Consider the following 144,179-nt stretch of genomic DNA (forward strand, 5'->3'; position numbering starts at 1 on the left):
TATCAAGTCCCCCTTCCGGGTTGTCTCACACCTTCATGGTAGGTCTGTTCTCCAATTAATTTTCTACCTCGCGCAGATAAAGACACTTACCAGGTGTCTGATTAGCAATGCCAGTCTCGACTTCCTTAATGCTGCCAAGGTGCAGGCCCTTAGCAAGACACTCGGACACCTACATTGTGGCTGAGGTGGGTGGCCTGTGGCTCTGAGCCAGGAGCACCGCTGCCTGCTTCCTCTTCCTGTGAGTCCCAGGCTTCTCTTCTCTTACAACTTTTGCTTCCTGTCATTTTTGTCACAGCCTCTGGCAGGCCCCACTGTGCTGCAGCCCCACATGGCTCACTTAATGGGCTCACTTAATGTCTTCCCTAATGCTGTTTTCAAATTTAATCAAGTGCCACAGTAAATTTGGATGGTCTTTCAGGTTCAAGTGTGACCCTGAAGCATCTTTTAAGTGGGAAACATATCCAACACTTGCAGTGGTCCAGAGGATGAAAGATGACCTCACCTTCTCAATGATTTCTTTGCCAAGCAAACATCCCTGCTCCCTACAGTTCGTGTTTTAGGGAGCTAGACTATTAACAAAGGCTACCACTTCTTGTTTCCCTTTCATTGCATAACTGCTTTGAGTGATGTGCGTCACTTTCTCCATACAGAGGGCATGGAACATCATGTGTAAATGCCCGCGTTTTTATGAGTGTCATTCTTTTCAATTAACTAACTCGACTGCGGATCAAGGCTTGATGCGGTGAGTATAAGTTTAGCATAAGTGAGTATGAGTTTAGTGTCTGCCATGCACACAGTGGTAAGCAAGACAATTGGAATAAAAGCCACACACTTTTGAGGCTTCCTACAAGCCAGGCACAGTGGCATGCCTTTTATAAGCACATTCTCACTGATACTTCCACTAAACTTATGAAGAAACTTTTTTTAAGTTCAACTTAATCTCTATACTCGATTTTAGCCAAAATCCTGAGAAGCAATAAAGTTCAACTCACTTTCAGCCTTGCGAGTGCATTCTGCCAGATGGTGAAATCTCCATCTGGATCAGTCTGGGGTTCACTCACATTCTGGGAGCGTTATCAGTGCCTAGGTGCTGTGATGCATGGTCGTAGGGCAGAGTACTGTCACCCACAACCACATCCTCATCCTACTCACTCCTCAGGAGGATCCAAGATGTTCCCTCACCATCACCCCCTCACCATCATCCCTCACCATCATCCCTCACATGAGCCAAAGGCCAAGGGAAATTTGGCAACTCCCGTCAAGAATTTCCATTCTGCTACCACCCATTGGGGCCTCTGCATAGATGAGCGACCAGACAGCCTCCTTCTGGGTCTCCCAGGGGCTGATGATGCCTTCCAGGCTTGGCCATCACATATAACTCTCCAGGAACTCTCTCCCTGCCACCTAGCATCCTTCACCCTCTCCCCCAAAACCTCCTCCACTCACAGGTAGAGCTCATCTCTGCTGCTGACATCAGTAGTTGGAGGAAGAACTACTCTGTGTCTCATTATTTTTAACAATCAGCAGCCTGTCTCTCCTTGAGGATGAAGAGCTTTTCAAATCAAACAGCAGGGTTGGATTTCTTTGTCTTTTGCCTTCTGTTTTTTCCCCCAAGAAATTAAGTAAGAGAACAAAAGTTCTCCATTGGCTACATGCAAAGAAGCCAGTGAAACAGGGGAGAGGAGGCATCCTTCCTCTCTTCCCATCACAGTTGGACTTTCATGACTTTTTAAAAGAAAGGTTTATTTAATTATTATTTATTTTTTAAAATGTATTTTATTAATTTATTCATATTACATCTCAATTGTTACCCCATCCCTTGTATCCTCCCATTCCTCCCTCCTTCTCATTTTCCCCTTACTCTCCTCCCCTATGACTGTGACTGAGGGGGACCTCCTCCACCTGTATATGCTCATAGGGTATCAAGTCTCTTCTTGGTAGCCTGCTATCCTTCCTCTGAGTGCCACCAGGCCTCCCCATCCAGGGGACGTTTGCTCAACCATGTTCATAGCAGCCTTATTCATAATAGCCAGAACCTGGAAACAGCCTAAGTGTCCTTCAGTAGAAGAATGGATAAAGAAACTGTGGCACATTTACACTATGGAATACTACTCAGCTATTAAAAACAAGGAATGTCTGAAATTTGTGGACAAATGGATTGAACTAGAAATTATCATAATGAGTGAGTTAATCCCAAAGCAGAAAGAGTCAAATGGTATATACTTAATTATTATTTATACATTTTCTACCTGCATGTGTTCCGGCATGCCAGAAGAGGATACCAAATCTCATTGTAGATGGTTGTGAGCCACCATGTGGTTGCTGGGAATTGAACTCAGGACCTTAGGAAGAACAGACAGTGCTTTTAACCTCTGAGCCATCTCTCCAACCCTTTCTATAACCATTATGACTTCCCAAAATCTTCCCTCTTGACTCCATCACATTCAGTGTGTGCATCTGGGAATACAAAGATAACCAACCAGTAACAACCTCATGTTGGGAAAGCTTTTGGCACATTCCTCCCTATTTGCCTCCTGACTCTGATACTTCGTCTTTCTGTTCTAATCCATGTACACTGCCTGAATTTTCTGGTAGCTTTTAAAGATTTTATTTTTATTCATGTGTGTGTGTGTGTGTGTGTGTGTGTGTGTGTGTGTGTGTGTGTTTATATGTGAGTATGTGCGCACGAGTGTAGATGCCCATGAAAGCCAGAAAAGGGAGTGGGATTCCCCAGAGCTGGTATTATGTGCAGCTGTGAGCCAACCGAGATGAATGCTACGTCCTAAACTGAGGTTCTCTGCAAGAGCAGTGGCTCTTAGCTGCTGAGCCTTTCCTCCAGCACCCTCTGATGACCTTTGACACATCATATCTCACCATTGTTGAATCCCTTCCTTAGCCTGCCTTTCTGAATACTTTTTATTCTTTCAACCAGAGCCAATGTAGCCTCCTGTCTTGGAGAAGACAGAGGGCAGGCAGCCACCTACAAGCCAAGACTCAGAACTGACTAGCCCTTGTCACACTGACACCCTCTTTCCTGACTCCATCCTATAGAGCCCTGGGTATGAAACTATCTAGATGTAAAACATCCCATCTGTGCTATTGTTTTTTGTTTTGTTTTGTTTTGTTTTCCAATCAGAACTGACCAGAACAGAGGTCCTGAGCACCTATGCTGTGTGAAGTAAACACCGCCAGCATGATAACAGGATCCACCATCAGCCTCACTGGGGCTCTTCACAGTCACAGCTCTGAAGGACAAAGGTGCTCTGTGAAGCCACTGAAGACTGGGGAGCCTGTGTGTCGGGACTCAAAAGGGTTAGTCCCTTACTTGAACTTGTTTCTGAAACTGAGAATGTCCTGCCTGTGCACAACAGGCCAGCAGGGAGCCTGTGGCAGACGCTTTCTGGAATTCCACAAATGTTTGCCTTCTTGCTAATATTTGTGGTATATTTTAGACCCTTTTATTTTAAATAGTGCTTATTATCTGCAATTTGACTTTTCAAATTAAAGAAATTGAAATGTAGCAAATACCTAATCAGGGGTATAGTTTGTTTTAAGCTGAATTTAAATGCCTAGCACTTAGATTAGTCAATGGGATTTTCCCCCTCTATTGAGTACTAATTTTTAATTAAAAAACAAAACCATGATTAGTTGCCTATCATGTGTACTTAACTAACTCAGAAAGGGTGTAGACAGAATTATAAATAAATTCCTGTGACTGTATGGGGCTTATGGTTGATATGAAACCTTCATGTTCTTATTTTTCTTTTAAACATATTTTATTTATGCTTTATAATTTTGTTACATGTACATGGTTTATTTTTATCACACTCATCCTTAATTACCCTCTCTTATCACCCCTGATTTCCCCTGAACCCCTTTTTTCCCAATACATTTTCCTTCTATTTTATGTCTTCCTTTAAACTACTTTTACAAATGTTGCTACTGTTGTTTTAAATAATGCAATCATATGCATGAGGGTGGGGGTTTTCCCAGAGGAAATTGTTGAATCCCCTGGATCTGGAGTTACAGGCAATTTTGAGCCACACATGGATGCTGGGAATCAAACTCTAACCCTCTGTGAAAGCAGCAAGCCCTCTTAACCACTAAGCCACGGTTTCAGCTCCCATATCTCTTTTAATGACGCAGTCCTGAGTTTAGGCAGGGTTGCTTTCATGAGCATAGGCATGTGGATTTTATACTGAAGTATGGTCAACTAACCAATGGCTCCACTATAAAAGGAAATAACCCCCCTCCAAGGTGGCCACTAACTGGCAATGGCTGCTCAGCTAATCGTGGGGCACCTTGTGCCCCTCCCCTACTTGTGACAGGTTCAGTATTGCGCAAGCCTTGTGCTGGTAACAGCTGCAGTAAAGTCAGGAGCACAGGGGTGTGGTCAGAAGATAGCATTCCAAGACCATCCTCCTTATCATTTAGCATTCTTCCTCTCTCTCTCTCTCTCTCTCTCTCTCTCTGTGTGTGTGTGTGTGTGTGTGTGTGTGTGTGTGTGTGTGTGTGTGTGTGAGTGTGTGTTTTAATATGATAAGTGACTAGAAGTAATGAGTAATACAAAGATCGGCCTGTCTGGAACATTCTCTGTAGAGGAATTTTAATGTAGCAACATTCAAAGACCTTCTAGGTGCGTGTGAGGGACATAAGGCAGACACATGCCTTTAATACCTCTGTCTGAAATACAAGCACATGCTTAGTACACGCCTTTCATCCCAAACAATGGCATCTAATTGAGGGGCAGACAAAGTGATGAATCAGCGAAAGATTTGACAGAATGAGTCAGAGATAGGATACTCCCAACTCTCATGAGAACAGACAGGAAGAAGAAACTACTTAAGAGCAGTGCAGGGGGAGAGGAGAGTTGAGTTCAGTGCAGTTCAGTTGAATGCAGCTGAGTTCAGATCGTGAAGTCGGTGCAGTCAATGCAATTCAGTCCATGGAGCTCATGAATTTGTACAGTTCCACCCAGTTCATGCAGTTATGGCAGCTCAATTCATGGAGTTCAGAGGAAGTTTTTTTCTTGCAGAGTAACTCAGTCAGAAGCTGAGAGAAGACAATTTGAATCAGTCAGCTTGGAGAGGAGTTTGAGTCAGAACAGCTTAGTTGAACCAGCCAGCCAGAGTTTAGAAAGAATTAGAAAGGGTGAGCTTTTTCAGCAGTAAGTCTCAGGCTGAAAACATTCTAGGCCTAGATTAGCAGATGGAAGATGGAAGCTGAAGCCTTCAAAGTCTGGGCTTTCAGAAGACTAGATGGTACAGAGACCAGAAGCTTCCAGGCCTAGGCCTAGGGATAGTTAGATAGAAATGCTCTGGGCTCAGCCCAAGTCATATGTTCTTAAAGCCTGGCTCTCATCTCATCTCCCAATCTGAGAAAATAAAGACAACGTTTACAATTCTCCATTATTAGAAACACAGAGAACTTTACACACAATAGTTTCTCTTAATTTAATAATCTCTGCTGAAGGGCAAAGTCTTTGGTCCATCTGTACCATCCAGTCTAGATCCTGGTATCTCAATCCAGTGACTCTCCAGTCATTTATGAAATACTATAAGTAACTACCTGTCACCTGTTATACATACCAGGCTATAGGGCCACACAGATTTCCCATCAGCACTAGGCCGGAATCCAGATGAGGCCACTGTGATAATAGGAATTTTAGACATAGTTCACAATGTACTCCTCAGTAAAAATGGAAAAGAGATTTAGGACCAGGTAACCAAAAATTGCTTCTAAACTGTGCCCAGTGTGAGCTTGGACACACCCTATAATCTGGGTGTCACCATGAAATTGTGCTTCCCTAACCATGAGGGCTATCTGTAATATGAGTTTATGCAGAAAGAAAGAAAGAAAAGAAACCTTTAAAGCTGCGGATGCAGTGCTTGCAAAATAAGGAACAATCTACATTCAAGTCCACTGTCATTTCCTCAAGGCAGCCAGACCTACATCAAGGACAAACAGAGACCCTAAGAGGCCCATGTTCACTCCTTGACCTAGTCAGTAAATATCGGAGTGGAGCAAAAGTTGCATTAAACTTAAAAAGACAGACTTCTTGGGTTTTCCTCTGGCTTTGATGAACTGCATAGATATTTTCCTTAATCAAGTCCCAGGGCCTGAGAAAGGCAAGCTAAAGCAAACAACATCTAAAGGGAGGCTGACAGATTAATGGGATGGTTAAAGAGCCGAGAGAAGAGGCAGCATGAGATAAAATGAATAAAGAACTAAAATGTAAAAGTTGAGCTTTCTTTAACCACCTATCTGGACTAGATTCAGGCTCTCAGCAAGTGGGATTGCAGGACAAAGCAGTACGCAACAGCTGAATTACACCCGGAGCATGGATGAAAAGCCGGATTCAGAGATTTGTAATGTTCTTGAAATACCCTTGGGACTGTGGCCCTCAAATCACATGCATTGGGCCCAAATAAATTGAATACATAATGTCAACAGTGTTTTCATGATCCCTCAGTATACTGGCCATTTGGGAAGGAAAACAGAGTAAAATGGATGCATAGTAACTGTGCTTTCTTTTCTAAGGATATGTAAAGGTGGGTTTTTTTTTTTTTTTCCTTTTAAAATAAATCCAGTTGAGAACATTGGCCTATATATTTGTTAAACTCATCTTCTTGAAGTTTAAATATTGGCTGGCCCTTTTCTTTAAAAATAAATAATTAAACAAACAAAAAACAGAGACGGGGGAGAAGTAGAACTTGTATTTTCAATTTGGAGTATCTGACTAAAACTTACCTCCTAAAAAAACAAACAAAACCTCAAAGAAGAGCTGACAAGATGGCTCAGGAGGTTTGCTGCCAAGCTTGCCAACGTGAGTTCGGGATCGCTAGGACCTACATGGTAGAAGGAAAGAACTGACTCTCGCAAGTTGGTGTGGTGGCATGTGCCCCCTTCACACAGATCAAGAAATAATGAAAAGAAAAGCCAGTCAGCATTTGAAGACTAGGACAGTAGGTTCCAAGAGCATCCTAGAAGAAACATCACGCACACTGAAACTCAAACTTCTCCTCAGGCCTTAATTCTCTTTTACAATGTTTCATGGTTTTTCTCCTAAAGATCCACTTTTAGAGAAAAATAAATAAAAAACTAGATGATCCTTCCATTCTAGTCGCCACAGATAGACCCTATCAGTTCCTTTTCATATTCATGACCAAATATCTGACAAGAAGCAGTTTAAAGGGAAACAACCAAGCTTAGCTCTTATTTGGGGGGAAGGCATGGCCACAGGAATGTGATGATGCTCACTCAGATCGAGGCAGATTAGGAAGCAGAAAGGCTAGACCCTGGAAGAGGAGCCATAGACCCTCTTTTTCCAGGCAGACTCCCGTTCCTAAGGGTTCTATAACCACCCAACTGTGCTACAGGCTGAGCACCAGACATCCAGCACAAATCCCTGTCGCACATTTCAGTTTCAAAACACAACAGAGTCTAAGTGCTGCTCCACTTGATACTTTCTGAAATTTTGTTTTTAAGATTTAAACTCTTTCAAGATTCATTCATTTGAGAGAGGGAGAGAGGGAGGGAGGGAGGGAGATGCCCACAGAAGCCAGAAGAGAGCATCAGATGCCCTGGATTCTGATGAGGTTACAGGGGTGTGAACTATTCCATGTAGACTGTGATAACCAAGCCCCCAATCTCCTTTGCATGAGCAGCAAGTGCTCTCAACTTTTAAGCCATCTCTTCAGGCCTTCTTACACATATTTTAATTTTTTATTTTTAGTGTGTGTGTGTGGGGGGGGGGGAGTGTATTGCAGGTGGATGTCAGAGGACAACTTGAAAGACTTGGTTCTCTCCTTACACCATGTAGGTTCCAGGGATCAAGTTCTGGTCCTCAGCTGGCAGAGGTTCCCTCCCCTGAAGTTAAGCCATATCACTAGCTCCAATTTTTGAAAGAAAAACCTGCCAAAAAAAAGAAAAAAAAGTAAAGAACTAAAGCTGCACAGCTCAGTTTGCAAATGTGTTTATTTTGCTGCCTTAAGCCATCCAAAGATGGAATTCACATCTTAACTTTTGTTTTTTCTATATCTAATGCATGGTTCTCAGCAAAGCATTGTAAAGCTCTATAAGTGTTAGACATGAGGGGAAAAATAGCAAGGATGAATGAGCTTGTCATTCAGATCCTAACCCTAACTCTCTGTCAGGTGTGTTTCCAGGCTGTCTGAGGATCTGTGACTTGGAGCTCTGGGTGGGGAGGAGAAGAGTCTGTTTTCTTTGGATAAGGTGGTCTAGCTGCAGTGTGGCTCAGTTCACATCTGCCTTCGGGAGTCTTCTTCACACACAGGGACCATAGATTCCATGTGCATGCAGAGACCAGCTTCCTCATTCCCAGGGTACTGCGTTGGGACAACAGAAATCCTTCAGTCATTCTCATCCTCCCTGTGGCAGCCAACAGCAAATGTTTCTTCTATTGGTATCCAAGGCTTGTGGTAACGATGAGACAGGTGTTTAGCACACAGCTGGTTCTATCAAAGAGAGCTTCTAGTCCTGAGTCTATGCACCCATAAAGAACTTAGAAAGGGTTTCTGCTGCTTAAAATATTCTGACTCCTGTCTAGTTGAAAACTGTTTTACCGGGGCCTGACAATATATTCTTCAGTTTGCAGCTAGTAATGAGGCTGTGAAACAAGAGAAAGTTGAATGCTATCTTTACTCGACTGGGCTGCTAGCAGCTCAAGAGAGACATCCAGAACAAGCATGTGGTCTCTTGCAGCCCCATCCCACTCCTGCACTCCCATGCCTCTGGTCAGCATTCCATCTAGGAAGGTACTCAAAAGAAATCTGAGCTAAAAGTAGAGTTCAGTGGTAGGGTGAATACAATATGTGGTGTCTTGGTTTCAGTTGAGGGTGGATCAACAGCTACACCAAATCTTCCCATTTCTCTTACTCATAACCCAAGTTATAACTGATCCTATTTTCTTCCTGACTCCTAAGAAGACTTAGTCTTCAAAACTGACGGTGAGCATCACCCTCGCCATGCATGTTTCTTTATTCTGTTGGTCTCATTGTGATGCCCCTATATACGCTCTGCACACAGCCTTTTCTTGGGGACACTTATCTTCTGCACTGATCAGAGGCGACCTGACATCTCCTCTGTTACTTCATGAATCCTTGGGACAGGCTTCATGGCTTGGCTGTCCCAACACTAAGGAGAGTATTTTCTGACCAAACAAATGAGGCAATTCTTGTTTTGAGATTACTCACACTACAAAGTATGGCTTGTAACTGAAACCGTTTTAGGTAGGAAATCCCCCATTTTCTTAAGAGATAAGTGTCTGTGACTTCCAGAACCACTAGAAAAGCAGGTGTTAAGGTAACTCTTGGCATGGAAACTGGAGGTTGTCTGTTGGCCAAGCATAAACAGTAGCATGGAATGAGTCAAGAAGAAGGGGCCCTAATGCAAAAACAAAAACAGAAACACCCAAACAAACGAAAGGAAGAAAGAAGGAAAAATTAAAAGTGTGTGTGTATGTGTGCGCACGCGTGCGTGCACATGAATGTAAGCCCAGAGGTGAAAGAAGTGTAGCTAATAAAAATTCCAAATCTGGTAATGCTGATAATAATTCCATACCAGGAAACAGAACCATGCTCATGACTCATATGACAGGAGGGAGAATAAAACAGCTAAGTCAGTGTCGAGGTTTTGGAAGGCAAATGAAAATACAGGGAAAGTGATTCCTGGGTGGGCAGCAGCACCCTTAGCCTGCCCAGCACCAGTGATGAAACCAGCCCCAATTAAGTAAAAAATAAAAATAAATTAAAAAGGCCTCTGTGGCTTACAGGACCTGGGGTGGGAAAGAGCCACAACCCTGCTTGCAGCTGTCACATGCTACGTGTCAAAGTGACAAACAGAGATGTCTTTTTGTTCAAGAAATGGCAGAAGCCAATAATGGCACGAACTGGGCAGTGCTAGTTTAAGCCTGACCCCCAGAGAGTAACTATTTTTCATGATAAATCTTCTCTAAGGGGCAGGCTGCTTGCTGTTTCTGGATGCCCTCAGATAAGAATCTGCTTCCCACCAGCCATGTGTTGCATAGCTCTTCGAAAAGTTGATTTCCCCCTGAGAAAAATCCCTTTGATCAAAAAAACTGGTTTTGTTTCAGCTCATGGAGACATATCACAGTGAGACATCTGAGTCAATAGGAAATGTTAATAGATTTACACTTGCTGGGGAGGCCGGTGCCAGTGTGAGCATCATCTTCTGGCTGCTTAATTAACATTTGTTGGCATTATATCTGCTACTGTTAGCAAAATGTAAATATTTAAATGGCATGTATTTTTCATGGAGCAGGAGAAGTCTGTGAGCACAGAACCTCAGGCAAAGATCTGGCTCCGTCTTAATCTCAGCTTTTGGGAAGTATCTCCTTAGCTCTTTGCAAATCTCTTAACTTCCTGACTTTTCTACCTCAGCTTCTTCATTTCTGAAAGATAAAGTTCCAGAGAGGATCGCAAAGACAAATCACCAGCGGCCTGGGTTGAAAATGTCACACAAAGGCCATGTTGTGAAAGGCTGAGTTTGCAGCCTGTGGTGCTTTTGAGCGAGGGTACGGACAGACCTTTACAAGGTGGGTCTAATGGAAAGAAATTGTAAATTTTGGAGTGTGGGCATTATTACTAAATGACAGGTTGTCCTTATTTTTTTTTTTTTTATCATCTCCTCTAGGTAGAAAAAAAAAAGAAAAAAGTGCTTCCAGTGGCTTCCATTTTGAACTATCAAAACAGTGCAAGGTTGTTTATAGGGAGGTTTTAAGCACTGATATTATTAAACCTTGTATATTATTTCTAGTTCCATCATTGAAAAGCAACATCTAAGGCCATGTTTGCATAATTGTAAAATAAGGAAACTCTGGGGGCCAGCAGTAGAGTAGGGAGGGTGTAGGTTCCTGACTTACAGCGAACAGCCCAACATGACTGACTTAAGTTTAGTCTCCTAGGCAGTAAAGTAGGACTGGTAGTCCCAGGAGACTTTGTGATGGGGAAACGCTAATGCATATAGGTCTTCTACAACTGACAGGGATCCCATAGACAGCGATGTGGTAGAGGTATCATTGCTATCATTGTCATTGTGGTCTTCATCACCATCATTGGTTGGTGGAACACATCAGCGGTAAATAGTGAATGAGTGCAAAGATGCATGGCAAGCAAATGCTGCGTGGTATGAGGGAGACTACGGTAAATAAGAAGGTCATATCTAAGAGTCTGAGCTATGCCAGGTAAGGTAAAACCAAACACACGCCTTTCATAGTAAGGCAGCACATTCCACACTGGGTGTTAGAGAGCCTGACTTGTTTAGCAGGTCAGAGCAAGGAGTCAGGAGAGCGCCAAGGCTTTCACACCTCCAATTCTGTGTGCTAGGGAATTTCTTTTGCAATCTGAGTATTCGTGTCCTCCCCAGCAAAAATCTCAGGTGCCTCGGCTTCTCTAGGTGGTATGTGTAGGCAGGCAGACAGACAGACAGACAGACAGACAGACAGACACACACACACACACACACACACACACACACACACACACACACACACACACACACACACATTTTGCTCAGCAAAGCTCATGGGATGTGGAGAAAACAAGAAGACAGTTGTAAAGTGAAGAGTAAGCCAAGACATCAGAAGGACAAAGCTCTTTTCCCAGGGCAGACATCTAGGAGGTGTGACAGGCACCTGGGAACTATTAACAGATGACACAGGGCAGTGGAGACTAAAGCAGGAAGGACAGGAGAACGAGAAACGTGATGCCTGCCTATTAGTGGGCAGGTAATACATTTCAGTCTCAGGTGAGAAAGAAAAAGGACTCCATTTTTCTCTGACTGAACTAATTATAGAGCCCTAATTTCTAAAGTGGTGGAGGAACCCTCCGGCTATTCTGAGACCACTCTTTGAAGCTCTCTTACATGCCCTGCAGGACACCACTCAAACGCCTCCTAATCAATAAAGCTTTTCTAATCACATTCTCCCATTCCAGTCTTCTTCCTTCTTCCTTAGCTTGTTTTATCCATAGTATATGTTGCCATTTGAGATGATAGATAACAGGTAGATACAGGTGAGAGATAGATAATAAATGATAGAGAGGTGATATGGATGATAGACAGATGAAATATAAAGATATGATGTGATATGACAGACGGTATAGATGATAGCAAGGGTAGCAGACAGTTAAAGAAGATAGAATAAATGATGGAAGATAGATGATAGATTGATAGATGACTGATGATAGATAGATAGATAGATAGATAGATAGATAGATAGATAGATAGATAGACAGACAGACAGATAATATAGGCGGTAGATTGTGGATAGATTTAGATAACTGTTAAAACACAATGTGTTCATTGTCTTACATTTTATTGCTTGAAAGTAATCTCCAGGAAGAATTTGTTGAAAAAAATGAGAGCATCATGGTGTATTAGCATGTTAGCTGGGGAGCACCTGGCCTGTGTTACAGGGTAATAGCCCCAGTTTATTGTCTACTAAGATATCTGCCATCCTTCGGTGCTGTGGCCATTGAGTCAGAGGAAGCTGACTATCCTTTTGCTATTGGATGTGTTGGCTCCTCCAATAGCTGATGGCTTTCTTGACCATTCCTGCCCAATTACCATTCTGCTGACTCTGTGCTGACAGCACATTAAAAAACTCCTCCAGGCTTAATTTCTCTATCTTCTCTGTCATGTTGAGTGTATGTAGGAATCTTTGGCCTTTGAGTGCTATATTTGTGTCAGGTGTAATAGCCACCTCTTCTATTCCCACACAGTGGCAGCCTTAGCACCCTAGAATTTGCTAGTATCCTGGGCTAGGGGTTAACATTTGTTTCCTATATGTGCCTGTGAACGTTACAAGGTGCTTATTCCAACTGCATGAACTCTGCCATTGTGACATCACAGGAGTCGGTGGACATGTATTTGTGAGAGCAGAAAAACCAGTGTTGCATCCTCCCTTGAATCCTTCCCTGGGAACAAAATACAGAGTTCTCTTTTCTTGGCTGCACAAATTTATCAAAAGTTGATTCCCAAGACTTAGCCCACTTATGAGCAGAGAATACATAACCTCTCCTCAATCCTTCTACCATTCTAATCTTTACTTTTTTTCTTAACCATTTATTTCTTTCCAGATACAATCTTGGGCCCAAGAAATTCTGACTTTGACTAATGACTTTAGGACATGCACCAAAAGTGGAATCTGTCTTCTATTGAAGGGCAATTAACTTTTTGCTATCACAAGGCATAATGCACAAAAACAAACAAGCAAAAGCCATGTGCGCGTATGTGCATATGAAATTTGTGGTAAAGGATGTGTCTAATGAAACCATCATGGCCAAAATCACCCAGCCCTTTGTAGGTGAATTCCAGAAGTTTGCTGAACCCTGTACAGCCATGTGCAAGGGAAAGAAAGCTCAAACCACACAGCAGTGGGGTCCATCAGCGATGGGGAGAATCGGGAACAAGATGGTGCCAAACACACCTAGCCCTAAGGGCTTCAGATTGCCCCTATGTCAGCCCTCTTCTATCTAGACAAAGACTGTAGCAGGCTTTCCCTCCTTAGCCCAGGGATCCCTTATGCTTTCTTACGACAAGTAGTCTATAAGACCTTTAAGTAGAATGGTAAGATGTAAGCATGAGTGTGAATAGTTGCAGTCTGCCAGGCTATCCCAGGGGAGAATGGAGATAAGTATGGATGGCCTTAAGAAAGTCAGCCTGCAACTCTTCAACTTCCAGTGCATCCTTTTAAACTCCTCTCTCGTATGACACCCTGCTGGGACTCACAGTAGCCTTCTTCCCTTCCATCAGTTAAAGCATACCTGTTCCGCAAATCCACTCTGAATACACATTATTGATGTAGATTTGAAAAGTTCCCAGGGAAACACAGCAGAAAAGAATATTGGCGGGAGAACATGAAGTGCGGACATGGAAGATACCCCGATTTTCTTTCTTCTGGTGTAATACATTTATAGCTTCCTCAGCTCTGAGTTTGGGCACAGCCTGCTTTGAACCAAGAAAATAGGCAAGGCATTAGCCTTGGTATGTTTCTCCTGTAACTACTCAATATGAGATGGCCCCCCAGCAGGCTGCAAACATCAGTGCCATTGAGATCTTTCAGGGTGACCATGATAAAGAAGCTAACACTAAGTCAGAGCTAGCCTGGGGGACAGCACACTGTATTAATCCAGCTCCTGTAATCTAGATCCGTGTCTTTCCAACCACTGCACGTGCCATGAATTTGTTAAATGGTTTGTCTTCCTAGAGATCAAGTCTGTAATTACTTTGCAATGGGAAGTATCCCTCCTCCTCAGCATGTTAAAATGGCACCATTTCTTATGGGAACAGATAGGTGAAAATAGACTGTTTTCCTAAATGGAAAGATATTTTAGTTTCTCTGAAATTGCATGCATTAATCAAATTAAATCTATTTATGAGAAAAAAATGTATCTACTAAATGGACAAATGATTTATTCAAGGTCAGATTTAAATCAATCAGAGTCAAGAGTGGCTCACATGCCCAGACTTTTTAATTATTCTCTTAATATTGTCTTAATTGTAAAAACATTTTTGTGATAGAATAAAAATGTTCTAGGCGAAAACAATATAATTGAACTAAATAGATGTATAAATTTGCGGTTATCAAGTCTTCAGGTTCTACAAGTGGGCTGCACCACACAATATAATTATTTTATTTTTATTTTAATACTTAAAGCTTCCACTAAGCATTTGAACAATCTCTTGTTTTTAATTTGCAAGAAAAAGAAAGTTAGGCTTAGTGAAGTTAGCTGGGAGATAAATACACTATGAATATGTTGATATTTTTAAGCTTTTAATTCATCTGTGCATGTGTTTTATGTGTGTAAAAAAGCATGCACACGTGCCAGCCACATCATGAGTATGGGTGTATAAGGGCAGCTCCCAGGATACAATTCTCTTCTCCCACTACATGGGCTCCACGGATCAAAGTTTGATGCCAGCTTGGTAGCAAGCACCCCTATCTGCTGAGCCATCTCTCTTGTGCCTGAACCTTTTGTTATTTGCACACATTCATTCTATAAAATAATAGGTTTCATTATGACATGTCTTTGTCGCTACTATATTGCTATGAAGAGACACTGTGGCCACAGAAACCCTTATAAAAGAAAAGCGGTTGTTAAAGTATCTTTTATTTGCCTGATATAACTGTCATCACTGAGGAGTACTATCTCTGTCTCCTAACCTAGGCCTGCTCCTACAATCAAATACAGGCCTAGAATGTTTTCAGCCTCTGAGACTTACTGCTGAATAAACTTAACCGTTTCTTGTTCTTTCTGAACCCTGGCAAGCTGGTTCAAATCAGCTCTTCTGGCTCAAATTCCTCTCCAAGCTGATTGATTCAATATGGCTTTTTTTCTTGGCCTCTGACTGAATTACTCTGCCTGGCCTCAAACTAACTCTAGCAATCTGTTCTAATCTTCTGGCTCCTTCTCATTCTCTGGCTCATTCTGTCTTCACCTGTGTCTACCTTGTTCTCTCTTCAACCTGTCTCTGTAAAACTCTCCCAGTAAAAACTGCCTCTGCATTCCATGAACTGAACTTCCACAAACTCAACTCTCTCTCTCTCTCTCTCTCTCTCTCTCTCTCTCTCTCTCTCTCTCTCTCTCTCTCTCTCTCTCTCTCTGCACTGCCCCTTAATTCACTCTAACCGAACTGCCTGAACACACCAGACTAGACTTCATAGACTTGCATGCCTCTGTCTCCTGAGTATTGGGACAAAAGGCATGTATCACCACTCCTGGACCTAAGCTTTTCTTTACCTGAAACTTGCTCTATACCAGGATGGTCTTGAACTCAGAGATCTGCTTGCCTCTGTCTCCTGGGATTAAAGACCTATCTGTATTCCAGCCAGAGTTGCTAGACTAAAATTCCTCTACAAGCATTTAATTGGGGGCTTGCTTCCAGCTTCAGAGGCGTAGTCCAGGATCACCATGGCAACAAACATGACAGCAGGCATGGCAGGCTGGTGCTGGAAAAGTAGTTGAGAGTGACATCCTGATATGCAGGCCAATAGAGAGAGAGTGGGCCTGGCACAGGCATTTGAAACCTCAAATCCTACCCCTAATGACACACTTCCTACAACAGAGTCACAGATCCTTATCCTTACAATCCTTTTAAATAGCGTCATGTCCTAGTGACTAAGCATTCAAATATATGAGCCTGTTGAGGTCTATTTTAACTCAAACCATTTTCACACATATATAGTACACACTTTGAGCATATTCACACTACCATTACTCTATCCACTCCCCCCTCCCCCGCTCCCCATTATGCTGGTTTCTTCGTCTTCTTAGTCTCAAATAGTTCTATTTTCATGTCATATGTATTATGCATGCGCGTGTGCATGCGCGCGCGTGCGCGCACACACACACACATATACACACGAAGGGGAGGAGACCGAATTCTGTACAGAAAGATGCATGCATGCATTCTTTGCCTTCCTGAGTCTTATTTTGCTTAACATGATGATTTCTAGCTTCCTCCATTTTCTTGAAAATAATCTAAAAGCATTCTCCCAAATGGTTCAATAAAATTTCATTGTGTGTCAGCATACATGTGCACACACATTTCTTTGTATATTCATATGCTGGACATCTAGACTTGTTTCAGAAGTCTAGATGAGACTTGGCTATTGAGACAAGTGCAGCGATACAGACATGTAGGTATTATCTCTATTACCTGTGTTGATTCTTTGCATATACATCCAGAAGCATTATAGGTAGATCACAGAATTCTATTCTTGGTTTTTGGGAGAACTACACATTGCTTTCATAGTGGCCGCCCTAATTGACATTTGCTTCTCTGCATTAGTCCTTTGTCTCTTACATACTAACCACCTTTCCTTTGTTTTCTGGAAGATGGCCGTTCTAAATGAGGTGAGATAGAATCTCAAAGTAGTTTTGATTTGCATTTCTCAAGTGGTTAAGGGATAGTGAATATTTCCTGGTATATTTATTGGCTGTTTCTACTTTCCCATTTAAAGAACTGTCAGTTCACTTTGTTTTCCATCTGCTGATCAGGAGCTCTTTATAAATTCTTGATGTGAATAACATCAGATGATCAGCTTCACATTCTTTTTCTCCCATCCTGTGAGCTGTCTCTTCACTCTGTTGCTGCCCTTGCTGTGCAGAAGCTTTTTCATTTCCTGCCATGCCATTACTACTACTACTACTATGAGGACGATGACGTGACAGTGACCACGATGACTACCACCACTACTATTTGTCCTAGGCCATCAGAGTCCTTAGGTGCCTTTCCCATGTCTATAACATCTCAGAGAATTTTACCGTTGCTTTCTTGCAGCACCTTCTAAGTTTCACGTTTTACATTAAGGTCTTTGATGTACTTATCCATCATAATTGACTTCAGAAATGGTGTGGTCTTCATAAATTCTAACAGTTTGAAACACAGTTTCAAACAAATGGCCTATTTGTTCTTCACAAATCTCTGCCTAGTCAAGCATAAGTGGAATGGGATTAGCCTATATTTCATAAGAAACGTATATACGACTCCAGGTGCCCAAATTACTTAACATTTATATGAACACACAAAGAGAAATCATATTTTATTTGTAGTACTGCACAATCTTATCATTTTTATGGTTTTTGAAACATTGTCTTCCTTGAATTAATAATAGTCACCATAAGGTAATAAATACTGGCACATCATTTAACCTATGTAGGCTTTTAACTCTTTTTAATAAAACTTGAGAATTTGTGTTCTATTGGAACATGGTCCAAGAATGGAGTCATGTGAGGAAGATTCTGAGTGTTAATAAAAAACAAAAACACAAAACAACAACAACAACAAACCCTCCAAGAAACCAAGACAAGAGTCTTGTGACCTTCAAAACCTGCTGTTGGAATCTGCTTTTGTGTCTGTCCCAGGTATAGTGGATAGGAATTAGTTTGCTTCAGATTATTCATTACAACTGGCTATTTTATTTATTTATATGTCTCCACACTACGTGTGGCTTGTCCTTGTGATTATATACTTTACTCACATGACTCTTCCTAACCCAAAGAGTACAAATTGTCTGATACTCTGAATAAAGTTGGCTAGCACATGACCCTTTAGTCCACCTCATTGGTCAGCTCCATTCTCTCAAATCCCATCTCCTCTAGAGTAATAAGCAGTGTCCTGGTTGGGCTTTTGTCAACATGAGATAAACTAGAGTTATCTGGGGAGAAGAAACTCAATAGAAAAAAATGGCTCCGCCAAATTGCCTGTGGGAAAGCCTATAAGGCATTTTTTTTTTTTCCTTAATGGTGGCAAGGCCCCGTGTAATGTGGGTGGTACCACTCCTGGGAAAGTAATCCTGGATGGATTAAGAAAGCAGGCTGAGCAAGCCATAATGAGCAAGCCAGTAAGCAGCACTCCTCCATGACTTCTGCATCAGCTCCTGCCTCCAGGTTTGTGCTCTGACTTTTTTTTTTTTTTATATATAATAGACTGTAAACTGTAAGATGATATAGTCAGACAATTTTATCTCCTAGCTGCTTTTTGTGATGATTTTTATCAAAACAATAAAAAACAAATGAGAAGAGTTTGTGTGAATGCCTGTAGGTGTGTACCACTCGTGCCTCTGGAACTAGAGTTGCAGGTGTGTATACACTGCCCAGCATGAGTGATGGAGACTGATGAATCTACAGACTTTGCAAAAACAGCAAATGTCCATAACCTGTGAACCATCTCTCTAGCACCAAGAATTTATATTTTTCACAGAAGGATACTTTTAGAACAAAACGGTATTGGTATGTAAGATTTTGGAGCACTGGAGACCATATAAAAGAGATACACACTTGCTTTTATGTTAGTAGATGATTTATCCTCATTTTCAGGGATATAACAAATGGTACACTTATCTTAGGTTTATTCGGGCTTTTATGATCATCGCAGCTATCAAAATAACTTTACAGCAATCTTCATCCCAAATTGTCAGAATTCTCTCTCTCTCTCTCTCTCTCTCTCTCTCTCTCTCTCTCTCTCTCTCTCTCTCTCTCTCTCTCTCTCTCTCTCTCAACCTCCCCCACCCTTATATGTGTTGTTGTTTGGTTGATTTTTATATAAGGGCTCCATGTATCCTAGACTGGCCTCAAACCTGCTGTTCTCCTTGCCTCAGCCTCTGAAGTCCTGGGATTTCAAGGTATGTGGACTATTAATCACAATGTTTTCAAGTTAAATTTATAAATTATTTATTTGTATTTGTATGTGTGGAGGTCATAGAGCAACTTTCCAAAGCTGCTTCTTTCCTTCGCCATGTGGGTTCTGGGAATTGAGCTAAAACTTAGGGCATCAGATAAGTGGCAAGTGCCTTTGATGAGCAGTCTTGTCTGCCCAGCTATAGATGTGCATGATACCTCTTATTTCTGTTAACTAGAAGACAGAAAATTAGTCATAATCACAGATTTTTAAATTCATGTGTTTTGCACTTAATCTATCACAATACAACCCAAATCAATGACATGTAGACTCTGGCAAATTTTCTGACATAGCTATAGTTGAATGAAGATACATCCATGATAAAGTAGCAATACACAGAGTACTTACCCTCAGAGAATGCTAAATTGAAATGTATATTAAAAATAAATAGGATAGGCAATAAAATTTCCATGATTGACTGATAGGCATTCCTCAGGAGTTATACAAATAAATTTGAACTCCAGAGTCAAAGCAGTATTTTAGCTCTAGCTGATTTCCTGAGATGAGATAGATATTTTGAAGTCTGACTTGAGAATAAATGAAAATTCCTGGCAGCTTCATTACAGCAATAAGACAACTCTAAGACACTGCTTCATAAAATTATAATCAAGTTTGTGAATTTTAAGCAAGGCTCAAGTTCAAAACCTCTCAAGGTCATGATTATTTTTTTTTTTTTTCTGTCTCTTAATTTTGAGGAACAGGTGAAAACCTGAAAGTTCACTCATAAATAACCTGAATGCTGTTTTGTTGCCATAATACTGTTAACAGTAGACCACTCAGGGGGAAAAACAGTGCTGAGAAGGACCAGTGCAAAGGGCTTGCATATTTACAAATCAGATCATTAATATGACCAGCCTGGAACTAAGGGTGTACAGCCAATAGCTAGAAGGGATACAGTTACTTGCCTCCATCACTGGCTGGAACCCCAGGGGAACTAACAATGGGAAATGCTTATTGCAGACTTGCTGGTTGCACAGTTATATATTAAGAACTGACACTAAAGTGATAAACTAAACCACAGAAAAGGGATTCTGAAGCAATTACTAATCAGGAAAAAATTCTAATAAATCAATCAGCATTAAGGCTGCTCTTCATCAGCTGGATTCATGGTGTTGCAAGCTATTTACATTTTTAAATGGCTCACCTGGCTTAGCAATGATATTCAAATAATTTCCATAATGTTGCTTGACAAGGACATCTTAGGAAATTGCTTATTTAACTCAGGTCTTAATGGAACAAGGAGAATGTGTGAGTGTGGAGAGAAGAAGAGAAGGCGGAGGAGGAAGAACACTCAAACAGGGGAAGATAGAAAGAAATAGAACACAAACAAAATTTTAACGTGTCAGTAAATTTAGACTCAGCCTATCTGGAGTATATGTGTAAGCATAGAATTGTGCAATATTTCTAATGATGTATCTATAATTTTTTTGTCACAGAATAAGTAGTAATAGTCTATGTATTTTTTTTTCATACATGTGGTAAAAGCCATGCTGAACTCAGACTAATTTGTATGTTGTAGCCTTCCAGATTAGCATAAATTTAAGCCTCAAAGCAGAACTAGACAAGTTCAAATATATGGTCACAATCACTTTGCCAAACAACAACTAAAACTTTTTCTGTTCTTGAAAAGTCCCTAAGGTGAACGAGGCTGTGCCTACAGTTACATAGTACATCTGCGGGGCACCCACAGCCTTCCCTGCCTACAGTTACATAGTACATCTGCGGGGCACCCACAGCCTTCCCTGCCTACAGTTACATAGTACATCTGCGGGGCACCCACATCCTCCCCTGCAGGGGCATCTCTTCACACTACGCACCCCCTAGAGATTACTTTCTAATTTACTCTGTGCTGAATTGAACAGAGTGCACAAGCAAAGAAAAAAAAAAAAAAAAAGATACTTCAGCAGATGCCCTTTCATCAGTCATTAGGAAGCACTGTTTTGTGCTGTTGTTGTTGTTGTCTGAGGCATAGGCTGTGAACTCAGTCTACCTCAGCAGAGAAGACTGACAACACAATAAAACAGATAAGTACACCACCACCTACCCTCTTTCCATAGACATGGCTGTCCCCTCTATTCAAGCAATTATCCATATGGTACAGCCCAACACCCCTCCAGATATTGGCTCTGCTCCTGCCTCCTCTGTGATCTCTGTGATCTGTAGATGTTCCAACAGAAGTTTTCAAACTAACACGTAGTCATCTCCCACTCGTACACTGTATGGAAAGAGCTGCTTTCTTAACACAGATAACAGCTTACATCCCTAAGTTGTCCTTCCTCTTCACATCCTCTCAGTTCATCTCCCAGTCCACCTGTAATGGTTTCCCTAAAACCACACTGCGAGAGCATATAGCATTATCTCTGCCTGGCAGTGGTCTGTATTTCTCCACTTGATTTCAGCTAAGTAAGGTCCTCTCGCTGCAGTCCATCCTCATCCCTATGAGTCATCTTTCTAGTGACTTCCTGAAATCTGACCATGCAGAGGCCCTATTTTAATATCTACTAGTCTTATCTATAGGAAGGACAAAAACCTCAGACTGCATACAGACGAGATGGCCCACTCTTCAGTCTTCCCTCTTTGCAGTGCATGACCTGTTAGATTCAACTATTTACACAAGATGAATACAAGGTCTTGCTGTGATTCTTCAAGAATCTTTCATTGTACCTGAGATGCCATCCTCACTGCCTTCTCTTCCTGGCAAATGTCTAGGTCAGTGGTTCTCAACCGTCCTAACGCTGCAACGCTGTGATCCTTTAATGTAAGTCCTCGTGTTGTGGTGACCCTCAACCATGAAATTATTTCATTGCTACTTCATAACTGTAATTTTGCTAGTTATGAATCATAATGTAAGTATCTGATATGAAAGGTATCTGATATGCAACCCCCAAGGGATCATGACCCACAGGTTAAGAACCACTGGTTTAGTGACTTTTCAAAACTTACTTGTCATTTCTTCTGATGAATTATCTTTCCTGTGTGGTCTCATACTAATAAAGTGTATGCATGGAAATGTGTATACACACACATGCATTATGATCATGACAACATGAATGATTTTTATTTTATTTTCTAGATTATGCTATGGGGCTTTTTTTTTTTTTTTTTCAATTTTTGCTTGAAGAAATTTGCTAAGTGCCATAATACAGTTTGTTAGAGGGATACAAATCTGAGAAGGATCCCAGCAATCCAATTTACTCAATACAAATCAGCCATCTAGAAACAAGGCAACAATCCAGAAGGAACGACACAAGCTCAATTCTGTGATATCAAAGTATCTACTAACAGTAAAGTTAAAAACATGTCAAAAAAACTTGTCAAAAGAAGACAATTGTAATGGAGACCTGTATCCTTCTAGTTTAGGAGAGCAAGACATTTCAAGAATAGCACCAACTTTTAATAAAATCGAAAAGAATACAGAAGTTAATCAGGATGGCAAGTGTTCAGTAGAAATAGAGAACTCAGAGCAAATGCTTCTGTGAATACAAGAATCACTGTGACTGATGAGGTGATAAATGGGTAGAAGAGAGGGTGTGGTCAGGATTTGGTCAGATGCAAACACTTCAACAGCAGCTGTCATTTTGGAGTGTTGTCCTGTTTCTTGAAAGTAGATGTTTCTAAGAAATCCATGAAGAGAAAGGGGAGCTCACTTTTAGAATGTGTGTGAAATGAGAACCTCTAGGTGTTGCTAATAGTATGGAGGAAAGGTATCACAGGACACTAAGGCCATAGAGGACTCTGTGGAGCAAGGGAGCTATAGACCACCCATGGAGAGAATGGCAGTGGGGAATTGTCTCAGAAGGTCAGTGACGTGCAGCAGTAAGAGGAAGGTGATGCTAACCTTGTGAACAGCAGTCTAAAGATGAGTTAGCCGACTCAAAAGTCTTACAAAACTGCAAACAAGGGCAGGTACTTCCCAAGGTAAAATTCACCTTTGCCAAGACTAGGAAAACTCTATAAAGAAGTTTGCGTTTAGTTTGCATGCAGAAATTCCTAAATATCTATTTTAGTAAGCTGAAGTCCAAGCAGAAAAGTGTCTGACCAGTGTATGTAGAAGTGGGTACCAAGACTAGGTGCCCACAAGACCTTACACATTGGAATACAAGGCTCTAAATGAGACCTCTCTATCAAATCCCTCTCCTCAGAGCTCAGGGAACCCTGCAGAAGAGAAGGCAGAAACCATATGGGAACCAAAGAGGATAGAGGACACCGGAACAAGGGCCCTTTTAATCATTTGAGCAAAGCTCATATGAACGCAGTCTGAAGCAGCAAACACAGGGCTCACACAAGTCTGCACTAGGCCCCTGTATGTATAGTATAGTTTTCAGCTTAGTGTTTTTGTGGGATTCCTGAGTGTATGAACAAGTGGATCTCTAATTCTTGTGCCTTCTCCTGGGGTTATTTTCCCTCTGTTGGTTTGCCTTGTCCAACCTCGATGCGATGGTTTATGTCTTAAACCATGTCTTGTTTGAAAATCTGTTGGAACTTTTTCCATCAACACAGGGGTAAGTAGATGACAGACCTTTTGGAATTCAAGGAATTAGTTTGAGAAACAGGCAGGCAGGATGTAATTAGAGTTAATTTGTGCTGTTTAGATAGCCTCGATGGTTACTTTTCTCACTCTGAAGAGCAAGGTCTTACTTACTGAAAATTCTTGAATTTTTACCAGAATATATAAAGGAAAATTAAAGATAAAATAAAAATAAATCAAAGCCATGACTCTTTAGCAAAGTTGCAACACTTTCTTTTTCTTATACTTTTTACACTTTTGTATAAATTTGCTCTCATCTCAGGATTTTAATACAACACTTTTACACAGGAAGAAGAAAAAGAAGGACGAAGGAGGAGGAAGTGGTGGAGGAGGAGAAAAGGGAGGTTACCTATGAAAATGGAGACCAGAGCATTAAGAAAATCAGGACAGATGGAGGCCTCCCTGGCTAAAAATCAGAACACAGTGAGTGCACAGGTCTTGCAGCCTGCACAGATGTGGATACTGGGGTAGTCAGTGGCCTAGTGTTTAGGCCACTTGAATCTTAGTGTCCACCAGATGCCTAGAGGGCTTCCTTAAAATGATAACAATCACAGCAGCAGCAACAACAGCAATATTCTGAATCCTTCAGGTTTCTTATTCAGTAAATACAGGATTCATAGGAAGTTATCAAGAGAAGATAATGCTGGCCTACCAGGGCTACAAAGAAGAGCTCCATAAGTTACTCTGAATGCAGATGCCTTCCTGACAATTAGACATGAACAATGAAAGGTCTGTTTTGAATACATGAGGTGAGTAAGTAAACACGATGAAGAGAAATGTGTGCAGTCATCAGAGAAGATACTGCAAAGGCTACAGCTGCTACCGATACTGGAAGGGTGTAGGCTAGAGGGAGAAAGCTTAGGAGAGGGAGGAAAACGGAATTCAAAAGAAAAAAAATGCATGCAGAGATAGTCTGAGTGGACCATTATTATTTTGTGCACACAACATATTCCTACTAGACAGAGAGGTTGCACTTTTGACGTGTGTACCCAACTTGTAGGATCAATAGTATTGAAACTCAGAGCCACTAGGAAGTGAGCCTAGCAAAGTTATTTGTCCTACTGACTCTGAATCCTGGAGCCTCAGGGAGGCCCTGCAATGAAATTAGATTTTCAAAAACGAATCAGAAGGTATTTATAGAAGCCTGACAAAATTATACTATTAAAATTCCGGGCCAGGGTGGGAGGGGGATTCCTGTTTAAGGCATAGTCAGGCTTTATCATTTGCTGCATCTACTGAGCCTCATCCTCCCCAGAGAGAATACTTGCCTCACACTTGTCAGGAGTCATAAGTGAGCTAATGCAGATGGAGTTGAGCCTGATAGGAAAAGTATGCTGTAAGTTTCTTCCATTAAACACACTACAGACCAGATATGGCTCAACGCACACTTACTGGACATGAGGTATATCCCTGTTCGTACTGCTTCAACATGTTACTGCCTGTAGCTTTACTAAGAGAGGACTACTGATGTATTTCCTGCTTAATCCTCTAACACAGATAGGAGACAGCTGAGAAAAAGTCTGACATATATCAAAAAATATTTAGATTACATACTGGTTGTATAATCCAAATGTATACTTACAAGAGTAATAGGTACAGGACTTATATACAAAGCACAGAAGAAACGGTAGTATGGGGGAGGAAGGAATAGTTAATTATTAGCCAGGCAGATAGCTAGGAAGAGAGGTCCTAGGTCCAATCAGACTAATCTCTGAGCATGTCTGTTAGATCCCAGAGGGTTTTACTCCTGGACACCTGTCCAACAAAACCTCCCTCATTACTGAGCTCCTTTTCCTCTCTGGCAGATCACTGGGCTCTTAGGCAACAGGCCAACTCCCTCCTCTAGCCCTCTGCAGGCCACAGATGACCCACAGGGAGGGCTTCCTTAGGCTAAATCCCTCCTCCTTCCTGCTGCCCTGTTGGCTAGTGGTATGGACAACAGGTGGGCTCCACTGGCTTAGTCACCTGAATTTCAAAGGCCCTACCCAATGTCGCACCAGTTAAGATCTTTTTACTGTCACTTAAAATGACACAGCGGGGCTGGCTAGGTTCGCAACCAAAAATCTAAAATGACCCAGCCAGTTATCTGCATACTGCCCTGTTCAAGCAGAAAGGACACCAAGGCCCACTCTGTACCCTTTTGAAAGCAGGTAAGCCCAGACTCTCTGGGGGCAGACAGTGCTCTCCCAGGCCTCTCTCCCTCGTGTTTTGCGGGTTCTGGCTTTGTGTGCTTATGCACTCTCCCTCTGCAAGCTTCCTGTCCAGTAATTCTCTCCTTGAAGGGGAGCTAGCAGACAACAGCATCAAATAATGGCAGATATGGCTTAGTAAAGAGCCAAGAGTAAGATCGAAGGAAGCTCCTCATTCACTGGAGGAACAAATGCATGCTTCCAGAGTTGGGCTGAATATACACCCGAAAGGGGTTTGTTCATTTGTACTGAAAACCTAACAAAGCTTAGATTCCTAGACAGACACCTAATCGATTTTGTCCTCATTAGAGTAATTACAAGTTTTAGTATCTAATATGAACATTGTAATGTCTATCCACTGTGAAACAACTGCTATAAGTTCCTGATAAAGTGTTTCATTCTTGGGGGGCAGATAGGGGTCACCATAATTCTAGACCACTATGAGTGAGTTGATTGTTGACTGTAGTAGGCCCAACAGGATTAGGCTCATCTGACCAATCTGCTATCTGCAGAAATGTTAACAAATTACAAGACTGATAACTTTTTACTGTATCCTTTTTCATTTAAATTTTCCCTATTATTTATCTAAAATTAACCTAAAAATTAAATAATCCATGTACCTCTTTCCCTAGACAGCATTCTATTATTTAAAACAACAACAACAACAAAACAAAAAAAAAACCCAAGAGTTGAAAAGGCCAGGTTTGGTGGTTCATACCTTGTGCTGGCTAGTTTTTGGTTAAGTTGGGACAGGCTGGAGTCATTTGAAAGGAAGGAATCTCAAGAGAGAGAATGATGCTCTAACCTCAGCAGGTTGGCAAATCTATACCGCCTTTTGATTGATGTGGGTCCCAGCCCGTTTGTGGGTGGTGCTGCCCTAGACAGGCAGTCCTGCGGCCTTTATGAAAAAAAAAAAAAAAAAAAAAAACGAGAAGCCTGTAAGCGGAATCTGTCCACAGGCTCTGCATCAGTTCTGCCTTGAGTTCCCACCTGTTCTGACCCCCCTTCATAATGGGCTGTGACTGGGACACGTAAGCTGAGTAACACTCTTCTCCCCTACTTGGTTTTGGCCATGGGGTTTTATCTCAGCAATTCAAACCAGAAGACATAACTCTAATTGTACCACTTGGGAGACAGACACAGGAACACTGCTGAGTCTGAGCCAAATGAATTAAGGAGTTAGAATTTGTTTATAAACATAGAAAAGCAGCCCCCTGGCTTGGACATGGGTCATCGTCAGCTACATAATGAGGTTCAGAGTTAAGTTTGAGACCAGTTTGGGCCACAGGAGATCTTGTCTAAAAATAAATAAATAAATAAATAAAAATAAAAAAGAAAAAGTCAGCTAGTTTTGTAGATTATCAAGACATACATGTGCTCAGACTGAAGAGCGTAAAGTAGCATTTTTCTGTCAAGAATCTATAGGATTCCTGGTCTCAGACTACTCTGTCTCAGCACTGCCCATGCCCTGACCACTCCCTAGCCATCCCCATTTCTGTTGTTTTTGGCTTTATCATAGCAAGAATATGGAACCTGCCCTAAACGTCCATCAGGCTGCGGCAGATGAAATGTGGCACATATTCACAGTGGAATTTTACTCAGCTGTAAAGACAATGAAATGCCGAGGACCAGAGACATAACTCAGTGGTGAACTGCATGCACTGCTCTTGCACTTTGGTTCCACTTTCAACTCCAACTCCAGGAATCCCATACCATTCTCTGGTCTCCAGAACCTGCACTCGCTTGCACAGCCCCAGCTCCACCCCACACACCGTTAAGTCTTTTATACAAAACCGAAACTAAGAAATTAATAGGAAGATGAATGGATCTGGAAAAGCATATTAAGTAGGTGATCCAAACTGGGGAAAAGTAAAACTCATACTCTTGAATATGCAGATTCGGGACTGTAATGTATACACATAATGTTCTATATACAGGTGCTGAGTGTAGGAAAGCCTACAACTAGAAAGGAGACCATGGGTTGGTAAGAATAGTTACAAACGGTGGATTTAGCTAGTGGTGGTGGCACAGAATGACATATGGGATATAAAGACAGACTGGACGGGAGCTTTAAAATGGAATGGGGAAGACCAATCTACTTAAACACAGCTGGAAAATGTCATGCTGATACATTGAATGCTAATGTAAAAAATAGTCGGATTTTGGTGTGCTAAAATTTTAGTTTCTACAGTATGTCACCATTTAACTAGTCTCTCTGCATTGCGTCCTTTTCCCAAACCTGGGTAATTCACATATAATGATTTCCAAGAATCCTAATTACTAAGAGCTGAACATTACACTGGGCTGAAGGGCCCACTTTATAACAGGAGTATTTTAGTGGCCATTCAACACCAGTTATCTAAGGCAAATTATTAGTAGGTAGTAACTGTTGGAAGAGGGATGATTCTCAAGAGGCTAGTAGATGTTAGCGAAGGATATCTAAGATTTTTTGCAGACAGGTAGACGGTTCTTGTGTAAGAAAGTCAGGCAGCCATGCCAATATGCCTGTGACATCAGTAGGAGGGAGGCAGAGATGGACTCTCCAGAGCACATGAGTAGCCAAACTAATATATGAGGCAATAGCCCAGGTTCACATCTGAAGTCAACCATGAGCATCTGTTGGCACGTACACGTATACACACACACACACACCTCTGACTTTTGTGGGTGACAGAGATTCTTATTTTTAAAAGGGGGCTGTTTGACTTGAATCACAATACTGGGTATTTAATGACACACAATTCTTAAGGCTAAATTGTTTGCCTCTTTTGCTCTCGCAGTAAGTTATTCATCTATAGTACAGAAGGTGTTTTGAGGATGAAAATTTGTTCACTCAGAAAATTGTAATGATGTCATCTAAAAATGAGTACAAAAGGCCATTACCAAACTTTCTTTCCATAGCACTTGATAATTTGTAGTGGCTGCACTAACTACCTTCTTAAAACCTTAGCCTAGTAAAGATAGATTGCCAGTTACAATTTCATTGGTGAGGAAAAGGCTTGGATAACTTAAGTTTTTGGCCCAAGCTACTGTGTTTACCAACTGGAAACACAATCTTGTTTTCCAATGTCCAACTTTCATTCTTTCACTAAATGTTGCAGCATAAATTACACCAGAAACGCCTTGGTCAATTAAAAAAACAAGAACAAAAAACAAAACAGTATCTACATCTCTCAATTGTCACATTAGGAAAAAAATGGGACAGAAGGAAAAATCATAAGGTTGCAATAAAACAAAGTCAAAATCTTTATCAGCAACACACAGAAATACTTTAAAAGCACCAACATAATCTTCCATGTAAAATAGTTTTAAAAAACTTTAAATGACTTTTTTTGTTTTGTTTTTTCATGACAGGGTTTCTGTGTAGCCCTAGCTGTCCTGGAGTTCACTCTGCAGACCAGGCCGGCTTTGAACTAACAGAGATCCACCTGCCTCTGCCTCTCAACTGCTAGGATTAAAGGTGTGTGCCAACACTACCCGGCTTAAATATGACACTTTATTAAAAATAAAAATAAAAACAAAAAACTTTCAAAACCTTTGAAGTGTGCTTGAGGAAGGCAAGGCAGAAGGGCTGCAGCTTGGTGTGAAGTGTCAGGAGAAGGCTTATTTGAAATTAGAAGTGAGCGGGCCAGTGTAGCTCTCATCACATGAGCTGACCCATACATGATGAGGTGCACCTGGCCGTTTTTATGTCTCTACCCAGCTCAGTAGGAACAGATGACACTGGATCATTTCCTGTTTCCATTTTTAGTTTTTCATGAGAATCACCTATAAACAAACATGAAATTCACCTGGTCAAGCTGTTTCCTGATCCATCAAACATACTGCAACATCTTTATTTTCAAGGTGTCATGGAAAACGGATTATCCTGGGCCTCTTTTTGTTTTAAATTCCCTCCAGCCAATAACATTCCAAGTAACTTTTGAAGATTAAAAAAAAAAAAAAAAAAGCCAAAATCTGATAGGGGGGAGGGTGGGCGGTGGGGTGGGGAGAGAGTAGACACTTCTAGATGAAATGCCAAATACTTTAACAGGGAAAAAGAAAATTGTCGATAGACTGGAACTGCTTCCCGTAACCTTCACAGGTAACCATAGGCAGCAGTTCTCTCTCGTCCATAGATGGAGAAGCGAAGCTAAGGAAGGGCTGTGTCAGGGCAACAACACATACAGTGCCACTGTGTCCACTCTGGGAAGATGCCTCTGTAATTAAGTGTTTTCACATCAGAACATTGCAGATTTAGAAAAGGGTTGAGACAACCGCAGCAGTGTCACACATTTTCCCTGATGTTATGAACTGGAACTGCCTCATAGAACAGTCAGTCACCTTAAAGGCGTTCTTTAGCCAAAATGAGCACTTTTCCTCCATTAAGACTAAATAAATTTGGTGGGAGAGGGGAACTCCTGGGAGTTTCAAGTTCCAGGGCATCTGAACTATCTGGCTATAAGGTTTTTTGTTTGTTTGGTTTTGGTGTGAGAGAACGCAAGCGAAAGAAAGCTATTAAGCCAAACCAGACACAAATATAGTAAAAAACACCTTATTACATCATACAAATGCATTGCCATTTGTCAGTTCATTAGTCAGAAACAGAAAGTTATAATCTAATTGGTTACAGTTTTAAATTTAAACCAGAGGAGCCAAGAGAAAAGTCAATTTCAAAGAGAACGGTGACACAGATGGAGACGAGTGTAGGGATGGGCAGCTGAAGCAGCACAAGGGTGACAGCGATGACAGGAAGCAAGAGAAGGCAGGCAGGCCAGGACAGACACATGCTGGGCTGCCATGTGTAGGGGTGGCCCCTGAAGGCACACACTACTCAACAGCACAGGCCTTAGGTAGCTATGCTTCCAAGGGATGTGAGAAAGGGCTTCTAAAAGGTGCAAAACGGGAAGAAAATGATTGCTTACTAAAGAGACCCAAGGCTGCCTTCCTTCTGAATGTTGACCAAATTAACTAGAATTAATTTGCAGTTACTTTTAAGTCAGCTCATGTGGAAATCCCCTCTTCCTTTTGTGATAATACTTAGCATTAAATACAAAACCATACTGATTTCAACCACAGACTTACCTATCAATTCAAGTACTGTTTACTAGTAGCAGCAGCTCTGCGTTTCCTTTAATCAGTATAATGCAAGAGTGGACTAGAAACCCAGTGGCCTGCATTTTTGTTACAAGTCTACTGTATGTTGCTTGCTAAATAGCAATTCATCTGATCTCAATCTGCTTATTTTAACTTAAAACTAGTGAAATATACATAACAAGAAACAGAACCCCCCCCCCACGTTTTACAGTGTGCCTCAAACTTCTATGTCCAGAAATCCTGACCAAATGCTGTCTCAGCAGGTCAGAGGGCCTTGGGGAAACCCTCAGGTGGTATTAACTGCCCTTGGTTTGTGGCTGTGTTGGGTAGAAGGGAGAAATGCAATACCGAAAAGCTAAATTACTTTAGATATTAAAGAACAGACAGCTGTAACAACGGATGAAATACTGTTCAGTAAATGTATAGTCTTGATGAAGGTTCTTGAAGGATTCTGCATTAAAGTGGAGGAAGAGTACGTGAAGGAAAATCAAGGGTGTATAAGGATGTATTTATTTTAAATTTCTTTTAATTAAAAATCTAGTTTTCTTGGCTTAAAAAAAAATGCCCAACAGATATACCAGATAATGGGGACAAAAGGAGAGAAACAATTTTCTTTCTGTCCACTGAAACAGCAGAAAGAGGAGGAAAACAGGAAGCAGTATAATAAAGGAAAGGTGCAGCTGCGAGGTGTTTGTGTGCAGTTAAACTAGTACGGCCACTTGTTTGTTTTCACACATTATCTTCAGATGTGTCTTGAGATTCAAGCAAACCATTATTTACTGAACAAGATTATGAAAACTTTCTTAGTAAAAGTTATCAGTGTCTTAAGATCCCAATACTAAAAAAAAAAAAAAAGATCTGACCTAACAGCTTGGCTGTTACAGCATTTTGTTCACATAGAAAAATAAGCTCACACACAATGACTGACTATGGAAGTTTTTGAAAAGCAACCAGTGAATAAAATACTAAATTCAAGGTAATGATTGCCTCTAGTGGCAAATGAGGTAGATACTAAGATGGGAAGGAGGTACAATAAGGGGCAGGCAAGACAGCCTATGATGCTCAACAGAGTTGAGTGAACAGCTCTGCATCCATTATGCCTTCTCTCTTCATGTTTACAGAGTTGTTTTCACTTTGAGTAACTGGTAATCTTAACTATAAAAAGTACCTTATTTACAAAAATCAAACTAAGAGGATAATTTAAGGGGAATAAGTGTGAACTACATAAGATTTTTAAAAAGACTATGTAATGAAGGTATAACTAGCAAACATTCCAATACCAGCTTAATACTTTTCCTAATTTTTGTCACTTTCTATAAAACAGTATTCAGCTAAAATAAAATCCTATGTGTGTTCAATTTCATGAAATAATTCTATATTCTAATTTTCTGAACAGATACTGATGCTTCCATCTTGTATGAAGCCCTGGGTTAATCACAAAAATATGCTGTTTCTTCCATCTTATGCTGGAAAATCTTTAGTAAGATTAGAATGATCTTCAAGTTTCACAACAAATTTTAAAGGTTTATATATAATCTTGTTATATGGGGTCTGTAACTAAAAAAAAGTTATACTTTATTACTAAATAATCAAATAGTTCAAATGAAAATCTGAGAGTAGGCATCAGAATGTGAGCTATGGAATGTATTCTATAACTACGTATCTCTTTCCTTTAGCAAATAACATTTAAGTGATGTTAAGACATTAACAAACATTTCTTTACAACAATAAGAAAGACACTGGGATGATATGGACTGTTGATAACTAGGTACTTCAAGCAAACCTGGCCAGCTAGGAATGCTGGCATTTTAACATTTTCTTGTTTTGGAGACAGTGTCTCACTTAGTCCAGGCTAGCCTAAAACAGTAACATCCTGCCTCAGTCTCCTGAGTGCTGGGATGTAACTTTATAAAATAAACTTAACAGTTTACCAAAGCACAGCCTGTCTGCACACACCCTACTTGAGCCTAAAGAAGACCACCCTGGAAAGGAAGCCCAGAATTTATGGACTTGATTTTACTTTAGGCTTAGGAAAACTGTCCTTTTCCTTTGAAAACTACACACCTGGTGGTTTAAACACGAACTAATTTAGCTGATGTATTTTTCTATTCTAACCTTAAAACCTCAATGTTGTTAGTTAATAGAACTTTTAATGATTTTACAGAAGTTTTTCACCTTCTTCCTCGCAAAGGTCTTATTAGCTGCTTTCACGCCCAGAGACAGGTTCCTAACATTAAACATAAGCAACCTGAACACCTTATTCACTAGGTGCTTTGAAACCCATTTAAAAAAAAAAAAAGTCTACTATAAAAAGAACCAGTTTCCCTCCCAATTATATAAAAAGTCAAAATCACATTGTTTCTAAATTCTGAAGACAGAGCCAGTTGACATTAAAAATATTTTAACGTTAGCTACTGTGAGAGATCAAGGTAGAATGATCATAATATAAAATTGATAGTACTTTTACCTAATATTTTCTTACCAGTGTGGGCTATTTTAATCCAATGCCTTGAACTTTAAGAATTGTAGAATATCAAAATTCCCACTTTTGGTCTTGATTCTTTTTTTAAAAAAGACTATACTGGTGGAAATTATTTTAAAAAAAGAATAAAAGCAGCCACATCCTTGGGTGGGAGAACTTGGTCTCTGGCCATTAAATTGAGGTGGGGAGTTTCTTCAAGTCATTAAGTGGATGGATCCCAGTGTCTGGCACAGGTCAGAACCTTGTTTTTTCCTTTTAAGTAAACCTCACCTACAAAGAACTACCTGAAATGCATAAAATTGCACTTTCAAAGTATTGGAACCACCATGCAATCCTCAGGGAAACACCCCCCCCACCCCCGCCTCAAACAGGGTTTCCCTGTGTAGCCTTGGCTGTCTTAGACTCACTTTGTAGACCAGGCTGGCCTCGAGCTTACAACGATCCACCTGCCTCTACCTCCCGAGTGCTGGGATAAGTAGCTCTGTCCCAATGCTGGGTATAAACTAACAGAATTAAGGCATAGCTGATGCTCCTATACCGTGTCACTGTACTGCAGCACCACTTTAATAAAAAACCCAGCTTCCAGGCAACATTCAAATTCCTAACTCTAAAACAGAATCACTTTTCTTACTGTATTTATCTCTTGGAGTTCAGTGAACTCTTGTACTAATGTCTACATTGTATGTGACTTTGAGGTATACATGTGTAACCCCAAAGTTAATTCCAGTGTTTCTGTGTACACACACACACACACACACACACACACACACACACACACACACCAACAACAAAAAACCCTTGACAACTAGCACCCCAACAGCATCAGTATAAAAAGTGACTGATACAGCATCTGCAGTTAAAGCACCTCAAAGTATACATCCATGCCACCCAATTAGAAGCAGGAGACACAATCCTTTCCAGACACCTTGGTTATAACTCAGAAAGTAGTCTAAAATTAGTAAGAAATCTTGAGCAGACACAAAGATGAAAGATGAAACTGCAGCAAGAGAGCATGGCAAATCCAAAAGATCTATTAGTGCATAAATCTACCGGAAAAACAACAACAACAACAACAAAAGAGATAGAGAGAATTAACAAGCTACAATAGAAGTTATGTCTTTAAAGCAGATTATAAACAGGGTGGGAAATGTTTAATATGTGTCCTCCTGAAATACCGTCTTTTGCATTAAAAAAGGAACAGCTGGTGCATTTTCACAGCATCTAGATTTATTTATGGAATAAAGCCATAAGATTGTAATATTATTACTCCTTTCCCACCCTGGCAGAGAGTAAACATGAATTCAGAAGCACAGTGGAGTGAAAACAAAGGAGAGAGAGAAAAGGCAGCAGAGAAAGACAGAAGAGGTGAATACAGAGCTACAGAAGTGTTTATTGAGCATGCTACAGAGGTAAGCAGAGTACACACAAAATGAAATTAAACAACCATCAAACCTCCCAACTTTGTTAGAAAATTAATTTTTAATTGTGCCGCTTTCAAACTATACTGAATTTTACATTTCTAAAGATGTAAAAACTCAACTAATAGAAAATATACATGACCATTCTGTCTACATAGATAACAGAATCTATGAATCTTGAAACTAAGTACATCAATTTCAAAAAGTATTGGTCATTTAACAGAATCAACAATTCAGATTGACAAGAACTGTTCAAATAAATTTGACCTGTAGATTCTGAGCCATGTTTTTATTAAAGTCAGATCTATTCCTAAATACAAAATATTTTGAAGATTTATTAAAACTGAATATTACAATGCAAGGTAAATTAAGACTAAAGGCACATAAACTTTGGTCCCACCTGGTTGTCAGTTTTAGAAAACTGCCACAAAATTAATCTTCCTGCAAGTTTTCGCAGTACACGTTCTTTGTCTTTGAAAAATACATGCACCAGTTCCTGAACTAGCTAGACCAGTCTGCACATGCTCAGAAATCCACAACCATTTTCCAAATCTTAATTACAAACTAAGGATGGCAATATATATTTAAATGCACATAAGTCATGTCAACTTCGAAAACATCTACGAAAAATATTCAGCCACAAACAAGACATTACTTAGTGCTGACATTTATATGATACGTCCCACAAGAGTGTGTACAAAAAGGTTAAGGTTCCACAATGCTTTCCACATAGGGCTCAAACTTACAGAAATCACTTGTTGTCTTAAGAAATTAATACTCTGCATCTTGTTAATTTTAACTAATGCCTACATTCATAACTGAATCTAGACCAGATTTGTGAGATACAAAAGGCCAATGTTTTCAAAAGCAATAAAGCCTAAGATAGTAGAAACTAAAAATGCTGTTTTATTCTTTCAGTATCAAGTATCTTATTAGATTAAATAGAAAGAAATGTGATAAGCCAATAATTCAAAAGAAATTCCAAGCAGGAGAAACAAAAACTTAACCTTTTGACACACCCCTGCCTAAACATATTTTAATTCCATATAACGATGTGCCCTAAACAACCAATTCCTTTTTCCTAGTAAATGCACAACAGCAACACTAGTTTTCCTTTGTAAGGCACGTATGTCAACTAAGTTGGAAAAAAAAAAAGAAAAAGAAAAAGAAAAAGAAAAAAAGCAAAATTAAACTAAAAATTTAAACAGACAATAAAAATGGCTTCCCTATAGAACAGATGAAACACAGCAGTTAATAACTCTGCCTTTACATATGCCATTTCATTTTATAACCAAGGAATGATAACAGCATGAAAAAAAATCAAACTCTGGTCCCCACTTTTCTGAACAGTCAATAGGTGATGACACCAAACAATGTGATTTGCCCATAATCTTCATCTTCCCTTCCTTAAATTGTTGACTTGGAGAAAGACACTCTCAGATGATGGTTTTCACCAAGGTTATAATTATGAAGATCAATCAAAGCCTGAATAGCTTCCTCCACTGTTGCCATCTGAAGAAGAGCCATTTTGTGATCTCTTCTGAAACAAAATTACGAAATTAGATACTTCATAAGAAGAGTTTAAACATTAACCCATTTGAGGTTAAAAAAAAAAAAGACTAAAAAATATTTGAAGAAAATATTTCTATCAAGTCACAAATTTAAAGACAAAGAAGCTTGCTTACTGAAAAAACTTAAATGCTTTCACAGTGCCCCCGGTGTTAGCAAATAGAGTTCGCAGATCCTCTTCTGCCACAGAAGGACTAGAAAAATTAGATAGAAAAAGTGTAGCAATTAATACAAAACAACACTAAATGACATGCTTAGCTAAACAAGATAAAGAGCCTCAGTTAAGTCAGCTGAAATACTCACGGGATATTAGACAGGTGAAGGGTGGCAGAAGGAGGAAAAATGTTTTGAAAGTTTTTGGATCCGGGTTTTTTAAAACGGTGCAATGGGGAATTACCAAAATCTTTCGTTAGCCCTTGATCATCAAGTCCCTCTCGAGGTAGTTGCACAGTCTGATGTTTAGAGAGAGTAACGCGAATAATTTTTCCATACATTTTCTGCCCATTAAGATGATTCATGGCTAGAAAAATAAAGAATGTCTATTAAGATACAGAAGGTTAGAATACAAATATTTCTAACTTAAAAATTTTTAATTTTTTTACAACTTAAATGACATATTTAGCATAAGAAGGGTAGTTAATATTTAAATTTCAAAAAAACTTTACATTTCATTTTTCATTTCTACTCGGCATGGTATCATAGCAAAAGGCTTCCTTCACAGAACAAGAAAAAGCCTCTACAATCATGTCTTCTGTAACAATCCTGATGATGACAAACTGGATTTTAATAACCACAGAGAATTTAGTAGTTTCTAGAGTCTCTCCCGCCTTCTGATGCTCTACTTCCAAATGTATTATAGCTTCTGGGCAACAGGGTTTGGGATCATCCTCTTAGTTCCCTAAGAAGTTTACGCTCCTTACGTTCCCTCTACTTCTCATTGGTCACTGTCATTTTTTAAAGATTGGGTAACTCCTATTCCTTATCTGCCTTCCTGTTGGAATTTTCTCTGCTTTTACCCATCCATTCTATTACATAGAGCAGTTAAAAGACTTTCACAGGTTATGAATCTGGTGTCATTAATAAAACTCCCTAAGAACAAAAATCTAAACTTACTCTTTAACGCAGTAACAATTCCAGGTCTGGACTGATTGTATGCAATACTAGATACTGCTTGGAATCATGCAGTAAGACACCATCTTAGTAGTCCATTTCTCATATGCTCTCTGGCTAGAAAGCACTTCCTGACACTTCTCTCAATTTTGTCACATCATTTCTTGAAGTCCCTTCTACAGAAAGGCCTTTTAATCATCTGCTGTAAAAGTTCAGATCTATTTCCTATGGATGCCTTACACCCTTAAATTCACCATAATTTCTTCACATCGTCTATTATCTTCTCCCTTCAAATTCTAAGACACCTAAAGACACAACAACTGAACACAGTAACGTGAATACAGAACATCACAGGGCTTCTTGAGGTACCTGTCAGGTTATCTTTCAAAGAAGAGGACTAGACTAATAGTAGAAAAAGGTTAAGTGTTCCTGTTTTTTGTTTTTTTCTGTCGAGACAGGGTTTCTCTTGTAGTCGTGGCTGTTCTGGGCTCACTTTGTAGATCAGCCTGGCCTAGAACTCACAGTGATCCACCTGCCTCTGCCTCTCAAGGGTTGGGATTATAGGCGTTCTTGTCTTTAGTCACAGGTTTAGGCACTTTCAAAGGGGACAGGAGCTGTTTTTAGTACGTTCTTCACTTTGTATCAATGTAATACTGATCATTAACAAGGCAAGATCTGTAAGAGACAAGCCTCTGAAGGATTATCTACATTAGCAGTTTTAAGGGGTGGTGACCCTTTCACAGAGGTCGCATATCCGATATCCTGCATAATGGACATTTACACTAAGATTCATAACAGTAGCAATATTATAGTTATGAAGTAGCAACAAAGTAGCTTTATGGTTGGGGGTCACATGATGGATTGCATTAAAGGGTCACAGCACTAATCTAAATGAACTCAGATGGGAAGACACCCAATAACTACGGACAACAACATCCCATAGGCTTGCATCCTGAACTAGACAAGATTATATAAAGCAAGCTCTACTCCAGATACTATTCATCACTCTCTAATTCCTGGCTAGGAAGTCAATGTGGTCAGAGGCCTCACGCTCTTACTGATGTGAACATCTCACTGTGATAAACAGTATCATCAAACTGTAAGCCCAAATAAACCCTTTCCCCCTTAAGTTTCTCTGGTTAGATAATCTGTTGAAGCAAAGAAGCTAATATATTCAATATGCTCATATTGGGCAAAAACACGAATAAGGGTTGCTGTCTCCAAGCTCAACAAGACAGCCTTCCTTCCCTGTGTGTTAGCACCTTGATCTAGAAATGTATCATCCATAACTTTCAGAAAACTAATTTCTGTTGTTTCAACTTTACATCATAGTACTTAGTTTTTATGGGGTTGAAGAGATGGCTCAGTGACTAAGAACACTGGCTGCAATTCCAGAGGATCCAGGTTCAATTCCCAGTCCCATATGGCAGCTCAAAACTATCTGTAACTACAGTTCCAGTGGATCTTGCACCGTCACACATACATAGATGCAGGCAAAATGCCAATACACATAAAATAAAATTAAAAAGTAAGTGTTTATATAAATCAAAAACGAACAAAAAAAATGTTCAGAATAAATTTGGTGATCCCCATATTTCAGATAATTCTCAATATGATGATTTGATTATTTTTATAGGAAGATAAAGCCATGCTCATTTCAAACACTAATTTTAAAAAAAAGACATACTCAAGAATGTTTTTGTTCACTAGAACACTGTCAAATGCTACTTACATATATAGTTCTTGGACAAAAACAGTAGTGAGCTGGGGCTATAGCTCAGAAGACCTGCCTAGCATATGCAACATCTTTGGATTTGATACCCGCCAACACCAAGAAAACAAGATAATAGCAACGACTTACCTAGAAGACCTGTACACAAACCGAGAAGAAAATAACATACCAAACACCTAGCACATTTAAGACAGGTATTCACTTTAAAACCAGAAAATCAGTTTCACATTTCATCTGAGCTACCAAGTTCACAGACATTCTTGATGGTTATAACAGCAAAAAAATTTAATCCCATCAAAAATGGAAAAGTTTAAAGAATGTGAATGCAGTCAGAATAAGTAACATCATTCTTGAATCTTAATGAATTAAATTATAAGCTAAGAGCTTGGTAAAAATTATAGATAATGAAATCCTGAGTGTAAAGTTGTATTCTACACTGAAGTTACAAATGAAAAACAGTAATATACACATAACTTGACTGAACTACATTTTATGCCTTTGGACTAACCATTGGTGAAGACTTTTCATTTTGTAAAATTTAGCATCTCTAAGGACATTTTCCTTTCCATTGCTAAGTTGAGTCAACACCTATAAGTGATTTTAGAAGAATACAAGGACAGTAAGGGTTTTATGACTTATACGAACAATTATTTTCTAATACAGGAAACTGTCAGGAACAAAAATCTTAATCAAAAGTCATTTCAGTTTTGGAGCAAACAACCTTTTCCATAAAGCTGTGCTTAGACATGGTAGGAAGAAAGCAACACAGATTCACCATGTACAACTATAAGATTATGAAAATTAACTAATTTGGTATTTTGAGCCCTGATCACTAAAAGGCCATAAATGATTTCTTATTGAACTAAAGGAGTCTGGTTTTAGTCACAGATAAATATTACTGTGTTTGAATTTAGAACTTAAATGTATAGAAACATGCAGCTGCCTCTTACCGAGCTGTGACTGGTTCCCATCTGCCATCTGTATCAGAGCACTGTCTTTTTTATTGTACAAAATCTTCACGCGCTGCACATCACCATAAACACCTTTTTGTGGAGCCACAGAGAGGTAATCCAGAAATGGAATCAATTTTACGTGCAAGTCAGCTACAGGTTATCTTTCTGACACATCAATGAAACATTCAGACATCAACATGATCACTCACTCAATCTCACCATTTGCACAAATGAATAAAGAAGAACAAGATTTTGAACAGTGAATTTTGAAAAGAATAATTTTTGATAAACCCTCAAAGCTATGTGAATGATATTAAATTAAAAACCATGCAAAATAAATTAGCATGCATTAAAACAAACTTTGTGTCTATGGAGAGTTTTAAATAGCAAAGAAAAATAGCAAAAGATTTACTATTCAACTTTAAGCCAAAGTGCTAGCTACAAATAAGAATTAAGGTGAAACAAAAAAATCAAATCAATAATAAAAGTATAGTGCTAACAATAACATACCGAAGAGGGTAAACAGACTTTGGGGCGTAACCATCTTTAGAAGGAGAGAAGAGCAAGCAGCGTAAGACAAGAAGAGAGAAGAGTCGAGGAAGAGCGGAGATGAACAGATCATCCATAACGAAGGGTGGTTCCCGCAGAATGGTGAGGTGGTCATGGATCATGGTTCAAGGCGGTTAATTGGGGCAAGTTGGTCCGAGGAACATTTGTTCAAGCACAGAAGCATGAACATAGGGAATGGAGACAGGGAATGAAGACAAGGACAAGGAAAATAAAGGATAAGACAGGGAAGGGAATGGGTATTTGGGAAAAGACAAGGAAAGGGAAGGTGAACACACAGGGAAAAGGATGAAATGGGGAAGGGAAACAGCAATGCAGAAGAAAAAAATAAGGAATTGGGGAACAAAAAAAAAATAAAATATAGGTCAGTACATAGGAAATGCAGGAATTTGGTCAGAAAATGGTTGGTTTATGTACTGTACAAGAAAAACTGAGCAAAATGTAGTCATCCAAGACAAATATGGGTAAAGTACATCTATATCAAAGAGTAAATTACAGCATTTCATCTCAACATAGGGAAGGAATGCATGCATAGGAATTTTAAACTTTGAACTTTAACTGCATAAGCATGGCTGGTTATGAAATGCAGGCAAAAGTCTTAAAACAAAGGCACTCCAATTCAAACACTTTAGCATGCAGAACTGTGAATGATAACAGTATTAAACAACAAAATTAGTTATGTCCATTATTAACAGAGGCCAATAAAAAATGAGACAAATATCTAACTAGTCATCGTACACTGATACATTTGAGGGTCCCACATTTCATACCAGCTTTTACAGCAATCAAAATAAAATATACCAGACATAAAATGTACAACTGAAGAAAATAACAGCAACTTCATTTAACAAGAGGGGAGCAGGGTAAAATTGAAATATATTTGTAGAAGACAATGACTAAAAACTGCAAAGAAAAAAATTACTAAGAAAGACTGAAGAGTGCCTCGTCAAGATCTTTGGAAGAACCTTCAAAGAAAAATGTATTAGAGTAGTTCACATAAAATAAGATTTAAAAAATGCAATAACACATAAGCATGAAATGAACAAGCAAATCATTCAAAAAGGCAAAGAGCAAAACTGTTTTACAGTTACACTTGCAAAATTAGATTTTAAAAAAAAGAAGAAAAGAAAGAAAAGAAAAGAAAAAAGCCAAACTACAGTACTTCGCCATATTTTTCTTAGGAAAAATAGGTAGCTATTCTAAAATATATATATATACACATATATAGATATATGACTAAGAAACAGTACTACCTAAACAAATACGTAGATTTTATTCAGAAGCAGAAATACAAAAGATATTTTGGCTAATGAATATACATAAAAGAAAGGCAAGTGCAAAATGAAATATGAAAAACTTTCACAAATGAAATGGAGATGGAAAGCATTGAAAATTATTTCACTAACCTCTTCATTTAAATTGCTAACCAACAGGACTGTATTGCCAGCAGCTGAGACTCCAGGCATGCCCACTCGGCCAGCAGCAGCTGCAGCAGCTGCAGCAGCAGCATTTGGAATAGCCAAAGGACTGAGAGCTCCTGGAACAGCTGCAACAGGAAGCCCTAATTTTAAAATAAAGCATATTTTACGAAACACACACAAGTCGTTTACAAAACCAATTTAAGCACGATGGCTGCATGGCTTATGGCTGACCGTTCCAAATGGTTCCTGTAAGTTAATTTTTACGATGTTTAGAAAAATGCTGTGTTGTTGTGGAGCAATTAATGATAGGAAGGTAACAGACTTCGACAGTCGCTTATTATGTGCCTTAAGGTGCACACCTGTATAATGTTAACACACTGCACACATCTTTATCTTCCCCATGCAAAAGCTAACAAAACATGAAGACTAAATTTTCACTCCCATGATTCACAGAGAGGCAAATACAAGAAAACCTTAAAGCCAGTGGTGCTACTTGTCATCTCATTTCTGTAAGTATGTCTTCTTCAAAACCTAACTTTGAAACCATTTAGCACTTAAGAAACAAATACAGTTCAGGTCCTACAAACAAAATTATTTCCTTATATAAAAGTCAGCTTCTATAGATAAATCCTCCTAAACAATTCATGCAAATGTCCTGTAGAAAAAAAATCTCAGGACAATTTGCCTTCTCAAATTCATACTCAAGTGGAATCACATGAAACTCTAAATACCTTCAGCTCTTAAATTCTTATTTACCTTTTATTTATTATTTGTTGGCAAGGACAAGTGCAGAATAAGAATTTACACCTTGACCAACACTCTACTACAGTGGCACAGATCTTGTGACATACTTGCTTAGGAATGGTCCTTCACTGTGGCTTTGTAAATTCATTCTATTCCTCTTCTCTTTGAGTCTACTGCTATTTCAGTATCAGTGAGCTTACTTTTTCTTGTTAGGTCTTAGATGGCTTTACAGAGGCTACTATGACCTTTCACTGGAACTAAAGAATTAAGAAAATTCCTACACTTCTGACATGAAAAATTCCCCTTTAATATCTTCAATCAGCTTTTCTTCCTTCTCTGTGAAATCTCTATCACTAGAAAGAAGATTCTCCATTTTAAAATTGTTCTGGGTGAGTGTATTTTGCAGGATTTTGTCCACTTTCTTTGGTGGTTACTTTTTGTTTCAGAATGTTCTAACTTGGATAGATTTAAGAAGACTAGAAATAATAAACCACCAAGTACCAAAGCACATTCTCAGCAATCAAAACACAATCTTATTTTTTTTTCTTTTGCTATTAATCCAGTTAATTTCTTCTTGTATGTGGTTATGTGTACTTGATAATATAACTGTGCACATGTAAGGCCCAATGTTCTCTGTTGCTCTTTGCTTTGGTGTTTTGAGTTAGTGTCTCTCTCAACCTGAGGTCTAGGCTGGCTGGCAAATAAGCTTCCACAGACCCCTTCAGCCCCCACTTGACAGGAATGCTGCCGCTCTAGGCTTTTTCATGAAGGTTCTGGGTTTCCTATGCTTGACATGACAAGTCCTTAGCCCTGACTTATTTCTTCATTTTAAATACAATACTTCTCATCACAACTCACAGGTTATTTCCACTTAACATTCTTTTTGGATAATTTAATTGTTTTGTCAGGGGACGTATATACACTTACAAACTACAGACATTCATATTCAGCTTTTTTCGTTACATTCTCTTGGTAAGTGACCTCTCCATGCTTAGAAACAAGTAACGACACCTCAAGGAAAACACCGAACATTTTCAGGCAGTTTGGCTGAATATATGAAGCATTCAACTTAGGTTGACAATACAATTATTTAATAATAGTGGAAATACCAGATGTAGTCATTATATTGTCAACTCATTTCTTTGTTTTAGTAGTTTTAATTGGCTATCTCTTGGAAGAAAAAGCAATTTAAAATGCTGTTAAAATCCATGGTCTTTATGAGAGTCAGAATTAATACTGGCAAAACTAAACAAACAAAAACAAAGCCACAAACTGCAATACACTAAATGTCACAGAGAAAAAAATTGTTCCACGTTAAACCTCACGTTCTATTAATATAAAGACTTCAAAACGAGGTATTTGATGGGCTCCTTTCCACAGTAACACATGGAATCAACTTCATTTCTGGGCTATTTTCAGTTCTAACAGCAAGGAGAGACTCTCGTGGCTACTAACCAGAAAGAACACTTTTACTAAAGACCCAACCATAACTCAACACACAAAAATCTCAAGAATTCCAAATCCCTCGTATTTTCTCTTTTCTCTGTACATTTGGACTCTTGAGTTACCTTCTCATGTTCATATACTAGAGTTTTCTTGAGCTTTGTACCCAGGCTAAAAAACTCTTGAAACCTTTAATTTCATGTCTCCCTTTACACTTAAAAATTGCTGAGGCAAACAAGCTTTTGCTCATTTGAATTGTATCTACTGATATCTACTATAATAAAATTAAAAACAAGAGAACATACAATTATGCACTCTATTAGCCTTAAAGGTGATGCAGAGAATAAAAACTCTCTGCATACCAGAAAGAAGAATGAAAGTCAACACAGAATGTCAGAAAAGTTGATTCTGTGACCAACAGTTCATAAGAGATTCTCTACAATCTCTGGTAACATTTGATAAACAGTACCCTTGATATGAAAAAGTACTAAGAAATTTAAAAACCAAACAATTCACCTAGAAGACAATGCTGTATTGACATTTGGAAAGGAATACCAAGGTACAGAGTTAAAATCACAGACTACTGAGATGGTTCTAAATAATTTCTTATTCATTTTCCTGTTAAGTTCTCAAAAAAATTAATCCTCCAATATAAATCAGGAGTGAGAACCAAGTTGGTGGCACCAAACACACAAGATATGTGATCTGCAGGACTGAGACTAGGTACCTGGCTGGGAGCTACAGATGGCAAGACCTGGAGAGCCCTAGGTGAGAGGGGTCTGCACAGTGCAGAGCACAGGTGGGTCCAGCCTTGGGCCACCCAACTGGCCCATGGGGGATGGGTGCTCAGTCCCCAGAGCCTGGACCCATACTCGCCTGCGAGCTGCAGCCTTGCTCTATATCATGACTCGGTGTCTGGGACTGAACTGTGGACTGTGACGCACCAGAGTCTGGAGCTGCTAGCCAGGGGAAAACTCAGGAAAATGGGTGGATGTGACCTCAGACCATCCTTCCAGTCCATAGAAAGGCCCAGCGGCCAGTGGCCACCCAGACAAAGCCTAGCACAGACAGCCCAGCGGCTGTGACTTACCTGCACTCTTTCTCTCTCCCTCTCTGACTGATCTGTGGGCCACAGAAAAACAGCATCAGTGTTTGCTGGCCCAGGGGGAACTGAGAGTGTGGATCTGGCATAGACCTGACCTCAGATCATCCTGCCAGTCCATGCAGAGACCCAGGGCCCACACCGGGGCTCAGGTGGCCATGGACACGTTCTCCAGCTACAGCTCCGTAGTTGCACTCTCGTATTGACTGATCCAAGGCTGCATGGTCTGAACGGGTGGGGCAGAAACCTAGCCAGCCACCCCAACAGACTGTTCCCGCACACTTGGGCAGAAATGAATCCGCCTGAAGGGATTGGGGTGGAAGCCTAGCCAACAACCACCAGCAAGCAGGGGTTACAGCTCTCTAGGGTGAACTGAGCCTAGGTCCCCAAACCACACTGCCCAAGGGCAGGGTTTTCAAAGCCAAGCCAAAGGCAGATAACTGGCTTTATCTACACTACCTTGAACTGAACCTTGGGCTGCAGAGAACCAGCAATAGTCTTTGCTGACACAGCGGGGAGCCCAGGGTGTGGAACAAAGTCCCCTGGAGCTGAAGCCAGGTCACCTGCTTGATCCAGGGAAGGGTTCCCTGATCCCCACAGGTGAGGGCTCTTGACCTACAGACACCCACCAATGAACTACTCGCAACAACAAGTGAAAGACACCAGAAACTACCTCCCAACGTCAGAGCCAGCAAGATGTCTAAAGGCCAGCATAAAAACACAAACAACAAAACCAAAACAATTAAGGCTTCTCCAGAACCCAGGTATCCCAAAGAATTCAAGCCTAAGAACTCAAACACAAATGAAGCACAAGAAAATGACCTCAAATCCTTAGTAATGAAGATGATAATGGAGGAAATGAGTAAAATCTGTCAACAAATGCAGGAAGATGCAGCCGAACAGATTGAATACATTAAAGAGGCCTATAGAGAGGCACTGGAGGAAATTCAGGAAAATACAAACAGTCAGATACAGGAAATCACTAAAACAGTACAAGATTATAAGATGAAATTGGAAATGATAAAAGCACAGACAAAAGAAAGCCAGGAACAAGAGAACTTGGAGAAGAAAGCAGGAAATGCAGAGTTAAGCTTCTCTATCAGAATTCAAGAGATGGAGGAAAGAATCTCAGGAGTAAAAGATACAATTGAAGAACTTGATGCAACCAGCAAAGAAAATGTTAAATCTGAAATATTCCTATCACAAAACATCCAAGAAATCAAGGACACCATGAAAAGACAAAACCTGAGGATGATAGGAATTGAGGAAAGAGAAGACACCTGGCTCTAAGGCCCAGAAACAACAAAATCATAGAAGAAAATTTCCCAAATTTAAAGAAAAAGATGCATATAAACATACAAGAGGCCTACAGAACATCAAGTAGAGCAGAAAAGAAAATCTTCCCATCACGTAATAATCAAAACACAAAATGTAAAGAACAAAGAAAAACATTAAAAGTGGCAAGGGGAAAAGGTCAAACATATAATGGCAAACCTATCAGAATTACACCCGACTTCAGCGGAGACCATAAAAGCCAGAAGGGCCTAGGCAGAGGTTCTGCAAACCCTAAGATACTACAGATGACAGGCCAGACTTTTATACCCAGTGAAACTTTCAATAACCATTGATGGAGAAAACAAGATATTTCATGTCAAAAACAAATTCAAACAATACGAATCCACAAATCTGGCCCTACAGAAGTTACCAGAAGGAAAACTCCAACTAAAAGAAAGTGGCAAACCACAACCAAATTAACACAGAAAATAGATAACTTCACTGTTGCAAAACATAACCACACATACACTCCACCACAACCAACATGAAAATAAACAAACTCAAGAGAATTAACAGTTACTGGTCACTAATATCTCTCAACATCAATGGTCTCAATTTTCCAATAAAAAGACACAGACTAACTCAATGGATGTATAAACAAGACCCAACATATTCTGCATTCAAGAAACACATCTCAGCCACAAGGATAGATATTACCTCAGGGTAAAAGGCTGGAAAAAGGTATTTCAAGCAAAGGAACACAAGAAGCAAGCTGGTGTAGCCATTTTAATATCTAATAAAACACACTTTCAAGCAAAATTAATAAAAAAGAGATGAGGAAGGACATTTCATACTCAAAAGTAAAGTCAACCAAGATGATATCACAATTCTGAACATCTATGCCCCTAATACAAGGGCACCCACATTTGTAAAAGAAATTATTAACAATGCTTAAACCAAACATCATTCCTCACACATTAATAGTGGGAGACTTCAATACCCCACTTTCACCAAAGAATAACTCAGTGAAAAAAAACAAGCTGAGAAATAATGACACTAACTGATGTCATCAAACAAATGGATCTAACAGTTATCTACAGAACTTTTCACCCAAACAAAAGATTATACCTTCTTCTCAGCACCTCATTGAACCTTCTCCAAAACTGATCATATAGTCGGTCACAAAGCAAGCCTCAACAAATATGAGAAGATTGAAATAATACCTTGTATCCTATCAGATCACCATGGACTAAAGCTGGACTTCAACAACAATAGAAATAACAAAAAGCCTACATACACATGGAAACTGAACAACTCTCTACTTAATGACAACTGGGTTAAGGAAGAAATAAAGAAATTAAGGACTTCTTAAAATTCAGTGAAAATGAAGGAACAACATACCAAAATTTATGGGACACATTGAAAGCAGTGCTAAGAAGAAAATTCAGAGCACTAAGTACCTTCATAAAGAAATTAGAAATATCCCATGTAAGCAACTTAACGACACATATGAAAACCTTAGAAAAAAAAGAAGCAGAAACACTCAAGAGGGAGAGATGGCTGGAAATAATCAAACTCAGGGCTGAAATCAATCAATTAGAAACAAAGGGAACATTTTAAAGAATCAACAAAACCAGGAGCCAGTTCTTTGAGAAAAATCAACAAGGTAAACAAACCATTAGCCAAACTATCTAAAAGGCAGAGACACACTATCCAAATCAACAAAATCAGAAATGAAAAGGGAGACTGACGGAATACAAACAATCATTAGGTCCTACTTCAAAGGCTTTTATGCCTCAAAATTTGAACATCTGAGAGAAATGGTCAATTTTCTTGACCAATTCCACTTGTCAAAGTTGGATCAAGATCAGATAAATAAACTAAATAGTGTATTTCTCTTACAGAAATAGAAGCAGTCATTAAAACTCTCCCAAAAAAAGCCCAGGGACAGATGGTTTCAGGACAGAATTCTACCAGATCTTCAAAGAAGAGCTAATACTGATTCTCTTCAAGCTACTCTACAAAACAGAACGGATGGAACACTACCAAACTTATTCTATGAGGCCACAGTCACTTTGATACCTAAACCTCAAAAAGACCCAACAAAGAAAATTTCAGACCACTTTCTCTTATGAACATTGATGCAAAAATACTTGCAAACCGAATCCAAGAACGCATCAAAGATATCATTCACCATGAACAAGTAGGCTTCATTCCAAGCATATAGGGGTGGTTTAATACAGAAATCTATCAATGTAATCTACCATATAAGCAAACTGAAAGAAAAAAAAAAAAAACACATGATCATCTTCTTAGATGCAGAAAAAGCATTTGAAAAAAGTCCAACTCCCATTCATGTTTCAAGTTTTGGAGAGATCAGGGATAAAAGGCACATACCTAAACATAATAAAGGCTATATACAACAAGCCAGTAGCCAACATCAAATTAAATGGAGAGATACTCAAGGAAATTCCTCTAAAACCAGGGACAGACAAGGCTACCCACTTTCTCCATATCTCTTCAATATAGTTCTTGAAGTTCTAGCTAAAGCAGTAAGACAAAGAAAGGAGATCAAAGGTATCCCAACGGGAAAGGAGGAAGTCAAATTATCCCTATTCACAGATGATGTGATAGTGTATGCAAATGACCCCAGAATTCCAGCAGAGAACTCCTACAGCAGATGAACACCTTCAGCAAAATGGCTGCACACAAAATTAACTCAAAAAAAAAAAAAAAAAAAAAAAAAAAAAATCAGTAGCCTTCCTGTATACTAAGGACAATCATGCTGAGAAAGAAATTAGGGAAACTATACCTCCACAATAGCCACAAGTAATATAAAATATCTAGGAGTAACTCTAACCAAGCAAGTGAAAGACTTGTTTGAAAATAAGACTCCAAATCTCTGAAGGAGATTGAAGATGACATCAGAAGATGGAAGGATCTCCCTTGTTCGTGCAACAGGAGAAGTAACATAGAAAAAATGCCATCTTACCAAAAGCAATTTATAGATTCAATGCAATTCCTATCAAAATACCTACATATTTTTTAAAGACATTGAAAGATCAATTCTCAACTTCATATGGAAAAACAAAAAAACCCAGAATAGCTAAAACAATCCTGTACAATAAAAGATTCTCCAGAGGAATCTCCATACCTATCTAAAGCTGTATTATAGAGCAACAGTAATTAAAACAGAATGGTAGTGGCACAGCAATAAGCTGGTTGCCCAGTAGAATTGAATCAAAGACCCAGAAATAAATCCACACACACATACGGTCACTTCATTTTTGACAAAGAAGCCAAATCTATTCAATGGAAAAAGGGTAGCATCTTCAACAAATGGAGCTGATCTAACTGGATGTCCACATGTAGAAAAAAGCTAGTAGATCCATATTCATCAGCATGCACAAAACTCAAGTCCAAGTGGATTAAAGACCTCAACATAAAACCAGACACACTAATTCTAATAGAAGAAAAACTGGGGAAGAGACTGGAACTCATTGGCACAGGAGAAAACTTCCTGAATAGAACACCAACAGTCCAGGCTCTAAGGTCAACAATAAGAAATGGGACCTCATGAGGCTGAGAAGCTTAAGGCAGAAGACACTGCCAACAGAACAAAGCGACAGCCTATAGACTGGGAAAAGATCTTCACCAATCCTACATCTGACAAAGGACTAATATCCAAAATATATAAAGAGCTCAAGAAATTAAACACCACCAAATCAAATAACCCAATTAAGAAATGAAGTTCAGAACTAAACTGCAAATTCTCAACAGAAGAACATCGAATGGCTGAGAAACACTTAAAGAAATGCTCAATGTCCTTAATCATCAGATAAATGCCAATCAAAATGGCTCAGATTCCATCTTACACCCATCAGAATGGGTTAAGATAAAAAACTCAAGTGCTAGTGAGAATGTGGAGAAACGGGAACACTCCTTCGCTGCTGGTCAAAGTGCCAACTTGTACAACCGTTTTGGAAATCAATCTGGTACTTTCTCAGAAAACTGGGAATAGGGCTACTACTCCTTAGAATATACCCAAAAGATGCTCCACCACACATACCCAAAAGATGCTCCACCACACAAGGACATATGCTCTCAACCATGTTCATAGTAGCCTTATTCGTAATAGCCAGAATCATTTAAGAGAATCATTTAAATGAACATACAAGAATTGAGAATTAAAAGGCCAATGTAAATTGTTGTATCCTTAATGTCTATGCTGCATTTTAATAAATATCATCACTTAATAAAAAGATAGCCAATTTTCACTCAAGAACAGTTTGGGTTCAAAACAAAAGCAACTTATCCTCTCTTAGTAAAGAAATAAGTAATGAAAATATTACTAAATGTAAAATGTATGCTTTGAAGCCCCACTCCTGTTTATGTGCTAATTCAATAATCTATTGATTATGTGGCTATGAAGCTACAAAGCAGGTTAATCAAATTATGTCAAAAGATCTGCATGATTATGTCAGAAGCAACCTGCCATATGAAACCAGTGCTTAAGAGCTACAGCAAGCACTATTTCCACTTAATAACCTGTTATACTGTTCTGTTATTTCTTCTCCTGGGCTGGTAAAACACTAGAGGCACAACTTAGGCTTTTAACAGACTTGAAAGCCTCTGTGGATGGACTTCAGCTTTCTTCTAAATACTTTTCTCTGAAAATTAAACTTTTTCATCAACACAGAAAGTTTTACATTTATGGACATACTTGTGGCAAAGAAAAAAAAAGACTATAAAATGTTTTTATGACACCATATCTTATTAATGAAACTGACACATTATCTTAATCAATAAAAGTGCAACTTTTACAAAATGTCAATTCAATTTTACAAATTTAGTAAAGGACTCTGCATACCTAAGATTTAACATTTATCAAGAGAAAACTAATTTTAATGATTTACAAACTCTTTAGCTAAGCACATTAATAAATTTTCCATTACCCTAACAAACTACTTGAAACTAGGTACTGAGAAGGAAGTTATTTGGCTTTAAGGCAATGGTATATGAAAGAAGCCCTCTTAGGTTCCCACTGGTGTCAAGGTAGAAGTCTATGTGAAAGAAAGAGCACAAGGGGAGATAAGCTAATCCCGTTCTTTTCAGAAACCGTAACAATGACTAAAACATTCCTTTTACAGAACATCATCCAAGAACCTCCCCCTAGAGCCCACTTAAAATTTCACCATCTGTTAATAGTGCCATAGAAGGACTGGTCAAGCCTCTAACACAAAAACTTTTGTTGGAAAAACATCTAAACAATCCCTAGCTATTGCCAGTTTTAGCCCTAACTTTCTATGAGAAACATGATAAAAAGTCCTTCTTTCTCACAATGGTTCTATTCAAAATGTAGATTTTCTAGGCATCAATTCTTGATCCAATCTGCTACAACCAATTATAGAATTCTAGCCTGAAAAACAAATAATTGTTACACGTAAGACACTAGGTAAAATCCTTATGTGCCATTGTATTTAATTCTCACAATAGCCTTAGATAACGCAGGTTACCATTATGTTCATTGCAAATGTGTAAGCCAGACAGTGAAGCTAAGTCATAGTAAACACAAGAGTGCTGGACTTCAACTTCATCATCAAACACTCCCCCTTGGGTAATGTTTTATTTATCATGCCATTTCTCCTTCCTATCACACACATCTTTTGGGTATTAATTTATTGGGTTTTTTTGGTACCATAGACTTTCTCCTAATATGCGTTATATTTTTGTGGATACTCTTAGTCTTACAGTGCATACTGTATTTAAGAGCACTTCTAACCCACCTCCCCCATGAAAGGGTTTCAGTGTGTAGCCATGGCTGTCCTTGAACTCAGAGATCTGCCTCCCCAAGGGCTGGGATTATAGGTGTGCACCACTGCACCTGCCTTGCTACTTCTAATTCTAATCCTGTTCCAGCCACCACTTTTCATGTTAGGTCCTGGGGATTAAAGCCAGGGCCTTCTAATGGTTGAGCAAGCACCCTACTACTGAGCTATTTCACTAGCTTCAATCTTATTTCGGTACACAATATAAATCCAAAATTTCATTTCAACAATTTAATCTAGTTCTCTTATACTTTGAAAACTGTGAAGTAAAATAAAGTTTCAAAGTACTAATCTCTAGATTCTAAACTCACAATCCCCTAAATCCTTACCAAAATTTAGACTAAATGTAAAAAATTCTAGATTAGAGTAGGCATCATGGTGGTACATGCTTTCAATCCAGCACTTGGATGAAAGAGGCAGATGGAGATCTGTGAGCTGGAGGTCACATTGGTCTATATAGTAAGTTCTAAGTCTGCTAGGTTTACATAGTAAGGACCCTGTCTTAAAACAAACAACAGAACTCTACAATAAGTTTCCTTTTGTCTAAGAGAGATTTTCACATTTCATTCTTTGAAAATAACTACCATTAAGATATAATGCTTTTTTACACTTACTTTTCTCCCATTTCTTCATGCCTCCTATCTTAAGGCTCTTTGAGAGTTTAAAAAAAAGTATCTAGTATTCCTGTTTTTATATACCCCTGAAGCCAGTTTCTTAAAACTAAATTGATCATCCTTAATCAATTGTTCAAGCATCTGAAAGATCCTTCACAGAAAAGATTCTTAACCAACATTCTGGTTAATTGTAAGATCTTCATGAGATAGTTTCAGAGTACATTCAAGCTTATCTCTTTTGATGCTAAGGGGCTAATAATTTTAGTATAAAATTCACATTTCACAGATGACATTATTCCTAAGATCTTGCTCTATAAACTTTTGTGGCATTATACTATTCATATTTTCCCAATTATTCTAGGTTCCATTCAAAACATTTGTACCTCATAAAATTCAACAGACTGCATATATATTTACTTATACTGTGTCCTTGGCTCATAAAATCCTCCTGATTCCTTTGGAGGAATCACTCTTTTGACTGTACTCAAAATTATGCTATGTATATTTGTTTACCTCTAATCACAACTATTCTTGTTAATCACCTCCCACTAGAATACAAAATCTGTAATATTTTAGAAGCCTTATTTTCCTGTTCATAGTAGTATTAAAAAAAAAAAAAAAAAAAAGAGAGAAGTTCAAAAGCCAAGACTTTAATTGACATGTTCTATATGTTTATTGTATTTTCTAGCTGATGAAATAATCCTGCAGAATCTTCACTTCAGGCTTCAAGTAGATTTCATACCATGGCCAGTGACCTGTCACCTTGTTGTACTAATTGCACACACAGATAAATGCGCAGCTTTAGAAAGAGTTTCTATGTTTTACACATACCATCTGTAGCTGTCAACTTTAAAAACACATAATTTCTGTTTGCTTTTCTGGGAGACAAGGTTTCACTGGTGGTCCAGACAGCTCTTGAACTCATGACACTCTTGCCTCAGCCTCCCAAATGGAATCGTGGTGTGGGTGACTATAATGGGCTTGAAATTAGGTCCACAGTATAATTTCATTTTAAGAAATCTTCTTCAGCCAAAAGCTAGAGTGGACTGGTATGGAATTCAGGCTACTCAGTCTTAAAAACAGTAAGTCTTGAGTCCTATTCTGAGATTATAAACTTATGTCATGACAACTGTTCCCCAATTTCTTTTCTAAATGAATTAAGACTTAAATATTAAAAGTTTTAAAACCCACCTACAGTAAAATACTTTTTTGTACTTACATGTTTAATTATTTATTATTTTGTACAGGCTAATAAACCAAGAAGAAACCAAATCATCTTCTCAGACCATCTTTGTGCAAATATCATACTCACACAAACACAAACACATTAAGACTGCTGCTGGAATAACATCACATACGCTCTTATATTAAGGTTCTAAGTAACTAGAGTCTTTTATAAAATAATGTTTAAAAGGTATGGAATTACATAAGCCAGTAAAGTTATCCAATAATATCAAGTACTATGTTCTGTACATTAACTGTATACACTATACGTGGATACAGTGGCAGCACAACAGTGTTTTATAATGTTTCATGATACAATGTTACTAGACAGTAGCACTTATTACCTACACTATACTCTTATGGGAACGTCCTCTCCAGATGAATCCATCTCTCACTGAAACACTTAGTAAATGGTTGTATTTCAAATGTTTTTGCCACAACACATGACAGGAAGAACTTTAAACAGAGGTGGAATCTTAAGGTTTTTGTTTGTTTTCTTTTCTTTAAGCTGACATTTTTCTAGTTATTCTGCAAGGAAGAGAAACTGTCCTCAAAAGTATCTCTCTAGGAATGTTAACAGTGGAGTCAAATTATAACAGGAACTAAATAATGAAGGACAGGGAAAGAATGCTGCTAATCCTTGTATCTAGAGCCATGTATCTACAATTCTCTTTGCTGGCACTTCTTTTTACAATGGTAGTTTATTCCACCATTGTCTAAATTAATTGAAAGGAACGTTACTAACTCACAAAATTAAGCAGCAACATTTCCACCTTTTTAAGCACTTGTTCTACTAATGGTTCAGCAGCAACCACTATGGAGGACACTGAAATGCTGTGTGTGTGTGTGTGTGTGTGTGTGTGTGTGTGTGTGTGTATATATGTATATATATATATATATAAATAATATCTTTAAAAAATAGGATTCTTGTTTTCCTAACACAAATGAAAGCACAGGTTCTACCACATATTTTGGAAACAATAAGGATATCTCTATTACTTCCTCCTATAAGGCTCATTTGCAGTTTTTCCTACTAGTATGGTTATAAAATACATAATATAACATATATAAATACATTGTCTCGTAAAAGTTGTGTAAATTTTTCTGCATATGTATAGTCACAAAAAGGGGAACCCTTTGTCAAATGTAATTTCACGAAATGCTTTTTAAAAAGCAGAAGAAAGGCACTAAAAACACACAAAATAATTTTGAAAAGAAAATGACAAAATTATGAAAACATTTTTATATTAATATTTAATATAGAACTAGAATAATCAAAGCAGTATGCTAGTACCATCATTCTTCATATAAAAATTAACTCAAAATAAGATAATGAAATGAACTAAAACTAAAATTGCTAGAAAAGAGAACATCTTCACAATCTAGCACCACAAATCACTGAGAAGCCAGTAAATTAGACCTCATTGATACTTCCTGTACCCTGTACCAATTTATAAGCCTGATATGCTTGTAGACATTCATTCATAACTTAACACAACTAAATAAAAGCAAATGTTGAGTCTAGTAACTGTTAGCAAAATAACTGAGGAATTTATTGCTCTACACAGACTTCAGGATAGGCTGAGTAATTACAGCAAATGCCTAAAAGGAGCTAGGCTGGGGGTTTACTCTTCAACAGTGCCTCCACCTCCAAAAGTAAGTTAAAGATAAGACCAGAATTGCTTTGCACGCACTCTTATTACAGGTAAAGGGCTAGCTAAGCTAAGGGACGAGGGAATCTAAGTTTTTGCTAACTAATGAAAAAGTTGTACATGAAGGGAGGGCAATCTTTACAACTCTTCCAATGAAAGACAGTAAGCAGCAGGCGCTAGTGAACACTAAACACATTAGGAGAAAAATAAAGGTTCCACGTTACCATATTAAATCACAATCAATCTCTAGCCTAACTGAGTCAGTAGACATGAAGGAACCAGCTGTCACACGTCTTCTTCAGACATACAGTAGACCAAGATGCAGTGAATACAGGAACAAATTATGATACTAGAGGGAAACACTCAGAGCAATGTAAAAAACTAGCAGCTTTCCAAAAACTTAATTTAAGGCTTCTTTATCAGATCAATGAAACTGAAGTTGGGACAGAGAAGGGGACTTTCACAGCATGAAAATAAACTATGCAGATAGATAACAACAACCAACACCAAGCATCTCTCTTAGGATCCTGCTCTGCACAAAGCTATCCTTAAAAACAAAAACAAAAAAACAAAAAATTTTTTCTTTTTAAATGCAGTGACTGGCAAGGATTGAGCTACAAAGACTGTCTAAAAATGCCAAATATAAAAATAACTGTGAACAAATAAGAAATAAATGTTGATGCAGGTTCGCTATTTGGTCACATTAAGAAATTGCTGCCTGGCAGATGGGAACAAACACACAGACCAACAGCCAGACAATGTGCAGAGTGAGAGACCTTGAACATTCAGGCCCAAAAGGGATGTCCCAATCAAGGTCCTCCCATCAGGGCTCAGGAACCTCAGCAGAAGAGGTGGTAAGAGTTCAAGATTAGAGGAGAAGAAGGATACCAAGGAAACAAGGCACTCTAAATCAACAGGATCAATGCGCATAGACCGAGGCAGCATGCACAGGGCCTGCGCTGATCTCACTGTAAGCAGACACATTTCCCATTGGGTACCCAGAAGTAATGTCCCTAGTCTCCTGCAAATGAAAATTAGTTTTTCGAAGGGAGTCTCCCTGAGGAAACAAACTACTCTTAAGGGTGGGCAGCATGCTCAGCAGCAGATGGCCAACAGAAAATGAACTCTACAGAACCTCTAAAGGTTCCTTGTCTCATAGGTCTTTTCTTTCTTTTAAATTTTATTTTTTTAACTTACTCTTTCTTCTATTACACTACATGTCCTTTGTTTGGTTTGCAGTTTTTGTTTTAATTTGTATGAAGTTCCTGAGTGTATGAATGAGTTGGTTTCTATGTCTGTATCTGTTCGTTTTGTCTGCCTTTTCTTGGGCTCTTTTCCTTCTCTTGGTTTCGTCCTATACTATATGTTAGTTTTTGTTTTATGTTTTATTTTTTTTATCCTTTAGACGCCTGTTTGTTTTCTATTGAGAAACAAAATATAGTGTATCAGGATTGGGAGTTGGTGGGAAGGAATTGTGAAAAGTAGAAGGAGGGGAAACTATAATTAGGATATGTTATTTGAGGGGGGAATTATTATAAAATAAAATAAAATAAAATAAAATAAAATAAAATAAAATTTAATTTAAAAAAAGAAGAAGAGGGAAAATGAAAATCTGCTCCCTGGTTTGATGAGTGACATAGGCATGGAATCCCAGAATGCAAGAGGTTAAAGAACACAACCTTTTGAATTTGAGGGCAGTGTGTTCTACATCAGAGATTTCCAAGCCAGACTGCAGCTAGACCACACAGTCAGACTCTTGTTTCTATTGAATTAATCAGACAATTCTTAATGTAGAAGATAGGTGAGATTAAGGTTAAAAAAAAAATCTGAGAACACCATGGTGATACTTGAGATGTGATATATAATATCAACGTGGATTTAAAAAACTGTAGGGAAAATTAAAACAAGTAAACCCATGGTAATCACTATGGATGTTATTACAGAAATGTGGGAATCATTCTAAGACATACAATGATCAAAATATAAAGGCAGATTATAAAATATTACCATGTGAATGACCCATTCAAAAGCAACAAAAGCAAAAGCTTTTGAATTTTGAAATAATCTTGGTAATTTTAGGATTACGCATAAAAGGGAGAAACAGTAAACCCAGCTTAACAATAAAGTAATATTTTATCATCGGAATTACTCCAAGTAAATATGACACGAATATAAAATATTAAAATACTGGGCAATGGCTATATTAAGCCCCAAAAATATGGTGTGTAAAAAAATTCCAATAGCAGTTGATTCTTAACTCTTGTTCATTAAAATATTTTGGGATATTAAAAATATATGAATGCTGTGGGCCCATTCCCATTTATTTTCAGTGGTGCTTTCAAGAGCCAACACATTTAGAAAGCACCACTACACAGGAGTACAAATTAACCTTCATGAAAAATATTACATCTAATAACCACCAACAGCTCCGCCTCTGCTAATACTGTTATTTAAGAATGGGTGCTATTTTATTCAAGCTCTATTCTTTTGATGAATTAGTTGCTTTCATATTTTTAAGTGGCAACATGGTAATGAAAAATTACTTCTAGCAATTTTCTAAAGCTACCCACCTCTAAATACATTAACATTTACCTTGACAGATCATAATGTCTCAAATTATAATCAATAATTTTTGAACACCTTGTTCTCTGAAATAGAGTATGTGAAGGAATACACTGCCAAGCTTATTATTATGCACGAAGCTGTTACAATTCTAAGTAACTACAAAGTACTGCATCTCTCATTTCTGAAAAACAAAACAAAACAAAACTATTTTCCAAAACACTGTGATGCCTAGTAAAAGAAGTAAGGAAATCAGGTCTAAGTGATAGTTTAAAAATAATTATTGTTTAAAATAAAATAATTTTTTAAAAAGTAATGACATTCATTGAAGCAGCTAAATATAAAAAGCAAAGTGACCCCCATATATGACAGAGTATTTAACTATATATAATCTTTTAAGTAAAGGAATACTGAAGCAATTATTTCAGTAGTTCTGTTTAAGAAAGACTGACCAAGAAGGGAATCTCACCACTATTACTTTGGTTGTACTCTGAAGTCACCAAGATAAAATATCCTTAGAGGCAACAGGGGCAGTGGCACAAGCTTGTAATCCCAACACTCTGGGAGGCAAGGGTAGGCGCATCTTTGTTAGAGGCCAGCCTGGTCAACAGAGAGTTCCAGGACAGCCAAGGCTACACAGAGAAACCCGGTCTCAAAAACAACAATCTCCTCAAAAAATCCTTAGAGGCAGAAAATAAAGAAGACAGTTATCATTTCACAAGGTGTCAACATCAATAATAGAACATTGAATGTCTCTGTAAAGTGTTTGGAAGCATCTTTTCAGAAACATAGCACTGATGTATAATTTTAGCACCCTAAGACCACCATAAGACCCTGTCTCAATTTTTTTAAAGGCTTAAAATTTATTTTAAAAAGATGGTGAGAATGGTTATTAAAAATACTTTTCTAAAAGGAACAGTTCTAAAACAAGTTGAAGTCTCAGCTCATATCCTAAATAAACATAAGTCTCTAGTAAGTAGTTAAGAACTACCTATCACCATTCAAAAGACTCCAGACAACTGAAAAATTATGAATAACTATTGAAAAACTACAAAATAGTTTAAAATTAATGATACATTCCTGCAGCAAATTAATATGCTTTGAAATAAAGAAATGATGCCAGGTATAACGGAACAACCAGGTAATTTCAGCACTACTCAAGTTACAGCAGAAAAATCAAGAGTACAGGGCCAACCATGGTAAGAGGCAACTTCCCAACTACTCTGGGCTACATAGTGGCATTGTCTCAACCAAGAAAGCCATGCTGACGGCAAAAATACAGCCTTCTCCACCATTTATGTTGTTTCAAATGAATACACAGCTTTCAGGAAAAAAATTGTAAAACTATCAATAATGTTTAATATTTTTATTCAATAGTTCCAGGAATATAATCTTAGAAAATAAGACAAAAATTTTTAATGAAAATAGACTTTAATGTCTATTTTCAAAGATTCAATGTACTGTAACAGCAAAAAGCAAACAAAAAAGTCCAAAATAACCAATGAAGATATAAGTACGTCCATTATAAGTTATTAAAATTATAATTTCTATTCAAAAGTTGCAAGTTAAGTGGCAATTACAGTAAAACACAAAAGCTAAAAACGATTTTAATTTTGTACCAAAAATGTACTTAAGAGAAGGCAGACAGACCAAAATATATGAATGTTCTCTCTTGTGAATACCATAACTTGCAGAATCTATTATTGGAGTTTTTAAAGTTAAACTCACCTACTTTTAAAACCACTTGAGGACTGTTAAAGTAAAAATTTCACTAACAAATGTAGAACAATTAGAGCAAGTAAAAGATGACAGACTTTAGGAAAGCAAGTTTAATTCCTCACATTTAACCTGAATTCACCAATTAGGCTGGCTAATAAGCTCCAGGGATCCTCCATCTCTGCCTGCTGGTTTCTCTCCTCTTCTCCCTGGGGTTAAAATGGCTACTACTGTGCAGGCTGACAAAGGTATTTGAGATTCAAACTTAATAGCTCATGCCAACAGAGCAAACACTTCATCAATTGAGCCATCTCTGGTTCCATTTTATGAAACATTTATTATTTATAATTCTTTCCCTAAAGCCTTCAGATCACAATAAAAAGTGTGCTACATTCCCTAGAAAATTCCAAATGACTTCAAAATATGCCTCCTCTCCATAGGATCCAAATACACACACAGATTCTTAGAATTCTATCATGCTATGAACAATGTTTTAACAGCACCCTTTTTTTGGTATTTTACTCTTAATATTTTTTTAAAGAAGTGGTACATGATTTTTTTTTAATTTTCTTAGAGACTATACAATCTAGATGCTACTACCTATTTTATTTGACTATTTTAAGGTTTCATTTATGTACCTATGAAGTCTTTCTTTAGAAGAATGCCTAAGACCCAGAAGCTACCAAGGTCTTTTTCTTCTTTTGTACAAGTTTTGTCAAGTAAAGAGTTAAAAGTAAAAGTTGTCTATCATTTATTACAGTCTCAATCTTGACAGTGTCATTAAAAAGTGTAAACCACAATTAAATAAGGCTTCAAACCAGAGGCACACTGCAGTAAGACCTAAAGCATCTCTACTTACTATTTTCAGTCACAATGAACAGCAGTGGTTTGTGCTAAAGACACCAAACGGTCAATTCTGATTATTGTCATTAGAATTAACTGCAACTAATGAGTCTTCAACATTAGACTCTTTCATGTACATACCAATCATTTTATTTTACAAGTGGACGTAATTGTTACATATGCAAAATAAGTACTTTCGACTCTGTTTTTCAAACAGGATTTCTCTGTGTATTCTTGGCTATCCTGAATTTGCTTTGTAGACCAGGCTGGCCTCGAACTTGCAGCGATCCTTCTCCCTCTGCCTCCCGAGTGCTGGGATTAAAGGCGTGTACCACCACGCCTGGCTTTGTGTGTGTGTGTGTATGTGTGTGTGTTTTTGTTTTCCGACTATTTTTTAAAAGGATGGACATAAACTAAAATTTGGAGAGTTACTTTCTCTTTCTCAACCTTCAATGTTGGATTCTCTGGATAGTAATCCCATGAGAGTATTACTTGGGGATAGAAATGGCTCAGTGGTTAAATGTACTTGTTGCTCTCGCAGAGAATATGGGTTTAGTTCCCAGAACTCTGATTGGTGGCAACAACTGTCTATAAACTTCTGTTCCAGAGAATCCCTTTCACAGGCATTATGCACATGTGGTATACAAACATACATGCAGGAAAAACATAAATATAATGGAAATAGTATTATAAATAACAAAATGAAAATTCCCAAACACAACAAATTCAAACTACTGAATTTTGACATTATAAATGAGTTTGCTTATTTTAACTTACAGTTTTCCCCAATCTTGAGTCCATCAACTCCCTGTTGCTTATTTTTACACTATATTTTACGTTAGTAACACAAATACATCATAGGATAAGGTAAAATATAAATGACAAAGTCCAAAGGAAAAGCAATGCACATTTTATAGAAAAATCCTCATTAATAATTTCTCAAGATTTATGGGACACTATACTTTTAAAAATCCCATAAACCCAGGGAGGAGGAGGCAGGCAGAGCTCTGACTTTGAGGCAAGACTGGTCTACAAAGCGAGTCTAGGACAGCCAATGTTACAGAGAAACCCTGTCTCAAAATCCAAAATCAAACAAACAAAAACATTCTATGTAGCCACACTCTTATTTTTATCTTTGTTAACACTTTATTTCTGCATACTGCTAAAGCAATCAAATTAACCCTAACAGGTAGGCAAAAAGGCCTTAGGCTTAGATAGGACAACAAATCTGAAGCATACATATTTTAATAAACAACATTCTTTTTCATTCCAGTTTCTCTTTTGTTTTAGGAGGGTTGCATAAGAGAAAAGTGAAGTTATGAAAAAGTGGGTAAAATGAATATACTTTTAATTATAACTAGGAAGTTAACGGCTTTCTTGTAATACAATTTATATAACCTACAGTCAAAAACAAAACTCACAATAAAATATGAACATAATTTCTTAAGGTTTAAAATATAAGACTAATTATACTTACAGTAGTTTACCAGGCACTTTCCCACTGAACACTGGAAGAAAAGGGTACAGACAGTAAAAATCATACCTAAAAGCGATGTCTCCTTGGCAAATGCTGCAGCAATAGCTGGGTCTAATGCAGGCTGGCCATCTCCGGATGGAAGATCAGGTCGGGTATAATCCCTACTTTTATCATTGTTGTATTTTACATTCAAATTCACAAGTTTGGAAAAATCAATCCTTAGGGTACAGCAAGCATTATAAATATTTTGACCATCTAGGGCCTGTGAAAGTGAATAAAATATTATCAGCCATCTTAACTTTGAAAATCAGTAAAAACAGGATAGGATTAAAATTCATAGACTAAGCCATACTACTTTTGTTCTAAATGTATTAGTTTCTACCATTCACTGCTTTCATTAAACAGAAAATGCTACTTAACTCTAAATAACTATCATTTTATCATCAATGCTAATACTTTTTAATAAAATAAAAATCTCTTAACAGCTTTAAAAAAACAGGTGACAGTCACACATCTCGTGAGCCCCGCAGCCATTTACTCGCTTCAACAACTCACTATATACACATCTTATTCAGATGACACTATGCAGCTGCCTCACAGCAAGTAAATGCAGCCCCAAGATGAAATAACAACTCCTGAAATGAATCAAAAACATCTTTCTTAGGATGAACTCTCTGACCGGAGTCAGAATACCTTGATGAAATTAGAAAAGGCAATGCTGTTCCAGGTATTCTGGAATACAAAGTGCCTTCTAAAGTTAAAAGCCTAGACTTAAGTAAATCACTGTTAGACCACTGTTTTACTCTGATTATCAGTGCAGTAATACATGAAGTAGAAATGATAAGGGCCACCACGCTTCCTTACAGGTTACTATGAGAACTGAATAAAGGCTCATACATGTGAAAATTTATCATGAATTATTATTAACTATATTATTATTATGCTGCTGCTATATATAGTCATTTCTAGTCCAACAAAGTATAATAAAAAAATCTGTAAGTGAAACATAGTGTAGAAGAATAAAAATGTCTTGTTAATGGAAAAAGATAACTTTTATAGTTGCTTAAGTATATGAAGTTTGGAATTCATTCAAACATCAAAATATTCTTACTCTCTAAAAAAGTAATTTTCCCCCCTCATTATACAGAAATTTTACAACTATTTCCTGAGTTGAAAAGCAGCAAAAAATTCACGGAGGTTCACAGGGGTGGTGAAAACTAACTTAAAGGAATTTCATATACACTATGACTTAAATTACATTTGAATGAAGCAAATAACCACAATAAAGAATCTATACCACATAAAAGTAGACATCAAATATATCAACTTTCAACAACTTAACAAAAATAATTCAATATCCTCCTGTGGAGACATATAACACACTAATAGCTATTCATTTACAGTAAGTAAAGGTATTCCTGACAAGAGGATGACAGAATTTGTGATTTCTATGCAATCTAAGTCGCACTGTGAGTATCAATATTGCAAATGTCTATCAATAGATGAGTAGCAAAATTTTACTCAAAAGTTAACTATTTAAATATTCAGAGAGAAAAATGTATCTTACAGCTGGCTTGACTCATCATCCGTAGGTTAATGCCAACAGTACTGACAAAAAATTACTAAATCTACAATAGGTTTTTTTTTTCCATTTTTTGTTTTTTTTTTTTTAACAGTAAGACTTTTGAAAGCATCATTTTAATACAATATCAGGGTAGAATAACAAATTACCCACAATCAATGTACTGATTATTACAACGTCCTCTAGGGACCTTTGATAGTTTCAACTTTAACTTTTAGAAAATATCTGTATACACAGACTGGAGAGAGCTGGAGAGAAAAAAAGGGGGGCAACAATCATATTATAATTGTGTGGAACAAAGGAGAGAAAAACAGGAATCCAGACATTTTTCAAAAGTTGCATGAAATAAGATACTTATAAGGGAGAAAGAAAATCCATGTTAAAAACAATACGCAAGCTTCATTTCAAGGTATATTGACAATCCCAAGAAAGAATAGTGATACACAAACCAGTCCTGAGCTGGGTGCAGCCACCAGGAATGCAGAGATCTGGCTGGAGCAAAGATTACTGGCAGCTAAAGTTCAAGATAGTGTGTAACAAGCAAAGACTTCTCAAATGTTCCTGCTTTCAATTAAAGTTTATACACTAAGTAAAAATAATCGGAAAAAAATGTCTCAGTAAATTAAATTTATAGGTAAAACACAAGCATCAAAATGAAGGAAAATGTTAGAATATACAATTATAATAGCACAATGAAACATGCAGATATGTTTTGGTGAAAGGCTGTTGAGCATAAGAGGAGAAGCTTTAGGGAGACTCTTTAAGTTCCGAGTTCTCTGAATATCTTACTGTCTGGTTGTTAATGAGGAAAAAGTTACTAACACCGAGAATATAAAATTGCACTTTTAATAGTAATTAAGTAGTTAAAACCAACTATTTGCAACATGAAACTTCACATTAGTAAATAATGTAGAATTCTTTTAAAACTCTGGTCCATTATGAATTCCTATGAACATGGAATGCATAATGTAAAAACTAAAAGGTAGTATAGAAAGTTCAAGCAAACTGCTCACAAAGTACCATGACAATAGTTCTCTGAAAACATCTGCATAAACTCACGAGTTCTTTGTAAGGACTGAAGGACATGATCTAAGCACTACAGCCATCTCAGTTTTACAGTTGCTTTCTTAATAAAAGCAAAAATGTAACCCTCAAGTCCACTGAAACAAAATGACAACATGAAAAAGATTCTAAACCACACAGCATAATTATCTAGGTTTTACAAGGAAGACATACTATTCATGGGTTTTCAATAACAAAAACAAAAAGACATTTGTTGATATAATTTGGCTGCAAAAAACAAAACAAAACAAAACAAACCTTTAAAACTGGGGCCTTTGCATGCTTCAATCAGTTTTACCCATTCTAATTTTAAAATTGTTACTAAGAAGCCAATGCAGAGTATCTTTGCTTTCCCAGTATACTGCATGAGTATTCTTATGAAAACATGAAGACCATTTACTCTGTGATCATTAGGATTGCTGTTATGGCTTCAGCTTATCACGTTAAATGCCAATGATCAATAATAGATACAGCAGAGAATACTGTAGATATAATATCCACTCATACTAACAGAAAACCCAGTTCTCTAAGCAATAATTATAAAAAGCTAACCTAATTCAAATATAATATGGAAAAAGGTCTCTGCAAAGAAATTTCTAAGTTGGAATTTGGTTTAAAAAACAAAGCAAAACAAAACAAAGGAAATGAAGAGAAAAACAATATTAACAAAAAGAATAGCACATTGTAAGCCTCAAAGATCAAAGACGGCACATCTATTAAGTATTTAAAGAAGTCTGAAATAAATGAAAAATGAGGAAGCGAGACTTGAGAAACAAGCAATCATTTAATCTCCTAAACCACACAAATGACTACAGGCTTTATCCTAAAGACAAGTAGTAGTAGTCCCTGAAGGACATCAGGAAAGTAAGTAATATGACTAAATTGAAATCATCATGCAGTCTGTGGAAAAATACTGGAGTAGCCTAAATTCCTGAAGCGGGGGGTTTCAGCCAAATAACACGACACTGAAGTAGATGATGTCTTGATGGCTTAAACCAGAGCAGTGCAACTCAACCACTGGTCAGGACATTCTGTATAAAATGACTTTGTGTCTTTTAGTAAAGTTCTGGGCTAGAGAAGTTCATGTAAGCACTGAAGACTATTAAGAAGTGTTGAGTAGAAGTCTGCCACACAGAAGCAGAGTGTGGAAAGGTGAAAAGCCAATAGAAGAGGTAGGAAAAACCTAGGTTAAAAGTGTCAGAAACCAGAAAAAATTTAAGAAAGAGGGGTCCACAGTGTCAAACATTGCCTACAGGTTAAGCAAGATAAAGACTGCAAACTATTACTGAAACTGTACTACTCTAATGACCACGAACAGTTTGAGAGGTAGTTTAGGGTAGACAGAGAAATGAGGACAGAAACAATATAAGCAGCAAACAGCTTTTCTAAGAAGTCTGATTATAAATGGAAACAGAGAACAAAGATGAGGGGTGAAGAGGCACGTACAGCAGCAGAACCAGCAAGATCTGAAGTAAATTCATTAGAAGTTTGAGCTATTTTAAATCTTGGTGACAAGTTGTCAAAATGAAAAAAAAAAGTCAAACTACACCATTATTACTAATACAGCCTGAGATAGGTAGCAAAGATTGAGATCTATAGACTTTTACAGGTACTAAACAGGTGATAAAGCATAGAAAAGCATACATACTAAAGATAGGTATAAGTACTAGATTTTGCTAGAACTACTAAAATTCCCATCTGACTTTAAAAAACAATTGACAAATAAAAGCAAGGAGACACTTAAGTAAAGTATAATCTCCACTACTGTGTAAAGCAGAGTATTGCTGACTAGAAGGAATGTGAAATGATTTTCTCAGGAAGAATGACTACCTTCCTAAGATACTCACAAAATGTCTGACATTTTCAACTGTCAGATGATATGATACTATGCAATATTTTCTAGGCATACCCTTGATAAAGGCATGAAGAATATAGATTGCTAGCATTATCAATGGGTTTCACAAGTAGTTTACATGACCAGGAAACAGGGCAAGTTAAGTGTGGGAAGTGAATACCCTTTCCTTCTCTTAACAGGCTCAGCTACCAGAATGTGTACTTAAGAAAGTGTTATTACTTACCCTGTCTACAAGGTATGTGGAGATAAAGACAGAGCAGAGATTGCGGCAATGTCCAACCATTCCCTGGCCACACCATGAGAGAGAGCCAACCCGACACCATTAAGGACACTGTGCTATGCTTGCAGATAGGAGCCTACCACAGCTGTCCTCTGAGCGCTTCCACCCAGCAACAGATTGACTCACAGCCAAACACTGGACAGCGCTCAGAGAGACTTGTGAAAGAGTAGAGGGAAGGATAGAAGGACCCAAAAAAGACAGGACAGGAGCTCTACAAGAAGACCAACAGAGCCAACTAACCAGGGCCCAAAAGGGGACTTGCAGATAATGAAGCATCAAACAAGGACGATGTAGGGACCAGACCGAGGCCGCCTACACATATATACCCAATGGGCATCTTGGTCTTCATGTGGGTCCCCTAATAAGGGGAGCTGGAGCTCTCTCTGACAAGGACTCTGTTGCCTGCTTTTCCATCATTTTCCCCCTGGTGGGCCTGCCTTGCCAGGCCACCATGGAGAGGATCACTCAGTCCTGATGTGACTTGACATGCTGGAAGGGGTAGCTGGGAGAAGAGTTCCCTTTTTCTGAGGGATAGGGGAGCGTGGGGGGGGGGGGGTAGGAAGGAAGGATGGGCTGGAAGGACAGGAGGGGTGGGGGCCAAGATTAGGAGGTAAAGTGAATGAATTAATTTTTTAAATTATACTCAAAATTTAGACTTCTGTAGAGAAAGTTTTAGTAAGCGTATATACTCATAAATGTGTATAGTCACTGCTTATCTGCACACCCACAATGTGATACTTTATCATAATATTAAATAACTATAGGTTACTTCTGACAAGATATACACATAAACTATTTTTTTCTGTGACGAATGCAATATGTATCCTAATCAAACCCCAGTTCACTGTTTCTTTGTCAATATTTTACTCTGGATTGGGCAATATTTTCTGGGTCACAGACACAAACCAAGAAACAAATATATAATATACATCAGAAAATGTACACCATTTACAAATACATTTGACAATGTGGAAAATGTCATAATATCTAATTATTTCCAATAGTATAATCTTATACAACATTAATTTTTGGTTAACTCAATAAATGTAAAGACTCCACAGAGTTGGGAGGCAAGGCATGTGAAGAACACCTATTTTGGACAAGACAGAATTCTGATCGTTAACTGGTATCTAAACAACAGAGGTCCAACTTTCATATATGTAGTCTTGACCTGGGAAATTCATGAAATACTAGCGAACACAGTTAATTATGAAAATAAAATAAAAAGTAAAAAATTAGGTAAGACTAAGATAAAGAGCTGACTTAATAATTTGATAATATTAAACTCTATTTGAATTTTTAATCATCTGATAACGGAATAATAATGAGATACTATGGCCAAAGAGCTTAAACAGTAAAAACAGAACAAAATAAATTACAGAGAAGATTGAGGCATTCAGATGCAAAGAGTTTTATGCATTTTGAATGGCATCATGACAAAGGGAAAGTTTACTTTTCTACAGTCTTAACTTCCATATCTAAAAATCAGTTAAAAAGTGAATGATATAACTAAAAAGCTGAGTCAGAAACTATCTTTTATAAAATCACAAACAATATAGCAGGGCGTGGTGGCATACACTTTTAATCCCAGCACTCAGGAGGCAGATGCAGGCAGATCTCTTTAAGCTAGAGGCCAGCCTGGTCTACAAAGTGAGTCCAGACAGCCAAGGCTACATACACAGAGAAACTGTCTTGAAAATCAAAAAAATAAAAAAATAAACAAACATTTGAAAACAAACAAACAAACAAAAAACCCACAAACAAAAGTTGTCTTAAGGATTCTTTTAAAATGGTGTAAGATACAATGTAACTAGAGCTGATCAGAATATCTGCACTTTATCTATATTGAAGATATATTCGAAAAGTTACTATGTAACTCCTACCAAAAAATACATGAAATTGTGTGTATGCACAACATAATCCCACAGTTTTAACAAGACCAGAAAGCTTACTACCAAATTGAACAAATATATAATACAAGCCTATATTACAGATGACAACAGCAATAGCTGTTCTTAAAAATGAGTTCTAAGTTAAATCAGTATCACAAACTTACTAGTTTTGCTTGCTGAGCATTTACTGGATCGCCATACTGGAGCAAAGCCTGAAACTGGTTATTTTTCGTAAATGTGATTATCTTCAATACAGCACCAAACTTAGAAAATATCTGTGAAAACATTAAAATCAAAGCATTATTACCTACTATATTATTTCTTCAAGTTATAACCAACTATGCAAATTACAACACACTTACTTGGTGAAGGACATCAAGTGTTACAGGGTAGTACATATTGTCAATAATTATTCTAAGTACTGGACTCTGGGCTGGAGTCACTGCACTCTCACTGACTGTGGTACCACTGAGAGGTGTATTTGCTGTCTGGACAGCTGTCACAGCTTGAAGAACTACTTGAGCACGCTGAAATTGACAGACAAGTTGTTTAGTAACATATCCACTGTTTCTATTTACACTTTTACAAGTTATACTACTGTCTCTTTTTAGTTCAAGTATTCTACTATCTTTGGTTCAAAATAGTTACCTAAGCACTTTGGCACCAAGGCTGACAGATAGGCAGTGCCATTCACCTTGAAAGAAAGATGTACTTGGGTAGACATTTATAACCAAAACTTGGTCAAAGAACAAACTTAACAGAATAACAAAACTGTAACTTCAGACTGTTCACTCTATGAACAGGTACACTGCAGGAAAGGAACTAGCAGTGAATTTTCATTATGATCTAATCATTATCAAAATTATGATGGTGGTTATTTTTCTAATATAATCTTCAAAAATAAACAGAGGGGATTAAAACAAGTCTTTTTCATACTAATACTATAAGATATTCTGATCAGAGCCAGATGTTGTGGCGCACACCTTTAATCTCAGCACTAGGAAAGGCAGAGGCAGGCAGATCTCTGAGTTCTAGGCCATCTTGGTCTACAAAGCAAATCTGGGACAGCCAGGGCTACACAGAGAAACCCTGACTAGAAACACCCAAAAATCAAAAACAAAAAATAAAAAAACTGACCAGAAATTAATGTTATCTCTGGTATAACTGTCGGGAACATTTTCAGTTATATTATGAATGGTATTTTCAGTACATTTTATGGTAGATAATACACTATCAATATTGTAAATTATATCATTATTTAACTTTCAAATTATCTTAATGATTTGACTAACCTTTATTGGCAGATAAAGTCAACATACACATCTATGTAAACACCATTTAAATGCTAATTAATAATATAAAGTATAAATGCATATATCAGCCCAAGGTACTCAAATGAAACTCAGCATTTTATGGCAGTAGCTACTTGATACTTTAATACTACTACGGAAAATAAAAAGACCTTAACAGCAACATTCCCCTACAGACATTTATCTAAAAGGACCACATTAAATACCACAACTAACATCTGTCATAAATTCAAATGTCTTTTAAGCTAAGAACCTCAAGATCACAGATAAAATGCAGTGGATACAAAAGGTGAAGTTTTCCCTGCCATTTTGTCACATAAGTTTCCTTTCCTGTACCAATCCCTCACCAATACAGACCATGACTATCTGTTCAGAGACAAAATCTATCAAAAGCATATACTATATACATATAAAAGCCTTTCCATGGAATTAATTCCATGCTTATTCATCACTAACCATCTTTTTTAGCTTGACAGCTACGATTTCTCATAGTAGTAACAAATGACTTTGTTTTAATATATGAAGCACAGTTAGCTTGCCAATCTAGATGTTTTCAAACTATTACATATACACAGAGAAAGACTCAAAAGCTGAGAAAAGACTTCAGTTAAAAACTACAAATTGGACTTGCCTGAAAAAAAAAAATCTCACTCACACACACACACACACCAAAACAAACAAAAAACCTAGAACACATCAGTGTGCCAGAAATTGGAGACATGCCTTCTCTCAGCCAAAGAAATGGAATCCTAACATGTGTGTTCTCTTTGGTCTGGCTTCTTTAAAGAAACTCCATTGTATGATGTACACCTATGCTTTGCATATACACAGAGCTTGTTCATTCTTTTTTGGCCATGAATATATATAGCACAACTTCTTTTATTGCTGCACATTTGAGTCATTTCCAACTCTGGACTACTACAATGTAATGGTTGCTCCACCACAATGGTTTTTTATATCTTTTTTATTTCCATACATATTTTTCTTAAGCACATAATTAGGAGTAGAATTATTAAATATAGAATTTGTATATGATCAACTTGAGATATTTCTGTTTTCAAAAGATTCTACTAATTTACATTCCAGTTACCAATATATGAGCATTCAAGCTTCCATGCATATTAACTCCAACATCTACTATTAGGTGTCTTGTCTGTTTGTTTATAGATAAGTCTTTACTACATGGCCCAGACTGATCTCTATCAATATTCCATCTATAGGTGAGAACACAGTGGCAGCAAAACACACATTAATGGGAAGCCTAGATAATAAACAAGCAATTCAATTCTTGCCTCTGACTCATCACCTCAACACTAAAAACAACAAAAGCATCAGTTAAGAGAATCACAAGTCCTAAAAGGCACATTTGTCAGCTCAATCAAGGCCTCGATGGTATTGGGGGAGGAGAGGGATTAACTTGGCATCCAACTGCTCATTACTTTAACCCAAGGCAAGTTATGTGAGCCTACAAAATTCTAATTGTGAATTCTCAAATATGAATAAAGTGAAGAACAAGAAAGGAGAATGAGAACAAGATAAACTGAAGGCAACACTGAAGAGACAGTCAAACTCTGCTAAGCTATTTTAAAAATAAAACTGTACTGAGAACCCTCAGAGAACTGCAAAGTTCTTTTTTGCCCAACCATAATGTAAAAATTGATCAAAAAGACTGAAGGGCTTTTGAAAATAAAATCCTTGACTTAATTTGAACATTCCTCCTGTCTGTAATCAAATGGCCTACATACAATAAGTGATTTATTGCTTAGCCACTTTGAAATTCATTATTCCAAATTCCCCTCTCTATGGGGCTTTAAGTCATCATCCCTATGTAAAAGTATGCACCTATAGACTCCCTGTTGTTGTTCCCCTTCTTATATATTTCTTTCTTTTGAATCTTTGAAGACAGAAAACTCAGCTAGCACATCCAAGGCCTTGGATTTAGTCCATGGATAGCACTACACCCAATGGTAGTCTGAGTGAAGCCAACACACACTGTACCCTCAAAAGCACTGTTAAAGGTAAGTTCTTAGACCAGTGCAGCAAGTCAGCATGTTTGATTTTAAAAGCAGTCTTATGCTATTTTAACATTCATTTTAAATATCTTCTGCACCATATTTTAAAAGCCAACATTCACATATTCTTCATTCTTAGTTTTTCTTAGGGAAACTGACACATCATTAGAAAACAAATTTCATAATAAAAGAACACCAAAATGAGTAAGAGGCACTGCATTTCCTAACTTAAGTTTAAGCAGCAGACCAGTGCACTGTGTCCTAACAAGTTCCAGCTCATCAATAGTCTCTCCACTCTCCACACACACTGCCCCCTACCTCACACCTAAACATCTAGCTGTGACTACAGTTACCTTCCACTATGTTTTGTATTGCTGCTTGGTTCTAGACTCAATAAACCCGAAGACTCAAACACATTCAACTAACCCTTGGCCCCCATTTCCATATTAAAAACCTTAACTTGAAACCTGTAACAAGTAACAGAAAACTGACAAGCTCTTTAAGATAGCAAAACTAATTTAATACTAACTTATCAGACCATAAACATATCAGAAAGTATTAGAAAGCCACATACTTTGTAAGTGAATATTTAATAAGTACTGTTGCAGGGTACTTGAGCCCACTGTGATCCCTGAGATTGTGAACTGTAAATCTTTGTTTCTTGCAGTTGGGCCCTAACTTTAATCCAAGAACTTTCCGTTTATTGTAAACAGGTGATTAAGGTGTGGTTCAGCCAGCCCTAGCACACAACTTTAATCAAAGAGCTATCTGTACACAGGATTTAATAAAAGTTAAACCTAGGTCAAGATGTGGGGCAAAAAACCAGCTGATAGAGATTAAAGAGTAGGAGGGGCTTTAAGTTGAAGGACATGTAAGACAGCTATAGAGAAGTGGCTTTTAGCTTTTGAGCTCTTTAGCTCCTGGGCCTTTGGCTTTTTGAGCTTTGAGGTAGCAAGCCTTTTGCCTTGGATTTTTTTTTTTTTTTTTTTTGCCTTTTCCTCCAGGGCTGTCAGCTGAGCTAGTGAGCCTCTTGTGCTGGGTGCTTTTTCTGCCTCTCTGAGCTAGCAAGTTTTCACCCCAGCATCTGGCTCCTGAATCTTTACTGGTGAAAAGGAATGATTGGGATTTTCATTTAAAACAACAATGGATACATATATACTAAATTATTTTAAAGATAACAAAAAACGCATACAGAAAATTATTTTCTATTAACATACACTATTTATTAGTCTTAAGATGCTATCAGCCATATTGCTTATGTACCTATACACACTCACTTGGTTTAATGTATTGTCTGTCTTTAGTTCCTTGTGATTGGAGTACTGGATATAAATCGGTTGGTTACGAAGATGAGGTGTCACAGCAGAATAGTAATTAACCATAGTAATAGCTGCTTCTTCTGTTGCCAGTTCCAAAAACGCCTGAAAAATTAGTTTAAAAGAATACCGTGAATTAAGTGTAAATAAAAATTGTAATTTTCAACTCAAGTGTCTATGTAATCTAGTTTAATTAAAACATTGCCTAGAATATAACCCTCATTTACATTTACTGAGGGGCTGGAAAGATTGTTTCGGCCACTTGTTGCTTTTCCCGAAGACCCAAGTTTATGGCTCACAGGTGTCTTGAATGTGACACTCTTGACTGTTGTAGGTACCGCCATTCACATGCACATATCCACATACATGTATATAATTTGAAAACAATAAAATATATCTTAGAAATCTCTTAAATTTTAATATACAATAAGAGCTAATTCAAGCAATGCCCTTTATTCCAACTACAATTTACTATACCCCATAAACCTGTTTTTTAACAAAAACTAGGGAAAATAAACATTTTCTAGCACCAGAATTTTATTATCACTACCCTAAAGGTCTCATTTGAAAAATATAAAGAAACAATTTTAAATGGCCAGAATTTAGCTATATTTTAAAGAATGTTAACTTTCATAAATTCTTCTAAAAGAATCATTATAATCATTAAAAATTTGAAAAAAAATGTCATGTTTAATATACCTGATTCCTACTGCCAATGTAACTAAACAAGTATCCAAAATTTAAGCCTGATTTCTACTAATGCTACCAGATAAAAAGGCTCAAGCAATTGATGCTGCTAGTACCCTTGGCTTCTGTGAACAAACAAATATAAAAACTGAACACGACTTCTACTTTTTTTTTTTTTTTTTTTTAAGAAAATTAATTCCCTCCTTTAGGTGACAGACAATTCTCATCCTGTGCAGTCTGATGTTTAACATGCTAACAATGTTTGTAAAACTGTACCTGGTTTTTTCCTTTCAGCATAAGGATGTTAGTTACCTTACCAAAAGGTAAACCTAAAGCAATAACTTCTGTTTCAGTCACTTCACCAGGTAACTTTCGAATATGAAGTACACGAGAGGGCGCCCCATCCATTTTATCTTCTCCTTTAAATTTCTTACTATCATTACCGTTGGCTGAAAGATATTCAGAAATATTCTTTACCAGTAAGACAAAAAAATTGATTTATATGAAAAGCTAAATATAACCTTAAAACATAAGCGAATAGATTTGAATTCTTGAAAAATTAAAATTAGGCTTTCAAAAGAATGGAAAACATCATTAAACCATCAATTAGTTAAAAGTTGCCATCAAGCCATGAGCATAGTCTATGTAGAATAATAATTAGCAAAAATATTAAAATTCTATTTCATACCAAAACTGTCCAATGACTAAAGAACAAAAGTATATTTCCATTTAATTCTTTTTAAAGATTAATAGATAGAGCAAGCTCCCCTTCACCAAAAGGGACATATTCCAAAGCCACCACTCTACATCTATAAACAGCTAGAAGTTAGCTCTGGAGAATTTTTCTCTATCTTACATGAATATGGTAAGGTTTAATTTATACTGAACATAGGATGAGCTTACTAAGAATAAATAGTAAAACAGAATACAAAAGTACAATATTTTTACAATAAAGTAAAAGTATATATTTCTGAATTGTTAAAGTAGACCAGTAGTTTCCATTCAATAAATAAATCTGCCTTCATTACAAAGTATCACCAAAAAAGAAAAACACTCTGTAATTACAGATGCCTATAAATGAGATAGTATCACTTGGTCATAATTTTCTAGACACTTCAAATGTACTTCTAAGACTTCAACTAACATGAAAAATCCCCTTTAAGCTAATATATTTATGGATACATTTTAAAATAAAAGTTAAACACTTTATAATGTCATATTGTACATGTGAACAGCAGATAACAACTTGCCAGAGTCAGTGTTCTACCATATGGGCTCCAGGAATCAAATTCAGGTCACTATGCTTGGCAGCTAATGCCTTTACCTGATGAGCCACCTTAGAGGCCTAGAAGTCTCTGTGCACATCACTTACCATATATTACTCAGTCCTGAGGTACTTTAAGAATAATTTCTACTTTAAAAAGCCAAGCAAATGAAGCTCAAAACTATTTCTATTCCAACACTTCTCTTGCTGGACTCTGAAGGAATCATGTTGCACTGGCTTCTATTGTAATTATCTTCTTCCCAACTGACTATATAAAATTGTTTCTTAAAAAATATTCTTAAGCTCCTGTACAACTTAACTACAAATGACCTTCACAATGAGATAGTACTTTGGTTAAAAAATAAAATAAGCATCTTCATCTTTGAGTCTACCACTTTTCTGAACCAGCCTTTAGGGACCACACCCCATAAGTAAATGAAAACTATTAATCCTCCCTTAATAGACCTCGTCCAGTCTCGTGAAATTTACTGAGTTATTTTATGATCTAGAATATACTGCACCATAATGAGCATCCTAAGTATATTTACAGGTTGTTCTACAAATACTTGGTATAGTTTTATAGACATGGGTTAAAGCAAGGTAAAAGAGCCGTTGTTCTAATTCTCTACTGTATCCTTTTATTTGCCGAGTGTTAATAGTCAAGTTTGTGAATCTGACTAGAAACAAGCTTTGTATACCAGGGTATACTGGAATACTTCCTAAAAGATTTAGGTGAAAAGACCCAGGCCGTATGGGATAGCATTGCACCACAGCTGGAGTCCCCAAAGGAATAAAAGAAAATCCAGGCTAAGGTCCAGTGCCCATGTCTCCTTACTTTCTGACTACAGACACAATGTGACCTACTACCAATCTCGTTTCACAGTGCCTTTCTCATCCCAGTAGACTATATCCCTTCTTAAAACATAAGCAAAATAAACCTTCCTTTAAATTGCTTCATGAAAGGTATTGGCTCACAATCAAAGAAGTAATCCAAGAAAAAAGAGGTAACTGCTCTCCTCAAAGTATAACTAGGACTGTCATGTTTTTCATGTCTTAATGTTGTTCCAGATACAACAATTCAATAACATTTGGTTTTCTGATAAATATGAAATAGGTTTTTCTATACGTATGACTATTCCTCATCTGAAATTTTATGTTCTCACACGAATAAAATCAAACTTTAGGTTTTCTGTTTGCATGGAATACAACTTTCCATCCTCTCACTATTAACCTGTCTTTGCAAACCTGACTCTGAAAAATTAGGCAAGAACCTTAAAAGCTGTCTCTAGAATAGTAGTGAGAACTTCTTTCTAAATCTAGGGCAACAATTCTTTTGATTAAACTGCACTGTCCAGTATTTTACAAAAGAAATGTAATGCAAATCTCACAATAATTTTAGAATATATTTTCCATATACCTTCTTCACCATAAACACATACATTTTTCATCATTGTCAACATTCTTCATTAGAGCAGTCTATCTGTTAGATCCTATGGAGTATACTCTTTGTCACATAGGTTTGACATTACATCCATCATTACACTACAATGTACAGTCTGCCCTAGGAACCCTCTGTGTTACAACCTACCTTCACAACTACTTTATTTTCAACTGCCACCATGGTTTTACCAGAGTATCAGTTACAGCAACATGGTAAGTCAGACTTTGGACTGGACTTTTCAGATAATAGCACTTACGGCTCTTCCCCAGTTTTTCAGAGCTTGATAGTTTACTTCCTTTTGGCCTAGACGTACTGTAATTGTGTCTATCTACCTACTGAAGGACATTCATTTTTTTCCATATTTTGCTATAAAATGCAGGTTGTTTTCCCCCCCCATCTTGACAGTTTTCATTTCCTCTGAATAGCTAGGAAGGAACACAACTTCTGCAATGTTCAATCAGTGTTTACTTTTATAAGAAAATACAAAATAAGTCTTCCCAAACAAATGTATCATTTAGTATTCTGACCAGCAGTAAATTAAAGTCCTGTTGTGTACTACACCACCACCACCACCACCACCACCACCACCACCACCACCACCACCACCACCACCACCATCATCATCATCATCATCATCATCATCATCATCCTTGGTGTTGTCGATGTTCTGATTTTGAGTCATGCACGTATTTGTACATATAAAATGTGCATGTATATTTCATGAAACCTCCAAAAAAGTTGGTGCTCCAGATAAGCATGTTCTTTATATGTGGATTCAACTTAAATATTATTTAAGTTAAAATACAGCCAAGCTAACATGGGCAGCACTAACTAAAGGGGTTGTTAATGACAAAAAGGAAGACACGAAGTTGGAGAGAGTGACAGGGTACAGGGTAACCGAATGAGGGAGATAATAGTGAATAGACATGATCAAAATACAAATATTTTCATCAATTTCTAAAATTGGGTTGTTAATCACCTTAGCTGTTAAATTTGAGTTTGTACATTTCTAAATTTAAATAAATCTTGATATTAGTTTTTATAGTTATACTTTTTGTAAAAAAAAAAAAACTGGCTACTATATGGCTTGCCTTTTTATTTTGTTAATTGTCTTTAAACTGTAGACACATTTTAATCCTTTTTTTCTTTAGACAGGTTTTTAGAATTATTATCTGCAAATTTTCTACCTAACCCAAGTCATGGAAAATTTCTCCTGTTTTCTCCTAAAATGTTTGTAACTTTTAAAACATGTCCGTTTGGACTTCATTTCCACCTGCATCAGAAAACATACATCAAAAATTTCTAGTAGAGGGATGGGAAGGCAATCAGCTATGTAACATTCTATTAAGTCTTTTTCCCACAAGACTTTGCACCTCATCCAAACATCAGTTGCCTATAAATCTGTAGGCTCACTTTTGAATTCTCTACATTGTGATCTACTGACCAACCTATTTATCGTTATGCCAATACAATACTATTTGGGTTTTTGTAATTTATAGTCATCTTTAAAATTAGAGTATGTTCCATTTTTTCACTATTATCTACTATCAACACTTTAATACTTTCTTAGAGATATTACTAAGATTTTAGTATATAATCTCAAGTTCAGAATGTTTTTATGTGAAAGTCAACACTGTATTATTTTATGTAAAATATAAGGACTTTGTCAAAGTAAATCACGTTTGTTTTAACTTTGGGGCTGTTTGTCATCTCATCTATGTAATAAAGTCTATATAATATAAACTTTTCACTTATATAGTAAGTATAATACACAGAAATTCAGAGAACACAAAGAAATTCAGATGACTGAGACAGGGTTAAAAAAGAATTATTTATACTTGCCATTTCACAGGACTATTCATAAGCCTTCTATAGCTCTGAATTTTTAGCTAATGTCATCCTTTTAAATCTAAAAAGGTCAGCTTGTATTCCTTTTGTGTGATCTGTTGACATCTTGTTAAAGTGTCTTTTGCATGGAAGCTTCAAGTATCTTTATTATTAATTTTCAATTGTTTGGATATTCTATGCTTCAGTCTATGTTTGTTTTTTAAATTAACCCAATACTGGGGGAGGGGGCAGGACTTAATGAGCTTCTTAGAACTCTAAGTTCATATATTTCCCACAAATTTAGAAGTGTTCAGAAATTCCTATCTCAAATATACACATACATCTGTATGCATACATACATATACTGCCCCATTGTCTCTAATCACTATCCAGACATCTAAATATGGCTTTGAGAGGAAGATAAGACTGCTTGCTTCTTGCTTGGTATTCCTATAAGTATACTTCTTTATTTGCAGAATCAATAAGTGTAACTTGCTTTTATGAATGTTTATTAGCCCATTTTCCTGTTGCTAATCTCAACAAAACTTCTATTTCCAACATTCTATTGTTCAGTCAGAGTATTTTCATGCTTTTTAAAATAAAAATTCTTTATCTAAAGACTTTCCACTTTCTAGTCAGTTATTGTTTCAACCTTCTCCTTTAAATGTAATGCTTACTGTATTTGCATACTAATTCTCCTAGCTGGACATTTTAGAAATTTCCTCCTACTGAACACTTCATTCTCTAGGTTATTCTTTCTTTTACACAATTTGTAAATTTTGATTGTACATTACTGGTATTATGGATTACAGATACAGAATATTTAACCCTATGTCATCTTTAGTATTTTTTTTTAAACTAGGGAACCAAATTACATATGAAACCTTCACGTTTTGTCATGTTAGACTTTGAGTTTCTTATACAAATGGCACTTACTACAGAACATAATTTTATTAAAGAGCTGGGCTTACTATATTCAAATTTTAAGTTGTGGGTATACTAGAAGATGACTATATCTGACCTGTCACAACTCCAATGTCTCAGAGGACTGTTCAGCCTAGAAGATCACCATGTAGCTCTCAGACCTATAGTAAGGCAATTTCTGATAGACCTTGCAATGTTCCTACCCAGCAAGTATCTAAGACTTCTGATATGATTCCCTACACCAAATTCTGCCTGCCTAAATTTGCAAAACTTCCTTTTATTCAGGATCCAGGGCCCCAAGCCCCACATGTTTGGCATTACAATGAGCTTCTTTGGTCCAGAGAAACCTCTCTGCTTTGTCTGTAGGTGCTTCAAAGCAGAACACCAGAAAGATCACAAGACTCATGGCAGGTGTTTCCTTTCATTCAAGTTTATACTTTCTGTATGTCAATTCAAACAATCAACTTTGGTTTGTGGGTTTGGGAAGACAATTGGAAAAAGGGTCAAGGCTACTACAGTGACTCATGTAGACCCCTAAATATTAGCTTTTAAAACATTCTTAGTATCATTACTGTTTGTTATAAATAAAAAATCTCATAAAGCAGAGTTGCCAACAACTGAACCTGTCTATTCATTATCAGAATCATGACCTTGTGATAGTTTTATAATTGTTATACAGAAAAACAAATAAACTAAAAATTCAGCTTTACATCACGCTGCATTTAGCAAACAGTTCACCATTTTTAGTTAACTGAAATACTAGGATTGCATATGTGTACATCAAAGTGTATCAAAATAAAAAAGTTAACTGGAAATTTGTTCCATCCTCTTATGATCTTTATAAAAAAAAACAGTAATGGTTTCAGGAAAACAGGAATAAAATGTAGGGTTTTAAGTTAAAGAAATCTAATAATAATTCAATTAGCATTATTATTATATATTATATATTATAATTATATGCATTATAATACATATTTAAAAGTCTTATCAGCCATAAAACTAAAGCCTAAGATTACTATATATTTCTTCTTCAGACATTAAAATATTAATTCAGACTTAACCCAAGAAAAGCTCTAACCATAGAGTTTAAAAAAGTTCTTAAACTTATTAAGTAGATAACAAAATGGAAACTCATTAAAATGTTATTAGAGCAAAAAGCATGAAACTACACAGAAGACAACTGTGTAGGTCAACTTGGGGTTTTTATTTACAGTATAGGCAACAGGGTTTGTAATATAAAATAATGCTTAAAGATGGATGACACATAGCACAAAAATTAAAAAATGTAAGAAAAATACAAAAATGAGGCATGTGAGAATAGGTTTGCTTGTTTTTTAATTTTAAAAAAAGTTAACAGTGAGTTAGTGGGGTGCTGATAGTCCCAACTACATGAGAGACTAGCAGAGAAAGAAGACTAGTATGCCACTGGAGCCCAGGAGATAAAGGCCAACCTGGATAACAATGAGAGACTGTCACCAACAAAAGAAAGAAAAAGAAATTAAAGCTTTTGAAAATATTAACTATAGGATCTAGATAAATCTACAACCCAGATTTGATCACTGTAGTAATGTATATTTGATAAAATGTCAAACTAAACAAATAAGTGCATAGACTTTATCAGTTATAAACAAAGAAAATTAAGTTTTCAAATAAGAAATTAATCATAGTTAAAAAGAATAAAGAAGGGAAGGTTTAGGACTGGGGTATGACTCCGTGGCAGTGTTTTCCTGGCATATGTAAGAGTTTGAGACCAGTCCCTAGCAACACAGTAACAGGTAAGTAAACTGAATCAGACTACTTGCCTACAAAACACTATTTGCTGACAAAAATCACCAATTTCAGCTTTCAAAACTAAAGTTATTCTGGCATAAATAATGCTTTAGCGTTAACATTCTACCCTGGCAAATGGTAAATATGGGCTGCTAAGACAGTAACACTTACCTGTAACTACCATGCCACTCATATTAGAGTTGGGACTACTGAGAACACTGCCTGAGAGTAGCTCGTCAGATCCTCTCTAGAAGAACAAAACAAATTACCATAAGACACTGTAATTAAAAAATACAAAATTTACCTTTTATTTCTAACTTTTCAACTACTGTACAAGAAAAAAAGTGGTTCTCAATCTTTGTTATGCTTTGACCCTTTTATATTTTATATTTTGTAGTGATCCTAACCATTAAATAATTTCATTGTTATTTCATAACTAATTTTGTTACTGTTAAGAATCATAATATAAATATCTGAAATGCAGAGTATCTGATATGCATCCCCTGTGGGGCTTGCAACAACTCATAGGTTAAGGACCCCATCCTAAAACAAAGGATAATGTGTCATCGCTTTTTACTTTCCCATCTACTCCAAGAAAAAGTGTTCATTTCCTTATTTCAACCAAGTCCCAGCAAGAAAAAGTAGAAAGGTCCATTAACTGATTCTTTGAAGGTCAGTATCTGAGGTCTAAACATCTACCATCACCCATACACATAACCCAGCTTCCAAAAGTAAACATGTCATCCTTTCAAAGATGGATTATCATTGTACCTTTAAACAGCTTGCTTTCGTTTCCACCTTAGAAGATGCTACGTATCCAGGTAGGAAAGCCTGGTTCTAAGTTAAAGGGAAGCCTCTAACTGACTACATGCAAAAGGGGCTCTTCTGCCACCACAGAAGTCCTTTTCTCTGGTAAATTAAGTGAATCCAAGAAGGTAGCTGTGGGAACCAAACATTAAGAACACCAATAACCAGGGGCTTCTAACAGACATCCCAAAATAGAAAGAATTTGAAGACTGAACCCTCGACCTGTGGAACCTAAGGCTTTCTCCAGGTATAATGTCAAAAGTTACTTGGAGGACACCAAAGTGTCAACTGTTAAGAACTAATTACTTGTTTGCTGGTAAGAAGAAGCCTTTAAACCTCATGGGGTCAGGAAAGACTTCTGTGATGACTGCCTTTGGGTATGGGAAAGAAAGTAAGTTAAATTTGTTTTTTCCAAACATAGTGCAACTGGCTTTCACTAATCTACAGAAGATAGCCAGAAGAACAAGAGAAAAATTAAAATGTTCAGGAGCCAGGCATGGTGGTACACTCTTATAATCCCAGCACTTGGGGAGGCAGAGGCAGGAGGATTGCTGCCTGGTCTACAAAAGGAGTCCAGGACAGCCAAGAATACAAGGAGAAACCCTGCCTCGAAAAATCAATAGGCAGACAGACAGGGAATGAGGGAGGGAGGGAGGGAGGGAGGAAGGAAGGGGTTCATATAATTTTAACAACATGAACATAATGGAATGTGAGGCCAGATTAAAACATTGTTAAGAGACCACAGGAGACAGCTCTCAAGATACTGGGGTAAGCAAGAACTTTTTAAATAGAACACCAACAATACAGGAACTAACCCCAATTACCAACAGATGGGACTAAATAAAAATTATGTTTCTGTACAGCAAAGGAAACAATCAGCACGACTAACAGCCTACAAAATGGGAGAAATCTTATCAGCTATGTTTCAAAGGACTGTATCTAGAATTTACAAAGAACTGCAGAAATTACATACTAAAGGAATCAAAAATAGCCATGAATAAAGTGTTCAAAAAATAAATTAAAATGGTCATTAACTATTTTTAAATCATTCAATATCCCTAGCCATCAAGAAAATGCAAATTAAAACTTTGAGACACCACCTCATCCTTAAAACAATGGCTATCATGAACAAATCTACTTCAAATGGAGTATGGAAAGAAAGGACATTTCATTCACTGTTGGTAGGGGTACAAACTAATACAGCTACTGTAGAAAACAGTTTGGAGATTTCTCAAAAACTTAAAAAAGAACAATGACTCCACTATTTCATACCTTGGCATATATACCCAGAACTCCAGACCCCTTTATAGAGATATCTGCACGCCATCTTTAGTCACTTTGACTGCTACTTTGTTCACCATAACAAACAGCAGAAATGATTCTGGCTGCCCATCAACAGATGGATAATGAAATATTGAGGGATATATATGTAAACTAGAATACTAAGTTCGAAAGAAAAAAATGAAGCTAAAAAAAAAGAGGAAAATAGATGTACTTAGAATAAATGTACAATATTAAGACCACACAGTCTCAGAGAGAGAAAAATGTAAAATGTAGAAAATAGTATGTGTATATGGGTTAAGTACATGTAGGTTAAGCAACACTAAAAGAATGAGAAATGCTTAATATAAGCGGATGAGAAAGGACTGAATTCAGGCAATGAGCATGAGTTATGAAAAGAGACAAATATAAAGCTAATAATTTTTCTAATTATAATTCTGTAATAGATTTTTATTTCTGTTTTTAGTGGTGGATAAGTGCATGAAATATATCTGATACTGAAAGTGGAAAGGTTAATCTGAAGCTCCACAGTACAAATTAAAACCAAGCCAGGTGGTGGTGGCAGTGGAGGCTGTGCATGCCTTTCTTTAATCCTAGCACATGGGAGGCAGACACAGGTGGATATGTGTTTGAGGCCAGTCTGGTCTACAGATAGTGTTCCAGTTCAGCCAGGGCTACATAGAAAGTTGGAGGGGAGGGGGGAAGGAGAAGAGGGAAAGAGAGATGTTAAAGGAAGGAAGGCAGATCAAAATACCAAAAATAATGTACATTCCACTAATCAGGGGGAAAAAATACCACCGGCCACCACCAAACCCACATCAGAGTAGCAAAAATTAAACTAAATACTTACAGAAGTGCCAGTAAGAATTTGAAATCTAACACTTCTGTACTAATCTGATAATACTGTTAACCCTGTAATTAGGTTGTTTACTAGAAAAACCAGTTTCTAGTTGGGGTGTGGTTCAGCTCTAACATACACCTTTAATCCAAGAGCTTTCTGCTTAGAATATTGTAAGCAGAATTAAACAAAGTTAACAGTAGGTCAAGAGGTAGAGCAAGCAACCAGTTGACACAAACTGAACATAGGAAAAACAAAACAGAGAGGAAGAGGGGGTCAGGAGGACAAGAGAGACACACAGGAAGTAGAAGGGAGAGACTTTCAGTTCAAAGGGTTTTTTGAGACTTCGTGGGGTAGGAGGAATCCCTCTTTGGGACGTCAGTTGAAGAAGGTCAGCTGGGTGCTTACTCTGCCTCTCTGAGCTAGCAGGCTTTCCCACCAGCATCTGGCTCCAGAGTCTTCGTTGTAAAATCCAACGATTGATATTTGGTTAAAAACAACATAAATTAGGATGAAATCCTGGAAAAAAATTCCACATACTCAAGCCTTGGTGTATGCTCTCAAAAAATGGTCATATATACATATACCAGCACTGTTCAACTTTAAAAACCTTATCCCAAATATCCACCAAATGAGATAATTTCACAGAAGAGCTCTCCACAGTATTATGGAGCTGCACATGTAATTTGGCTAATTACTGAAATCATCATTGAATCAAAACAGAAGTCACAACCACAGTCAGGTATAATGGCTCACTATGGTAATCCCAGCGCTCAAGGATGGAGGCTGAAGGCGTGCCACAGGTTGGAAGCTAACCTGAGCTACAAAGTGAGTTCCAAGCCAGCCTACAGTGTGAGACCCTGCCTTCTTCCCACAAAAGAAATTATAGAAAACATTTGGATAACTATTTTCATAGAATTTATTACATTTGTACATGTATGTGCATGCTTATATGCACGTGTGTGCGCGCACACACACACACACACACAAGTATCTGAGAAAAATTAGTTTTGGGATCCCCGGGGACAGTAAAATAAGTGAATGTTTATGCCCTATCTATGACATGACATAATTGCTTATAACTCATACACATCTTCCAATACATACTAAGTCTTTCAATTACTTATAATACATAATACAATATAAATGGTGAACAGCAGGTTTACTGAATTGCTTACAAGAAAAAGACTTCACATGTAAAACCAATTTGGAACCAGTATTCTCAATACAAGGTTGCCTGGATGCAGAACATAAGCAAATAAGCGTGGAAGACCAAATGTATATAATCCTTTTTCATTTTCATGACAAAATCCATATTGGAAAGAATTAAAAAAAAAAACTTCAGGACACACCTATGTTAAGATGCATAGAGGCATATGCATATAAGGTAACATTCACATTTTTTAAGTGGTAGATAAAGAGTTGAAAAAATACCACAAATTTAATTCCAGGGAGAAAATGAGTAAGAACAAGGCATTTTAATCACCCCAAATAAGCCACTTCTGTGAAACAACATCTAAACCAAATGATGAGAGAAAAAAAAAAAAAAAAAAATCAGGACAAACAACAATCAGTATCATAGATTAAGAGATCACACAAGGCCAGGAGTAGGGTAAATGGCAGTAAGTAAATTGGCATATTCCCAGAATCCCTGTATAAAGGTGGATGTGAAATACATAAAGAGCTCAAGAAATTAAACACCACCAAACCAAATAATCCAATTAAAAGATGGGCTCAGAATTAAACAGAATTCTCAACAGAGGATTATCGAATGGCTGAGAAACACTTAAAAGAAATGTTCAAATCCTTAGTCATCAGATAAATGCAAATAAAAACAACTCAGATTCCATCTTACACCCATCAGAATGGCTAAGATCAAAAATTCAAGTGACACCACATGTTGGTAGGATGTGGAGAAAGGGAAACACTCCTTCATTGCTGGTGGGAGTGCAAACTTGTACAACCACTTTGGAAATCAATCTGGCACTTTCTCAGAAAACTGGGAATAAGACTACCTCAATACCCTGCTATCCCACTCCTTGGAGTATACTCAGAAGATGCTCCACCACACAACAAGGACATATGCTCAACCACGTTCATAGCAGCCATATTCGTAATAGCCAGAACCTGGAAACAACCTAAATGTCCCTCAATAGAAGAATGGATAAAGAAACTGTGGTACATTTACACTATGGAATACTACTCAGCTATTAAAAATAAGGAAATCCTGGCTAGAAGGTGGCCTCCTCAGTCTCCATGGGCCCTGCTACTAGGAGTCTCAGCTGAAGTCTCCCTTATATCCTCCCAGAAGCCTACCCAGACTTGTCACAGAGATGCCCCGCCCAGTTTCTTTTTCCTCTGCAGTCAGGACGCTTTCTTATAGAACCTTAGGACCCGAGTCAGGGATAGCACCACCCACAATGGTCTGGACTCTCTCCCATCAATCACTAATTAAGAACATGCTGGATCTTATGGTAGCATTTTTCTCAATTGAGGTTTCCTCCTTTAGGATGACTCTAGCTTGTATCCAGCCATAAAACTAGCCAGGACATATCACCTGGAGCTTAAGTTAAGATGCCTGACATGAATTCTGGAAACCAAACCTGGGTCCTCTGGAAGAGCAGCAAACATGCTTAAGTGCTAAAATCCAGGCCGAAGATTTGATTTCTAAAGACAATATATACACAAGACCTTAAAGCAGGAATATACAAAGGACTATAATGACTCACACTCTTCCTGGCCAGACAGCCACGGCAAACACAGGGGGAAAAGCTCAAAACAGTAGACTGAAAAATCTATTTCATTCCTCCAAAATCATCATAATACTGATTAACCCATTCTATTTAAGAATCCATGAAATCCAATGTAATATTAATTCTACAATACACTCCATGTTTCTCCAAATACAGTAAGATCCTTTTAATGAAAAGCAGAGTGAAAAAGAAAAATGCAATCAAGTTCTGTTTTAAACAGACAAAATTTTGAAATAAATTTTAAGTAACTGAATCAGAAAGGAAGTCTAAACTTCAAACAGGGACTTAAAAACTTGAAAATCTTGGCATAGAAAGTATAAATCATAAGCTGAAAATCTGTTTAATCCTCCTCATAGTAAAACAAATCCAAATTAACTCTGTATTTGGATACTTTCTCACCCACCAGACTAGCAACACTTCCAACTTTTTCTTTTCCTGAGATAGGGTCTTTCACTGGGACCTAGGGGCTCACCTACTTATTCTACAATGGCTAGCCAGCAAGAACTAGAGATCCTTCCTCCTGTCTTCCCTACAACCCACTTGGGGTTATAAGCACATACTATATAAGCTATTCTTGCTATGAGACACTGGCATTCATTTATCTGTATAGTAAAAACAACCCGCACACAAAACCACTTAGGAATAACTAGTAAAACTGTATTTGTACTACATATTGACCCAATGATTTCATATCTAGAAGCTACTCTAAAGAAAAACTACCAAGTTTTCATACTAACAAGAGTAGAAACAGTGCAAGAATACAGAAAGCACGTTTCCTTATTACAATTGTGCAGTGTCGCCCAGGAGATATCATTTAGTAAAATGTCAAGATATAAAACATTATGCTTTCTACCTACTATGGGAAGGAAAATGAAGAAACTTATACTTGAATATAATGAATGAGATGGATAAACCAACCGACAGTGAAAACACACATATAAAGAGAATACAAAGCAGTGGGTTAGTTAAGTTTTTTTGAATGAGGCTTGTTTCAGGTCTTTTTTTTTTTTTTTTTTTTTTAACTTGGGGAAACTTAGTTAATAATTTTAAAACTCATATCTAAAAATGAAAACAAATCTACTATTAGTTTGGTGGTAGAATATAGACTAATTTCAATGAAGGTTATACTATGCCTTTGTGAAATATGACTTAGAGCAAACATTACTACAGAAAATCATAAATCATATTAAATAATGTTACTATAGTATTAACACTGCCTTTAGGAAACTAGTGTCTTTTTAAAAAGCTAGCGTAAGTGCTAGGTTAATATTAGCAGCAAGATTTTTCAAGGACAAGAGATACAAACATAAAATCAGGGGGCTGGACAGGTAGCCCAGTGTTTGAGACACTTGTTCTTACAGAGGTCCAGGATTTGATTCTCAGCACCCACATGTCAATTCACAACTGCCCATAACTCCAGGTCTAGGATGCATATGATACACAAACATACATGTGAGCAAAACATTCATACACATCAATAAAAAGAATATAACTTTAAATATGGGTGAGAAATGAAATTAATGAGCTAATATATTTGTCAAAAATGCTAACTGTACACTGAAAGGGTACAGAAGCAGTAACAATCTTACAGCAAGATCCCCTGGTACCCCATTACTGTGATTTCTAAGGAACATTTCCCACATTTTGAGCACAGGGACTTTTGAAAAGCATAGCTGATTAATTTTAAAACAAAGATACTCCAACCACATATCAAAGTTACTGGCATTTTAAGTTCCACCTGCCCAAGATATAACAGCATTTTTAAAAGAATACTCATTGCACTAGATTAGAAAGTAAATGTTAAAGTGCATGATTTAAAAATGCTAATAATAATTAAACGGAACTCACACTAACTACACTGGAAGTTGATCATCAGAAAAACTGTAATGGGGGAGGGAGTTATAAGACCCAATCACTCCCTCCCCAAGGGACATTAGCAGTTAATGTTGCTGGGAGAGGATATCCCATTTTCTTCAGTGCAATAGCCACTGATAAACAGCCCACACTCCAATAAATAAGCTCCCACTCAAGTTCATGCGAGCAACCCCAATTGAAACAGTGGATTACATACAAATATATATATATATATGTATGTATGTATGTATGTATGTATGTAGGAGGGGGTTCTTGGGAAGGAGGTCCCAGCAAAGAGGGGGACTAAGAGAAGGAGATGGGAACAACAACTACAACTCATTACATACATGTATGAGACTATCAAAAATTACCCTGCTTCTGTTTCAAAAGTGGTTTGTAGCTATAATGTAAACAAATAATTCAGGAGCAAAGTTCTTAAAGGAGGACTTTTAATATATGAAGAGCAAATACATTTTTTCACAACAATCATTTGTTACTAAAAGTGAATAAATGATAGGCGCACTCTGTAGTATGTCAGGCTGAAAACATCTCACACCCTGATGAATGTTAACGTCACAAAGTGAACTAGATAATCAATTCATCCTGAGAGAACACAACAGAAATGACACAGAGCATATCAAGATATGCTTGCTAAAAAAAAAAGATATTCTTGCTAAATATTAAACCTATATTTGATCAAGTTTCACCTATTTACAAGTAAATAATTAATAAAGAAAATTGAAAAACATATGAAACAATGTATAATCGACAGAATACTGAAGGGTGGAAATTGTACAGATGACCCAGTTTCTCTAACAAAGAGATAGAGTATAGGAAATGAGATTTATCGATAAAGAGCTCTCAGACATTAATCAGCATGTTAACTTTTCTTTGTTCCTAATATACAAAGAAAACTATGTGTGATATTAAGAATTTAAATTTTATAAAACAAAATAGTATAAAAAGAATGATGTCAATGTAATCAATAAATAATAGATAACTTTTGATGTATTTTTAATAATAAATACAAGAAGAGTTCAAGATCAATTTAAAGTAGACAAAATACGGGTCTACTTGTGTGGCAAAGCTTTTAATGGCATTCTTCACTTGGTTATAGGTGAAATGCACTAGAGCAGTGATTCTCAACTTGTAGTTCCCAACTCCTTTGGGGTCAAATGACCCTTTCACAGGGGGCACATACCACATATCCTGCTTATCAGATATTTACACTATAGTTCATTAACAGTAGCACAAGTATAGTTATGGAGCAGCAGTGAAATTAACTTTATGGCTAGGAGTCACCACAGCATGAGGAACTGCAGTAAAGGGTTAGAAGGTTGAGAAGACTGCACTAGAGAATAAAGTTAGTGCTTTCACTTTAAAAGCAATTTACTATAAAGGTATCAAGTGAGTTTGTCCTGTAAGTTTTTATGTTAATATGATACCACAAAGTATTACTGCTCAAGTCATAGGACTCTTGAACACATAGTTAGAATATGAGATTCACCACAATCAACTCTTTCCCAGTTACTTCCAGGTACCTATGCTGTTTCACTGTTTTCCTTTCAAAACCACTGCCTCTCAAAAACCAACAACAGCTATTTTTATAATAGGACATCCAAAAGTTTGTAATTACTTAGTGTTGTCAGAAGTTAAATCTGTGTTACAATTGCTAACTTTTCATGAACATTATACTGTTTTATAGGGTTTATTAAGAGGCAGAAAGGATCAAAATCTAATAAAAGGCACATTGAATGAGCTGATATTACCTCTTAAAAAACTTTTTACCCAGAAGTTCCCTATTTTTATTGTTTCAGTTGTTGTCTGGGAGGCTTACTGCCTGTCTACTAACCTAGTCCTAGTCCTTAAAGCGTCTAATCTCTGTACAATCTAACCTAGGCTGGAATGTCCTCAGCCTGAGACTTATTACTTAATAAGCTCACCCTTTCTTGTTCTTACTGAGCTCTGGGCTGGCTGGTTCAATTCAGCTGTTCTGGCTCAAACTCCTCTCCCAGCTAATCTATCCAAATTAGCTTCTCTCTTGGCCCCTGAATTGTTGTGCTTGGCCTCAAACTAATTACAGCAATCTACTCTAATCTCCTAGCTCCTTCTCATTCTCTGGCTCGTTCTGTCCTCACCTATGTCTAGCTCAACCTGTGTCTGTAAAACTCTTCCAGTGAAACTGCCTCTTCTCTCTCTGAATTACACCTTAAGTAGCTTCCCTTTCTTCTCTCTTTTCTAGAGTTGGGATTATCCTATCAAATCTTTCTTTGATTAGTCACCTTTTCTGCCACTCAATTAGGTACCACATGGGTGCCTCCTTCTACAAATAACTTTACCTTCATTGTTTGGGATTAAAGGAGTGCCTGGACCTAAGCTTTTCTTTACCTAAAACTTGTTTTATACCATGCTGACCTTGAACTCAGATCTGCTTGCCTCTATCTCCTGGATTAAAGGTTTGCATTAAGCCAGATCACACAGCTCTAGGTCTTAGGATGTGATCTCTTGCCATGTTCTGAATTAAAATTCCTCTACAGTTCTCCATCTTTTTATTTAATTTTTTAATTTATTTGTTTTTTTGTCTGTTTGTTTTGTTTTTGCTTTGCTTTCGAGACAGGGTCTCTCTGTGTAGCTCTGGCTATCAGGGAACTCACTCTATAGACCAGGGTGGCTTCGAACTCACAGAGCACCTGCCTCTACCTCCCAGATGCTGGGATTAAAGGACTATGCCACCACTGCCTAGCTCTTCTCCATCCTTTTTTAATTATTGTATCTTACTTGCTACTGAGAATTGATACACATTTACCAAGTTTACAGAATACCCAGAGCCTGCATTTATATGCTATATTCTGTTGTGATTTATTATGCTCTCTGCATTTCCAGTTAACTAGTTGGTAGTTGTACACAGAGACTAATAAGGGTTCTTGAGTATGCAGAGGTGGTGTGCAGGTTTACTTAGTAGCAGGATTGTTTTCTATTAAAATACAGTGCATTTAACAACTGTGTATGTTTTATCACCAAGAATATGCCTTTATGTTTTGATTCTCCTCGTTTTGTAGAGGAATAGACACTGATCAGTACACTTACAAAAACAAAACAAAACAAAGACAAACTGGATGTTAAATAACTGACTTTCTGTGAGTCAACACAGACATCACTCCCTCAATTAGTACTGCTCTGTGTTCTTTCCTGTCTCTCAACCCATCTACTAAGAAGAATAGCTCACTACTTCACGGAGCCTGCTCTGATCCTGCCATTCAAAAGTAACCCTACCACAGCTGTATGGCATTTACTTAATTAGTATGTCCCAGGAGATATGATCCTTCTAGAGATTCGATCTTTTGGATCTCCAACAAATAGAAATGTGGTGAAATAAAATTAGTAATTCTCTTTTTACTTACCGCTAAATCCTTCATGGATTATAAAAATATTAAATCCCAAGCCATTTCCTCAGGCATGCTTGAGGGTACTACTTGGTATGTACACTTAACAATGGAGGAACAATCAATAAACTGTTTTAGAAGCCTATGTTCACCAGAGCTGTCATTCAATAGAGATGTTATATAAATCGAAATTTTTAGAAAAAGAGTCTAGCACGACATACATACTATAGTATTAGAAGATTCTAATAATAACCAAAATCTTAAACAACAAAAACCAACTTTTTGAAACACATACCTTATATTAAAAATCAGTTACATTCAGCTATTACCAAAAAAGATATGCTCAGCATTATTTAACTACCATTAAAGCAAAACAGTGATGAGGAATAGTCATAGCACAACTTAAACTGTGAGTTAGGGCTTTATGTGTTATTTTTAGAACATAATCCAATTTGGTCAAAAAGTAAGCAATCCTGCTGTGCTTAGGTTGTTGTCAATTTGACACAAACTAGAGATACCCAGGAAGAGGGACCTACACCTGAGAACTGTCTCCATCACACTGGGCTACAAGCAAATCTATGGATTTTTTTTCTTTGATGACTGACATGGAAGGGTGGAACCCCCTGCCACCTCTGGGACAGGTGGTCCCATGATGTATAAGAAAGCCTGCAAAGCAAGCCCCAGAAAAAGAGCACTCCTGAATGCTCTCTGCTTCAGTCTTTGCCTTTAGCTCCAGCCCTGGCTTCCCACAATGACAGACTGTAAGCTGTAAGCTGAATAAACTCTTTCTTCCCCAAGATGCTTTTTCAGTCATGGTGTTTATCATAGCAACAGAGAAGCAAATGAAATCATGTGGTAGAGATAGCATATGCCTTTAACCCCAGCACTTGGTGCAGGAAAGGGAGGGGCACAACTGTGAGTTCTAGGCCAGCCAGGTCTACACAATGAGTTCTGAGACAGGGCTACAAAGTGAGAGCCTGTCTCAAGAGAAAAAGAAAAAAGAAAAAAGAAAGAAAGAAAGCATAAATTATCATGAGGCAAAGGCAGAAAGAAAAAGAATCAATTTTTAAAAAGACAAAAAAATTGTTAATAAAATCAATCAAAACATGAATAATCAGTATAAGAAAGCAGAGAGCTCAAGTTACTACAGGTTCTAAACTATCACAAGCATAAAGAGGGACTGAGTGCAGTGGCACACAACTTTAATCCCAGCTTTCTCTGAGGCACAAGGATCTCTGACTTCAAGGTGTGATGTCAAGGTAGGCCTGATCTACATAGTGTTTTAGGCCAGAAAAAAAAAAACAACAGTGAAACCCGACCTCATAAAGAAAAACAATACAAAGCATAATAGTGCACCATAAACAAGTCCATGAGAACAAATTAACCAATTATACACAGAGCAAACTATGAAAGTCGCCCAAGAAGAAATAAATAACCAGAATATACCTGCTCTAATAACAAAAACTTAGTATGTAGTTTATTAAAACTTGCCCACGGAAAAAAAACAAACCCATACCTACAAAGCTTCACTTTGAAATGACATTCCTTCTTTAACTGACAGCTTGTAGAACTTAAATTCATGAGTAAGGAAAAAATAATATTCACCTTGAATGGAACAAGGTAAAACTGCCTACTCTCCCCATTTCTACTCAATACTTACTACCAGGCATAGATAAGGAAAAAATGGCAACCGAACAGCTGGACATCAATGGTAAACGTGAAAAAATGCTAGAACCTCAAACAAGCATTACCATATTTACAATTTGAATTTGGCAACAGTCTAGAATATAAGAACATGTAAACATCATATTTCTAAACTCCTATCCCAAACAATTGAAACTGAACTCTTAAAAACAGTATTTATAACAAGTACAAAAGCTATAAACACTTAGAGATGAATCTAACCCAAAACAAACAACGTAGAAAATTTTAATGAAATCTTAAAGAACAATGCCAAAAAAATTTAAGGCTTATGTGAATGAAAAACTGTTGTCATTGATAGAAAAATTAAATATTAAGTTGTCAATTTTCCTCAATTTCCTTCACACGTTCAAGCCAAATCTATTAAGATCCCAGCATGCTTTCTGTAACTCAGGACCAAAACACTCTGAAGAACAAAGTTGGCGAACCAAAGCAATAGCCAGTATGTCACTAGTGCTGAAAACAGTGTGCTTTTGGCATCCAGATCTATAAAAATGGACCGACAGGAAAGAGTATGGAAATAAAATCAAATACAGGCAAGTGTTACAAGTCTTTTTAACAAAGCTACAAGGCTAATTAATGAAAACATTCTATTTATCAAACACTGCTGGAAAACAAATATTCACATCTGAAATAAGGATTTCCAATCCATGCTTTGCACTTTTTTAAAAGGATTAACTCAACCTCTGATTTGTGGGTCGACTTTTTCTCACCTCTCCCTGCTTCTCATATTGTAGTCTTCCTCTATTTCTTTCACTATCTTTCCCCCTACTTCCTTGTGTGTGTGTGTGTGTGTGTTTTAACAAAATGGAAAGATACTGAAAAAAAATTTAATCCCAAATGCAAAAGAGACCTAAGTATTAAACTGAAATAAAAACTCTTAGAAAACAAAGTCATTTTACTTATGTTACAAAAGGCTTAGGTAGGACAAACTGCACCATCCATAAAGGAAAAAGTTGGCAAACTAAAATGGAGTTTACCAGCACGGCTGTTGCTGCTTTCCAAAGGCAATGTGTAGAGAATGGAAGGTGAAAGATAGAGATTTGTGCAAGCTGCTGATTAATAAAGGACATGTCCAGAGTGAAGGCTGTCAAAATTCAAAGGAAAACACTACCTTAAAAACATGGACAATAAAATACATCAATAAACAAGTGAGGTGTGATGGCTGTTCTTGGCTGTCAACTTGGCTACAGCTAGAATTAACCAGAATCCTAGCTACTGGGCCTATATATAAGGGAGTTTTAGTTTTTATTTAACTCGTTGGAAGAAAGAAGGCCCACCATAAACCCAGATGGACGGTAGCAGCCTTTATGAAGGAAAGAAGCTTTCGCTTTTTGCGGGCCTGCCCTCATTCCCAACGACAAATTCATATATCCTGCTGAGGCATTCATTCCTTCTCAGAGCTTAGAGCCTACTCCTTCAGGATTCTAAGGTGCCAAGAAACCAGCTGAAATCAAAGCCTCATGGACTGAACAACTACTGAAACCTTGGACTTTCAGTCAGAACACAGCCATTGTTAAACTGCAGAACCACAGCTGTGGTAATTTGAATGAAAATGACCCCATAGACTAGCAGGGAATGCCATTATTTGAAAAAATTAGGGTGTGTGGCCCTGCTAGAGGCCTGGGGGTGGGCTTGGATGTTTCAAATATTCAAGCCAAGTTCAGTTTGTCTGTTTTTTTTTTTTTTTTTTTTTGTCTGTCTCTCTCCCTGTCACTCTGTGTCTGTCTGTCGGTCGGTCGGTCGGTCGGTCGGTCTGTCTGTCTGTCTCTCTCTCTCTCTCTCTCTCTCTCTCTCTCTCTCTCTCTCTCTCTCTCTCCTCCTCTTCTCCCCTCTCTCTCCCTGCAGCCCCTGCTTCCCCCCCCCCCTCGCCTTCTTCTCCAGCACTTACCCTACCAGCCTGTCACTAGGCAGGACTTAGTCTGTAAGCCAGCCCCAATGAAATGGTTTCCTTTTAAAGAGTTGCTTTGGTCACAGTGCATCTTCACAGCAAGAAAAACCTTAAAACAACAGCCTGTTAAACTACTCCAATAAATCTTTTTAATCCCAGCAATAGGGAGGCAGAAGCAGTCAGCTCTCTAGCTGGAGGCAAGCCTTGTCTATACAGTGAAACCTTGTCTCAAAAAAAAAAAAAAAAACACCAAAAAAAAAAAAACAAAACAAAACAAAAGAAGGAAGAGGAGTAGAACAGCTGGCAAAAGGCACATGAAAATGCTCATAATAGATTCCACGCAGAAATACTAGTTAAAACTACAATTAAATTATCACTTCACACCGATTAAACACTAAAGAAGTCTCTGGAGGAACTGAAATTTTCATACCCTGTTGGTGACAAGATGGTCCAACCATTGTGGAAAAGAGGCTGCAGTTTTTCAATTAATTAAACATATGGCTATCATATGATTCAGCCATTCTTAACAATAGGCCACAGGAGAAATAAAAGCATATGTCTATACAAAAACAGATATGTTCATAGCAGAAATGTTCATAGCAACCTTATTATACCCCTAAACACAAATGCCTACTACAAGTTTTTAACTGCCATATAGTGTAATGATACTAAGCAAGGTATAGGGGTGAGATCAATACATGTGTAAATTACTTATAAATGGCTGAGTGTAACAGATCAGAAGACCTCCCAATCCCATTATTTAGCATTCTAAAAATACAAGTAAATCTGTAGTGACAGCAGGTCACTGGCTTCTGGAGAAAGAAAGCAGAAGAGAGCAGGATGGAATTTCTAAAAGTAACAACTTTCTACTTCAACAGTAGCAGTGGCTTCACAAGTGTGTATATACAAACATTCCATAATTTAAATACAGGCAATTAAATTTATATAGCAAAATAAATATTTGAAAAGGTCAAGATGGGTCAGAACACAATGTATTTGTACAAAAAAATAAGCCATGTGTAGTAATATGCAAATCAGCAACTTTTAAAGGTGTGAAAAATTTAAAAACATCTAGATCTGAAAAACTGATTTGGGAATCAAGGAGAAATGCACGCTACATTTTCAATTCTTTGAAACATGCATATGCTTTATTTAATTTTTACTTTTAAAAACGTTTAAGTGCTTGTACATAATTTGGACACCAAGGGAAAGCATTTAACCATAATTCTAGAAAATGATACAAAGTTAAATTTTAACTTTGCGAACTTTAAAACAACTTTTAAAATAGGTAGTAAATATTTTTGTACAATTTTCTAATAGTTTCTCTTTAACTACAATAGAGAAAACTAGTAAGGCCAACATATCTTCTCCAGGCAGCCTAGTTTAATTCTCCTTCCTTTTTTCCTGACTACTTGCAAGGTTGTGTGTATTCAGTTTCCTTATCTGCCAGTAATAGACCACAGACTTATTAGTTAACTCACGTTTACAAAGTATCTTCCATCACTTATTCTTTTACAGAATTCACCAAAGACATCTATTTGGATAATAACTACCACATCACACATTCTATACTCTTGAGCTACTCCTGACTTCAAAGCTCATAACTATCTCAACTTGAAAAATATGACTGTCAATGAACCTAAATGTTCTATACAATATGAATCCAAGAAATAACCTAAATATTAAAACAAGAACATCTAGTTCATTATCAAAAAGAAAACACAGTAATATCTCTTAACCTAGTCTGAAGATTATACAGTTATCAACCCAATCTTTTAAGACCCAAGAAAACTACTGAGGGTCAACCTCACTAGTGCAGGTATATGTACAGTTCTCCTTAGGGTAGTTATATGAGGGGTTTTATATGTATACTTACAATTACGGTTGAGGGAACAAGAGAAATCTTACTACAGGCTTAGGCATAAGCTAAAGGCTTGCAACCAGAACCCTGTACTACACCAAAGCATTCAAAGGTCTATGCCTTCAAGGTGCCACCAGAGGTTGAGCATGGAGTCAACTATAACGCTGAGCAGTTTTCCTAAGGAAGAAGGTAGTGAAAACTTACTCCAGACAAAACAGCTCATTACTGACTCAAGCTGAAAGTACTTAAACAACTTTCTTCTTCTTTGGTGTGAGGGCAACTAACTTCCAGTGTGATTCATTCCTAACACTTGTTTTGCTTTAATCAGAGTCAAACTCTCTTAAATTAACAAAGTTAAGCCTATTTAAGGAATTTTTAAAATAAAAAAATCAGCTTGTTATCAAAGCCCACAATTAGTAACATTATCCAACTGTATAGTTGTTTATAGACTCTGACTTTACAAATTAAAGGAAAGCTCTTATGCTTGGGTTTTGCTGTCAAGGGTAACTGAAAACCTCCACTCTTTATAAAGATACTATATTCAACATTCCTAACTTCCACTTTACTTTCAAGCACAGTCTCCTACCTTCACACCAACAGCAACCTCAGTGACAATTCTGTAAAGGAAAAAAAAAAAAAAAATAATAGCGTCAACTTCAGTCTTCCAATGATCACTGCTTAACTTTAAAAGTTTTACGATCTTTCATAAATTCTCCACACATAAGCTACGCAGTTAGGAAAGGGAATACACAGATGCTCAGTGATACTTTATTAAAATATCATTTACCTGGATTAATAAAAGAACTTTGGCACATGAGATGATTTGGTCAGTTTATGGTAACTTTTAAGAAACTTTAACAGCAAGGTGAAAATCCAGAACACTATGCCCGTTCCTACAGTGCTTGTATAGTGACATTAGCAACGTAACTTGAGTTCCTCGAAAATCTAGATAGAATCTGTGATTTGGAAAACAGGAATTTCTGCTCAAGTCTTGCCATCAATTGTCTGGAGGGAATTCAGAACATGTCTGAATCTACATTTCTGTGGAAAATAATACCCCAGTAAGGTAATTTGTGGCAATGATTTCTACGGTCTGTTAACTTTTTATTATCTCTTAAAACCATCTGATAACTCTAGACAGATCACCAACATAATAAGCTCAGATTTTACTCTTAGGTTCTTCAAATACTGATACTCATTTTCATAAATGTTCACGTTAACTGAATGTCGTTTAATTCCCTTTTCCCTTACATAGGTTGTGAACAATGTCGTATTTTCACCCAGAACGTGCCCCCTTTTCTGAACAATGAGTTGAAGTGAGTCATTTGGGATGTGGAGTTGACACGGGCGCGACACTGGTCCTCATCTTTTTCTCACAGCTCTCATTTCACTCAGCATCCTGTCTTCACTGCCAGGTTTCCAAAGATGCAACATGACTGTCCCATGTTTGCTTGGGATTTTTTTGTTTGTTTGTTTTTAATTCTTCCCCCACCCCCGAAACTAACTAAAGTATCCTTTCAAAAAAAAAAAAAAAAAAAGACAGCCATGCATGGCTTGATGGCCTTGGCCCATGTGACTGATGCTACCTCAAACACTTCAAGGGGTTTTGTTTTGTTTATGGTTCAATTTCTGGGCCCTTCGGGCCAAGCCTTGAAATTTTCGGTTGTAAAGGCATTTCGATGGCCTCCCGCCCCCGCTCCCAGACTCAGATGAAAACAAAGGAGTGTGACATGTGCCCTCCCTCCCTCCCGCCGCCACGCGCCCTCCCCTTCCCCGCGGCTCCCACTCGGCTCTCCCGCCGCGGTGCTTCGGGCGAGGCCGGGGATGGCGGGCCTCGGGCTTCGGTGCTCCGCACAGGCCTCCTCGGCTAGCGCCGCTCGCGCCCGTGCCGCCGCCGCCGCCGCCGCCGCCACCCCAGGGTTCGGGTCCCCCGGCGGCGTCGACATGGCTCCCGAGGGGGCAGGGCCGCCCTGGGCTTCCCGCCCCATCCCCCGCCGCCCGGCCCCACCGAGTCCCCACACAAGCCCCGAGGCCTCCCCGGCCTCCCAGCCCGGGCTGCGGTGCGCGCCGGTCGCCGGAGCCGCGGAGGGAAGCCCGGGGAGGGGTGTGTGTGTATGTGTGTGTGTGTGATGGGGCGGGGGTTGGGTAACGGCGGCGCGGCCTGGGAGGGGCCGCCCGAGCCGGGCTCCCCGACCCGACCCCGACCCGGGCCGCAGCCCCGCCAGGTTCCCCTCGGTTCCCCATCTCCTCACGGGCTCCGGGACCTACCCGTCCATTGCCGAACCGGACAAAGCTTCGCTCCTAAGAACCGAGCCACGCAGCCAGCGAGCCACACAAGCGGCGAGAAAATGGCGGCCAGGGCCCGACGGAAATTGCCGAAGGTGGCGGAGCGCACGGGGCAGCGCGCGGCGGCGGAAAGAGCCGAACGCGCGGGCGCCCGGCGGCTGGAGACGAGCGGTGGGGCACAGGGACCGGGGGAGTGGGCGCCTCCGCCGTTGGCTGCCTCCGCCTGCCCGCGCGCCTGCCCCCGCCCTCTGCGACGTGCCTGCTGCAGTGGCAGGCTGGGCGTCCTGGGTTCCCTTCCGTGGGCGGTGTGAGTGGGACAGCCTCCAGCCTGCACCCTGCATGCCTCAAGGCTGGCCCTGGCTGCAGGATTGTTCTCAGGCAGCTTGCACTTTTCCTTCCAACCCCATGCTGGATTACCTCCACCCACAAAAACCAACCCTAGCCCAGCCAGGTGACTCTTCACTCACTCAGCCCTAGAGAAAATGCTTTATAGCAGCATTCTATGCCATGTGTACAAACTGTCCATCCTCAAAAAGCTTACCCCACTGAACGAGGCCCATCACTTAGTAAAAACAATTCTTCCTAAATAAAGAGGGCACATCGGATCCTGGAATCAATCAGGCCAAGTAGAAGAAAACATGATTCTCATTTTGGTTGGTAATTATTATGCATCTGTTTAAACACACACACACACACAGACATACACACTCACACTCCCAGTTCCCTACATGAGAATGGTCAAATTCTGATCCAGGTGGCAGGAAGTGTTTGTATATTCCGAAATTTAGGGATATGGAAAAGTGAGGATGGAAGTGAGTACAATTCTGACATTGGTTAGAGAAGATGAAAATGTTAAAATGGCCTGGACAAAGTCACCCCTTTTCCCCCATACTACTCACGGTCTTAATATCAAGTTTGGTTTTGAAAAATGTCCCCTGGATGACACAAATGCCGGCAATCTCCTTCACTCTGCGCTATCTCCTCCCACATACCAGCTGCGTTTCTCCAGGTGTTCTCAATGCCTTCTCCAAACCTGTCAATGTCTCCTTCAGGAAAACCTCTTGTCCTCACCTGCTGGAATTTCACTTCACTAAATGATAGGTATACATCGTTTTTTTTAAAGTGATAGGTCAGAACCTGGCCCCAGCTACTCCAGAGGATGCGGGCAGGCTGGGCAACTTCTTTGGGACCCCATTTCAAAAGTAAAACACACACACTGCACACACACTCACTGCACACACACACACACACACACACACACACGCACACACACTCACTGCACACACACACACACTGTTGCTATGAGAACTTTTCAAAGCCATCACCTGGTCAAATATTCTTAATTTGTCTCAGGGATTGTCAATTCTTTTTAAACATCTAATTTCCTATAATGCCTCCCTTTTGTCTATACTATTGATTTATGATACATAAAGGACCCATTATCACTTTCATTAATAATAGTTTTTCATGTGTTGTGGTTTTGTTCCCATAGTTTCAACAATTAAATTTGCATGCTCCCAAAGGCATTCATTCTCTGTATTTCTCACATTGGCTCAATCAACACTGATTAATTGCTTCTTGCTTTATCTCAGGAAGACAAATCCTGACAAAAGGAACCAAATTTCTTCTGTCAAGTGTCAAGTGATCACTAAAATACATTCTTTGTTTTTCTTCCTAATAAAATAGAAGTGAGCAACCATACAACATATACAATATGCTGGCTTATTTAAGCCAACACTTTGTAGAAAATATTTCAAGTGGTTCACAAGTCAAGACACACAATGTTCTAGGTTTTCAGATGTAGTAAGGAAACAGGAGTGTAAGATATCGCCTACATGGGGAGTAACACTAGTGCATCCGAGCTCAGCAGTAAGCTTCCTTGGAAATCTACCTGAGGTTTCAGTTTCACCCATTTGTGGTAAACCATGGCTGGGTAATACTAAATGTAAAATCTAGAAATAAACAATTTATAAGTTTCAAATTATGTATCACGCTGAATAAAGCATAACGAAATCTCCATCCCTCTCTGCCCAAACAGGAAACAAAGTCATGCCTATATTCAATGTATCAAGGCTGGGTGTGCTATCTTCCAGTTAGTCCAGTCACTGGACAGGTATCTCTCAGCAGTTTAACTGCCATATTATCTCTGGGTTTGTAAATGCAAGAGTTCCTTTTTTAACTCAACAGTGGTCCCAAGACCACAAGAGTGGTGATTATGGCAGTTCATATATGCCAAGAAGTTGTAAAGTGCTTTCAGGTGAAAATGCAGCAAGGTATTTTAACACATTTGCATGGCTTTTCTTAGTCTGTTCTTACAGTCCTTCTGGTTTTGTTGGTTACTGCTAGTCTCTGGCTGTGTCTAAAATACTAACAGTGAGAGGTTAACTTACCATGGGTTGTTTCAAGAAGATGGATGTACAGAAGAAAATAGCAGGTATAGAGTTTGGTACCATCTCCAATTGCAGGCAGCTGGTGGTGGAATAAGACGAGATTCACTGTGTGAATCACAAGAACGTATCTATGGAAATGTGAGTCCATATTTGAGATGTTCCACATATTAGGTCTGTGACGCTGGACATGTTCATCATAACCCGAAGATGAAGGATGAAAATAAGATTACAAGTGATGTCATTATCCTAGATAGTCCAAATGACTTTACTGACTGCAGTGAATGTTTAAGAAAGGGGTACTGCTATTGTCCTGATGATTGTTGCTTGGTTGTTGTTGTTGTTATTGTCGTCGTCGTTGACGTCGTCATCAGTAGCACTATTCTCTGGAGATAGAACAGACTAAATTTTGGCTTTTGGAACTTTCACAGCAGCCATATCCATATAGAGATATATCTGTGCCAAGATTCTACACAAAGTTGAAACATGTCAGTAGGGAAAATTAAATTGGCAGGTATATGGATGAATAAACCAGGGGAAATGTCAGAGGCACACTTGCAAAGTCCCATCTATATCTTAATCTGTGTGACTTTATAGGTTAACCAAGGGCTAGATTAGTAAACTCAACAGTAGAGGATGGCCAGCCTTTGTACATGCTGACAAGATCATGTTTGTGGACTTCCAACAGAATCAGTCTATAAACAGTGACGTGGCTGGGCAGTACTATTTTCATACCCATATCTTCTTTCAGTCTAATGATTTGTTTTTTTCTCATTTGAATGGTAAATGTTTTGACCATTTACAAAGATTTTTTTCACTTATGTGAAGAATGGTTAGGTCTAAATTTCAGCATAGGCTTAGCCAAAATGAAGTCTAATATTGACACAATAAAAATAGGAAATGGGACCATGTTCACAACATGAGGATTTTGTTCCTAGCACCCACCCCCCCCCCCATGGTCTGCTTAGAGTACTAAAGATTATCCTTTAACTCTCCCAGTGTGACAAGAGAAATCATGACAATACTAGTTAGGAACTATTTTATTTTTCAATAGGTAATATGAATTCAAAGTAGAAAAAAGACAATTAATTCAAAAGCTGTGAAAGCAGATGCAAACACCCTGGAAAGGGGAAACAATTAGCATTGGGATCGGGAATGCAAAATTGATGTAAATAGGCCCAAAGGTTCTTTATAAGAAGAAGGAAATGATCCCAAACGGCAGTGTGGGAAGGGCTGTACAAATTTCCAAATATACTCCAACACTATTGAAGCTTGATGCCCATGGCTTTTGGAGCATATGAACTGTGTACCAATATGTCTATTACAGGAAGAAAGAGCATATATTTTAGGAGCCTGTTCCCTGTGATGAGCTCACTCTCCCTTGGCCATCCAGCTGGCTACTTTATCACATACGTTCTCAGATACGTTCTGATGCCTGTATTGACATTGTGATGCTTGGTTTAACTGTCAACATGGCACTAGAATCATCTGGGAAGAAGTGGATCTCAGTGAGGGACTGTCTCCATCAAGTTGCCTGTGGGCCTGGCTGTGGAAGATTGGCCCCCACCCCATTAATTGAGTGGGAAGATGCAGCCCACAGGGGTGAAAATACTACCTGGGGTTGAGCCTTAGAAAGAGTAGAGAAAATAACCCGAGTGGGAACTTTCTGTGCTTTCATTCTCTCTCTGCTCTGACAGTGGATGTAACCAGATGCTTCAAATTCACATTCCCTTGATTTCCCACCAGTGGTAGACTGTGCAGTGGTTTGAATGAGCATGGCCCCCATAGGCTCATGGATGTCACATTTTAAGTATGGGCTCCCAAATAAGGGCATGAGACCTAGTACATTCATTAATAAGCTTCTAGCACTATAGCTGGGCAGATATTCATCTGTTCTAATTCGACAAAGCTGACCTGACCTACTTCCCAGCCACCGGCCCAATTTGTCTCAACCTGGCTCCTCCGTGTCCTCATGGGTACTCCCTCATGCCAAATTCTCATGGTGACCTTCTCCTCATCCTTTCTTCTCTCTCCTCCAGCTGGGACCTTCCTCCTGGGATTGCAAGTCCGCTTCAGCTCTCTTGCCCAGCAGGCTGTTCATCTCTTTATTAACCAATCAGAGATCATGGAGAACAATTCTTACACAACATTGAGGTGGGAGGTGCTTCCATAATAAGGACAATGCCTACACCGGGCTGCAGCCAGAGCTCTGGGTACAGAAGTCAGCCCTTGAATACAAAGTGCACAAAACCATCCCACAACACAGATATCTGAATACTTGTTCCCCACTTGGTAGAACTGTTGGGGAGGATGAGGAGGTGTGGACTTGTTGGAGGAGGAGTATCACTGAAGCCTCTCTGCCTCCTGTTTGTGACTCCTATGTGAGCTCTCAACTACGGCCCCAGCACTATACCTGCCTGCCTGCCTCTGCACCCCCCTCACCATGAGGGCCTCAACTCATTCTCTTGAAACAATAAACAAGACAACAATCATTGTGTAGCTAGCATTATTTTATAACTTAAAAATATATATCTTTGTGATCTAAGAGATAAAAATGCACACCACGGAGTTTAGAATCATTTTGTCCTTTCTACATGGCTATGCATTCCACCAAGTAAATCATAATTCATTTAACTAATCTTAGTGATGAGTCCTTAGGAGGCCTTTATGTTAATTTTGTGAACACTTTTGAAATTAATTTCATTGTTCTTAAGTCACGTTTCACACCTTAGTGCATCTGCTAGGTGACTGCTATAAGTAGAAGAACTAGGCAAAGTGTTTTGTTTTTTTGTTTTTGTTTTTGTTTTCAATTCTGAAAGATGCTACCAAATTGCCCTGCATGAGACTTAAGACCTTGGGGGAAGATCAGCAGTTGCTGTTGTAATTAAGTAATTGTTGTCAAAGGCCAAGAAGAGATGGCTCAACAGGTAAAGGCATTGCCATCAAGTCTGACAACTCACATGATCCAGTTGGCACACCCACACTGTTGAAAGAGAAAACCAACTCCTACAAGTTGTCAGTTGGCCATGGCATGTACACACACACACATACACACACACACCACTACCACCACCAAGTAAATAAATAAAAATGCATTCTAAAAGTAAACAAGTAAAAACCAACAATCAAATAGAAAAATGAGCAAAGCATTTATTAAAACTTTATGCAAGCCGCCAGGTAGTAGTGGTGCACACCTTTAATCCCAGCTCTCGGGAGGCAGAGGCAGGCAGATCTCTGAGTTCGAGGCCAGCCTGGTCTACAAAGCGATTCCAGAAGAGCCAAAGCTACACAGAGAAACTCTGTGCCCAAAAAACCAAAAAACCAAAAAAAAAAAAAAAAAAAAAAAAACCAAAAAAACAAAACAACAACAACAAAGAAAAACAACAAAAACAGAAAACAAAAGAAAAAAACAAAAAACCAGAGAGCACGAATATCCTCATCCTCGCTTAACAGCGTCCTGAGAATGTTGTTAGAGGATGCTTTGTTCTAAGCTCTCAAAACAGACAAGCACAAAACCAAGTCCTGAGGAGGAAGAAACTCTTCCATGCTATCACTGACACATGAAGACAGAAGGAAATTGCTTCAGGGCTGGAGTGACGGCTCAATAGTTAAAAGCCAAGCCTGTGCCAGTCCTTCAGAGAATCTGCATTTGGTTCCCTGTACCCAGGCCCAGTGGCTCATAACAGCCTGCAGCTCCAGCTTCGGAGAATCTGCCAGCCCTGGCCTCCGAGGACACCTGCACTCCCAGGCACACCCCCCCCCCCCACATAGACATACCAAGGACACCTGCACTCACAGGCACACCCCCCCCCACATAGCCATACCAAGGACACCTGCACTCACAGGCACACTCACCCCCCCACACACATAGACATACCAAGGACACCTGCACTCACAGGCACACTCCCCCCGCCCCCCACATAGACATAAATTAAATAAAAAATTCTTCTAGATGCCTTAAAGGTAAAACAAACAAACTAAAACTCGTCCATACACATTTAAATCTTGCGTGGTGATGTGTCTTTCAGTATGCGGAAAAGAAGGGCATGCAGATTTCTGAGAACCTGAGATCCCATATGTGATCCAGGGGGACATTGGATGTGAGGGGGAGAAGCCCCTGGACCTAGCTATGGACCAGAGAGCAAAGCTGCAGGAAGGAGTCCCCAAGGAAAACAAGAACATACAGGCATAAATATAGATCTGTTGAACTGAGGTTTGTGGTTCTTGACAAGCTTAGGAAAAGACGCAAAGCTATATGGAATTTTTCATAAGTTTAACATATTTACTTGTCCTGTGTTGCTTGTGTCTAACTGCGGGAACTTGTACCACACAGCACATGTCTGGAGGTCAGAGGGCAACTTGTAGGAGTCAGTTCTCTCCTTTTACAGGGGATCAACTCAGGACATCAGGCTCGGGGGGGGGGGGGGAAGTGCCTCTACCCCCTGAGCCATCTTTCCCACAAAAGATCTTTTAAAATCCAGAATAACTAAAAAGTTAGTGAAATATCATCGTACTCAGAGTTCAGATTGTGAAATAATTTTGTAGAGAACAGTACAGAAGTGTGTGTGTGTGTGTGTGTGTGTGTGTCTGTGTGTGTGCACGGGTATACATGTGTGTGCACATGTGCACTCCAGCATATTAGGGTTACAATTTGCATCTTCCAAAGTGGGAAGTCACCAGACTTTGTATGCAATCGATAGTTGAGAAAATGACAGATGAGCACATAACCCAGAGGTAAGGACTAGGAGAGGCAGGGAAATGTGACAATTCTGAAGGTAGCCACTTCTGTCTGGGTCATGGAACTTGGAAATGAGGAATGGTGTAGTTTGGGTTCAGTTTATTTCCTGACAGATCACCCGTAACTATTTGCTTTCAAAGCTACGTGAATGTTTTACGTTGATAGACAATACGTTTTATATTGAAAAAGAGATGGGAACAGGTCATAGGGAGCAAAGTATGGTTTTAGTGTAGTGTTGCCTCATTTGTATTCAGCTGCTGCAGTTGCTGGTCTGCATGTTTACTGAAGGAAAGTTCTGCAGCGATGGCTGCACTTCCTATCCTATGCACACAATAAAGATCATTCCTAGAAAAGCACACAATACCTCTGATTGGCTTGGCATTTTTCAGAATAGTAATGCACAAAGACCCAAGCTAGGGGTGAAATAGAAAATAAGAAACACACAGAAAAATGAAAGAGGGATGGGAGAGTGAAATACAAAAGAAATGGCATCATCTCACTTTGGAACACTATAAGCCACGGAAGACAATATAAAATTCATGTTTCAACATATGCGGCTTTGTGAGAACATCCACACAAATGGAAGCTAAGGATAAATGATTTGCAAACAAAAATCATGGAATAATTTAAATGACTATACACACTTTGGCTCATACTAGGAGAGAGCAAGGCTTCAGTGCTAACTTCTATAAATTTATAAAGAAAGGAACCGGCTTTCACCACTAGGTAGGCTAATCAGCCGGAAGAGTTTCCCAGTCAATTGAGCTTGCTTGCTTTGTGTCCTGTATCCAACGTGAATGGTGCCTTCAGCAATAGGGTCTTAACACATGGTTATGATGAGCAGTCAAGGGGAATGGCAGTATCCTGTGCTGTTCTGTGTGACTCTGGCCTCTGGAGGAAAAAGACACCAATGGTTTCACTCAGCACTGGTTCTATTGGTGTAATAGTGGCACGAGTGCTGTGGTGGTAACCAACTACTTTCTGACTGGATAAAAGGCCAGTCTAAGAGAGGGATGTCATGCCCTGCACTGTACACATGGTCAAACATGACTGGAGAGATCATAGGCCTTAAGGGGGAACTTTCTACTGTTCTTGCTCACTGGTAATACATTCAAACTGCCTTTTAAATCTTTAGATTTATACCCACAGATTTGTGTTGCTCTCGACTTTTCTCAGAGAAGCTTCTTTTTGCAGTGATAGGCAGTTAATGTATAGATGCATAAATGGTCAAAGTGCAAAGATAAGTAACTGAGAGTAAATAGCTATGGATAAATCATCTATACTAATCTCCCATCATCCAAGGCTCAGGAAACATCACAAAAGAGAGGATGGAAAGAATGTAAGAGCATGACCAAGGTTACTGCACAGACTAAGTCACAACAGCTGTGGTTACCTGCATAAGACCTGGTGAGGACAGTTGTAACTCCAGCAAGGCTTGGAGAAGACCCTCAAGACCCCACCCATGAAATGAGGAGCTATTGAAAGTTAATGGGTGCTGAAGGAGTCACTCTCCTTTAAGGACATGGCCTCCAGTAGGTTGCCAGTGCCTCATTGGGTGGCCCCATATCCATGCTCATATGGGCTCACTAACTGGACTCAGAAGGTTATTAATAACAACAACAAAAAGGGAAGACCTGAAAATGAGAGGGATACAAGGTGAGTACCATAGTGGGAGTTGGAAGGAGGTAGTGGCGGATAGATATGATCAGACTACATGGCATACACATATAAAAATTTCATAGACTAACTAATATTACCAAAAAAGGGATCATGTTACAAATGGAAGTAATCAACATCTTCAAAAATTCTTACTATTTCTAGCTTTCAAAGTAGTTTGACTCCTTAATAATGGAAAGGATGAAGACATGAGCGTTGAAAAGACTTCCAATGTGCTTGTCGTTAATTGCTTTATAATAACTGTCTCTGTTGGAACACTGTTCCTCCAATCTATGTTTTTTCAAGCCCATGTCCATTTTTAACTATAGGAATATTTTTAAAGAAAAGAAATGGAATGTGATTTTGTTTTTATTGAATATTGATGGTAAATAATGTTAAGCAAATCTTCAAATGACAGATGACTTATACTGCAAAAGTAGAACCACGACTCAAAATACTGAAAAGACTATAACATAAACATAAATACAGAATCTTTTATTTAGAATAAAAACAAAACCTCAGTTACCTGTGTTTAGTTCCCCAGACTCATATCATGGACGAATGAAACAGATTCCTTCAAGTTTTCCTCTGACTTCTTGTGTGCTGTGACATATCTCCCATATATATATATATATATATATATATATATATATATATATATATATATACATATATATATATACATATACAAATATATAACAACTTAAAATATTAGGGCAGCAAGATAGCAAAGTAGAAAAAAAGCTTTCCAACAAGGCTAAGTCTAATATATTACTTTTCTGTTGCTGTAATAAATACTATGACCAAAAGCAACTTGCAGGTTGAGTTTCTTTTGGCTTACTGCTGCAGATGGGGCATGTCTGATGGTGTGGGAGGCATGGCAGCAGGCATTTGGAATAAGAAGCTAATGAGAAAGCATATCTTCAACATCAAGCACAAAGTAGAAAGAGTGAACTGAAAGTGGGTTAAGACTATAAACTTTCTCTTTTTTTCTGTTTCTTTTCTTTCTTTCTTTTTCAATGCTGCATGGGTTTATTATCTTTTTTATTAATTCATTTTACATCTCAATAGTTATCCCATCCCTTGTATCCTCCCATTCTTCCCTTCTCCCATTTTCCCCCTATTCCCCTCCCCTATGACTGTGACTGAGAGGGACCTCTTCCCCCTGTATATGCTCATAGGGTATCAAGTCTCCTTCTTGGTAGAAGACTATAAACTTTCAAGCCCCTTTTAATGTACTTTCTCTAGCAAGGTTAAAGATCCTATAACCTCTCAAGTGGTGTCACCAAACAGGGACCAAGTACTCAAATACACGAGCCTGTGGGGAACATTTCTCATTTAAGCCACCCTATTTGATGACCTGAGTTTTATCTCTAGCACTTAAAGAATGAGGGAAGATGATTGATTCCTTCAAATTGTCCTCTGAAACCACACATACACTATACTACACACATCCACACATATATAAACACACACTGGCATGCACCCACATGCACACGCATACAGACACACACACACACATACACACACAAATATATTTAGTAAAAATAAGATAACTACTGTTACATGCTCTACATATAAGAAAATGCATGATTTGATAACAATTCCCATTAAGAAACCATGAAACTCTGACCTAAAGCAATTAAAATCTTAGATCATGTTAATGAAATTAATGTACTCAGCTAAAGGCAACATAGTCTCTGTGGCTTCTATTGAGATTTTGCTGACTGTGCTGAATTAGAATAAGCATTAAGAAAGGAAATCGTACCTATGTCAGGACGGCTATGGAAGGTGTTATGATTGGCAGGTTTATGTTTATTCTGTCTGTCCCATGTGAAATAGCCATGTAACTTGGGTGAATTTGACCTTCTTTTGAAATTCTGAGATGAGCCAACCAAAGTGATGTTTCCCAACTATCGTGATAGTTTCTGGTAAGACCCAATGTCAGTCTAAGCTCAATCAGAGATTGCTTAAGAGAGAAATCAATAACCCTGAAATGTATGTTTGATGATGGCACAAATGTATTCATTGGGAGCATGGAGCCCTGAAGGACACCAGTGACCACACAGAAGACAAAAGAAGGTTACCTAAATGTAAAGCCTAAATGTAAAACAGTCTTGTCCCTTAGCAGTCTGTTCTTCCTAAGTACTAAGGAGACTGGGACTGGAGAGATGGATCAGAGGTTAGGAACACTGTTCTTCCAAAGGTCCTGAGTTCAACTCCCAGTGACCACATGGTGGCTTACAACCGTCCAATGAGATCTGGTTTCCGCTTCTGGTGTGCAGGCAGACATTTGGGCAGAATATTGTATAAATGATAAATAAATAAATCTTAAAAAAAAAAAAAAAGAACTAAGAACATAGGGCCGTCTCAGTTCTGTGCTTAGACTCCTGAGATGAAGCCCTCCCTCATCTGAGAAGAAGCTAAAATCCTGACAAAGGTTTAAAAGGTAGTCTGAGTTGTCCTCTCGTCCTCTCTCTGACCTCATTCCTTGCAGCTCTCTTGTTTGTTCATCCCTGACCACAGGCCTCTACTGTTCCTAATGTGCTTGGCATGCAAGACTCTGCTTCCTTTTAGGGTCTGAGTGGAAGCTGTGGTTCTGTTCTCCCTCAGAGAGTTCCTGCCTCTCCGAGAGCCCTTGCCTTCGTGTCTTAATTTTTATTCAAATGCCCACTTCTCAGAGGGACACCCAGGTCCTGCTGTCACAATCTTACTCTGCCCTTCGTTCAATTCTCTGGTCCTCTTTAATGTCTTTTATCAAAAGGGCTCATATTGGACACACAGAGCATACACTCACTAAAAGATGAGCTTATTTTTAGTAAAGTGGGGTGTGAGAGTGGGCAACGGCCGCAGACACTGTGGCATCAGCCTACATTTTTAGGATAGGCTTCAAGGTTTTTCCTGAAGTCTGTGGAACTCTGAGCTTTCCTGAGAGTGTTTCCCTGTCCAGGTGATAGACAGGACCTTTTGGGTTAACTCTTAAGGGAGGGGAGCAAGTGGTATGTTCTTGTTTCTTTGTTTGTTGTTTGCTTGTTTGGTTCTGTTCATTGCCAGAGAGCATCCAGATACATAGCAATTTTATGTTCTTTGGGGGCAGTTTATAACTTGCCACATTTCTAAGAAAGGCCAGAAATATTATTCAGAATCTGTTCTTTAAGCGGTAATCCAAGTCCTGCCGTTTCAATTTCTATTTTTACCAGCTGCTACTGATGAGGAACCACTCAATCTGTTAGTATCTGATTGGCTAACTCATAACCATGCAGCAAATACACTGCCTTGTTTAGTATTCGTTTCTTAAAGCACATGTTAATATTATAGCATATGATGTAACATTTACTGTTTGGTTTCTTCCTCCCTCCTCTGGAATACAAGACATCTGGCAATGCTCTCTCCCACAGCCATTATGGAAGCATGAAAACATAATAGTGCTGTTGGATCACATGTCTTCTGGACACTAAGTCGGCTGTGAGCCGAGGTGATTCCTTTACTACTTTATAGATTTGCCGTCAGAATATGATTTTAGACAATTGATAGCAAACTACCTACTAAAATAATGAAGGACGGGCCATCCATTACATCCAGAGAAGATTTGAAGGAATCAGTGATGTTTACTCTGGAGAAAACCAGTGAAGAATACACCAGTTATCTTCAAATAAATCAAGAGCTATCATATAAAAAGAGGAATTAGGCATGATATATATATATATTGTCCTACAAAGCAGAGTGGATTAAAGTTATAGAAAGGCAAATTTCAGCTCTCCAGAACAATGAACTTTCTAATAATGAAACTGCTTCATACTGGAATGAACTGCCTCCCACTTTAGTCAGCTCTCTGTTAGCATAGTGTGCACGCTGGGGCTGAGCGTGTGTCTGTCACTGAGGGTGGAGGCACCCCTTCACCGGGCAATGGCTTCGACCTGGTGATTTCCACTCAAGAATGTGTGATAAAGCATCTTGACATGAGCACATGTAGGCTCTCCGTGAACAAAACCCCTCGCCGCGCTGTGTCTCTTCACACAAAAGAGAGGCTTTCGGTTCTACCACGTGCTCTCCACGAGCAGGGTCCTCTTGGCCATAGCTGGTTAGATCAGTAATAGGGAAGCTTATTAAGGTAACACTCCAGCCCCACGAATTCACACAAAGGAAAAGACTCCAGTCCTCTGAGGGGATTAGAAAGATGACATCCTGACACATACATTTTCTAACTCGTATGGTGAGAGGGCAGATGCTTCTTTAGACGGAGCAAAAGGATGAAGCCAGCATAGAGCGATGAGAACTTGGGATCTGAGGGATGGAGGAAGCTTACTGCCTTGATTCTGATATTTGCTAAGGCCAACTGATTTTGTTTTGTTTTTGTTGCTGTTGTCTTGGCTTTCTTCTTCCCTGTTTCCTTTTCTCACACTCTATATTCAGCGTTCCTATTTCTCCCTTTCCCTCTTTCCCCTCTTTTCTTTTTCTTAAGCTAATTAATTATTCTGCTAGGTGCCACCTACAAACAACTTATTTTGATTTTCATCTCTACTTGTTTGTATTTAATTATCTGAATTCATAAAGTCTTGTATCATTTACATTAAAAAAAAAAACGGTAAACCTAGGGTCCTTTCTCTGTGCTGCTTGAAAGTAGACACTATAAATTATAAAATAAGTTACATAATGTGTCTCGAAATGTGTCACTGGTTTTGTCATCATTACCATCATATTAGTATTCTATGAAAAGTGCTACAGTTATATATTTTGGGGCATCATCAATGTGTCACGCCTTCCTATTTTTCTAGAGTAATTATTGTGTCCTATTTCCTCTGAGGGGTGGTATTTGCTCATGGTGGCTGTTTCTCACCTTCCCCTGGCCCTTTTGTCTTTACAGGGTTAGGTGGTGAGAATGGTTGTAGTGTGGCTGTGATAAAACCGGCATTAGGGAACAGAGAAACACTAACTAATTTTTAAAATCAGGTATGGTACTCCTGCCTTTATCCCTAGCATGTAGGTGGATATCAAGTTCCAATATAGCCAGGTCTTCAAGTGAGAGCCAGTCTCAGAAATAATTATAACTCTCAGTTAGTATACACAGTAATGGCATTTTTTGTGTATGCTTTGTTCTCATCAGTGCCCCTCCCAACTCCCTTCTCCTTTATCTTGATAACTGCTTGCTGTTAAACCTGTCCCCTCCCCACACAACCCTCTTCTGATTTCATCCACTCACCTGGTCTTTATTCCCACTCCCACCCCCGTAAAATTTTTTCTTCTCCCTTGATTATCCCCTTTCTAGATTTAAAAATATATATATATTTAATACTCATTTTTTACCTATGTGTATATGTGTGTGCCCTTTTGCTAGTATGTGTACATCTGTGCAGGAGCCCATAGAGACGAGAGAGGCCATTTAATTCCCTGGACCTGGAGTTATAGGCAGCTGTGGTACTATCCCGAGGGCTTGGGACTTGTACTGTATGAAAAAGGACAAGGTGAACCAAGTATAAGCACGCATACTTTCTTTGTTCTTCCTTTCTGATATGGGTGTGATGCGACAAGCTCCTTCAAATTGTGGCCATTGTGACTCCCCACTGTGCTGGACAGTAACAGGGAACAGTGAACAACAACAACAACAACAACAAAAAAAAAAAAAAAAAAAACCCAAAACAAAACAAAAAGACCAAAAACAACAAAACAAAAACTCTTTCTCTGCTAAGACACTTCTGTCAGGCTATTTGTTATAACAGCGAGGAAAAAAAAAAAAAACCTTATTTATTTATTACCCTTTATTTATTTCCTGTGTGGGTGTATGTGTTCATGCATGCCTGTTGCTGCATGTGCAGGTGTAATGAAGAGTGGTAGGACAGTCCTCACATATCCCCGTGATCTCAGGTGGCAGCCTAGACATCCTCTTGGCCTTTGGTGTTAACTCGGGCCGCAGACATCAACACAGACCCCCAGATGCACCAGGAGCACAGACCCAGGCATGACTCTCAGTGGCAGTATAGGCCAGGACCACCTATCACGATGGCCTCCCCATATCTGCCTGCTCCTCACCGACGTTGAATCTGCGGCTCCACCTATCTCCACAAGTGTACAGACCACTCCGCTTGGCTTTCTCACTCATCTCCCACTGTGCGCTCCACCTTTCCAATCTCTCCGTCACATATTGGTCCATCACAGTGGCGCCGATGGCAGGCAGCTGCTTGGTGTCTTTCTTCTGACCTCTCTGGCCGCCCGAGTGTCTTCGGGCTATCCAGGCAGCCGCTTGTCTGTTTTCTCAGTTTAATTTCAGTAGACCATATGTGCTTAGAGTGGAAAGATGATGCTACCTTTAAAAGAGGAGCCTTACTGGAAGAAGTGGGCCATTGTCCCCAGGCCTTCATGGTTTATAGCTGAGTCCACTTTCTGACTCCCTTTTCTTCTTCGAGAGTGGGCTCAGCATGACTAGCCATCTTCCTGCTTCTGTGACAACCTGCTCTTGTGCCACGCTGCCTCTACCTGCTGCCCTTCTACCCATGGCGGCCATTCCCCCAGGAACCGTGAGTCAAAACAAACCCTTTACTATTAATTTGCTTGTGTCAAGATTTTTTTTATCACAGTGAGAAAAAAGGAGCTAATACTCATTTCACATTCAAATCACAACACACACTTAGTTAAAAGTTAAAATAAAGTCTCCTTTAAAAATCCTACAATATTCAGATTTTATAATAATTTTGAATTACTATATTATACTGTATTAATTATATATCATATTACATTATTATGTGAGGCAGAACTGGACTTGAATAAAATTTAAATTTTTGCCACATAATTATTTGCTTAGACTTGGTACAATTTATTTCTACACAGGATGTTTAGAATAATGAGGAATATAAACTGTTTGTAAGTACTTTCAACAACTTTAAGTACTTCACAAGTAGCGAATTTAAATACAATTGATATACTAATTATGATTAATTTATGAATAATTATTATCTATCCATTAAATCATTCCTCTAAGGGCTTGTATTCATTAGTATGTTGTTTGTTAGCTATAAGAGTTTAAGTTGCTCAAGTCCTAAATGATCAATCTGAAATTATGAACTATTTTCTGCCTTTTATCTTTGTCAGATGAACTAGGGCATCTTTCTTTTTCTCTCTCAGTGACTGGTAGAGTTTGGATCTAGCGTACCTCTTAAAGGTCCGTGGTCTCTGGTGCCTCATATTTGACCACATCCCCTGGATGGGGAGACCTGGTGGCACTCAGAGGAAGGATAGCAGGCTACCAAGAAGAGACTTGATACCCTATGAGCATATAAAGGGGGAGGAAGTCCCCCTCAGTCACAGTCATAGGGGAGGGGAGTAAGGGGAAAATGGGAGGGAGGGAGGATACAAGGGATGGGATAGCCATAGAGATGTAATATGAATAAAATTTTTTTAAAGGAGCATTAAAAAAATGGTCTGTGCTTTGAAATCCTGGTCTCCAGGGTGCCACTAGTGGGACGTAGCCGAAATCTTAGAAGGAAGGGTCTCCTGAAAGAAGTTTGGCACTGTGGGTGTGCCCTTTGTAGGACAAGAGGACAGATTCCTTTCTTTCTTCTCTCCTTTTTAGCCATGAGTAAAATATCTTCGTGTCACTGCATGATCCTCGACATTGCAGCAGAACCAAGCAACCATGCATCAAAGCAAGCATTTCCTCTAGGTAATTTGTTTGCTTTGGGTACTTTATCAGAGTAAGAGAAATTTGAATCATGCAGTGACTACCTTAATCTATTCAGTTAACCTCCTCCTTCTCCACTCAATGCCACTAAGTGTGCTGATAACATCTATTTACAGATATAAGGGGTAACTCTTGAATTGCTCCCCAAAGCATAGTTTCTCTTTGTATCGCTTCCCCCCATACATTCCCAGATCCAAAGAACTGACACATTTTTCCCCCTCTAGCAACAGCTTGGAACTGTTTCCTTACAAAGGAAATACATGGTGGCCCTGCTTTGTTGATATCCTAAGCACACATTTAGCTTAATTACTGCTCAGGCCAGCACTAGCTATGATAGTGACAAACTCAATCAGCCTTTTCCATACAGTGTCCTGGACCCACCAGCAGAGCCCCGAGAGCCAGCATGTGCCTGTAAGGCCAGATGGCTGCATCTGTGGACAGAGGTTTGTTTTGAGGATGGCTTTTTTTTTTTTTTTTTTTACTAGTTCAGTCCCAGCAATCTATAGTATCTCTGAATATGAACCACTTGCTTCTGGTCACACAGTTTCTCTCAGAAAATGTTCATGTATATCACAGTGCTCTGATGTTTGAAAATGTCATGCCCTTGTTATATGGAAATGACAGTACTGAGTTGCACTTCATGTTGTTTATTTAGAAGCAATGAAAGGTCAGAGAGCCAGTCAGCTTTCTTTTCAGTGTCTCTTAGGAAAGGTAGCAGTTGCCCTTTGAGAAGGATGGCTCAAAAACGGTGTCTATCTAGTGAGTGCTTCCTAAGGGTAGAAGGCCTGTGCTGCAAGGTCAGGAGACACAGAGTGGAATCTCTAAACTGTGTGACACTGGGAAGCTGTAGCAGGGCATGGCATCATCCTTTTTTTTTTTTTTTTGCATCATCCTAATGTTGAGGTAAACAATAAGAGAAGAATCAGTATCTGGGCCTGCAGGCTCAGATCCATGGGATCAACCCTGCCTTCTTGTTGTCTGTCTCCTGCACCTTTACACTTTGCCCTCAAGTTCGGTCCCTTGTCTATTTACATGGATAAATTAATGAGACTGCCCATAGTTTATGTGTGTTCATGCATGCACACGTGTGTGTGTGTGTGTGTATGTGTGTGCCTTGATGTTAGGTGTCCTGTCTTGTCACTCCCTCCCTTGTCCTTTGTAGACAGGACTTCTCCCTGGTCCTGGAGCTTGCTGATTTTTCAGTGAGGCTGCCTGGCTATGGAGTCCTGGTATCTGGTTATCTGTCCTCCAGTGCTAGATGTGAGAAAGCATGGCGTGTTTTAGGTGAGTAACAGGGAGCTGAACTCAGGTCATGCTTGTACTGTTGATGCTCATTTTAAAATTCTATTTTATTTAGGGTATTGAAGCCTCAACTTTCCTTCCACCAGCCACTTCACCCTGAGTATGAGAAAGAATGTTAGTAGGGAAATGGGGCACAGACCCCTTTACTTCTTCTGGCTCTATACAGTCAATTGGTTCTTTCAATTGGTTCTTTCAGGGAAATACCAATCTCTGTCAACAGCAAATACAGCAAGCAGTCTCCTCCAAGCCTCTGTGTTGAAGTGTTTCTCTCCTTCTACCATACTGTTCATCTCTGGTCTTTCCAAACATGTCATGTGCCACATGCCACCACTGCACACCACATTTTCTCTCTCCAGATTCTCCTATTTATTTTCCTCAGAGTCCTAGACTCTGTGCTAGAGGAGGCAGCTCATTACCACCTGACAAAGATCATGCCCCTCAGCAGGCAATTATCAGCTGTGGACATACTAAAGCTCAAACTAAAATCCCACACTTGGGATTAAAACAAAAACATGTTTATATAAGAACTGAGTTTACAGAGAACTAAAACTTCCATTACATTTCACTGCAAGCATTGTTGTCCACAGAGGCACCTCCCCTGCACCTTGTCCTTATATCCTTAAAGATGATTATGAGGAGGTATCCTGAGCAATGTTAGACATCTGTCATCTCTTTTTCTCCCTTTGTCTCCCTGATTATATACTCTCTCCTCTCTCTGTTGAACAAAACACATTTTTTCACGTTTCTCTTGCAAATTATTTTAGTGAGACATGGCTTTTGGGGAGCCTTTAGAATCAACTCCAAGAAATAATTCTTTGAAATAACACCACACCTTGTTTTTCTCATGGGGAGCTGTCATGGCACCATCCCCTTTCACTACAGGAATATTACAGACAATCTTTTCTTCTTTTTAGTTTTATTCACCTTTATTTTATGTGCATTGGCGTTCTGCCTGAATGTACGTCTATGTGAGAATGTCAGAGAGTTGTGAGCTGCCAGATGCATGTTAAAATTTGAACCCAGGTCCTCTGGAAGTGCAGTCAGTGCTGTTAACGGTTGAGCCATCAGTTCAGCCCCAAGCTTTTTTTCTTTAAATAGTGTTTTTTCTTTCTTTCTTGGTATGAGGAAAATGTTGGTCTTGATAACCCAAAGAAGCTTTTTCCTGCCGCTCAGAGAAGCCCTGCCCTTTCATCTCTATCAGTACCAAACCCAGCCACACTTCCGTTAGTAGTCTTCCTCCCTACACTTGGACAATTGTGTGCCACTAGAGGAAAGTTTCCCAGTCTTATGGCTCATGCACCAGGGCATCATATTTCCAAACCTCCAACTAGACAATAGCATCTACACTAATAGCTGCTCTTATTGACCCTTTGATCTATACTGAGACCACTACCCTAAACCTGCTTACATATTAGCAACACATGCACTCCCATGCCCATTGTTTTGATAAAAAAAAAAAAACCAGAACCATAAAATAGATCTTTCTCAGCTAGCAGATCTCATGCTGATCAATACACACAAACCTTTTGCATTCCTTTGTTCTAATCTTGAGGATGAAGAATGTATGTTTCAGGTCCTTTATGATGTGCCATCTATGCTATTTTCTCACTCCATCAATAACCCTCTCGCTCAGGCAGGGTGGTGGTGGTGCACACCTTCAATCCCAGCACTAGGGAGGCAGAGGCAGGTGGATCACTGTGAGATCGAGGTCAGCCTGGTCTACAAAAGTGAGTCCAAGACAGCCAAGATAACACAAAGAAACTCTGTCTCGAAACCCCCCCCCCCAAAAAAAAAAAGAAAAAAAAAGAAAGAAAGAAAGAAAAGAAAAGAAAAACCAAACAACAACAACAAACAAATTAAAAATTGGCTGGGTGTAGTGGCGCACGCCTTTAATCCTAGCACTCGGGAGGCAGAGGCAGGTGGATTGCTGTGAGTTTGAGGCCAGCCCGGTCTACAGAGCGACTCCAGGAAAGCCAAGGATATACAGAGAAACCCTGTCTCAAAAAATCTAAAAAAAAAAAAAAAAAAAAAAAAATTAAAAAAACCCTCCCCCCAACACACACACACACACACACACACACACACACACACACGCACACACACACACACACACACACTGTCCATTGTTGAGGGGCATTATCACCTCTTCATTTAATCGCTATAGTGAGTTTTGGATTGTTATGGTTACCGTTGTCCGAACTATCTTCACATTCCACCCTATGTAAAATATAGGTCTCTTTATGGAATAAATCCTTTGGGACTCTTTGATGACTCTCCCCATCCCCCCACACCACCGTTAGATGAAATCTAGTCTTGTTAGCATGGGATGATAATGCCATAGTGTTAAACCTCATTCCCAGGTATTCCCACTTTATGGTTCAAATAAAACACCAATACCAGGTCCTGCCACACCATTTCTTGCTTTAATACCCCTATTTAACATCTTCCCAGCGTTCCCATGCTCACCCATGCCACTTTATGCCATACTACCCTTCACCTATTTAATGTCTGCTTACTTCAATGGAGTCAATACAACACTACTACACAAAAGTCTTCCCTTTGTACTGTAGCAGTGTCCCTTGGGTTTCCATTACCCATTCTCATCTGCAGTATTCTAATTACCTCCTTAAGTCTGTGTTTCATGTACTTCACCAATACACACTTTGTAGTACCTTGAGGGCAGAAACTTTCCTGCACTCACCATGATAAGCCAGTCTCTTTACTTGTACTGTAATGCTGAAATACATTTAATCAAATTACACATAGCAACAATTCATCATCCTCTCTGGATACTTTATCTTTAAATCTGATGATGCATTGGAAAAAAGATTCTTATCTTCCTCACCCCCCACCCCCTGTGTTTGCTTGTTGCATTCTGGTAACAAAATATTTATAGGAATATTCAATTCAAAAAAATTAAAACGCAAATTATGAAATTTGTAATTATAAAGTTTATCTCACCATAAGCAAAACTTTGAACTTCTTATTGTGAAAGATTTTATACACACAGCATGTATTTCAAATACATGAATAGTTTTAAAATATTAATTAATGTGCATCAATTGGGTGAAGAAATAATGGCCAAGACCCTATGGGAGTCTCTCATGGCACTAAGGCTCACCACAGTCTGGGCATCTGGCCTAATTGGAATGGGGAGTAGGTCTCTGTGCCACAGTGATGATGGCGACAGGGACCAGTCCCCTCTTCCTCTCTTTCTCCCTCTCTCTCCACCCAAGATTATTGTCTTCAGTTTGTAACTCTCAAACCAAACACGTTCTCATGTTTGGTTCACTGGCTTGAAAGGAAAACATAAACTTTACTAGTAAATCAAGCAAATTGACTATGGTAAAAAAAAGATCCGAATTGCTGTCTGTGAGTGATTGGTTACCTTTAATGTACAATGCCACCTCTCTCGTACATATCATCTTAGTGACACATGGCTTTGAGAGCCATTAGCATCAACTCTAAGAAGTAATGCCTTCAAATAATACTGCACTTCTCAGGGAGGTGCTGGTAGACACTGTTCCCTTCCTCTATAACAATATCACAGACGAGTTAAAAAAAGTTTTTTTTGTTTTTTTTTGTTTTTTGGTTTTTTTTTTTGCCATCAAAGAATAACTAGTATCTGATTTTTTTGCACACATTGAGATTGAAAACCAAACAGTGGGGACTTGGCAAAATGTGAAGAAACAGTGTTTTCATATATCTGACAAATGATGCAGAAGCAAAAAGGGGGGAGGGGAATGAGTCAAATCCTAGGAGGTCTCTAGCCTCACATCTGAAGGCATTTGGGGGACTATCATGAGGAGAGAGTTAGGCAGAGCAGAAACCAGATGGCAGAGTCCAGATTCCAGTGAAACTAAAGCACTTAAGTATGAAACACTGAGGACTTGAAGGGGAAAGGAGTAGAAAGGAGCTCCAGACATCAGCAAGAGTGACCTTGGATTGATTCTATTAGTGCCCAGTAAGCTGTTCCCGTGTAGGAGGAAACTTTATAAAGTCAGTAGATAGAAACAATTACAGAGACCTCCCAGCAAGACATTACACACAGAAAGATCTTGGACCACACAGCTCTAAGTGGGATATTGTCATCAAATATCTCCCATTGGAGCTCAGGGAACTTTGGAGAAGAGAAGGTGGAAACACTACAAGAGCCCAAGGGGATGGAGGACACCAGGAAAACAAGGCCTGTAATCAATCAATCAATCAATCAATCAATCAATCAAAGCTCATCTGAACTCAAGAAACTCAAGAAAACAGAAATTGAAGCACCAAACTCAGGGCCAACATTGGTCAGCACCATTGTACTAACTGGTTTTAATGTGCCATCGTGACACAGCTAGAGCCATCAGAGAGGAAGGAGCCTCAGTTGAGGAAGTGCCTCCATGAGATCCAGCTGTAAGACATTTTCTCAGTTAGTGATCAATGCAGGAGGGCCCATCGGTGAGCTCATCCCAGGGCTGTTGGTCCTGGGGTCTCTAAAAAAGCAGGCTGAGCAAGCCCTGTGTAGCAAGCCAGCAAGCAACATCCTTGCCATGGTCTCTGCATCAGTTCCTGCTTCCAGGTTCCAGCCCTGCTTGAGTTCCTGTCCTGACTTCCTTTGGCAATGAACAGCATATGGGAGTGTAAGCCAAATAAACCCTTTCCTCCCCAACTTGATTTTGGTTACGGTGTTTCATCAGAGGCATACAAACTCTAAGACAACCAGGCTCTCTGCCTATGTAACTTTCAGCTTAGTGTTTTTATGGGACTCGTAAGTTTGTGAACAAGTGGGCCTCTGATTCTTAGGCTCTTTTTCTTGTTAGTTTGCTTTGTCCAACATGGATTTGATGGTTTTTGTTTTATCTTATTGTCTTAGTTAGAGTTCCCATTGCTGTGAAAAAGATACCATGACCAAGGCAGCTCTTTTATAAAGGACACTATTTAATTGGGTCTGACTTACAGTTTCAGAGGTTTAGTCCATTATCATCATGGTGGGAAGTATGGCAGAGTCTAGGCAGACAAGCTGAGAGGTCTGTATCTTGACCTGAATGCATCCAGGAGCAGACTCAATTTATTTATATGAGACCTCAAAGCCCCGCCTCCACAGTGACATACTTCCTCCAGCAAGGCCACACCTACTCCAACAAGGCCATACCTCCTTTTTTTTAAAAAATTTTATTAATTTATTCATATTACATCTTGATTGTTCGCCCTTCCCCTGTTTCCTCCCATTCTTCCCTCCCTCCCATTTCTCTCCTTCTCCCCTCCCCTATGTCTGTGACTGAGGGAGACCTCCTCCCCCTATATATGCTCTTAGAAAATCAAGTCTCTTCTTGGTAACTTGCTATCCTTCCTCTGAGTGCCACCAGGTCTCCCCATCCAGGGGACATGGTCAGAAAAAGGGGTACCAGAGTTCGTGTGAGAGTCAGATCTCACTCTCCACTCAACGGTGGAGAATATCCTGTTTGTCGGCTAGGTCTTGGTAGGGGTTCGAAGCTTGCTGCCTATATTCTCCTTGGCTGGTGCCTTAGTTTGAGGAGGACCCCAGGATCCAGATCTGCATGTCATAAAGTTCTTCTTGTAGGTTTCCAGGACCCTGTGGGTCCTACTATTTCCCCTTTCTTCCATGCTACTCTTGCAAGGCCATACCTCCTAATAGCACCACTCCCTATGGGCCAAGCATTCACAGACATGAGTCTATGGAGGCCAGCCATACTTATTCAAACCACCACACTTATTTTGGTTTTTTTGTTTTTGTTTTTGTTTTTGGTGTGTGTGTGTGTGTGTGTGTGTGTGTGTGTGTGTGTGTTATTGTTATCTCTTAGAAGCCTGTTCTTTTCTAATGAGAAACAGAAACAAAATGGACCCAGATGGGATGGAAGTAGGGAGAAACTGGGAGGAGTTGAGGGAGGAGACCTATAGTCAAGATATAGTATATGAGGCAAGAATCTATTATCAATAAAAAGGAGGGGAAGCATGACCAGTAAAAGTGACTGAGGAGGTGTCATCTGGGGCACTCCATTGCCACATAAGGCTGGGAGAGACTGGGATCCCTGCAAAGCAGAGGTTGACAGGCATTGCCCATCTCCTTGGGCATTTAGTAGAGACACATGAAAGGCCAAAGATGAGCTATGAGCCTGAATTAGTGCTAAGATTCTTCACCATCATCCCTAACCAAGCTATAAAAAGAATCTTGAAAGATTCAAACTCATCCAAAAAGACCTGAAATGTCTGCCAAACAAATGTCAACATTCTCTAAAATCAAGAGAGCGGGCGGTGTGGCTCATGGCAGAGCAAGTGCTTAGCATAGATGGGGCCCTTGACTGATGCCTCAGCACTGAGAAAAGAGGCGGGAAGAAGGACGGAAGAGGAGAGAGAGAGTACAACCCTAGAAACAATGTAAAAATTGTCATGCCCAGAACTCAGGATAAAAATGAAGGATATCCAAACAAGCAGAAAATGAGTTTCACATCAGAGAAATATCAACAATATAATTATATACATCAATCATAGAGATGATGCCGATTGCTTTATTTTTGAAGCAGAGTCTTATAGTTCAAACTGGCCTTAAACTCATTGTGGAGCCAAGGATGACCATGAGCTTCTGATACTCTTGCCTCCATGTTTCCAGTATCAAAATTATAGGCTTAGACCCCCCTATAGTCAGCTGAATCAAGGATTCTGTGAGAGCCAGGCAAACACTCTCCTAACTGAGCTATCCTCCAAGCCAGAGATGATGGAGCTTAGCAGATGTTTTAGATATTATAATATGCTCAAAAATTTAAAAGAAAAGCATAAAGATAATGAAGAATAAAAACCATGAGACTGGGAATAGAAAACACGCAGCATTATTAGAGGGATGGAGATGTAGTTCAGTGGGAGGGCTTTTGTCTAGAATGCATGAAGCCTTGAATTTGAGACCTGCCATGGTGAAAAAAAAAGATAACTTTTTATACTATATTATTACATTAAATCAAATGTACAGTTGGCTTTGCTTTTTTAAAAATAGCATGGAACTTCCAGAGGTTGGAAAGACACCTCTGAATTTTGAAAGTTGCTAGAAGGGCTTATTGGACTGTAGAAGGGTTAAAAATAATGTGGAAGATGGTCTGGAGAGACAACTCAGTCTGAGAGTAGGCAGGACTGTGTCTGGGTATTCAGCACCTGTGCAAATGCCACACAAGGCTTTGTGTGTCTGTGACCTCAGCACTGGGGGAAGGAAACAGACATAGTCTGAGTCAGGGTTAACCAGCAGAACCAACTATGCTGTCTGTTAGAAACATCCCTTAAATACAACAGAAGTAGAAGAAAGGTAAGTAGCTGTTTGAAATGGCAGCCAAATGAGAATGTCTTGTTTATTTGTTTATTTTGTGACATAGGATTCAGTTCAGGGGCCTTGCATACTCTTGACAGGTGCTCTACCATGTAGCATGCCTCTAGTCATTGAAATGATAGTGCTACCTTAAAAAAAATCTATTTTATTTTTGAAGATAAATGAAACTCTATATCGCACCAACAGTAAAAAGTCACAGTTCAATTACCTTCTCATTTGTAAGCAAATTATTACTCACAAAAATGAGAAATTTTTCCCATTTTTCAAGAATTAAAGTGATAGTAAATATTCCCATATGTCACTGTTAATTTTAATAATACAAGATGCAGTTATGACCCTTCCTTTGACTGTTAAAATACACAGGTCTATTTTTAACCTGCAATTTTCAAGAGATGTGTTTGCCTGGTATCCTAATCTTCAATTCATTGTTATTCAATGTCTTTCAAAGCTCTGGCCGGAGGAAGGGTGTTTTAAAGAATTGACAGAAAGCAATCTCATCTATTTCCTTGCATGCTGTAAAATCTATCCTTGTTCTCTGACATGTAAGGGCTCACATCTAACAACCATATTGTGTTGACCTTCCATTGTACTGTTGTGGGTACACTGGCGCACCGGTGGGTTATTCATAGAGTGACTATACACACTGCTTTGTCTGGGACAGTTCTAACTCCCAGACAAATGCAATTGTCCTTAGTGTTCTCTTCTCTCTCTCAATTATATGCCTAAATTATCTGGCCAACCTAGTTATAAACGAGCTCTCTCTTTCCTACATGGCTTTCTTCTTTCCTACATTGTCAACTCTTTCTTGTGTTAACCTGTTGAGGTTTTTGTATTAAAATACCACAGGTCCAATCTCTTAGGAACAGCAGACATCCATGTTTCACAGTCTAGAGGCTGGAAGACCAAGCTGCTGCTCTCAGTGTGAGAGGACCTGCCTCCAAGTTCACAAACATTGCCCTCCAATTGTCTTCACATGGAAGCAAGGGTGTAGGCACTTAGACATTTCTTCTGAAGAGCACGTTATTCTCTACTGGAATGTTCCTACTGGGAAGGAGAGAGGGAACCCTAAAATTCAGGAAAGAAGCAAAGCATCAGATGTTTGGCAAAGGAGAAACCTGGAAGGTTCTCCAGTGATCTTTCCCAGATTCACCAGAGGAAATGGCTGGTTGGGAGGACACTGACCATCCAACTGGCAGAAAGGAGATCTTGAGACCCATGGATCTGTCTACAAGCCATGGAGAATGCTCCAGGGTTGTAGCCTTCATGAGTCCTAGCCCTTGTTGAGGTGGACCTTTCAGTTATACAGCTAATTTTGAGCCATCCATGTTCCTGTAGGTCCTCACTTATACTCCTGTAAGTCATGCCTGTAAAACTCATTGATTTACCAAGTTGTACTTTGGCTTGGCATGGATCTCTTTCTGAAGTAAATAGTCTCTCTCTCTCTCTCTCTCTCTCTCTCTCTCTCTCTCTCTCTCTCTCTCTCTCTGCGTGTGTGTGTGTGTCCCTGTGTGTCCAGGAACGGTCTCTCTCACACAAAGTTTCTAAAGGTAGTAATCTGATTCAGAAAAGCTTCACATGTGTGACTTTCTTCCTTGCCACAAGCCAACACTTTGACTACTATCATGATGGGCATTAAGAGCAACATGGAAATCCAAGAGGGATGTATTCAATATAGAGTGTGCTCACTACTTACAAGTCAGAAAAAGTGCTATAAATGTTACTTTAAAAAAGAAAACAGAAACTTTCATCCCATCTGTACAGCCTTGCAAAATATCAAACTTCCTACATAATGTACTAAACTTTTAGCAAAAACTACTGGATAACTTGAAATGATTTTAAGAGTAGGAAGGCTCTTTGGCAGTCTACTTTGTCTTAAAGGCAAAAAACCTGAGACCAAAGTTCACATGCTTAACCATAGTCATTCTGCTTAAAAGGGACAGCAGAGGGATTTTCAGTTCAAAGCTATGCTATCTTATAGGTTACCTATTAGTCATACGTCAGTAAGCTTAAGGTGAATATTATCACTTGCAGTATATGTGCAGCCTGACCATTGCCCAGTACTGAATGGTCATAGGCAACTAGAGGCTGCCTTTATGCAAGCCCTCATACAGTTCTTCAACTGTAATGGTTAAAGCAGTCCAATTTCTAAGCACTAGACAAGAGTAGCATTGAAGGAGATAAGTGTCCAAAGTCTGGCTGCAAAAGTCAGTCAGTCTAGCATTGTATTGTTGGGACTGTGGTGGGCACATGAGGTAGGAAAGCACACTTAAGCCCCACAACAGGGAATTTGTTAGTTCGTAGAAACAAGACATCTGAGGGGACAGGTCAGTTTAGGCCCACGATGTAGCATATTCTGTGGGTTTTTTTTCCTGTATCCATACCTTCTCTGGTGTGACCTTGTAGCGCCTTCTCTCAGGACTCCAAATCCATTTCATTCTCATTTGTATCTAGGTTTTTGTGGTGATTGCTTTGGTTGCCTGTGCATTCCTGAGACCACGGCTGACGCCCTACTATTGTCATGGAAACAGGTATAATCTAGTCAGCTAGACAGAGACAGACCTGTTGTACCCCCGTATTGTCCACAGGTCAAACAGGAGGAATGCTAGATGACATTAGAACAGACTCCAAGTGCAGTATCCGGGAAGACATCATGGCTGCAGAGGCTCTTGCACGTGTCCTCACTTTGCCTGTCTGGGTGGAGTCCTCTCAGCGATTTTTTATACTGATGTTGGCACACTGATCAGTTTTAACATCATATACTCATCCTCTAAAAAAAAAATCAGGGTAGCTGAGGCATACCATGTGCTTCCACAGTGGGCAGGAACAGTGTGAGGTTCGGATCACATGTGTCAGTGCACAGAGTGAAACTCTGCATTAGTTGCTGTGCGGGAGAACAACAGTGCTGATGAACGTTAACAGCCACAGTACCTCAAGAATTAAAGTTATTTTCACAATGAGATGCTTTATTCATAAGTAAATGTGCCATTTACTTTAAAGCTTGCTAGGTATTGTGAGGCAGACTCTAATTTGCACATGACAAAAGATACCCACTATTTTGCCAATAGAAAGGGTATACATTGGCTAATGAACTAGAGGCACATAGGAAAGGTTGGGGAGACATGGATGCAAAGAATGTAAATCTGTTGCAGGTGGGGGGGGGGGGGGCATTAGTTATTGCTTACCTGCCAGCTCTTTTCTCCTCTGTTTTGGCCTTGTTCAGTTCTGAGGTACAGTGCCTTAATTCAGCAACTCTAGACAAAACGACTCTCTCCTTCTCCACAAGCTCCAAGAAGAACCCAAGATATGATTCTGATCTGGCCAACCTTGAACCACATTGCCACTCTTGAGCTAATTGCTGGTAGGGCGGGATCTAGAGGGAGGAGCTGCAGTGGCCTGCCCAGCACCAGGTGACAGGCATACCCAGTTATTACTTCTGGAAGAAAAAGGGACTCGAATCAAGAAATGAAACAAAGAATGGATTCCGTTGGTCTACCTAGCTTCTTTATTCATCTTAATGATAGATATTGGAGAATCCACAGCAGGCCTGCATTTGTTATGAGGGCTGGATGTGAGTGACAATAGTGAGAGAAACATGAAGGAACACAGACAGACCTTATGCAGTACACAGGCAGCCTGATAGCATCCAAGAGGGGTGAATGTCATGATAGTCAAGGTGAGGGGCCCCTAACACAGCAACAAAGGAGACTTCCGAATACCTCTGTGCATTTGCAAGTGGGGAAAAAAGAGAAAAAGAAAACAAAGTGCCATTATCTCCATCTGATCTCTCAGATTTATCCCTTTGCCCTTTGAAGTCCAAATCTGAATTACTTGATATTTACATTGAATAGTTCCTTAGCAACCGTCTCAGGTATATAGAGAATGGTACAAAACTGATTTAATAGAGCTGGAAATTAAATATCTCAGCCATTTCAAAATATTATCATATAAACATATTCCAAGAGAGATTTTTTTTGGTACACTTTGTTATATGTATGATTATCAAACATCCTTCAGATGACCAGTAACGCTTCAGTGACTGCAAGTGTTCTAAAATAATAAAGAATTCCAATCTTCTCAGCAAATCTCAACATATTGATGTGCAGTGATTCCGTGGCAATGGCCAACTCTCCCAGCAGAGCTGGGAAGGATGCTTCAGCTGGCATGAATGGTCGGACAAGGTGTTAGGCATACAGGAAGCTCAATAAAGCTAGGAAACTAGTGATTTGGAAGGTTCATTCATGACTATGTCCAGAAACTGAAGTGTGACAGTACTTGGAGACTACAACTCTTTGGCAGGTAGTACTGCCAATGGCCCCCTTTAGTTCCCCCCCCCCCCCTTTAGCTTTTTAGAGGAGATGGAAAACTACTAGCTTGCAGAAAGCCAGCAAGCCAGAGCTGTGGCCTGCAGAGTGCTAGGGTCGGATAAAACTAGAAAGCCTATAGGAGGATTTCAGGGACTCCTTAAGTTAGCATCTAATGAGATGCTGCAATAAAAACACATAGTCACATTACAGAGGAATGAAATTCTGATGTGTGATACAATGTGGGGAATATTGGAAACATTAGACTAAATGAAATCCTAAACCACAAAATCATATACTGTGTAATTTCACTTATATGGGTATTCTGAATAAGCCAAGTGATTAAAAAAAAAAAAAAAGTAAAAATAGCAATTACTACAGACTAGCAGAACAAAATGAAAAGCTATTTTTAAAAGATAAAGAGTTCAGTTTTATTTATTTTTATTTTTCTTCTTCTCAAGCACATGTGTGCATGTGTGTGTGTGTGTTTGTGTGTGTGTCGTGCATACATGTGCACACGTGGTTAATGGCAGAATCTTTTGTGATCATTATTCCATCTTTTCATTTAGATAGTCTCTCAATCAAACTCAACTTGGTCTGGGGATCTCCCACCTCTTATTTGTAGGCTGGAATAATAGGCAGGGCCGCACTAATCCAGAATTTATGTGAGTTCTAGGGATCTGAACTTCAGTTTTCTTGGTTGCACCGAAAACACTTGTAGTGTGAGTATGGGGAAGAGGGGCTTCAGGACCTCAGTGTAGTCAGGAAAAAAGGAGAGAGACAAAGAGTTAGAGACAAGAGTCATTAAGGACCCACCTCCAATGACTACTCCCTCCCAGTAGGTACCAATTCCTGAAGTTTCCAGAATATTCCAGACTCACAGCTGGGGCCAAGCATTTAACATACCAACTTATGGGAGATATTTCATATTTGTACTGTAACAAATAGGGAGATGCCTCGTTAACATTTAGAAAAAGACTGTATGAATTTTAGTTTCCAAGGCTTAGTGTTTATATATTATTACTATAGTACACTTTAAAATCATTTATTAAGTATTTATTTATTTTTATTTTATGTATACAAGTGTTCACTTAAATGGATGTATATACACACCAAATAAGTCCTGGTGCCCATAGAGGTCAGAGGAGGGCCTCAGATCCTCTGCACTACAGAGCTAGACAGTTGTGAGCAGCCATGTGGGTGCCTGGAGTAGAACCCAGGTTCACTGGAAGAGTAACAAATGCTCCTAATTGGTGAGCCATTGCTTCTTCCCCACTGAAGTGCAAACTTTATACATCCTATTTGAAAGAATATAATCAAGAGGAATTTTTTAAGCCTAATTTAAAAAAAAAGTATGTTTCTTTTTTAATATACACATTTATATTATTACATATAAATAAAATAAATTATGTGCAGCAGGAAGAACCCTGAGACAATCAGGAATTATATAAATGTTACATTCATAATGATTTGGCTACTTGTATTTGACAAACTTGAAGTAAACATCTTTCCTATCTTGTTGGGCCTAAATTTCTGAATGAAGACCATTATCTATCATATCTCATCTCTATTAACTCAAAACATCTATCTTGATCTAAAAACATCTTAACCCCAAATCAACTAAGCTTAATTGTAAAACTAAACTATCTGCTCTTCAACTCCATCAGAGACTTATGAAGGAATAAAGTTCAAATACCTGAGTGAAGCAGAAGTGCAGATTAGCGATTAGCAGCTTCCAAAATGATAAAATGACTGAGACAGTTTACCACCTGAACAGTCACCCAACACTCTCTATAACATTGGAACATCATCTTTGGCCTTCTAGCCCAATATAATTGACAGACATATTCTCAAGGCAGGAATTATTAAGGACTTGCTTACTCTGTCTTGGCAGAGTCCAGACATTGACTCTGCCTACATCTAAGCTTGTCTACTTTTAGGCAGAATTCTGTCTGTGGCATAAATTAAGACCTTTTGCCCACTTGCAGGTTTGCCACATTTGAAACCATCTCCATAAGGAGGTTCTCTGATGCTCATCATTGTCTTGAGGCAGGCTGGGTGTTGCCAGGAGCTAACGTGTCTTGTTGTCAATGAATCTTTAGAATAATAAAAATATCTTTAAATGCCATATTCTGTAGGTCTCTGAGGCTTTTGAAGACCTTATTTAACAACTTTACCTTATTTATCTATAGAATCATATCTATTAGTCCTATGATATATATTCTTGGGATAAAATTAGACTAGTAATTGACATGACCATGATTTGCATCATTATACAAAATTCAATACCAATGAATTAAAAATAACCTTATTTGTGAGTAACAATTAAGGCTTTGAATTGAGTAGATTCAATAATCTACCTTTTGTTCAATCCTCCCTCTTTATTTCTATATCCCTCTTTCTTTCTTTTCAGCTCATATCTCCTTACCTACAAAAGAAAGATAAAGGAAAAGAGAGACATCCCTGAGTCCAACCTTGTTTTCTCTCTGTAAACAAACAAACAAACAAACAAACAAAAAAACCAAACAATAATAACTTATAACCAGCTCCTGATGAAAATAAGCATCTGTAGACCGAGAGAGCAAACAGAAACCTACCCAACTCCCCTTAGAGGAAATGAGACGTCGTTCTCTTAAGGTTTCTTCAGGCTGATTTAGGGTGAATAATACTTTAGAAGGGGCTCGGCCAAAATTGGGGAAAATGGTTAAGTAAGCCAGGGATAGCATTTGTGGTCCACTTTCTAAATGTTGCAAAATTCCAGGCTTAATAGGAACCCTGTGTGGAAGAGTCTGAAATGCTGGGCCAATTGGGATCAGAAGCTTTCTACAATGTTGTCCTGGAAGCTGTCCTGTTCTGATGAGTAACAGCAACTGAGGAGCTTTGGGGCTGGAACATGGAGGATGCAGGATGTCAGTGTCCAGTATGCTGAGAGGAATGAATCCTGTCAGGTCTGATCCAGCATCAGTATCTGGTTCTTTGGTTCTGAAAAGATAATTTCTCACAGGCATTATACAGTTCTGACATTGTGATGGTATGAGGTGTGCAGGATGCACAGAGAAATTAAGGCTGGTTCTCTGCTCTTTGTATGAGCAGAAGTAAGACATCTGCAAATCTTCCTGCATGCCATACTAAGAATGCCCTACAATTATAAGTCACAAAGAATCTGTGACCAACATGAAGCCTTGTCTATCCATAGACCTTTGTATCTCAGCCAGTCTCAGAGATATTCCCATGTATTGGGATTAGCAATATAAATTGTCTGCTTGTTCTGCAGTTTGAATTCTTTACATCTGGATTGCAGCCTCTTCCTTCATCATCTCCCGATCCCACCTGCTCCTTCACCACCTCCTGATCCCGTCCCCTCCTTCATCCTCTTTCCCTCCCTCCTCTAGTCCTTAGAAAGGGGAGCTCTCCTCCCCCTGACATCTGATCTCAGCTTATCCAGTGTTCTCTGTGTTACCTGTAACCTCTTCCTCTGTAGCCTGGCAAGGCCACCCAGTCGGTGGGCGGGGGGAAGTGAACAACATTAGGATGCCTGAGTCCATGTCAGAAGTAGTTCCTACTCCCCGTATTGTGGGACCTGCAAGGAGACTATGCTTCCTATCTGCTACTATCTGGGATCTACTACTGTCTACTACTACTATCTGAGCAGAAGGTCTAGGTCAACATCCTACATGGACCTTGGTTGGCACATCAGCCTCTGTATTGTAATGTGGTTAACCTGAATTAAGTGACTAACATCCACTTATGAATGAGAATATGCCATGTGTGTCTTTCTGTGTCTGAGTTACCTCACTCAGGATAATTGTCTCTAGTTCCATCAATTTGCTTGCAAATTTCTAATTTTCTATGTTTTTGATAGCTGAATAGTATTCCATTGTATAAATGAACCATAGTTTCCTCATCCATTTTTCAGTGGAAAGACATCTAGGTTGTTTCCAGATTCTGGCTATTATGAAGAAAGTTGCTATGAACATAGTTGAGCAAATGTCCTTGTTGTATGGTGGACCCTCTTTAGGATATATTCTCAGAAGTGGTATGGCAGGGTCTTGAGGTAGACTTATTCCCAATTTCCTGAGATAGCACCAGATTGATTTCCAAAGTGGTTGCACAAGTTTGCATTCCCACCAGCAATGGAAGAGTGTTCCCCTTTCTCCACATCCTCCCCAACAGGTGCTGTCACTTGAGTTTTTGATCTTAGCCATTTGGAAAGGTGTAAGGTAGAATCTCAGAGATATTTTGATTTCCATTTCTCTGCTGACTAGGGATGTTGAGTATTTCTTTAAGTGTTTCTCAGCCATTCGATATTCCTCTGTTGAGAATTCTCTATTTAGCTCTGTACCCTATTTTTAATTAGGATATTTGGTTTGGTGGTGTTTAATTTCTTGAGTTCTTTATATATATTGGATATTAATCTTTTGTCAGATGTAGGGTTGGTGAAAATCTTTTCCCAGTCTGTAAGATGTCACTTTGTTCTTTTGACAGTGTCCTTTGCTTTACAGAAGCTTTTCAGTTTCATGAGGTCCCATTTATTAATTGTTAATCTTAGAACCTAGGCTATTGCTGTTCTGTTCAGGAAGTTGTCTCCTGTGCCAATGAGTTCAAGTCTCTTCCCCACCTTTTCTTCTAACAAATTCAGAGTGTCTGACTTTGCGTTGAGGTCTTTAATCCATTTGGACTTTAGTTTTGTGCATGGTGATAAACATGAGTCTATTTGAATTTTTCTACATGTAGCCATACAGTTAGAGCAGCACTATTTGATGAAGATGCTGTCTTTTATTCCATTGTACGGATTTGGCGTCTTTATCAAAAATCAAATGCCCATAGATGTGTGGGTTTATTTCTGGGTCTTCAATTAGATTCCACTGGTCAACCAGCCTATTTTTATGCCAGTAACATGCTGTTTTTATTACTGTTGCTCTATAGTACAGCTTGAGATCTGGGATGGAGATTCCTCCAGAAGATCTTTTATTGTACAGGATTGTTTTAGCTATTTTGTTTTTTCATATAAAGTTGAGAATTGATTTTTCAAGGTCTGTAAAGAATTGTATTAGAATTTTGATGGGAGTTGCATTGAATCTATAAATTACCTTTGGTAAGATGGACATTTTTACTATGTTGATTCTCCTGATCCACGAACATGGGAGGTCTTTCCATCTTCTGATATCCTCTTCCATTTCTTTCTTTAGAGACTTGAAGTTTTTTTCATATAAGTCTTTCACTTGCTTGGTTAGAGTTACACCAAGATACTTTGTGGCTATTGTGAAGGCTGTAGTTTCCCTAATTTCTTTCTCAGCCCATTTATCATTGGTATAGAGCAGGGCTACTGATTTTTTTTTGAGTTGACTTTGTATCCATCCTCTTTGCTGAGATGCTTTTCAGCTGTAGAAGTTCCTGGTGGATTTTTAGGGATACTTATGTATACTATCATGTCTTCCTCAAATAGTGATAGTTTGACTTCTTCCTTTCCTATTTGTTTGTTTGTTTTTTTTTTTTTAAGATTTATTTATTATGTATATAATGTTCTGTCTGCATGTACACTGCATGCCAGAAGAGGGCAACAGATCTCATTACAGATGGTTGTGAGCCACCATATGGTTGCTGAGAATTGAACTCAGAACCTCTGGAAGAGCAGACAGTGCTCTTAACCTCTGAGCCATCTCTCCAGCTCCTTCCTTTCCTATTTGTATCCCCTTGATCTCCTTTAGTTGTCCTATTCCTCTGGCTAGAACTTGAAGTACTGTGTTGAGATATGGAGAGAGTGGACAGCCTTGTCTTGTTCCAGATTTCAGTGTAATTGATTTAAGTTTCTCTCCATTTAGTTTTATGTTGGCAATAGGCTTGCTGTATATTGCCTTTATTATGTTGAGGTATGTGCCTTGTATTCCTGATCTCTCCAAGACTTTAAAAATGAATGGGTGTTGGATTTTGTCAAATTCTTTTTTTGGCATCTAAGGCAATGATCATGTGGGTTTTTTTCTTTCAGTTTACTTATATGATGGATTACATTGATGGATTTCTGTATATTGAACCACTCCTGCATGCCTGGTGTGAAACCTACTTGGTCATGGTGAATAATATTTTTGATGTGTTCTTGGATTTGGCTTGCGAGTATTTTTGTGTCAATGTTCACAAGAGAAATTGGTCTGAAATTCTCTTTCTTTGTAGAGTCTTTCTATGGTTTAGGTATCAAGGTGACTGTGGTCTCATAGAATGAGTTTGGTAATGTTTCTTCTGTTTCTATTTTATGGAAAAGTTAAAAGAGAATTGATATTGGCTCATGCTTGAAGGTCTTATAGAATTCTGCCTTGGGCTTTTTTTTGGTTTGGACACTTTTGATGACTTCCTCAATTTCCTTAAGAGATATAGGGGACTATTTAATCTGTTTACCTGATCTTGGTTCAATTTTGGTAATTGGTATCTATCAAGAAAATTGTCCATTTCATTTAAGTTTTCAAATTTTGTGGCATATGGACTTTTGAAGTACGACCTAATGCTTCCTTGGATTTCCTCACTGTCTGTTGTTATTTCTCCCTTTTCATTTCCGATTTTGTTGATTTGATCACTCTCCCTTTGCCTTTTAGTTAGTTTGGCTAAGGCTTTATCTATCTTATTGGTTTTTCTCAGGAAAAAAAAAACAACTCTTGGTTTTATTGATTCTTTGAATAGTTCTCTTTATTTCTGTTTTATTGATTTCATCCCTGAGTTTGATGATTTCCAGTCATCTACTCTTAGGTGGATCTGCTTCTTTTTTTTCTAGAGCTTTCAGGTGTGTTGTTAAGTTGGTAATATGAGATCGCTCCAATTTCTTAATAAAGGCACTTAGTGCTATAAATGTTCCTTTTAGCACTGCTTTCATTGTGTCCCATGAGTTTGGGTATGTTGTGTCTTCAGTTTCATTGAATTCTAGAAAGGTTTTTTTTTTTTTCATTTCTTTTTTTTTTTTTTTTTTAATTCCTTACCCTGATGTCACTGAGTAAGGAGTTGTTCAGTTTCCATGTATTTATAGGCATTCTATTGCTTTTTGTTGTTGTTTTTATTGAGATCCAACTTTAATCCATGGTTGTTTGATAGGATGCAAAGAATTATTTCGATCTTTTTGTATTTGTTGAGGTTTGCTTTGTGACCAATTTTATCATCGATTTTGGAGAAGGTTCCATGAGGTTCTGAGAAAATGGTGAATTCTTTCATGTTTGGGTGAAAAGTTCTGTATATATCAGTTAAGTCCATTTGGTTCATGACATCTATTAGTTTCATTATTTCTCCATTTATTTTCTGCTGTTATGATCTATCTATTGGTGAAAATGGGGTGTTGAAGTCTTCCACTATTAAACTCTGGAGTTCAATGTGTGATTTAAGCTTTAGTAATGTTTCTTTTATGAATGTGGGTGCTCCTGTATTTGGGGCATAGATGTTCAGAACTGAGACATCATTTTGGTGTATTTTTTCCTTTGATGAGTATGAGGTATCCTTCTCCATCTCTTTTGATTAGTTGTTTTTTTTTTTTTTGGAAAGTCTATTTTATTAGATACTAGAATGGTTACTCCAGCTTGTTTCTTTGGTCCATTTGCTTGGGATATCTTTTCCCAGCCCTTTACTCTAAGTTAATGCTTATCTTTATTGCTGAGGTGTGTTTCTTGTATGCAGCAGATTGATGGGTCCTGTTTTCGCATTCATTCTGTTAGCCTCTGTCTCTTCATTGAGGAGTTGAGCCCATTGATGCCCATTGAGCCCATTAATGACCAGTGGTTAATGGTTCTATTATTTTGATGTTGGTAGTGGTAATGGTGTGTGTGTGTGTGTGTGTGTGTGTTTCCTTTCTTTTGCTTTTGTGGGTGTGGGTTATTCATTTCCTTTGTTTTCCTGAGTAAAATTACTCTCCTTTTGTTGAAGTTTTCCTTCTAGTATGTTCTGTAGTGCTAGGTTTGTGGTTAGGTTCTGTTTGAACTTGGTTTTATTATGGAATATCTTGTTTTCCCCATCTATGGTGATCAAGAGCTTTGCTGGGTATAGTCATCTGTGTTGGCATCTGTTGTCTCTTAGTGTCTGCATGACTTCCATCCAGGCCTTTCTTGCTTTCATAGTCTCTTTTGAGAAGTCAGGTGTAATTCTGATAGGTTTGCCTTTATACATGACTTGGCCTTTTTCTCTTGCAGCTTTTAATATTCTTTCTTTTTTCTGTATGTTTAGTGTTTTGACTATTATGTGGTGGGAGGATTTTCTTTTCTTGTCCATTCTGTTTGGAGTTCTGTAGGCTTCTTGTATATTTATGGAAATTTCTTTCTTTAGGTTAGGGAAGTTTTCTTCCATGATTTTGTTGAAAATATTTTCTGAGCCTTGCAATTGGGAGTCTTCTTTTTCCTATGAAACTTAGGTTTGGTCTTTTCATAGTGTCCATGATTTCTTGCATATTCTGTGTCAAGACATTTTTAGATTTAGCATTTTCTTGGATTGCTGTATCTTTTTCTTCAGTCATATTTTCTATCCCTGGTATTTTTGTTCCATCTCTTGAATTCTGTTGGTCATACTTGTGTCTGTAGATCCTGTCCTCTTCTCTCTGGTTTCCATTTCCTGGATTATCTCAGACTGTATTTTCTTCATAGCTTGGATGTCCTGCTTTAGGTCATGAAACATTTTATTCATTTCTTTCTCCTTTTTGGCTGTAGTTTCTTCAAGTGATATGTTTAGTTCTTTCTTTGTGTATTTTAATTCTAGTTTGAGGGATTTGTTTTCCTCCTTTAAGGCCTCTATCATTTTCATAACCTCAGATTTGAAATCCTTCTCATGTGAGTTAGCTGAGATAGTATCTCCAGGGCTTGTTGTGGTGGTGGGACTGCTGGTTTCTGTTTCTTGTGGTATCAAATGGTCCTGGGGATTGTTTCGAAGGTTCTTACACTGACCTCTTCCCATTGTGATGTCTCTGGTTGGAATGTATGCCCAGTGCCTGCTTGGACCTTGGAACTTTTTGTGGTTTTTCTGAGAGACCTGAGATCAGATCCTCTTGTGATCCCTCTTGTGGGGTCTGCTCGGTGTCTAGAACCCACCCACACTGGTGGTTTTGAAGACTCAAGCTAGTTCTGAGCACTAGGGGGTATAAGAACAGCCTGCCAGCCAGTTCTTTTTTAGTCCAGAAGGTGCGTGGTGGATGTTAGGGGACCCAGGAGCTCTCTCTGTGGCTTTTCTGGGTGACCTGAGATCGGACTTGCTTGTGATCTCGAATGAAGGATCTGCTCGGTATAAGAACTCACAGACACTGGTGATTTTGCAGACTTGAGTTAGAACTGTGCAATAAGAGATTCGATAGCTGTCCGCCAGCTGGGCATGTGACAAGCACTCGGGCATGGCAGATGTTAGGTGACCCAGGAGCTCTTTCTGTGGATTTTCTGGGTGACCTGATATCAGATCCGCTTGTTATTCCAACAGCGGGGTCTGCTCAGTACTAGGACCTATAGATGCTGGTCGTTTGGCGGTCCTCAGGTAGTTCTGTGCACTAGGGAATGCACAGAGCTGCCCACCTGCCGAGTGTGTGGCACTAGACTTGGGAGGCTGTGAAGCTGTTTCTGTTGGAACTGGGTACTGAACAATTTTGCCCAGTGGCCAGAGGCTGGACACAACTGTGCTCCACAAAATTTGGATCCCTCTTACCCGTGGGTCACCAGAACTAATGTTTTGTGGTTCTCAGATTCACTCTTGGGTTGTTGCATAGTCACTGCTGTCCTGTTGATCAGACAAGGTGTGTGTTAAGCACCGCCATCTTGGATCTCCCTTAAGCCTAATTTTTAAAATTAAAAAATCTACTTGAAACTGCAGAGATGATGTTTTTGTCTACGCTGGTATTCTAAAATTTACAGAGTAGTTTTTTACACACATATCACTTTTGAAATAAAAAGCACCACGCTTGTTTCCCTAGTATTGTAATATGTCATAATTGGTCCTTCAGTTCTAATGATTTCCTGCAATCCGTCATGATACTTTACTTGTCCTGGCACATAGCTCTGATACTGTTCTTGCTTGTCCAAAACCCATCAATGGCTTTTCTGTGCTCAGAATAATACCCCACATCTTCAGCTTTGATGTCAAGTACCTCTGTAATTTACCCTTTCCTCACCTCTTTTCATTTCTTTAGCCTTACCTCGATTATCTGGTGAACTCGATCTTCCAGAGGGTGAGCTACTGTGTCCTTCAACAAGCTATTGTTTCCATCTTTTGATGTCTCTGTCAAATGTGTCTTTTCTCCTGCAATTAATTACTTCAAATTTTTCATTTTTGAACATAGGAGCTGTTGGCTCTGTTTTTTTTTAACAATCAAACTTTATTATACAACCCAACTAGCTTACACAAAAGGGAAAAAGGCTAAAGGGAAAAAAGAATGAGCCTTCTGGTGTCTGTTCCACGGGACGCGTCCCTAGGTGTCTCTGGCCTTTGTGCTGGCCTGTTTGCTGATCTTCTTCCCAATCCATGTGCGCTCAAGCCCAGTCTCTCTGTTGCTCCTCTCTCTGTCCCCTCTGCTTGCCTGTCTGTCACGTGCAAGGGGTGGTCTCCCTCTCCCATTAAGGATCAATTAGAAACACAATAGTCCAGGTGGAGTCCCCAGGTCCACTTCCTGAATTCCAGGCCCAGGATGGCTCCACCCAGTCTATCTCAAGGTTAATCTCAAGGAGTATCCGAGGTGTGTCCAAGGGCAAAGCCCACCAAGACTGCTTTCACAAAGCTTACAATCTTTCCTACAAGGAGCTTTTTAATTTTTGTTTGTTTTGTTTTGCTAAGACCTACTGTGATAAATATAGTTGCAATCCAACACATAGACACATGTATTTTTAAAAAATGTTCAAGTAAGAAAGCACACTTTCTCTTATTTTGGGAGATAGATATGCATGTCTTCTTTTTATTAGGTATTCTATTCTCTAATATTTCTCTCATTACAACAAGAATGAATATCTCTATCCCATTAAATTGTCTCTTGGTGCAATTGTAATTTGCTAGTCTCTATGCTTAAACATTGCCGCAGTGCTTGCCCAAAGGCCACCTGCTGTAACAGACTTAATCCTGCATCTCCCACGTCTAACTCCCTATACAGGCTGGGCTTCTTCTGTTGTGCTTAATGCAAAACTCTATTTGACTGTGATTTGTGGGCACTTTAGAGTCTTCATAGACTGTAAGCTCTTTGAGGGGAACATTAAAGCTTTATCTTAAGCACTCTGACATCTAGAACCTATTAGAGTCTTATAAGAAGTTAGTAAAATGGGGATGCTGCTCTTCCAGACACCCTGAGTTCAATTCCCAGCAACAATATGGTGGCACACAGCCATCTATAATGTGATCTGATGTCCTCTTCTGGTCTGTAGGTGTACATGCAGGCAGAACACTGTATAATAATAAATAAATCTTCTTTTAAAAGTTAGTAAAATGAAAGAAACTTGGTATTAACCATCCTGAGTTGTCACATATACACTGACCCAATGTATCCTAAGAAACCCTTCCATTCTTCTTGAGCTATATATGCTTTCAGGATACAATGTTGATTAGATCTTTCACTGGGGGACACTCCATTTTCTATAATCAATTAAGTAATTCCTGAGTCATTCTCCAGTTTCTAGAAACTTCCTTGGTGTGGATACCTTTGTCTCTTCCCCCATACCCTTACTTTAGAGTAACAAAAACAACCTGTGAAGACAACACACCTCCTGGTCGAGAGAATAGAATGACCGGATTGGGTGGAGACCTAAAATTCCAGTTGGGCTAGATCAACTGCCCGGTCAAGGAACCATTCCTAAGAATGGTACTGTACTTTTTCTCTCCATTGCCTGGTCCCCCCCCCCCCCACATCGTGCCAGTGAACCACCATAGAGTTCAGCTGTATCTTCCTGCCTTGCTGAGATCTGAGTTGAAAAGGCACACATTTCTCTTACTTTTCCTGTCTCTTCTTTTGGATGCTGACCAGAGCCTAAGCAGATGCTTTCTTTGCTTCTTTGGTGTGCTGGCTAGTTTTATGTCAGCTTGACACAAGTTAAAGTCGCTGGAGAGAGGAGAGTGTCAATTAAGAAAATGCCTCAATAAGATTGGGAAGAATGTCAGGCATTCTTTTAAATTATTAATTGGCATCCCAGGGCTGATGGTCCTGGGTTCTAGAAGAATTGCAGCTGAGGCAGCCAGCAAGCTGTACTCCTCCACTGCCTCTGCATCAGTTTTGTGCCCTGTGTAGTTTGCCTTGGCTTTTGTCAATGGACTGTGATTCAAGATATGAAAACCAAGTAAAACCTTTCTTCCCCAAGTTGCAGTGGCCATGGTGTCATATCACAGCAATAGTAACCCTAACCAGGTACCCGGGCGGGCTTCACTGCTCTTTCTCTAACCACTTCCTCCCCACCCTGGAGCTGCTTATCTGCCATGTGTTGACGTCTATGATGGCTTTAAAGACATGGCTTCTTTTTTGTTTCCATTTTCCTCCTCTAGGCAGCTGATGAGATTTACAACTTTACTGGCCTGGGAGGTTTTCTTTTAAACTCTAATGAAATTTTCCCATGAGCTTCTGTCCTGAGTCCATCATCAAATGCTTATGTTAATGAGACTAAGAACCCTAAGAAGGGGCTCCAATTTCCCTGTATCACCCTGGCCTTGTGCATACCAGGCATGTGCTCTACCACCACACCACATCCTTAGCCCCTCCTTATTGGTCTTTTGAGACAGGATTCACAAGCATTACCTGGGTGCTCTTGAACGGGCTTGGCAGCCCACATAGGTGTTTAACTTGCGATCCTCCCACATCAAGCTCCTGAATATCTGAGTTCATAGGCCTATACCACTGGATCTGCCTTTATTTCTACATTGGTTACTTAGGAGTTAGTAATTTTATAGTACTTATGAATCTGACGTGATATAAGAAGGGGCTGTGGAACCGGTTTCATGGTATCTAGGAGAATTCCTGGCACAGTAGTCTCATCAGAACAAAATAATCAAAGTCAGAGTAATAAAGAGGGGACAAAGGAAAGGAAGGTGCTCTAAGAGAATGAACATTTGCCCAGAAAATCAGCCTCCCATAACATGAAAACATCCAAGGGAGGGGATTCTTTAAATATTGTTTTTTTTTTTTAACTTCAAAGAGGATACCCAAGACATGCAACTGTTTTTTTAACATGAAAATCTTCAAAGAATACATTTCCTGTGCAATACTTAAAATTCTCAAAGGGGGCTCCTTCGGGAGGCAAACCCTTTGAAGGTGAGATCTCTTCAATCATGTGAATTTTTTCAAAGAGAAAACCTTTTTTAAATTTTCCTTAAGCCAGGGACATTTTTAAAAGGAATTATTTCAGAAATGAGAAAGAGAAACCTCATCTTTTCAGTGGTCTATACTTTATTGTACTTCTCCAAATAGAACCCTAGAAACAATGAAAAGAAATTATTGCCAATAATTAGAATATAATTGGGTTTGGAAACAAAACAGAAAATGTTTGCCAGCCTTTACCCTCAACGAACTTCATCTTAAGATTGTAAAAACATGTAAATGCTTTACGGTTGTTAGATATTTGTATTTTTAAAATATTGGAAGCAAAATTTTTGGTCTTTTCAGGATCCTCTTTTTGCTTGAAAGAGAAAGCAGGGGTGAACTTATTGTGTATGATTCATCGTAACTTTTGGATATTTTATTTAACCTCTGGTGAAATTACACTGGCAGTGTCTTGTCAACACTCATTACTAAAGTTAATTTTGTCAGGTTACTATGACTCTAAAAAGAAAATTGGCTGGGCACGTTGAGTCAGAGCGGATGTCCCCGGAGCCTAGTTTTCTTTTTGGTACCAGATGTACTTCCGTGGCCTGGCTACCCAGTCACTTACTTAAATGGTCTCTTAACAAATGTTTATTACCATTACTTAACGCCAAGTACTATACCCCATGTCATCCCTCATGACATCAATATAAAAATAATGAGTATTGGCCATGAAATAATTATTTTCTTTCTGGCCTCAATGCTACTACTACTATCAGGAATAAAATAGTCCAAACCAGAGTTGTTTTGCCCAGACTCTTCATTTAGTATTTGGCCCTCTCTTTATTGAGGGGGATCTTAATGGGTCTTTGGGTATCTAGAAGACACTTTCAGTCACCTAATAAACAAAGGAAATATCAAGATTCTCAAAGCAATGAAACCAAAACCTGGCATAAGTTTTTATTTTCATTTTAAAAA

The 144,179-nt window shown here is 38.6% G+C and overlaps 1 protein-coding gene across 4 annotated transcripts; it reads right to left on the bottom strand.

Moving 5' to 3' along the window:
• Positions 1–34,407: 34,407 nt before the first annotated feature.
• Positions 34,408–100,756, bottom strand: Ptbp2 (polypyrimidine tract binding protein 2). 4 transcript variants are annotated; one of them, XM_051165921.1, is made up of 14 exons: positions 100,609–100,756; positions 98,927–98,957; positions 82,143–82,218; positions 75,022–75,194; positions 74,020–74,163; positions 69,783–69,947; positions 69,585–69,695; positions 62,816–63,011; positions 42,255–42,409; positions 40,792–40,825; positions 40,279–40,371; positions 36,790–37,006; positions 36,603–36,680; positions 34,408–36,454 (listed from the first exon to the last, which is right to left on the bottom strand). In XM_051165921.1, exons 1-14 carry the CDS (start codon positions 100,614–100,616, stop codon positions 36,325–36,327), a joined length of 1,611 nt encoding a protein of 536 aa, XP_051021878.1. In that variant the 5' UTR covers positions 100,617–100,756; the 3' UTR covers positions 34,408–36,324. The 4 variants fall into 4 exon arrangements, with proteins under 4 accessions (XP_051021878.1, XP_051021877.1, XP_051021880.1 ...); XM_051165920.1 differs by having other exon boundaries at positions 34,408–36,457; XM_051165923.1 differs by having other exon boundaries at positions 34,410–36,454; positions 42,255–42,394; positions 100,609–100,755.
• Between the last annotated feature and the right edge of the window lie 43,423 nt (positions 100,757–144,179).

The sequence above is a fragment of the Acomys russatus genome, chromosome 23 (assembly GCF_903995435.1).
Source record: "Acomys russatus chromosome 23, mAcoRus1.1, whole genome shotgun sequence".
NCBI classification, from domain to species: Eukaryota; Metazoa; Chordata; class Mammalia; order Rodentia; family Muridae; genus Acomys; species Acomys russatus.

Bases quoted from the DNA above. Each gene is read 5' to 3' on its own strand.
- Ptbp2 (XM_051165920.1), bottom strand. The intron at 37,007-40,278 runs GTAAGAGGCAGC...TTATTTTTCTAG, and splicing joins TGGGAACCAGTCACAGCTCG to CCATGAATCATCTTAATGGG. The intron at 36,458-36,602 runs GTAAGCAAGCTT...ATTTTGTTTCAG, and splicing joins AAAGCATTTAAGTTTTTTCA to AAGAGATCACAAAATGGCTC.